Source organism: Notechis scutatus, chromosome 2 (assembly GCF_049901735.1).
Source record: "Notechis scutatus isolate UNSWTSFEM ecotype Mainland chromosome 2, rNotScu1.2, whole genome shotgun sequence".
Classification (NCBI taxonomy): Eukaryota; Metazoa; Chordata; class Lepidosauria; order Squamata; family Elapidae; genus Notechis; species Notechis scutatus.
The window spans coordinates 223,482,810-223,626,988 of record NC_142010.1 but is presented as its reverse complement, the minus strand read 5'-3'; the positions used below and the strand labels follow the sequence as shown (position 1 = coordinate 223,626,988).

Sequence of the window (144,179 nt, the reverse complement as noted above, 5' to 3'; positions counted from 1 at the left end):
GCTATTTGCATTTTTATAAGTATAATTTAAATGTAGACACGTTATGTTATTACTTTAGCCCCTAGATACTCCACACACACTCATAGATACTTTATTTTTATAAAATAAATGCACCAGTTTGGTATCTTGCATTTTTTGCTCGTCTTTTCTTTAACAGCCAGGCTTACTCCCCTCCCCTCAAAAAAAAAAAAAAAAAAAAGACAATGTTCTTTCCCCCCCCCCCTGTCTTTCATTTATTTCTAAAATAATTATTGGCCTCTTAGATTGCTAAATCCCTGGGGTCTCCATAATTGCTTTACTTCATTAAATAATATATTTTATCCATGAATGAGTTTCACATAGTTTGTTTTTTTATTAGTTACATACTGAATATTCTATTTTATCTAGAGGAAAAGAATGCTAAATTTGATCACTACCATCTGATGCATCTTATTCTTGACGTGTGATGAAATCTTTACAGGATCAATAAGCTATGAACTATTCTTTAATGCTTCAAAGATGAATTACAGTAAAATATGGAAAAGAACCCAATTTATCCTATGAAATACAATCTGTCTTCTTGTGGCTTTGGTGATATTAAAATAATATGATGAAGACAAACTTTTTTTTTGTTCTTTCTGTTAATTAAGCTGTGCATTTCTTCTTAAAAAGAGAACACCATGAAAGAAACATTATTGGGTTTTTTTTTTAAGAGCCTATGATTTCTGCAGTCCTAATGTGATTATTGATGACAGAGCATTGATATGTACTTTTTGGTATTTCTGTCAGGAAAGTTAAACATGCATTATCATGATTTGCTGCTTAAAATATTCTGAAGATAGCATTACTACTTAGAAAGCTTCAACTCTTTTGTGTTTGTTTTAATAAATTCCACTAATAGTTTTATATTATCTTCAAATTCAAATAGTTTTCCCTTTTTATAAGAAAGACCCCATTGTAAATAGCTGAAATGTGTGATAAAGAGGTTTAAATTTCACTTGCTTTCTTGCATTAATTTGCTTATTTGTTATTTGTAGATCACCTGTAAGCCTAAACCTCCCCTTTTGCTAGCGTAAATTCTGTTTCCTAGTGATTTTTTGTTTGCATGTATGTGTGTGTATTCATATTCACATGCATACATACATCTCTGTGTGTGTTCATACATACCTACATACACACACATACATACACACACACAGTATATATATAAATTATACCACAATGACCAGAGTTTTTCTTGGTATCTGCTGAACCCTTATGTTGTCCTGCTCAGGACATATCTGTGTATGTGTGTGTGTGTGTACACTGCTCAAAAAAATAAAGGGAACACAAAAATAAGACATCCTAGATCTGAATGAATGAAATATTCTTATTAAATACTTTGTTCATTACATAGTTGAATGTGCTGACAACAAAATCACACAAAAATTATCAATGGAAATCAAATTTAGCAACCCATGGAGGTCTGGATTTAGAGTTACACTCAAAATTAAAGTGATAAAAAACATTACAGGCTGATCCAACTTTGATGTAATGTTCTTAAAACATGTCAAAATGAGGCTCAGTAGTGTGTGTGGCCTCCACGTGCCTGTATGACCATCCTACAACTCCTGGGCATGCTCCTAATGAGGTGGCGGATGGTCTCCTGAGGGATCTCCTCCCACACCTGGACTAAAGCATCCCCCAACTCCTGGACAGTCTGTGGTGCAACGTGGCGTTGGTGGATGGAGCGAGACATGATGTCCCAGATGTGCTCAATTGGATTCAGGTCTGGGGAACAGGCGGGCCAGTCCATAGCATCAATGCCTTCATCTTGCAGGAACTGCTGACACACTCCAGCCACATGAGGTCTAGCATTGTCTTGCATTAGGAGGAACCCAGGGCCAACCGCACCAGCATATGGTCTCACAAGGTGTCTGAGGATCTCATCTCGGTACCTAATGGCAGTCAGGCTACCTCTGGTGAGCACATGGAGGGCTGTGTGCCCCCTAAAGAAATGCCACCCCACACCATTACTGACCCACTGCCAAACCGGTCATGCTGGAGGATGTTGCAGGCAGCAGAACATTCTCCACGGCATCTCCAGACCCTGTGTCTGTCACATGTGCTCAGTGTGAACCTGCTTTCATCTGTGAAGAGCACAGGGCACCAGTGGCAAATTTGCCAATCTTGGTGTTCTCAAACAAATGCCAAACGTCCTGCATGGTGTTGGGCTGTAAGCACAACCCCCACCTCTGGACGTCGGGCCCTCATACCACCCTCATGGAGTCTGTTTCTGACCGTTTGAGCAGCCACATGCACATTTGTGGCCCGCTGGAGGTCATTTTGCAGGGCTCTGGCAGTGCTCCTCCTGTCCCTCCTTGCACAAAGGCAAAGGTAGCAGTCCTGATGCTTGGTTGTTGCCCTCCTACGGCCTCCTCCATGTCTCCTGATGTACTGGCCTGTCTCCTGGTAGTGCCTCCATGCTCTAGACACTACACTGACAGACACAGAAAACCTTCTTGCCACAGCTTGCATTGATGTGCCATCCTGGATGTTGTTTCAGGTCTGGTGTTGGTTTTTGTGGCTGGGACTCATTTGTCAGAAGAGAAGAAAATACTTTCCCCCTCTTCCATCACCTTAAAGCCACAGGACATGAAATTAATTTTGAAGGAACCAAATTAATATCCAACACTGAACACTCCAGCAAGAGAATAATCAGGGAAGCCATCGAGATAGAGAAACACCCCCATAACATGAATAGATGGGACAATACCTCCTGCCTACCAGACATCTGGAAGCTAGCCCTCACCAACAAATGTCTCCCAGCCACGAAAACCAACACCAGACCCAAAACAACACGGGACACCACCGCCAATCCCCCTCATAAGACCCAGGCCCAAGCCCATCCTATAAACAAAGGACAACCACCATCCAGAAAACAGACCATGGCTGACTCTCCAGCTGTTGCACCCCCGACCCCAAAACCAAACAAGCTGACACATGCCAAGAACACAGACCCAGACCCCAAACTCGAAGCCAGACTAAAACCCAGAATGCTACATCACAGCCAGCCACTCAGGATATCACATCAGAAAACTCAGGAAATTACACCACAAGAACTCAAGAAGTTGCAACACAGCAAATGATCTAGGATATCACAGCACAAGACCAAGGATACCACAGCAATAAGTCTCACAAGGTCACACAACCCATTACCCAAGCTGTTACTACACAGGAGGCTAATGGAAAAGAGATCAAAACACAAACGACTCAGGAGATTACAACACAGGACCCAGGATACCACAACAAAAGAACTCGCAAGCCCATCACACAACCCATTACCCAAGCCGTTAAAACACAAGAGGCTAATGGAAAAAAGATCACTACAAAACAAATGACCCAGGAGATTACAGCACAAGATCCAGGATATCTCCACAACAAAACTCACAAGGCCATCACACAGCCCATTATACCAACATCAACTCCATCAACCAATCAAGAGGCAGCAGCACAGCCAACCAGCCCAGCACACCAGCCCCCATTACCAGTATTTATAGAGAGACGGCAGCTCCGATCACACACTGCTTGCACTGGCACGAAGCTGAAAGCACCAGCCTGAGGATGGCAAGTGGGACTTCACCGAAACGTCGCCAAGATACTCTTAATCTTACACAGGAAAAGACCCCAACACACCTAGACAGACAGACAGACAGACAGACAGACAGACAGACAGACAGACAGACAGACAGACATATATATATGTGTGTGTTTTCGTAGATTTTCATGGGTACAGGTATGTAGGTCTAGGTGTGTTTGGGTCTTTTCGATGTAGATTAAGAGTATCTTGGCGACAAGCGGGTCCCACTCGCCATCCTCAGGCTGGTGCTTTCGGCTCGTGCCAGTGCAAGCAGTCTGCTTGCACTGGCACGAAGCTGAAAGCACCAGCCTGAGGATGGCGAGTGAGACCTCGCTGAAACGTCACCAAGATACTCTTAATCTTACACGGGAAAAGACCCAAACACACCTAGATCTACACACACACACACACACACTGACATGCCTGGTTTCCTCAACAATTTAAAAACTCTGTTCTGTGCATTTTTACAAAAGTAAACTAAACAGAATTGATCATCACTGATGCTTTATTGAATCAGATGGGTCCCTAGAACTGTTTCACCATTAGAAACTTTATAGATAAAATAAGTGCTTCTAGAGAAAATTTATCCATGTGGCTGTTGACAGTCAACACCAACTTCATGACATCTAATCAATTTCTCAGACTGTAGAGGGACCACAGTATCTAAGTAGCAGAATGCCCCGAGCCCAGCTAATTAGTAGATGCAACTGATATGTCCATCAAGATCAAGATCAAGTTAGGTTTAAAAGCTTTGATCTATAATGCTTACTATGGTTTAGGGTTTAATTATTTGATAGAATCCCTTTTCCCAGGTACATCTGAAGCCATCTCTTAAAATTCTTCTTTCAATTTTTTACTCTAAGGTTTGGACAATGGCAACAGGTTAAAAAAAATCTTGTGGGTATTTAAATTGAACTCCTGTTTTATCTGTTTTTGAGCAATTATATTAGCTATTTAGATCCATTGATTGAATTCTAACAGTTTAGTGTTTTGTGCTGCTTTTAGTAGGGTATTATTTTTATAGTTTTATCATATGTTATGAATCTCTTTTTACTGGGGATTTACTGCATCATGTACTGTAACTCCTACAGAATTATATGGCTAAGAGGTTATATTGAAAGATTTAAAAAAATCAATCAGTTATTATAAAAGTATAAATAAATGTAATATACTATAAAACAACAAAACCTCAAATTAATACATGATAACAAAGGAAGGAAAGAGTATACACTGTACTGTTACTGAGTGATTTTCAGCACATTTCCAAACTAAAAAATTAATAGTACTATCTGACAATCTTTTATAAACTTATATTTTAAAGAGATGATAGTATAAATAAATACTATAAATAAATACTACTAAAATAAATAAATACTAATACTAATAAATAAATACTAATAAATAAATACTAATAAATAAATACTAATAAATAAATACTAATAAATGATTAATAAAGGTAAAAATTGTTTCCTATCAAGTCATAACAATGGATTATTTCATTCAAATTAACTACAGCAGAATTGGCTATAGCCTTTTTTTTTTTTTTTTGCAACTTCAGAGAAAGTGGTAGGGCCTTCTCCAACCCATAAACACTTTCCAAAGATTTTTGAACTAAAAAAAAAAAAAAATGTGAATGAATGAAGAACATAGGAACCAGGACAGAAGGAATAAGGAAGGAAAAGGAAGGTACCTTGTAAGGAATGGAATGAAAACTTCATTTTCTATTTCTTTAACTAATTTTTCATATATTTCTACAGCTTCTGTTTTTATTCATGTCATGTTCTCAGCTGCATAAAAACATCATTCAGTGCACGGGTGGGTGTTTTTCTTCTTCTTCCAAACAGCATGTATCAAGTTGAGTATTATTTTTTTAAAAAAAATCATGTGTACAGTTCTGTGGATTAGTTTCTTCATGTTTCCATTAACCAGCAAGTCCTTTTGGCTGTGAAACATTGTGTTTTATTTAAGCTAAAGCTTGTGCCATCAGGACCAGCCCAAAATGCTGTCAACTTCTCCCATTTCACTTACATAAATTGACTAGACTGGCAACTGAATCTTAGTACAACACTGATTGAATGCATCTTTTTTTCAATCCAAAAGCAACAGGCTAGTTTAGAAAGCTCAAAGCAGGTAGAAAAAAATAGCTTTTCCCCCACAAACCAACCTTCCACTTTTGCATTTAATAGCTATTATATGAGAAAATCTGTTTGGGTTCTCATATACCCCATGTTATAGGTATGGTTTTCTCCTCCAGACAACATGCAGTCTTCCAAGTTGTTTCTACTGTATGATTAAACTATAGTATTTGAGCTGATTATGATAATCCATCTTTGGTAAAGAAACCACATTATAGCCAGGGCTGGGATTCAAATTTCTTAACAACCGGTTCTGTGGGCATGGCCTAATTTGTGGGTATAGCTTGGTGGTCATGTGACTGGGTGGGTGTGCCTTGTATGTAAATATTGAAAGATACTACACAGGCATCACATCAAGACTGCCTTCAAAACAGACAGAAAAATAGCAGCCATCCTAAGAAACCCCAAAGATAAAATTGACTTGGAAAACCAAGGCATATATGAAGTCCCCTGTGCATCATGCCCTGCCACATACATTGGACAGACCAATAGAAGAATAAGTACCCGCCTGGATGAACACAAAAATGCAGTAAAAAAGCTGGAATACACTTCCTCACTAGTCCAACACATGAAAGCAACAGGTCATAGCATTGACTTCAATGGCACCAAAACCCTAGCCACTATAGAAAACCCTAGCCACAGAATTATCAGAGAAGCCATAGAGATTGAAAAAAGACCTGAAAGCATGAATAGAAGAGATGACTCCACCAGACTGTCAATTATTTGGAAGCCTGCACTCACAAACAAAGAAATCTCCACACCACTAGCCAGGCAAACACCTGGGCACAAACAGATCCCCCCTGATACCTCCAGCTCAAACATACCCCAACTAGGCACCCAGATGAAACCTAGCTTCCTAACAAATGATAGCCATCCATTTACTCAGAGCCAAGCCGCACTAAAAGCCTCCAATACAGGAAACACAATATTGCCACCAATCAAGACAAAAAAAGGCACAAAACAGACAGAAGATATTAGAAACACCAATCAAGCAGAACACAGCAAACTCCGAGACCAATAAACACAGACCAAGACTCCCAACCAATCAGGATGAAGAAAAAACCATTCTGGCACAGCAATAGGCTGCCCCAAATTTAAATCTGAAACCACTGTAAAAGTCTGACCCACAGACGGACACAATACAGAAGCCTGATGATGGCAGATGAGATTCTGCTGAAACGTTGCTACAACTTTAAAAGAACAACTACAAGGACGTGGGAAAATACCCAACCAAGCCGAATACCATACATGTAAGTACCAAAACTTAAGAAAATATATATATATATATATATATATATATATATATATATATATATATATATATATATATATATATATATATATATATATATATATATATATATATATATATTATATATATATATATAATATATATAATATAATATAATATATATATATATATAATATATATATATATATTATATATAATATATATATATATATATATATATATATATATATATATATATATATATATATATTATATATATATAATATATATATATATATATATATATATATATATATATATTATATTATATATAATATTATAATATTATATATAATATATAATAATTTGTTTTCTTAAGTTTTCATGTGCACTTATTCTTCTGTTAGTTTGTCCGATGTATGTGGTGGGGCAGGTGGTGCAAGGGATTTCGTATATTCCTTGGTTTTCTAACTCGATTTTGTCTTTAGGGTTTCTTAGGATGGTGGATATTTTTTTGTTTGTGCAGAATGCACAACATTGTTTACCCTAACTGGTTTGGGTAAAAATAATAAATAAGTTATCATGGTTTGTTGGTTAAAGTGTGTGTAACTTTAACTACAAGAATGTAATTAAGGGTGTGGTTGTAAAAGCACCATAAAAGAAGCAAGTCAATTGCAGCTCTCTCTCTCTGACTTAATGATCCCTAATTGCTGAATGGATTGATGACTGCGTTTTTCCTTACTGGAACGGAGGAGAGAAAGGAGTGTTGATTTCTCAACGGAGAGAAGAGATAATACAGACTGATTTATTGTAAGTGAACTGACATTGGCTATTCAACACGGACTTTGCAAATTGAGTATACACGACTGGACTGACTGAAATGATACATGACTAATGGACCGTTTATTTTGACTATGCTATAATTCCTAATGGAATAAACTATATTTTTGATAGCACAAGCGTATCTGTATTTTTACTGCGTGTTAACTAAAGTACAAACTTATCTCACACATTTACCTGTCTGCCTATCTGACTACGCTACACATTCTGTTTAGTTTGTTTTCCTTAACACTCATTGGGGAATTCAGGCTTAACACTGGTTATGGGCCCAGAGACTGCAATGTCAGTTTAACTAGGATAAAAAACAGGTTTATGTAAAAAGTGAGATTTTGTGTTGTTACACGTTACAGTAAACAGACAGCTTTGTTTTTATTAATTATAGTTTTATATCCATATATTGAAACATGGCACAAGTCAGTCTACAAAGTTTGTCCCTTATATCCAAGCTGGATGGAACAAACTATGTTTCATGGTCTATGAAATGTAGTCTACTTCTACGAAGAGAAGGTCTGTGGAACATAATTGAAAACCCACCAAACGTAGAGGAATGGGATACTGAAAATGAGGAAGATAGTCAAAAGATAGAAGACTTTAAACAGAAAAATTGAACAAGCTCTTTGCATCATAGGACTAACACTATCTGATCAGCAACTTGTTCATATACGCGGAGAGCAAACAGCTGTTGGGTGTTGGCAAAAACTGAAGAGGATTTATGTCCGAGATAACGTTGGTGCTCACATAAATCTAACACGGAAGCTTTTCCGGACACATCTCCAAAAGCATGGTGATATGCTGAGTCATTTGAATACTATGAAAAGAATTTTTCAAGAACTGCATGAGAAGGAACTTATTTTCTCTGAACTACACCAGGTCTACATAATTCTATCTTCATTAAACGAAAGTTTTGATGACTACGTAACTTCCCTTGAAATTTTACCTAAAAAAAGCCTAACTTTAACTGATATCACTGGCAGATTGATTGAAGAGGCCAGAAGAAGGCTTGAAAGAGATCAGTTAAGGAGGGAGCAACCTCAAAAGGAAGATAATGAACCTACTGCATACGCAATTAAAAAGTGTTTTAATTGTGGAGGAAGAGGACATTTGGCAAGATTTTGTAAGAAAGCAAAGCGCCAGAATGCAAGTCAGAATACTGGAAGCCATCAAAGAAAAAATAAAAATTTTGAGTTAGCCATGTTAAGCCTGGATTCCCCAACGGGTGTTAAGGAAAACAAACTAAACAGAATGTGCAGCGAAGTCAGATAGGAAGACAGGTAAATGTGTGAGATAAGCTTTCTCGTTAACACGCAGTAAAAATACAGATACGCTTGTGCTACCAAAAATATAATTTATTCCATTTAAGAATTATAGCATAGTCATGTAAACAATCCAGTAGTCATATATCAATTTCAGTCAAGTCTTGTCAGGGATACTCTATTTGCAAAGTCCGTGTTGAATAGCCAATGTCAGTACACTTACAATAAATCTGTCCAATCTTTATTTTCTCTCCGTTGAGAAAATATCTTCAAAGTAATCCAACACTTCTTCTCCTCCCCGATCCAGCAAGAACGCAGTCTTCAATAAGCCAGCCAGTAAGGCCCAGAGAGTGCCTTGCTGCTTATATAGTACTTTTACAGCTGCACCCTTAATTACATTCCTTTAGCTTAAAGTCACATACACTTTATCTGACAAACCATGATTCATCATTTTATTATCTTTACCCAAAACAGTTAGGGTAAAACAATGTTATCCCTAAGATTCTCCCCTTTTGGTTAATAATAATAAATATTACAATAATATATCCATTTACACTTTCAAATCATAATTGTCACAACTCTCTTTAAATTTTACAACACCTTGTGCTTTTGTAAACTGGTCTGCAATATTTTCTTCCGTCATGCAGTACTCAAGTTTAATTAGACCATTTTTCACAGATTCTCTTACATTTAAGTATCTTAAATCAGTATGCTTTGATCTAGTCTTTACAGCAATATTAGTAGCTAATTGTATGGCTGCCTGGTTGTCTTCGTACACAATAATAGATTCTTTAACAGTTATACCCATGTCTAATAATAACTGTTTGTACAGAATTAAGTCAGTGCATAGTAATGACAGACATGAAAATTCTGCTTCCATCGTTGACAAGCTAATATGCTGTTGTCTGATTGACCTCCACCCTATTAGTGTCTTACCAAATAATATAGCCATCCCAGATGTTGATTTTCTAGTGTTTATGTCAGTTGCAAAACTTGCATCTGCATAGGCACTAAGATTCAAATCACCTTTTGGCTCTAGATACAATGCATGGTGCATTGTTCCTTTAAGATATCTTAAAATTCTCTTTAATGCTTGCCAATGACATTGATGTGGATCATTATTAAATCTTGCCAGCTGATTAATACTATAAGCTATATCTGGCCTTGACCAATTGCTTATATATGATAAGCTACCAATCAAAGATTGATAGATGGTCTTATCAAATTTGGGACTTTGAGCATCAATTTTGCAAATTTCCTGACTCATTGGAGTCTTTGCAGGCTTACAAAGTTCCATTTTATACAATTTAATTAATTGGCAAATTTTATCCTCTTGAGATATCTTAAATCCTTTTGTGGTTTTATTAATTGTCAATCCTAGATACTTTTTGATTTCACCTAAATGCTTTAATTTTATCCTTTTGGCTAATAATGAAATAATCTCAGTAGCTTCATTATTGGTCTTAGTAATCAAAGCAATATCATCTGTAAATAATAACAATAATGACACCGTTCCATTATTTTCTCTTTTAAACATACATGGATCTGCTAAACCAGATTTAAACCCTATATTGTTTAATTCTTTCACAATATATTGGTTCCATTCATAGCCAGATTGTTTCAATCCATATAAACTCTTCTTGAGTTTCCAACAATCATTGCTATTTACTTTATTATCTTTTATACCAATTGGTTTTTTCAAATATATTGTATGCTGCAATGGTGAAGGAAATGAAAGTATATGAAGATACCAAATTACCTCCAGGAGAAAAATCCATTGGGTGCAAATGGATATTCAAAGTAAAGACTGGAAATAATGGGACAGTTACTTATAAGGCTAGGTTAGTAGCTCAAGAATTTAATCAAAATGCATTTGATTATGATGAGGTATTTGCACCAAATTTAAAGGCTACAACTTTAAGAGCAGCTTTAGTGTGGGCAGCTAAGAAGAATTATATAGTTAACCATTTAGACGTAGAAACTGCCTATCTACATGCACCATTGCAGCATACAATATATTTGAAAAAACCAGTTAGTATAAATGATAATAAAGTAAATAGCAATGATTGTTGGAAACTCAAAAAGAGTCCATATGGATTGAAACAATCTGGCTATGAATGGAACCAATATATTGTGAAAGAATTAAACAATATAGGGTTTAAATCCAGTTTAGCAGATCCATGTATGTTTAAAAGAGAAAATAATGGAACAGTGTCATTATTGTTATTATTTACAGATGATATTGCTTTGATTACTAACACCAATAATGAAGCTACTGAGATTATTTCATTATTAGCCAAAAAGATAAAATTAAAGCATTTAGGTGAAATTAAAAAGTATCTAGGATTGACAATTAACAAAACCACAAATGGATTTAAGATATCTCAAGAAGATAAAATTTGCCAATTAATTAAATTGTATAAAATGGAACTTTGTAAGCCGGCAAATACTCCAATGAGTCAGGAAGTTTGCCAAACTGATGCTCAAAGTCCCAAATTCGATAAGACCATCTATCAATCTTTGATTGGTAGCTTATCATATATAAGCAATTGGTCAAGGCCAGATATTGCTTATAGTGTTAATCAGCTGGCACGATTTAATAATGATCCACATCAATGTCATTGGCAAGCATTAAAGAGAATTTTAAGATATCTTAAAGGAACAATGCACCATGCATTGTATCTAGAGCTAAAAGGTGATTTGATTCTTAGTGCCTATGCAGATGCAAGTTTTGCAACTGACATAAACACTAGAAAATCAACATCTGGGATGGCTATATTATTTGGTAAGACACTAATAGGGTGGAGGTCAATCAGACAACAGCATATCAGCTTGTCCACGATGGAAGCAGAATTTTCATGTCTGAGTTAATTCTGTACAAACAGTTATTATTAGACATGGGTATAACTGTTAAAGATTCCATTATTGTGTACGAGGACAACCAGGCAGCCATACAGTTAGCTACTAATATTGCTGTAAAGACTAGATCAAAGCATACTGATTTAAGATACTTAAATGTTAGAGAATCTGTGAAAAATGGTCTAATTAAACTAGAGTACTGCATGACGGAAGAAAACATTGCAGACCAGTTTACAAAAGCTCAAGGTGTAGTAAAATTTAAAGAGAGTTGTAACAATTATGATTTAAAGGTGTAAATGGTTATATTATTATTATATTATTATTATTACCCAAAAGGGGAGAATGTTAGGGATAACATTGTTTACCCTAACTGGTTTGGGTAAAAATAATAAATAAGTTATCATGGTTTGTTGGTTAAAGTGTGTGTAACTTTAACTACAAGAATGTAATTAAGGGTGTGGTTGTAAAAGCACCATAAAAGAAGCAAGTCAATTGCAGCTCTCTCTCTCTGACTTAATGATCCCTAATTACTGAATGGATTGATGACTGCGTTTTCCTTACTGGAACGGAGGAGAGAAAGGAGTGTTGATTTCTCAACGGAGAGAAGAGATAATACGGACTGATTTATTGTAAGTGAACTGACATTGGCTATTCAACACGGACTTTGCAAATTGAGTATACACGACTGGACTGACTGAAATGATACATGACTAATGGACCATTTATTTTGACTATGCTATAATTCCTAATGGAATAAACTATATTTTTGATAGCACAAGCGTATCTGTATTTTTACTGCGCATTAACTAAAATACAAACTTATCTTACACATTTACCTGTCTGCCTATCTGACTACGCTACACATTCTGTTTAGTTTGTTTTCCTTAACACTCGTTGGGGAATTCAGGCTTAACAGCCCCCACCCAATCAAGTCACACCCCCACTAGCAGTTAAAAGGAAGAAGCAGCTGCAATCTCACATTACTCTGAGAAGCACAGAGTCGAAACTTTTACCCAAAATAAGGCAAAGCAGATTGAGTTGCTTGGAGAATCATAGATTCACTCACAGATCTACCTTTCTTCAATCTGCTGCCTGAGTCTGCTCTGAAAAATAGAAGCTTCAATCCTAAGGAAGGTTTGGATCTGCTCTCAGGCCACTTCTCCCCCATCCCCCCAATCCCCTGAATACTACCCCTGACTGGGCCTCAGGGAAGCCTCCTGGGCGAAGGCAAAGCAGTACAACAGCGATTTAGATTAGCTAGAAAGCAGAAATCCGACAGGAGGGGGGGCAGACAGTGGCCCGATTTGCCACTTCTCTGAACTGCAGAAAATTGTAACAACCGGTTCTATAGAATTGGTCCAAACTGGTAGAATCCCACCCCTGATTATAGCGAGTATTTTTGACTGATTTCAGTGCTCTCTGGAACCAATGTGAGATTGAAATAAAATGACCATGGCAAAGCAAATGTATTGTAAATGCAGTCTTTCAATTGCTTACCTATCATACTATTACATTGAAAGATATTCATTGTTTTGAACATATATTAGCTTCGGTATAGCTTCTGCATGGTTATTTCAGGAAAGAAATATTTTACAGACCTAACTGATATTTGACATAGTACCACCAAATTCCCTTGATTTGATCAGTGTTCCAGATATTGCCACTGTGCAATTAATGTTCTAGCTATGAATTGTGGCAGTCCCACTTATGATCAGATGAGATCATAAATATTACATCTCTTCATTTCTTACAATTTTTCAGCCTGCAGACAACAGTTTCAGATTTGGGAGACAAAACCAAGGACTTCATACTAATTGTATCCCTGCTGGTAAAATTGTATTATCTCCTGACAAGTGGGCAAATTTGGAGCACTTCCTTTTCTAAGAATATTTGTTGCTCAAACACATTACTCTCCCAGTGCATATTAATTTTTCTATTCTTCTTAAAGATTGTGAATATACATGTGTATCCATTGCAAGTTCTAGTTAAACACAAGGAAATGAAGCAGTTAAATTTAACTGCTTCATTTGTATTTGAAAATAACAGAACCCAAGAAGTGATACATGCATTTTTATTATATTGCACACCTCGATACATACATAAACCTTTTTTTGTTTATTATTTATTACCTTTTAGCATAAAAGTGCTTAGCGAAATAAGACTTTTTAAAAATTTCATTCATTCAAACTTTTACTTTGGAAATATATCATTTGATTTTAAAAGATACGGGTCCTTTGCTTTTTCATGAATAAACATGAGCATTTCGCTTGGTGAGATGAGAATATTCAGAGAGTGAGAGGTAACTGAAGACTCATTTTATGTGGAAGCATAAAACAAAAGCTGTTGATCAAACGCCCAGGGCCAACTTTCCATCTAAAATAATCTCATGGATGCTTAATAGTTCGCATTTGGTGTCTATGCAAAACAACCACCCTTTTTGTAATCAATTCTTTTTTTCTGAGTCTGAAGCAATCAAGACCAAGTAATCCCTGTAAACCACTTAATTTGTTCAACTAAGCCATCTGCTCATCACTTCTATAGTGAAAGAAGTTTTAAAAAATCCCTAAAATAATTTAGTAAAGCTTAGTTGACTAGAGATATAAAAAGAGGTAGTCAAGGGAATCATAGTTTCTTAAAAGTGAATTAAATTTCCAATCCAACCTTGTGGAATAGGAGGAACCTCACAATATCTTTTCTTTCATTTTCAACATTTTGAATCAGTCCAAAGAAGGACCAGATGTCTGGAGAAATCAGTTCAAGTGCTAATATCTGTTCAAGCTCTTTCCCACTTTCCTTTTTCTAAAAAACTGTTTAAATATAAACTTCTGTTTAAATATAAACAATATAAACTGTTATATAAACAATATTAACTGTTTAAATATAAACAATATAAACTGTTTAAATATAAACTTCTATAGTGAAAGAAGTTTTAAAAAATCCCTAAAATAATTTAGTAAAGCTTAGTTGACTAGAGATATAAAAAGAGGTAGTCAAGGGAATCATAGTTTCTTAAAAGTGAATTAAATTTCCAATCCAACCTTGTGGAATAGGAGGAACCTCACAATATCTTTTCTTTCATTTTCAACATTTTGAATCAGTCCAAAGAAGGACCAGATGTCTGGAGAAATCAGTTCAAGTGCTAATATCTGTTCAAGCTCTTTCCCACTTTCCTTTTTCTAAAAAACTGTTTAAATATAAACTGAAAGTGTATATTCCATTGATTCCCTCTGTATGTGTATTTTTTCACATTAATGTAATTAATGAAAATAGAACTCATACTAAACACATTGAAAGAATTTTAAGACAAGGTTGATTCTGCAAGGCAACAAGGCTATTTTTGTTATCCATGCACAACAATAAAAAAAATCAGTTGATTTAGATATTGTGTAGTAGTCAAAAGGGGGAAGGTGTTGAAGAAAAAAATCTTGTGAAATTTCTTTTGATATCTCTTGAGCAGTAAGTCAAAACAGTCAAGATTGTTATTAGCAACAAAGCCCACTTTCTTTTACATTCAACAAACATTAAAAGGGCAGACCTTTGTTTGCCTGATTACAGCCTACCATTTTGATGTTTCCCCCACCCCCATGGATGCCTCTGCATTTGACAATGATATTCCAATAAAAATAAACTAAGTGTTTTCATCAAAGAGACCAACAATAGAACATGTATTGCAAATCTTTTTATGGATAAAGATTGCTAAGTGAAGACGCATTAGATTCATGGGAAAAGGGCAAAGGAATTGTTATTTGCAGAAGAATACTGTAATTTCGAGCTTATATGTAATGGTTCATCTGCAAGCCAAAATCTTCAAGATGGAAATGTTTTTAACCATATATTGTATAACTATGGATTACTGCTATGTGACTTCAGTGGGGCTGTCCTCAAAGTCTCCCTGAAAACTTCAACTGGTCAAGAATGTGAGCTGAACTGGCTTCCAGTTTCTTTCTGGTGCAATTCAAGGTGCTGGTCAACACCTTTACAGCCTTATGTAGCACAGGACCAAGTTATCTGCAGGACCAGCTTTCCTCAAGAACAACTATCCATCCTATCAGATGAGATAGGATGGGTACACTGTTAGGTCCTTTCCCTAAATATTGCCATCTGAAGGGAAGCATTCTTAATCTATGGCAGCTCCTGCCCTATGAAATTTCTCCTGAAGTTCAGCAGGTCTTCACTGTCCTAGCCTTCCATAAAGTTTTGAAGACCTGGCTTGTCTCCCAAGTGCTGGGATAAGATTAGGTGGCTGCAGATCAAAAGCTTGATTTGGTGCCAGGTTTTTATGGCTTTTAATGGTTTAATTTTTTTTTTAGTTTTATAGTAACAGTTAGGATGCTGGGCTGACAAACGGCAGGCTCATGTTCAAAATCTCGTCGCTGCCATGGGACAAGGTGAGCTCCCATCACACACTTCAGCTTCTGCAGACCTAGCAGTTTGAAAGTGGGCAACTGCAAGTCGACAGATGGGTACCACTTTGGTGGGCAATTTAACAGGTACTAACAGTAGCCCCTTCTGGGCTTCTCCTTAGCAACAGTAATGTCACCATTCAATCTTTTCAACCCAGAAGTGCTTTGGTGCTCCTGTCATGACTCTGGTAGTAGTTTTATAATTGTAATATGGCTTTTATGCTGTTTCCTTTTGATGAGGAGCTGCTCTGATTCTGAGAGGCTCTATAAATATTTTAAATTAAATAAAATAAAAATATATTCATATATACATGCCTACATAAATACATATATGAACTGACCTATGTACCATCCACTCCCAGGATTCAATGTCGTTTACAAACAAGCAACACACAATCACAAAAATAAAAATTTAAACTAACCTAGCACACCATGAGTAAGATATGCCTACTCATTTAAAAATCTTTCTAAATTCATCGGCTCAATTTTTAAATGAATTATATGTGGGTCCATTTATGCATCAATTTAAACATGGAAATAAATTATTATGTTATTTTTAAAATGTATTAAAGTGAGGTGAGGTGAGGCGAGGTTCATTTGGACACCTTTCACAGGTAAAATCACCTCTCTAGCTGAATAAATCAAGCATATGAAAATAGTGCTGAACAATTAACATCCTAGCTATCCATTTTATATCAGGAAGTTCATAAAAATCAATGTGCTTCTCAAGAAGTAGAGAATAAAGTTTAGAAATAAAATACAAGACATAATAATTGGCCTTATCCATGAATGAAATCATATTGAAGCTTAGCAAAATAACAGTCAGTTATAACTTTCTGAATGGGTCATCATTTAAAATAAAATGCAGTGTATCTTAATTAATGGTAGAACCCAGAAAGCACAATAGAAGCAATTTCAGTATTATTCTACAAAATAAGATTTTAAGATGTAATTTTATACTTTTTAAAGCTTTTCTATTATTCAAAAATAACCTGGCCTTTGTAATTTTTCAGAAAGAAAAATCCATCCAACATTGAATGTTCAATACCAAAACTGATGGGTGTTTATTGTAAATTAATAAAAAAATCAAAAGCAATTATAGATAAATTAGATCTTTTTTTTTTACATTACATTTTCAGATACCTTTATTTTGACAGTTGAATAAATCCATGAGTATTTTTACTGAGCTACCTGTAATAATTATAAAATCATCTGTCAAGTGCTTACACTGTACACCAAATCATTAAGACATAAAGAAATTAATATTTCAGTGATTACATTTAATCAATACCATCATTTTTTAAAATCCAGATTGTAGAAAAAAACCAAGACTGGTGGATTATCTTGCAGTTATGATATTTCCTACATTGAAGACAGCAAAGTCCACATTCTGGGCAGAGATGACCACTGGTGTGAGAGAGGGTCAAAGAGGCAACCTATATCAAAATTAAACAGCCCTCTCACAACAGAGGATATGGTACCGCCTATTTCCTGCCTACAACACAGTCCTTTCAGCAGTACCAAAAAGGTTTCACACCCTGATGCAGGTGGCCCTGAGAATATAGTTAAACTCTCAAATGGCTTCTATGACTCTCAGAGACCTAATGACCAACCTTCAGAGTGCTAACAATTAGATTTATTTATTTTATTTATTTATTTTATTTATTTGATTTGCCAATTGTTTACAAGATAATAAGTATAAGTGTATACATAGTTGTGAATACATGAAATATGGGTACATATAAGAAAAAAAAAAGAAGAATAAGAGAAACAATAGGACAGGCACGGTAGGCACGTTGGTGCGCTTATGCACGCCCCTACAGACCTCTTAGGAAAGGGGTGAGGTCAATAGTAGACAGTCTAAGGTTAAAGTTTTTGGGGTTTGGGAAGAAACTACAGAGTCGGGTAGAGTATTCCAGACATTGACCACTCTATTGCTGAAGTCATATTTCCTGCAATCAAGTTTGGTGCGGTAAACTTTGAGTTTGTATCTATTGTGTGCTCTTGTGTTGTTATGGTTGAAGCTGAAGTATTCACTGACAGGTAGGACATTGCAATGTATGATTTTATATACCATGCTTAAATCAGACCGAAGACGGCGTAATTCAAGGTTTTCTAGTTCTAGAATTTCAAGTCTGGTGGCATAAGGTATTCTACAACGAGTAGAGGAGTGGAGAACTCTTCTTGTGAAATATTTCTGGACTTTCTCAATTGTGCTAATATCAGATGTAATGTGGGTTCCAGACTGATGAACTGTATTCGAGTATTGGTCTAGCAAATGTTTTGTATGCTCTGGTTAGTAGTGTGATATTACCAGAGAAAAAGCTACGTAGGATTAGGTTAACAACTCTTAATGCCTTTTTGGCTATGTAGTTGCAGTGGGCTCTAGCACTTAGATCATTAGAGGTGAGTATTCCAAGGTCCTTTACAGAGCTTGGGTCATCAACAAGATCTTGACTATTCAGCTTGTATTTTATTTTCTGATTTTTTTTGCCAATATGTAAGACAGAGCATTTATTTGTTGAGATTTGAAGTTGCCATTTGTTTGACCATTCTGATACATAGTCAAGATCTTTTTGTAGGGTAGCAGTATTGTCTGTGGTATAAAACAGCTTTACATCATCAGCGAAAAGAACATAATTGCTCTTAATATGATCACAGAGGTCATTTATGTAGAGTATGAAGAGAGTTGGTCCTAGAACACTGCCTTGGGAGACACCACTTTTGACAGGTACAGAATTTGATAGGACGTTCCCAATTTTGACCATTTGTTGTCTGTTTGCCAGGAATGCTTCTATCCAGTTATTCAGTTGTCCAGAGATACCATAGGATTTTATTTTTAGGAGTAGTTTGTCGTGTACCACTGAATCAAAGGCTTTACAGAAGTCTATGTAGATTGCGTCTATTGCTTTGCCCTGGTCGAGTTGTGTCGTCCATATGTTTTTGCAGTGTAAGAGTTGCAGATTACAGGATAGTTTTTTCTGAAACCAAATTGTTTATTGGAGAGTAGGTTGTTTGTCTCTAAGTGGAGGATGATGGATTGGTTAATAATTGATTCCATGACTTTACAGGTGACGCAGCATAAGGAGATTGGTCTGTAATTTTCAACTAGGCTTGGGTCTCCCTTTTTGAAGATGGGGATGACTGTGGCTTGTGACCATAGGTTAGGCAAGGAGCTGGTCCTGAAAGATTTTTCAAAGATTATGCTTAGAGGTTTGGCTATGGCAGTGGATAGCTTTTTTTAAGAAGTAGGCACATATTCCATCCGGTCCAATAGATAGAGATGGTTTTAGATTGCGTAGTGCTTTTTCAACATTGTCTTCTGTAAAATCGATATGTATTAGATCATTGTTGTTATCTGTGGTACGGCTAGGAAATACTGGGCATGATCCGTTGCTGTTTACAAATACTGAGCCGAAGAATGTGTTAAAGCGGTTGGCTTTAATGGTGTCGTCGTTGCAGTCTTTACCATCAGGTCCTATCAAGGGTGGGATGGACCTTGAGTCTTTTAGTTTGTTGTTTACAAAATTGTAAAAAGCACGGGTGGAATTGGTGCTTAGAAGGTTTTCCTCTTGTTTAATGTGATAATTGGTGCATTCGGTCTTTATCTGGTGGCATAAATTTTTGTATCGGCTTTTGAAATTGGCAACGTGACCAGATTTGTTTTTCCGCCAGAGTGATCTCTTTTTGGATTGAAGTTTCCTTATTGTTATGGGTAATCTGCTTTTTTGTTTTGTTTTGGGAGTTGTTGTTGGTACATATAGTTTGATGACTCTTTTGACTTCAAGTAAAAATATGTTGTAATGGTCTTCAACAGTATTGCATCCAGTGAATAGAGATTGCCAATCAAGGGATGAGAGATCGCTGTCTATAAGATCATAGTTGCCTTTTTTGAAGTTACAATTGGGGATTACATCATTGTGGTGATTTTTGTGTGGGCGTATGTTGAGACAAAAGTCAATCATATTGTGGTCACTGCTGGAAAAGGGTTCTTTAGTTTGTATTCGTAAATTAAATTCAAACTATTGCAGAAGATGAGATCGAGGCAGTTGTTTAGTCTAGTGTTGTTGGTTACTAGTTGTTCCAGTCCCAGATTTGTAATAGCATTGTAGAAGGTTGTGTGTATGATTTCAGTTGTACATTCATTTAGGGTCCAGTCAATATGAGGCAGATTGAAATCACCAAAAAGATAAAAGGGTATGGGCAGGATGCAGCCCATGTTAGTAATGTATTTAGCTTGTTTACATGTTCGATGTCATAATCAGGTGCTCTGTAACATAGTAAGAATCGAATTGTGATATTTAAGGATAGTTCACAGATGATGGTCTCAGGAAGAGCAAGCTCCTGGGTAACTTGGATATTTTTTAGATGTAAGGACTTTTTATAGAAGATAGCAACACCACCTCCTCTACGAATTTCACGATCTGATCGGTAAACATGATAGTCCCTTACTGTGGTAATGGAGTCAGGGAGAGAAGCATTGAGCCATGTTTCATAGACAAATATAATGTCGAATTTAGCCATATTTAGTAGAAAAATTCAGGTATTTTATTCACGAGGCTTCTTGCATTGAGTAGTTTGCATTTAAGGCCAGTAGTAGTTGGAATTGAGGTAGTTAGGGGCGTGCGTGCCTAGTCTTGGGTGATGGTGGATCGGTTGAGGTAGGGTTGTGGTTGAGGGTTAAAGCTGAGTTGTGGGTTGTGTGGCTTACTTTTGATACAGTCAGCATGGTAGTCAATGTACAGGTCCTTCTCTCCATTGTCTAGACGTTTTTGAGTTCAGTGCGGAGTACACGGGAGCGGGCACGTTGCTGTATGGTTAGGTCAGGGCGACAACAGAGGTTCTTATGGTTGGTGTTGGTGTTGGCGAGTGAATTTATAGTGTAAATGAATTTACGTTTGCTTGATTCATTTTTGCAGATGACCCTGCACAAGCGTGGGGCCACAGAGCCGTCTCTGTTTTTGAGCTCTCGGTCAATGCGGGAAATGTCAAGTATTTCATCAGCGGAGATGGTTGATGCTTGATAATCACTGATGATGTTTCGGGCAGTTGTGATGTCATCATTGTCATTGATGTCCTCTAGACCAAATAAGATGGCGTTTCCGTTCACGCTCAACGGCTTCTCTGATGAGGATTGGGATATCAATATTTGTCTGGGTTGTGTTTATTTGTGGATTGGGTTTTGGATTGGGTTGTGGTTGTTGGGTAGAGATGTGGTTTGTAGCTATTGGATGTTCAGGTTTTTGCGTTGTGTCTTTTTTTTCAAGGTTGGATATTCTTTCTTTTACGGCGTCCAGGGATGCTACTATGGTGTTAAGGGATGTTTCAATGGTTTCGATGGTATCAACTCTTTCAGACAGATCCAGTTTGGGTCTGCATGATTTGCAGAGATATGGAAACTCATTGGATGATTCTAGGTATTGAATCATTTGCTCAGGTAATCCCAAGCAGTCATGATGAGTGTATTTTTTACACAGAAAACATTTGATGGAGTTTTCATTATCCTTTAGATTTTTGTAGCATTTAAGGCATGTGCAGGAGTCTTGTGGTTCATTGGTGGGAATTATCTTCTCTTTAGGTTGTGGTTTGACATTGGATTTTCTTTTTGGCATGGTAGGTTTGTTAAGATAGTACGTTGATTGAATTAATTAAAGGAACAATTTTGGGTAATCTATATAGCCAATATCACATCAAACAATCAATTGCAGTAATCTCTCTCATCAGATAATATTCCTGAGCAACAATCAGCCTAATCAATTAATTACTCTAATCACTAATCAATTAATTTATTTTCAATTAATTAATCAATTAATTAATCAATCAGCCTAATCAATTAATTACTCTAAACACTAATCAATTAATTACACTAATCATTAATCACACTGTTCATTTAAATTCACTAAATCATTGATTTTACTATTCAATTAAATTACATGAATCTTGATCTTTTCAACTAGTCAGTAATCACACTATTTGCACTAAACACTCTAGTCACACTAATCAATTAGGACAATAAATCAATTGAACCATTAATAAAATATTTTATAGAAATTGATTATCTAACCGTTGATATAGGTGATGATGTAGAAAAGTTGTAAGTTTTGAGGTAATGAGTTAATCAGTGTTTGATTAAAGTAATGAGGTAGTATTAAGAGTCTGCAAGGAAAGGGTTAATGCTGTTGTTGACTGAGAGGAATTTGTTGCTCTTTGTAATAGTAGATTGCTATTACTCTGTAGTTGTAACACGATGCTCAAAGGGTTTTTGAAATAGTGTAAAACTTTCTTAAAGCTCTTCAAGTTGAGTAGTAGAAAAGAAAAATACAGTCACGTGGCTTGGGTTAATTTATCCGATCTGTCCTTTACTTCCAACTAAATCTGGTAGTAACTCCGGATCGTTAATCGCAGCTATTTTCCTCCTTAGAGTTCCACTTTCCAAGGAAAATTCCACTGCAGAAATTGGAGTGATTTTCCACCAGGATTAAGCACGCTGTTGCGAAAGATCGCTCCTTTCTTTTACTTCAGCCACAGCTTTGATCTAGCCCGCCAAGTCTCTTCTTAGTTCGGATGGAGGGGCCCTCTTCGGGTGCGAGCCTCAGGGCTTTTCCTCCCTCCTTGTTTATTTCTTTTTTCTGCCAGCTAACAGATGTGAAAACTGCGTGGGGATATTAAAAGAAATGCATTGTCTGGCGTGGAAGACAACTTCTATCAGCTGTGTGAGGGATTCAAATGAAGGTAGGTTATTTGCTCTCTGTAGGCAGGCTCCGAGTGAAGGAGAGGGCTTTGTTTCTCTGGGGAAGGAGAGGAGGTCTCCGGATCTGTTAGCAGGAATATTTGGGCTCCACCGGCTTCAGAATCTAGCGTTTTTGGGCTTGTTTTTGGGCTCAGGTTTACTCACAGTTACTGATGTAACAGCATCTTTAAAAGTGGTTTCTGGTGCGGGTGATGGCTTTATAGGGAGGTAATGCTTCAGGAGTGAGGTCTTCACCTTCCTAGTTGGGCGTCGCCATCTTATAGTTTTGAAGTCGCTAGCCCCAGGAACGCTGTCTTTGTTGCCGCTTGCCTTCCAGTCTTGACTGCCAAGAATGTAAATCCTCCCATTCCCCACCTTTCAGCCAGAACTGAAGAAGATTTTTGGATGAAAACAAGCACTTTTCAAAGAAAAAAAAAAGTCCAGTTGTATTTTGAAAAGCATCTTTGGGACATCCATGACCTGGATGATTGAGAATCTCCATAGATATTTCCTACAGTTAATTGCAGATATAACCATCATCATGTACAGTTTCTAGAAACAGCCACTCAGTAATGAATATCTTAGTTCAATGACAGAACACATATTGTACTTTCTATGCATAACTGTCTTCGGCATTTTCACACAGAAGGTCCAGGAAACAGATGAGAAGATAAACATCTGCAAGAAAATTTTTTACCAGCTAGATTAGACAGCTTCAAGACAAAGATAGCAGCCAGCTAGAATTAAGGAAATGTGACAAATGTTAAGTGACACTCATTCCAAAGTTAATATTGCATATGTTATATGTTCTTTAAAAGTTGTGCATGTGAAATTTAGTATTTGATAATGTTATGGTTATGAAATTGAAGCACAAAGTGTAAACCTGCAATTTGGAAGCATTGCAATTACAGATCAAATCCCAAACAAACCCATGAATCCAATTCTATTATTAGCCATCTCTCAATGAACCATTCTGGAAGCTACACAGAAATTAGTTAACACCAATTCTATCTTCCTATTCAGCAACTTGATTTCACTGCAACTAAAATTGAATTTATTTAAAGTCAAACTCCCAATTTTGAATTTCAAGGCCCTGGGAGAGCATTTCATTGAATTCAATCAAATTCTTTCAGCTGTAAATTGGACACATTAGATTCACATAAGTGAGTTGGAAAACTCTCCAGTTCATGATTAGTGAATCATCACAAAACCTAGATGGATTTGTCTTCACAATGTTAAGTCAAATAAACTTCCAAGAAATCATATTAACAGTATCTAAACATCCAGAAGCTGCAGCTTATAGTAGATCTTGTCTAATTAAAGCAAGAAAGTCCTTGATTCAACAAAGCTTCACTAGGGGCTTCTGAAAATTAAATTCCATGCACCTTTTATAGTGATCCACTTGAAAATCTTCAAATCTTAATTTCACAGATTTAACTGTGTAATCTCAATTCCTTGAAACAAAAAAAAAGATATAGCAAAATTAGTAATCTAGTCCTATAATAAAAAGGAAGAAGGAAAAAAGGAAGGAAGGAAGGAAGGAAGGAAGGAAGGAAGGAAGGAAGGAAGGAAGGAAGGAAGGAAGGAAGGAAGGAAGGAAGGAAGGAAGGAAGGAAGGAAGGAAAGGCCTCTCATACTTGTGATATGTGATATAAGTTACCGTATATATCTGATAAATATAATGCAGAATATTTTTAAAGGTTGATTAATGAAACTGGAATCTGGCTATATTATCCATTTGTATTCCTAATATAGAGCACAATCTCAAACTGCTTAATTTATTTAATCTAGAATCTGATACAGTTCTCTCTCCTTTCCCAGTGTTGTTGCTTTGTACAATGTAATGAAAATTCTATTTTGGAAGTGTAAAACTAATTAAGCTCATGTTTGCCTGAAACTACCTCAGAAGCAGTAGAAAAAATTTCAGATCTTTGCATTCTGCTTTGGAAGGCTTTGTTTGCAAATCTGTTTTCACTGGGTAATCCAGATAAAGCTTTGTGGAACTAAATAAAAATGAAGGTAGACCAGCAAAATGCTGTGGACATCGGAAATACTTAGACTTCAGCAAGGCGTTACATAAAGTAGATCACAACCTACTTCCTGATAAAGTCGAAAGATGTATTTGTATCTGGCAAACCATACTCAACAAGTAGTCATTAATGATACGACATCTACATGGAAGGAAAGAGGCAGTGGCGTACCACAGAGTTCCATCTTAGGCCCAGTATTCTTCAAAGTCTTCTAAATGACCTAGATGAGAAAATAAAAGAAGACCTCATCAAATTTGCAGATGACAATAATCTGGCAGGAATAGTCAACACCCCAGAAGACAAGCTCAGGATCCAAAAAGATCTTAACAGACTTGAACAATGGTACCTATCCAACAACATAAATGTAATGTGAAGAAAAGCAAAGTTTTACACTTAGGCAGGAAAAACCAAAGGTACAAGTACAGATTAGGCAAAATTTGGCTCAAAAACAGTAATTGTGAAAGGACCTTGCAGTCCTAGTGACAATCATTGAAACATGAGGCAGCAGTGTGTGGTAGCAGCCAAAACAATCCTTGGTTGTATAAACAGAGGCACAGAATCAAAATCATGTGAAGTATTAGTACCACTTTATAAAGCCTTGGTAAGACCACACCTGGAATACTGCATCCAGTTTAGGTCACCACATTATAAAAATATGTTGAGACTTTGGAAAAAGTGCAAAGAAAAGCAACTAAGACGATTAAGGGCCTGGAGACAAAAACATATGAAGAACAGTTGCAGGAATTGTGAATGGCCAGACTAGACAAAAGAAGGACTAGGGGTGACATATCTGTATTCCAGTATTTGAGGAGCTGCCACAAAGAAGATGGGTTAGCTTATTTTCCAAAGCATCAGAAAGCAAAGCAAGAAAGAATGGATGGAAACTACTCAAGGAGAGAAGCAACTCTAAGATTGTCAATGTCTGCAATCATCCAAATGACATCAAATTTCCTCCCCTCCTTTATCCCTCCCCCCGCTCCTATCAAAAGAATTAGGTCAATGCAGAACTTCCAAGCTTTAAAATTGAATTTCATATTGTTAAGCTGTAGCGTATTTCCCCAAAGAGCATTTCTGCTGTTAAAAAGACCTTTGAACAAAAAAGCTAACGTTCAGATTTTTGTTACTGTATTGCTTGGGCACTCTTTGTGTGAACTTGCTGAAATGAGCTCATCCATTTGTCCAAACTTCATAACTTTGACATACTAGTGAACAAACAGCTGAAAAGCCATCTCCCCTGAAGTGAGTGACATTTTAGGATCATTCCCTATCAGGCTAAAATTGCAATCAGAAGTCTTATTGTTACTTCAGCTGGTGCACAAATATGTCTCCCCAAGTAGCTTGTTTCTTTTTCACAGTCCCCTATGAAGCACCTTGCAGCAGACAGTACAATTATAGGCAAAGAGCAAGAAATGCAATCATATGTTCAAACTGATGATTAAAAAGTGGATATTGTTTCCTCACAAAAGCATCAGCTGCAGAGCTTCAGACAGGATATGGCTGCTTGCCTTTGAAAAGGACTGATTCAGTTAAACACAGACATCTTTCTGGAATGCTAATTAAGGAAAGAAACAGAACAGATTTATTGCTGATGTAATCTTATGGCCAATGATATAGATATATATGAACTATGGAACAATAAAATGGAACAGCAATAGAATCAAAGCATTCTCATCTAAATGCTGCTTTGCAGCGGGAATTCTATTAATACATTTTGATTTGGCAGGCCACATATTGCTTAAATGGTGAGACATAGGCATAGGCAATAGTAATATAAGAGGAACAGCATTTTTTCATCTGCTGGTGAGCTTAGTCTTTGACCTAAAGCCTCTGGGTCACACAACACCCACAAAGCAGAAGCCCTCTGACTATTGTCAGCAGTTTGTACATCAGTGTTTTTCAAACTTGACAACTTTAAGTTGTGTGGACGTCAATTCTGGGAATTGAAGCCCACACATCTTAAAATTGCCAAGTATGACAAACATATAGACCAGGGGTGTCCAACCTTTCACCTTCCCTGGGCCACATTAGAAGATGAAAATTTGGTTTGGGCCGCACATAATTAAATAAAATAAAATAAAATAAAATAAAATAAAATAATAAATTAAATTAAATTAAATTAAATTAAATTAAATTAAATTAAATTAAATTAAATTAAATTAAATTAAATTAAATTAAATTAAATTAAATTAAATTAAATTATTAATAAAATAATAAAATAAAATAAAATTATTATTTATTATTTATTATTAATTTATTATTAAAAATTATTTATTTTTTATTTTATAATTTTCCAGCCAAATTTTGCGGGGTGGGGGGGGGGAAGAAAGCTTGCCCGCCTCGCGCCTACCTCTCCTCCTGCAAATGCAGCAGCGGTGGCGGCGGCGGGGGCAGAAGCAGCAGCGGTGGCGGCGGCGGCGGGGCAGAAGCAGCAGCGGTGGCGGCGGGGGCAGAAGCAGCAGCGGCGGCGGGGGGGCAGAAGCAGCAGCGGTGGCGGCAGCGGGGGCAGAAGCAGCAGTGGTGGCGGCGGGGGCAGAAGCAGCAGCGGTGGCGGCTGTGGCAGCAACAGCAGGAGGTGGCGGGGCAGGACTTTTGGGCTATGGCTGCCCGCCTTTTCTCGCCTCGCCCTGCCTCGCACCTACCTCTCCTCCTGCAAATGCAGCAGCGGTGGCGGCGGGGGCAGAAGCAGCAGCGGCGGTGGTGGCGGGGGCAGAAGCAGCGGCAGTGGCGGCGGCGGGGGGGCAGAAGCGGCGGCGGCGGCGGCGGCGGCAACAGCAGGAGGTGGCGGGGCAGGACTTTTGGGCTGCGGCTGCCCGCCTTTTCTGTTGCTCGCCTCGCCCTGCCTCGCGCCTGCCTCTCCTCCTCCTCCTCGCTGGATCTTTCATGAAGGTTAGGGTGGGCGTTGGGCCGCATTACGAGGCGACCTGGGCCGCATGCGGCCCGTGGGCCGTGGGTTGGACAAGCCTGATATAGACCATAATGTGAGGGAACTAGAATGTTATTTAATGCATGGCTGGACAGCAATCCTAAATGCTAATTTAAAGTTGAATATAAGTGAAATAAAAAAATAAAAATAAACCCTGAATGCCTGATTTCCAGTCCAGTCTGCAAAAGTTCTATACTGGTATGATGGCTTTTCTGCAAGCTTTGCTCAGTTTTCTTGATCTTGTCTATCTGCAGCCCAATTCTGGGGAAATTCCTATATTCTAGAAATTCTTTCTATATCCCTCAGCACCAGTTCCTGCCTCTGCTTATGGCATTACGTACAAAAAGGTTGCCTGAAAGGTGGTATGACTTAAGGATGTTTGCAATAGGGAAATGTTACAGACTAGTTAAAAGCAGGTGCAACTGTGATGGTCAAATATAAGAATTCTTAAATGATCAACTTAATATATAGAGGAAGTACCTCTATTATACTTGGAGGGCAAATTGTCAAGCCCTGCAAAAACACACATAATTTTTATTTATTAAGGAAGACTGTTGAGTTCATTTGGACTGAAGGAAGTATCTGAAAATGAAAATGCTGTTGAAAATTAGTTCTTTATTTTGCAATACTTAACTTCCTGTTTTGTAACTTCCCAGAAAGCAAGACCTCTGAGAACTGTTTTGTTTGTTGTAGGATATAAATATAAAGCAACACATACTTTTTTTCCAATTAAATAAATAAATAAAAATTCAGATGGAACTGCCTGTTTTGCTCACTTTGAGGTCCCAGAATTAGGCAATGGTCCTGTTGGGTGGGAATTTCTCTCTCAACTGATATGAGAAGGCTGCTACCATATGTTGCTTACCCATTTGTATTCTAGTTTAAATTCTGCTGACCTACTTAGCCCACTGTTATTTATACTTTTCTTCCATGGTGAGATTTTTCAGTCTCTGCAGGGCAGCCCATTGAGACATTGATAGAAAACCCAAATGTTTGATTATTATACCAATGCTGCAACCACCAGTTCACTTTATGTCCCTCCCTTCCTCCTTCCTTCTCCCCCCTCTCTCGATGGACTTTTCCCTTAGGAAACAGTGAAAAGAATATCAGCGGGTTCCCAAGTCACAAAGTCACTTTTGATATACTGGAAGTCAAGCCTTCAGGTATGATTTGTAACCAAAGAGATGAATGGGAATCAGTAGCTTCATAAGTTTTTGCAATCTCGTCTCAGACAAGATACCTATGCAAATATGCAAACTAGGCTCATGCGCATTTTTGAAGAAGAATCTTTTTGGCCTATCATATCTATTGTATATTTAAACATATTCTGGCCTCAGCAATGCTTTATTCTGTGCAGAATAGGCTATGTATGGGTTGTTCAAAATAAATGTAAAATCAAGAGGAAGAGCAATATTTATCTCTTTTTAAAAAATATTATTTTCTAGGAAATGGGAAAAACATGATTTTGAAAAGAAAGGAATGTAACATATAATTTGTGTTCCATTTTGAACCAAGAGGCCTTGGCTGTAGCAATAGCTTGAGTTTTGTGTACTGAATTTTTTTAGAAGAATGTAGAAGAATCTGGAACTGTTTTCTTTCTCTTTGGCAAACTATTTGAGCGGTATTTTCAAGTAGAAGTGATTGAAATGCCCTGCTGGGGATTCTTATCAGGAACAAGGAATAATACACTAAGCTGCCAACTCCTGTGAAGCAATGACAGTAACTACAAGGAAGAATCTGCTTGCTGGAATGGAAGCAATAAAAGTCTCCCCATTTCAGTATCTCCATTATTCTTAGATGACTCTAGCTAGAATAGAATAGAATAGAATAGAATAGAATAGAATAGAATACTTTATTGGCCAAATGTGATTGGACACACAAGGAATTTGTCTTGGTGTAAATACTCTCAATATACATAAAAAAAGATACATTCAGCAGGAGTCGAGAGTCATAAGATACGACACTTAATGAGGGTACAATAAGCAATCAAATCATACTAGGAAACAGTCAATAAAAATTGTAAGGATACAAGCAACAAAGTTACAGTCATACAGTCACAAGTGAGAGGGGATGGGTGATGAGAAGATTAGTAGTGCAGACTTTGTAATAGTTGAACAGTGTTGAGAGAATTATTTGTTTAGCTGAGTGATGGCTTTCAGGGAAAAACTGTTCTTGTGTCTAGTTGTTCTGGTGTGCAGTGCTCAATAGCGTTTTGAGGGAAGGAATTGAAACAGTTTATGTCCGGGATGTGGGGGGGTCTGTAAATATTTTCACAGCCCTCTTTTTTTTTTTAAACAAGTTTTATTTTCAAGACAAACAATACATAAATACACATAAACACAAAACATAAAAGCATAAAAAATCTCTTTTCTGAAAGTTGCTTAGTCCCGGGTTAAAACTCTTGGTACAGACACAAATTCAAATTCATATTCATTTTACATACCATTTCATATCTTATTAACATTTTCAATTTTCTATATGACTTCTCCTCTCCTTTAAATTTTCTCAATTTTATTTTATTTTATTTATCTCCTCTCAATTCGTATCATAATATTTATTATTCTTTGTCTGTTCTATTCCAGCCAACCATTTATTTTTCTTCTTTAAAAAAAGAAGACTTCTCCTGTACACTATATGGAGTATGATGCCTTTATCTCTTTCCCCTATATTTATAATACTTAATATAAAACACATGACATACATTGGGATTCTGTCTGGTACATTCTAAAATTATACTATATTATCAAAAATAATACAAATCTATTCATTAGTGTTGGTATTCATTCATATCTTAAACGTTTAACTCATTGCTTTTCAATTAAATCACATACTTTTATGGGAGCCCTATTTTCCATAATTATCCCCCCCCCCACATCACATATTATAGCTCAATATTTCATTAAAATGTTCCTCCTTCTTCTACTTCAAATCTCATTTCACAAAAAATTTCACTAGTATACCATATTCTAATCATTAATATTAACAATCATTTATATCTTAAACATTTTATCCATTTCACCTTTTTGGCTGTGAGTGGGAAGGGAGAGTGAAAAAAATTAGAGCAAAATTTGAAAATAAGGAGAAGATTGCCTAGAATTGCAAAGAGTTGTTAAACATTAAAAAACTTCCAAAAAATATATTTGAAAAGGATTTGTGATTACTTTAACCCCAGAAAGAGAAAGTGAAGAAGAAGAAGGTATCTAAAAGAAATAGTCTGTTTGGATTGTTTGGTGATTTTGGAACCTTTGGAAATTACTTCTGATTAAATCATCTGGGTGGTTGTTTGGAAAAACTTTTTCTCTACACAATGGCATCATCTATGGATGGATTGAAACTTATATATCAAAAATATGAAAGAGAAAAACAAGGAGGGAAGATGGTCTTGGCACTATTTTTCAATACTTAGAAATGGCGGTTTATACTTATGTGAAGCAGAATGAGGATGATGGGGACAAAGAAGAAGAAGAAGCCATCTTTGATGAACAAATGACTGGAGAAGGGAAAAAGCAAGAGAAAAAGGAAAAAAGGTCTTTAAGATCTGGAAAAACAGCCCAAAAAGAGAAGAATAAGGTGAAAAGGGGACATTATGTTAAGAAACAACAGAAAGGGGGAAAGCAGAATAAAAGGGAGGTGGAGAGACAAGAGGTTAAAGAGGACAAGGAGAAGAAGAAGCAAGAGAGAAAGGAAGGGATGAGAAGTCCTAATGGTGGGGAGCAAGATGTTAAGAAGCAAAAGTTTTTTAGAGATAATGGATAAATCTTATTGTTAAAGGGATTCTAGAAAGGTACATAAGACTGCATTTTTATATTTGTATTTAGAAGTAATCATAGAAAATTAGAAATAATATGTAACTTAAAATGTGATAAAATATTTAACATAAATTAGTGAAATTTTTGGTTAAGAAAAAGGGAGTACTGTAATGAAACATGATTCAAGATTGTGATGTGGGGGGGGGGTAATAATCTTTGGAAAGCATAAGTGTTCCCACAAAGGCATGATATTTAATTGAAATGCACAGCCCTCTTTTTGACACATGCAGTATACAGGTCCTTGATTGAAGGCAGATTGGTAGTAATTGTTTTTTCTGCAGTCCTAATTATCCTCTGAAGTCTGTGTGTGTCCTGTTGGGTTGCAGAACCAAACCAGACAGTTATAGAGGTTCAGATGATAGACTCAATAATTCCTCTGTAGAACTTGATCAGCAGCTCTTTGGGCAGTTTGAGCTTTCTGATTTGGCACAGAAAGAACATTCTTTGTTGTGCTGTTTTGATGACTTTTTGATGTTAGATGTCCATTTTAGGTCATGTGATATAGTAGAACCTAGAAATTTGAAGGTCTCTATTGTTGATACTGTGTTGTCTAGTATTGTAAGAGGTGGTAGTATGGGAGGGTTTCTTCTAAAGTCTACCACCATTTCTACAGTTTTGACTGTGTTCAGTTCCAGATTGTTCCGGTTATACCATGAGGCAAGTTGTATAACCTATTGTCTGTATGCGGATTCATCGTTGTCTCAAATGAGACCAATCACTAAATATATGAATTCCAAAATTGCAATTGTCAGAGTAAAATTATATACTTTGTGCTACAGATTATATTTCACATTCATCTAACACTCATTTATTTAGTATGATTAATTTCCCTTGGTTCTTTATCTCTTTAGTTGTCCTGTTTCTTTTGGTGACTATATCTTTTCTTCATATTCCATTGATTCCTGTTCATTTCACTCATTCATCTCCTCTCTTTTTCCTTCTCAAATACCCCCTTTCTCTTCTTATGATCATCTTTCTTTTGCTCTCATCTCATCACTGCTGATTAACTTCAAATCTATATTTCTTCTTCCTCTGATTTGTCTTTTTCAGGCTCACTCTTCTTTCTCCCAACTCTTATTTTTCTGCTAGATATCCTGCTACTAATGCAGTTGGTAGAGGTAAGGGCAACTCAATTAACAATGTTACCTCCCAAAAAAGGCAATTGGTTGAAGTTGCTGCCCCTGTTGTTCCTTTCACAAGTTACTATGCCTTTACCATCTATTTTTATAGGGCTCAGAAAGATGGGTAAGTTATTTTTTTCCTCTGCAGAAGGAAATGAATTGAACTAAACTGAATATGGCAGTTTAGCCTCTGAACATTGCATAATAGTCAGGTCAAAAAACTAATAGGAAAAAGTATCAGGGATATGTATGAATGAAGCAAAAAAAAACCCACCCCACAACATTTGTTATTAGCAGTGCATTAGCAATTACTTTTGTGAGCCAAGAGCCTTCAAGAGAGAAAAATACACTGCTAAAAGAATTAATGTTAAAATAATTGTAATTTTATACCTGAACAGAGACAAATAGTCCCTACATTAGATATAGTTATCTCATTCTGAGAAAATGATGTATCACTCTGTAATTATTCTCTCCACACTAGCCAGCTTCAAAAGTCATTAATTTCTTTGAAAAGCATTAGGCACAGGGAAAAATATCTGATTGAATCATTTATTTTAGAAGAAAAGGTGACATTAATTTTCTAATTTAGCAAAATTAAGAGTTAAGTAAGACAGCCCATCTCTTTACAGTGTTCACTCGTTTGTCAGCCTAATGGATTCTTGTCTCTGTTGCTAATAAAGCTATGCTGTAAGCAAAGAACATTTAAAGTTAAAAAAGGGACTTTGCTCAGAATGTTGCTCTTGATTCTTGACAAAAATTGAAGATACTGATGAGAGAGGGCGGAGCTGGCGTTGTGACAATACAGCATGCGATCTTGGAGGTCTGAGATCGCTGCTGATATCTTTGCTCCTGGATGGTCCTATCAGATGTAAACCGTCCCGAAGAGATGGTGAAAGTGAAGAGCGCATCCTGTTGATCCCAGGGATACGGCAAAGTCCCTGGTAGATCCAGGAGAAGCTCTTCTTGCTAGCGGCAAAGAGGCAGCCATTAAAGCTGCTAAAATTGGGACAGCTCTGAAATGAAAGAGAACAGAAAGAGAAAGTGTGCTGGTTTGGTGAGAACTTTTTCTTTATTCTAAGATCTGAAAGGACACCCTAAGGAAAAGAAAGAATCTGTAAAAGTTTTGACAGAAGTGATTAAGTGGCGATTTTAAACAGGAATGTCAAAGTAATGTTTTTTTCTCATTGTTGGATTTTCTATACATGATCTTATATTTTGAAACTGGACTGTTTTTTTCTTTTCCATCTATTTTTTTTCTCCTTTTTGATTTTGTAACATTTTAGGCTAGAGACTCCCTTTTAGTTATTTCTTTTTTTAAATATCTTTTTTTTATCATTAATTCTTATTATATTTTGCTTGGAAAAGGAAGGGGAAAGTGAAAGCAAAGAAACTTTGTAACACTGCCAACTAGAGGCTTGGAAATGTTCTATTTCTCCTGTGACCAGACAAAGCTGAGAAAGAAAGAACTGAGGACATTGCTATTTGATAAGATAGAGGGAAGAGCATGGAAGAGTATTATTGCAGGTGCTCTTCTAGGTTTCTATCAACAGCTGGAGTCTGGTGTTGAAACTTAGGGGGAAAAAAGGTGATAAATTTTTGGAGAAGAGAGTTATAATAAGAGCCTTGGATAATTAAACAAAGTGCAGTGTGCTCTTTTAACTTTTTCTAAGTTGTGCTATCCCTCCTCACCAGCTTTATTTTATTTCATTTTATATATATATATATATTTTGCAATAGCTATTTGGAACTTTGGCTTTGTTGGAGCTTGTCTTTATTTTTTATTTTTTTCCTTTGGAAGTCCAATCTCTACGCTTGCTTTTTATTTTAAAGGGAAAGCTTTAGTATTAATGTTTCCTTTTTTTTAAGGGAATAGCCTTTTTTTCTCCTTTCCTGGTATTTTTGTTTTTTCATCTACCTTTCTGGTCTATTTTTTTTTAATTAAAACAAGTTTTATTAATTTTCAAAACACACAAGTCATCATTATCCATTACATATTTAAACCTTTTTCCATTATAAACTTAACAAGTCAGATAAACTATAATTCTGTTTTAAACCATTTCCATATAAACATACAAAAACCTCTTATCCAATTTCTCTTTATTTCTCTTTACTCTTATTCAATTTTATTATTATTATTTCATCTATTTCTTTCTGACTTAGTTACCATTATTCTCATTCTATATTTCTACAAGGTTTTATTAATTCTCCCCAGAAAAAAAAAAACATACCCACAACACACAAAACATAAAAAAAAATCTTTTTGGAAAGTAACTTGGACCCAGGTATCTCTCTCTTCATGGACTTCAACTGTATTCATGCTCATCTTACATATCATTACTTATTTTATTTACCATTCTAAGTCTTCTATATTAACTTCTCCACATATTTCACTCTTCTTAATTCTATCTTAATTAATCATCTTAATTTGAGTCATTATATTTGTATCTTTTGTCCATTCTTTATTGTACCTTTGTCTCATTCCTTATAAAAAAAAGAAATTTCTCCTGAAATCACTAATCAGAGTATGATGCCTTTCTATCTCCCCACTAAATTAATCAAGTTAATCTTTAAAATAACACCCAATACCCAATCCGATTTTGCTTGGTACATTCTATCTGAATAATACATCCAAAATAATTAAATACATAGTTAAACAATAAATCTAAATATTAAAAACAAATACTATAATAAAATTTTATAATAACATCAATACCATAATCTTATTAAACTCTTTAATTAATACTCAATACTAAACCTCCCCTCATATTATTAAATTTTAAAACCAATCATTATTAAACATTTCAACATTTTAATCTCTTATCAACTCTTAAGCCGTTTAAGTTTTCTATTTCTAATACAATACTACAATATCATCTTATGTACCTTGCAAAATCTCTTTGAAGAAATTATATTTTATCCTTTATCCCTAAAAAAGATTCCTTTTTTCCCATTTAATTTCAAAACTTTGTAGCTTTTCTCCACCTTTTCCCTTTCTTTCTTCTCCCAACAAACCTTTCTACCCCCTTCTTCTAGCCTCTGCCTTACTGGCTTCCCTTCTCTGTCGTATTCCTTTTCCCTTTTGTTTACTATCATTATATTGATTTTGCATCTTATTTTTCCTTTTCTTCTTTTTAAATCTTAAGTCCTTTATTTCTCTTCCTTCCCTCTTCCTTCTTTCTTGGTCAAGTTCTGAAGAAGGAGAGATGGCTGCCTCTCCTTCTTCTTCTGCTGTCTTCATCTGTTGTAATGTTTGCTGATAGTTAATAAGCGCCATTTCTAAAAAAAGGAAGGCTTCTTTCAAACCAGCTTTACCATTTTTTTTTTGCTTGTTCATTATCTTTTCTCAGTTCCTCAATAGAAAGAGCCATTATAAATCTTTTCTTTTCTTTTCCCCTTCTTTTTTCTTACAGCAACCAAAATATTCCAAAGGAAAGATAAAACAGTCCCAAAGTTATCAATCAGTCCAAACCAAGGCAGAGTTCTCACTTTCACCTCCTAGGGTAGTGTCAATCAGAAAAAAAGAAAGTCCAAATCTGTTTCTTAAAATCTTATTGCAATATATTTTAGTCTTTCAATCCTTAAAGCATCTCCTCCAACAAAGTCTTAGCATACAGATTTTTTTTTTAATCCTCTCTCTTCCCACTCATCGCTTAAAGCCAGTTTTCACCTAAAAAAAAAAAAAAGGTTTCTTAATATTCACTTTTTATTCCATAGGAAAAGAGGGTAAGCTTTCCTTTCAGCACCATCAAACTGCCGCTTTTTTCCTCTTTTAGAAGGTATCATTCAGAAAGTCATACTTTTCAGGAATTTTGCCAAATATGTCCTAGAGTCCTAGGAACCAAGAAAAACTTTCTCCTTCCAAACACTTTCTCCACTTCCTCCTGCGCATTCTTACCCGGCTGCCAGCTTCTTTGTGGTGGCCATTACGGACCGCCGCTGCACCGTCCTGGGAAAAGGGGTTCTGCCGGCCGGGGAGGGGTCTGCAACACTCCCAAACCCCTCTCCGGATCCCCCCTACCTTCAGCTGCCCCTGCAGGGCAGCCTAGCTCCGTATCCGTCCGGATCGGAGCCCCAAAAACGGCTAGCGTGGCAGGGATCGCACAGCTTCGCGAATCCCTACCGCTCGCGAAGCCAACAAACCGGAAGTCCTTTCTGGTCTATTTTTATGCACTCTTTTTTATTTGAGACCTCTCAATTGGATTAAGGTGTTGAAGAACCTGAAGAATTTTTCCTTTCCTTTTTTTTCAAGCCTTTTTCTTCATCTAACTACTGATTAGATTAAGGTATACAAGAACCTGAAGAAATTTTGTCCTCCCTTTTTTTTTTAATCATTATTATTGGGCTTCTTTTTTCTACTATTTTTATTTTGAACTACAATTGGTTATTTCACAATTGGATTAAGGTTTAGAAGAACCTGTAGATTTTGAATTGCTTAAAATAAGTAGGAAATTTACAGCTCCTGGTTCTTCAACTTCTACTTCTTCCTCTCCACCATCTGGAGGACAACGTTCAATACAGACAATGTTAAAGCCAGAAAAAGAACAAGAAAAAGTGACTCTGCAGATGATTATGCAAGGAATTCAAAATATTCAAGCAAGATCAGAGAATATTGAAAAGAGAATAGAGACATTGAACAAAGAACAGAGAACATTGAACAAAGAACAGAGAACATTGAACAAAGAACAGGGAAAACCGATGAAAAAGTGGAGAACATCCAACAAATGATGTTGAAGTATGATGAGAGATTCCAAAAAATTGAAGAAGAAGATAAACAAAGAGACAAGAAGATTGGAGATATTGATAATAGATTAACGGTGGTTGAACAAGATAAAAGTGGTATGTTGAGATGGGAGATGGATAGATCAGAATTCTATCTTAGATTCCAAAATGTAAAGGAAGAAAAAGGACAAAACTTAGCTGAGATAATGATAGAAATACTGGCTGAAGCTTTGGAAATAACTCAAGAGAAGATGATGGATGGAATAGATGAGGTTTATTGAGTTTTCACAAGATATGCGATGAGAAATAGAAGAGAAGTTCACATTAGATTTACAAAGAAAGCCATTAAATCGCAAATATTGCAATTGGCAAAAGATAAAACATTGAAATATAAAGACAAGGAGATTGTGGTCTTGAAACAAATACCCAGAAGAATGAGAGAGATGAGAAGAGAATACCGATTCCTGACTAAAATGCTACTTAAAAAAGAGGTGAATTATAGATGGCTGATTCCAGAAGGTTTAATATTTACATGGCAAGAACAGAGACACAGAATTGACTCAATTGAGAAAGTGGAATTATTTTATACAGAATTTTTTGGAGGGAAACAGGAAGAGGCATAAAAAGAAATCTCACTAATTGAATTCCAAGAGGACTGCCAAATGGTGATTGAAAAAGAAGAAGGTGCAGTAGGTGGAAAGGTGGAAGCCAAAGAACAACGTGAACTAAGATCTATGAGAGCTGTTAAATCTAACTACAAAATATAACCATGGAAGAGAAAAAACTGATTACAATTAATATAAATGGACTTAACTCAGCCGTTAAAAGAAGGAAAACCTTTCATAAATTAGAGAAACTAAAATTTGATATAATTTGTCTATAAGAAGTACATATTAAAAAACAATATGAACAATTGTTGATACAGCCAAAACTAGGGAAAATGTTTACTTCCTTGACACAATGTAAGAAAAGAGGAGTGGTTTTATATATTAAAGAGACCACCCCAGCAAAATTGATTTATACCAATGATGATGGAAGAATACTAATGGTGGAAATAATGGACAATAATACAAAAATACTCCTGATTGCAATCTATGCTCCGAATGACAAACAAGAAGAATTCTACATAAAATTACATATGAAAATAATTGAACTGGACTATGCTAATATAGTTATGATGGGAGATTTTAATGGAATTGTAGACAATAAATTGGACTATACAGCACAGAAAACAATAAAGCAAAAAAGAAAGACTCTCCCTAAATCTTTTTTTAAAATGGTAGATGAAATAAACTTAAAAGATACATGGAGAGAAAGAAATGCTAAAACTAAACAATACATATTCTATTCAAATAGACACTTATCATGGTCCAGAATAGATATGATATGGATGTCAACAGAATTAATAACTAACATTCAAGAAATAAATATTGAAACAAGTACTTGGGCAGATCACAATGCAATGACAATTAAATGGAAAGGACAAAAAAGAAGATCTAGATGGACGTTAAGTAATACTATTTTAAAGGAAAAAGACTTCACACAGTGGATGGAGAAAGAATTGCCTTTTTTTTTTTTTAGAGAAAACAAAAAAGAAGATACATCAATTCAGAATGTATGGGATACAATGAAGGCATATGTTAGAGGCTTGATAATAGACTATACAAGGAAAAGAAATACTATGAAAAGATTAGCCTCTAAGGCCTTAGAGGATGAGTATAAAAGACTTGACAAAGAGCTACAGAAAATGCCACAGAAAAAGGACATCAAGCTAAAAATGGATATAGTTAAACATAAAATGGGTCAAATAGAAAAAGAATTAGCACAGAAAATTAGAGGTGCTAAACAGAACTACTTTGAAGATGCAAACAAACCAGGTAGATGGTTAGCATACAAATGAGAAAGGAGAAAGAATCAAGGAAAATATTGCAATTGTTATTACTGTTGGAACAGATGGGCTTTGCTAGAAAATTTATTCAAGCAATAGAAGCTATATACTATAAGCAAACGGCAAAGGTAATGATAGAGGGAGAACTGACAGACTCCATCAATATAAGAAAAGGAACAAGACAAGGGTGCCCATTATCACCTTTGTTGTTTGTGTTAATTTTGGAAGTGCTAAACAGGAACATTAGAGATGAAAAGAATATAAAAAGAATGAAAATCAAAAAGGAAGAATTTAAGCTGCAAGCATTTGCAGATTATCTGGTTTTCATCTTAGAAGACCCTCTAGAAACAGCATCAAAATTGATAGAAAAGATAGAGACATATGGAAAGGTGGCTGGTTTGAAAATAAATAACGATAAGACAAAGATCTTGACAAAGAATATGCTATCAAGACAAAAGGAAGAACTGGCAGATCTATTGAAAATTCAGGTCATGAATAAGATCAAGTATTTGGGGATATATTTGACAGCAAGATGTAGAACACTAAAAGAGAATAATTATATGAAACTTAAACAGCAGATAGCGCTAGATCTGGCGAAATGGGAAAATTTACAACTGTCACTAATAGGGAGAATTTCAACAATCAAGATGAACATATTACCCAGAATTTTATATTTGTTTCAAACAATTCCAATTAGGCTTGGAAAAGATTACTTTGAAGATTTCAATAAAATTGTGTTGAAATATATATGGCAAGGTAAGAAAGCGAGAATAAAGTTAAAACTTTTGCACGATGCTAGAATTAGAGGAGGATTTGATTTGCCTAATTGGGAGTTGTATTATCAAGCTACAAATCTGATATGGGTTAAGGAATGGATAACACTAAGAAATACTAGATTGTTGACATTAGAAGGACATGATTTGTTGTTGGGGTGGCATGCAGGGGTATTTTAGAAGACATTATATACGGCAAGACAATGTTATTTTAAAATTCCAGTCTGGCTATTGACTATTGAAGCATTTTCTTATCCTATAATATACAAAAAGGAACAAACAGTTAGATATGGTGAAATATTGAATGAAAAGGGTGAACTCAAATCTATACAAAAACTAGAGGAACAAGGTATAAAGATGAATTGGTTTTCATATGTGCAAATACATTCAAGGTATGATAAAGATTCTAAAATGGAAGGTTTCTATGATAAATTGACTGATTTAGATAAGATTTTGACAGGTACTGATGAAAAGGTAATCACCTTTTAATTGTATGGATATTTATTAGAAATTACATTAGAAGAAGAACAAGTTAAAGAAACTATGATTGCTTGGGGGAAGAATTTTGGATATGGGATTGATTTAGAGAAATGGCAAAAATTGTGGTCTCAAAATTATAAAATGACAATATCAACAGCATATAAAGAAAATTTGTATAAGATGTTTTACAGGTGGCATTTCCCCCGACAAAAATAGAAAGAATGTTCAAGAATAAATCCGAAAAATGTTGGAAATGTCATCAGACACCTGGCTCATATTACCATATGTGGTGGACTTGTGCGGATGCTAAAAAATACTGGACTAAAATCACATGTGGTTGGAAAAAATGACAAAAAAACATATAGACTTGAAACCAGAGATATTTTTATTGGAAATTTTACCTGAAATATATAGTAAAGACTTGAAATATCTGATTGTAAATGTATTAACAGCGGCTAGGATTGTATTTGCCAAAAACTGGAAAAATGAGAAAACACCATCACAGGAGGAAATCATTAAGAAAATATTGGAATGTGCTGAAATGAGTAGATTGACATTTGAAATTAGAGAACAAGAGGATAAACAATTTTATAAAATTTAGGATCTATTCTATCAATGGTTAGACAATAAAATACAGTAATGAAATATGTAGACTTTTAGAAAATAATAAATATATAAAGATGTACTTCTTTCTTATTATATCTACAAAATGATTTTAGGATAGATTTGGGATGATAATATGAACTGTTATAAAACAAACTAAGTAAATTATTATTATCTTGTAAAACATGAATGAATAAAAGTATAGTCAAATGATTGATTAATAATGATACTAAGGTATTTAAGTTTTGATTGAAAATACGAGGTTATATGCAATATAATTGTAATTGAAGACTATGAAATGGAAGCACAAAACAATTTGTAAACCAGTCAGCACACTGTATGTATACATATGGAAGATGGCTTGATGTTTTTATGTTTTGTTTGTTTATGTTTGTTTTTAAAAACCAATAAAAACTTTAAATATATATATATATAATAAAAAGAAATTAAAAAAAATTGGAAATACTGCAGAAACAAGCAATGTTGCTCAATAATTTTTTATTTTTTTTGCTTTAGACAGATTGCACTCCATTTTTAAAAAAATTCATGTCATACATGATCAAGTCTGAGTTCAGAACTCTTCTTCCATACATAATTATTATATTTTGGGGTTTTTAATATTGCTATCATAACAGGAATAATTTTATTGTAGTTTTGTGAATGCTTAGAGATTCAATTTTGTTATTCTCATAGAATAAAATTCATTTTCAAATAATCAAGATCCTCAACAACTTATGTGCATTTAGCTGAACAGTTTTTCCAGTATTCTTTTACCAAGCAGTTCTTGGCACGTTCACAGGCTTTCAGGTATCTTGTTCCACAAGTCTTACGTTTGGCTCAAGAGAGAAGTTAGATCGGGGGTGTCAAACTCAAGGCATGCTTAGATCTGGTATGTAAGGTTGGCCTGGAAAGAGCAAAGAACCACCCCATGGTGCCTCTGCCAGTGAAACTGGAGCTGGGGGGGGCACACCCACCCCCACACCCCATTTTAAGCCGCTATGGCCTCCTGTAGCCCTTTGCTAGCAAAAAAGGCCCACCTGCCCTGTTTTCACTGGCAGAGGGCTGCAGGATGCTGTCATGGCCGAAAATGGGACACAGGGAGATGCATGCGGACACCCTAATTCCATTTTTGCTGGCAGAAGGCTATCAAAACAAACTAAAAACAAAAGGAGAAATGTTTCTCCTTTTGCATTTGAGCATGCAAGAAGGGACAGGAAAGGAGAAAGGGAAAGAGGAAAGGAAAAGGAAAAGAAGGAAAGATGGAAAGAGAGCAAGGGAAAAAATAAGGAAAGAGGGGAAGGAAGAAGAAAGGAGAATTAAGAGGGAAGGAAAAAGAAGAAAAGGAAGATTATGAGAATAAGAGTGGGTCTCAGGGAAGTCCTGCCTTAGCACTTGGCCACCACAGGTGCCTCCGACACAAGTCCTGTGTCATTCCCACCATGGCCATGCCCACCCAACCTGGCCATTCCCGTGGTCCTCCGAGATCAAACACAACCCTGATGAGGCCCTCAATGAAATCAACCCAAGTTAGATGCCCAAGTTAGCTAGTCTCCACGCAGCATAGTAATATTCTTTCCTGAACTCCTTGATGCCATTTCTGGGTTGGCAGTGGAGCTCCCTAGATTAATGGTTTGGGAGGACTTAAATCTCTTTTTCCTGTGAATGGATCCTGAGGTGTTGTAAGGATTGCATGGCTTTCATGACAATCCTGGGCCTATCCCACATCATTCAAGAGACCTCGGGGTTGTCACTGCAGGTCTGCCATATGGTACCTCTCATGCCTTGAGGCAACTGAACCCTTGGTTCAAATCACATCCATATCACTTTTCTTTTGGGGGTCCTGGCATTCACCATGGTTTACAAGACATTGAGGGAGATGAAATAGGAAAAGCGATGGCTATAGTGTTGCTGGCACTGAACAAACAACTCAACCGAACACAGGTTAGAGCCACTATTAAGACCTACCCTGTAGAGATAAGGAGGGCAGTGCATCTGCAGACTGCAACCCTACAGCCCTTTTCAGGTGAGATGAGCCTATTTATTATTGTGTTGAATCAAAATTGATTGTGCATATTCTAAACCAGTGTCCGGATTCAGTAAAACGTTGAAGACCAGGAAATTGAGACTAAATATTGACAAAAACAAAAGAACTTGTAGGCATGTAGTCCTTGAATACAGGCATTTAGTTTGCTTTTCTAAACTAGATTGCATTCCTTCAGAGAATTGGTAGTTCAATTGGTGGTGTTCCTAAGGTTTTCACTGAGAGCCCACATGACCATAGTGGCCCAAATTATTCATTAACTTTGGTTGTATAACAACTGTAATTGTTTGACTGACATAGCCAGCCAATGTTAATTCACTGCCAAACTTATGTTTAGACTACCATAATGAATCCCATGTGGGGCTAGCCATGTGCTTGTAAAAGTACAGCAGGAAATACAGAAATGAGGTGGAGTGGAACACTTGGCCATATTCTTCCAAAGCTACTGTACTTGGACACTAATTAGCTACTGAACTAGATGAAAAGTTTACAGCCTTAAAATCGGGAGCAGGTCAGCTGACAAACTCACCTTCGTTGTCATAATCAGTCTTCACCTTAGCTCTTCCATCCAGGGCTTCCTTGCACACATTTGTTTTTTGCTCTTTTCTTTGCACCTTTTAAACAATCTACTTTGGTCATCCCCCCTCTTCTATCACTTTATATTCCTCCTGTAGCTACAAATTGTCTTACATGCATGCTGAGCATTGTACTGCAATATTTAGCATATATTTTCTGAACAACCACTCTGTTTTGAAAGCCTTATCTACAAAATTGGAATAAAGTGTTCCAAACAAATGTTCAAAGGAGAGGCTAAATTACTTGTCAATGAATTCTCACGTGTATTAAAATTTAGGTTTAATGCATTCAGCGCCTATAAAATTGAAACCTAGCAAAGGCTTTTAATCACACTGACATATGAATAAATGAACGACATTCTATAAAATATATCAGACTGGATCTAAATATTTGAGATGTGCAAAATATTTCATGCATTCTGCATTAGAGCATGTTGAGTAAGAATTTCACTGGATCAATTGTCTTAAGACTCTGCAAAATATTATTTTTACAACATTTTTTCCTATTTCACATAAAAATTCTACTAATGCCGTCCTTCCAGAAAAATTAATGTATTCATTGCTGTGTAGAAGAAACAAAATGCCCAAACAAAAGGACTGGAAAAGGAAAGAAATTGACTTTATTTTACAAGTACAAGTAACAAAGAATTAAACAGCAACTTCTATACACAAAATAATATTAAACTGCATTAAACAAGATGATCCTGACAGAATACATCTCAACAGTGCACACAAATGAAACCTGTAGTTTAATAGCAGTAGTACTGTTTCGGAAGGTATTTTCTGAAAATATCCTTCCTCTAATATATACAGTTAAAACAATTGTGCTTTTGCTGATTTAGGACAACAGTGCTCTTTTTCATAGGATGAAATAATGACAGGGAAGAAAAAAAGCATATAAAATTGCACAGCTCCAGTGTGGCATGGACCCTTTCATTCCCATTGAAGAAACAGAGATGCTTGTTTCCCTGTACCTTTCTGGATGGCATTTGGAGCCTTGAGACATACCTTCAGTTATAATCAAACTTTTTGGGCGCTTTGTATTTTAAACTCCTATCCCATTGGCTGACCTCCTTTGCACAAAACCAAAGAGGGGGTAGACAGAATTCAACCTGTGAGAGATTGAAAGGTATACTGAATGCTGTGTACCTTATTATTTCATCTTCAAAGGTACTTTGAAGATAATTTCCTTCAATAAAGATTCTAGTGTTCCAGTGAACCTTTCCTTCAAAGTGCCAGAGTAGTTTATTTGGCAAAAATGACATTTCTTCCATTAAAGCAAAGGGGCTGATCAAGTCCATTCAGAGCAAACTTACCGCAATGTTTTATGGGGATAGACAGACTCACTCCCTAAGGCACTTCACATCAAGGTAAGAGTGATATGACTTAGGGAGGACAATAAACTTACATACTGAATGCGACCCCCAAGAAAAAAAAAACCTGCAAGATTTTGATTTTTCTTAATAAATGACCATTCACCGGACTACCACCTAATCTTGGTTTCCAACATAGTTACACAACTTCTATATCTGGTAAATTCAATGATAATTTCAACTGGCAACAAAGTCATAGAACCCAGTTTAAGAATCGCTAACAAGAATTTGAGTGTCTATGTGTATTATCTGCAAATTGAAAACTATTTGTAAAATATAATAATTTCAGTTTAAACTGCACACCTCGTAAGTACCTTTGGCTAGGTTACTAAGACATGCTTAGAAAAAAAATGAATGTATTCATTCATTATAGCTAGGAATGAAGGAGAAATGTGTTTGACTAGAATTATATAAGCTTCTCAGTGAATACTCTTGTTAAAACATAAAATATAATAAATCTGTGTTGTAGCTGGTGCTTTTAGAATTTTGCAGAATAATATGCAATTCAGCAACACATACAAAATAAAATTATTCAAAAACCAATATAGTACCATATGGAGAAATTATTTGCAAAAAAGAACATTTAATATACAAGGAATATATGATATGGAAAAGCATGAATTTTGGACAATGTTTTAGTGATAAAAAATTCAGAAACTAATGAAAACATGTTTAGAAATTAACTTAATCAACACTGAAATATTTTCCAGTTTCTATCCTGGCTATTTTAAATCAACAAATATCAAATTGTATCAAATTACACATTTTTATTATCTTGTTTTATTTCTTGTACCAATTTCTGAATTTTCTAAAGTACGAAAATTACTACACATTTCCTTGCAAAATTTTCCACTAGCCATACTTTTTTTTAATATATGCATTTTTGCAAATAATTTATGTATTTTCTTCTGTTGTACCAATATGGTAAACCTTTCCAATATAGGCATTATATAGTGCCTTATATCCCTAGCATATATTTTTAATGTTTTTGTCTAAGCGGCTTCATAAAAATGCATGGAAACTGTAGCACACATTAATTTTTATCCCCCTATAAGTTTGGAAAATGTAAGTTGACCAAATTTGCAGTAAATTGTGAATCAAGCTGCCTTTTATTGCTTTTAATGCATCAATTTCAAGTAAGCATGACTTAATCTAGATTCAACTAATGGTCTTTAATTTGGTGAATCTTTTTTCTGGGTGATATTAAATAGAAAGACAACTAACTAAAAGAAATGTTGAAAAGATTTTACCTTTTAGTTAAAAGAATAAAAGAGGGAAAATATTCCAAAGGGGGGGGAAAAAAACAAGAACAGAAAAACCTTAATTAACTGGATCTTGATGAAATAGATTTTATATGGAATGGAGCAACTTTTCACATTAACATCATTTGTATAATAGTAATCATTATGCAAATATAAATTGACACAAATGATATACTTTTTAATTTACATAATGATCTATGAGAAATCTCTAACTTAATAATTCCCAATTCCTATTAGTCCACTTAAATGAGATTTCATTGTACATCATCACTAATCTCAGAAACTAGAGAGTTCCTAACATAACTCCCAATTTATAAACACTGATTTATATTCATAGAAAAAATATTCTTGAATTAACAAATTCCCTTTCTAATTTCATAGTTTAAGATTTTGCATCAAGTGATCAAATTTTGCACCTGGATATTTGTTGGAGATAGTGCTGGGCAATAATAATGGGAAAAACATTGTCTATATCCAGAATTCTGGCAGTAAAACATGGTATGGAAAAGAGCAAATATGAAGAGAAACTTCAATTTATTCTTCATAAAGATCTGAAAAGATGTCACCTATTATTTCAATGCATTATTAGTATGTGTGGCCAAAATCTTTCTGTATATTTTCTGATTACCTTTTCTTCTCCCGGAACTCTAGTCAAATTTTCTCAATCAAAAATTACTGAAATTGCAGGAGATTGCCCCATTTAGCAATATTAATACCCCATGAGCTTGAGAGTCTTTGTTTTTATTATTTTATTACAGTAGTTTTTAAGTGTTTAATTTTAGAGTCCTGTCTAAAATTTGACATCTTGCGAAGCACCGTATTTTATGGTGCCTGCAGGTATTGCATCTCCAACCCTAAATTTAAAGTGGTGGTTCTTCTCAAAAGCAATCATTGACAATGTAGGTCTGCATAAAGGAAAAACTTGCTGTAGGAGTTACATTTAAAGAAAGAATAGAAATTTCAATTCATATAAAAAACAAAATCCAAAACAGACATCGGGCAGATTTTCCTCAAGAGCTGCAGAATCTGACAATCAAGAAGAGGCAGGCAGTTATAGGAGTTGAATTTATCATATACAAAATAAGAGAGGAAGGTGAGCAAGTTGACACTGTCTATAAAGAAGAGATGTCAACATTTGTAAATAATTTCAAACAGATGAAATGAATGTAAGGCTCTGAAGGTATTGTGTTCTTAAGAAACTTTCTGATAGTTTCAATCACTTTCAATTATTTTAACTTAGAAGCTTTTATTCTGTTTTGTTCTTTTATAGACCAAATCTATCCATGTTTATGTATTTATTGTCTTCAATGAGGCTTATTTTACAAATAGGATTTTAATATCTTATAATGAAAAAGAGTTTTTTTTAATGTAATATAGCAATACATATTAATCTTTTTTAATTGTAACTTTCTTCTATTTTGATTTGGAAAATTTAAATTTCCCTGAGATGAAAAACATAAAAGGGATTTTAATTAGTATTTTAGCCCTTTCTTTATAATGGACATATTGAAATAATCTATATAAGAAAAGAATACAAACCAATGATAGGTGAGTATTAAGATTCAAGATAAAGTAAATTGATTATAAAGGCACTAGTATTAACATCCCTAAGATGATTGCCTGTAAGTTTTAAAGTGTATAATCCATTCTGTCAAAAACTGCATTTAAAAAAATGCATGCATCATTCTTAATAAAGCAAGTACTGCAACTTGCAAATCTACCCTTTTACATTTTTATAAACTAAAAAGAAAAATCCTACAACAATCATTTCTTGTTGTTGAATTATTTTAATGTATTTCTTTTCTCACTGTGTTGCAAACAAGTGAGCTTATAAATAACCAAATACAAATTAAACTTCTTTTGTTAGAAAGATCAATCGTATTTACTGAGTGAACAAGAAAGAGTATAATTTGCTCTTCAATGCCTCATCAAAATAAAAGTTTGTGCTGGTTGAGTAAACAAGTCACTTCAACAAATTTATTTTGTTCTTTTTTTTTTTAGAACAAGAGCAAGAAAATAGCTACCAGTTAAAATAATATTGCAGGAATCAAATACTTTTTCTAGTGAAAAAGCAGCAGCTAAATTCTTAGCATTGGCATGTATACACGTTTCACAAGCTTGCTTTTCAAGCTCAGTAACACCAACATAACACGTTGTGAATTGTTTATCATTTCCCATCCACTTTATCAAGCTCGAATAACTTCATCCTTGCCTTAATCAAAAAGAAGAGAAAGAACAGCAAGTTATAGGAGAACAAATGTCAATGAGCTTTCCAAAGACGTTATTATGAAAAACAGGATGCTGAATTAGACAAGATATTAGTATGATCCACCAAAATTTCTCTTATGGTCTTCTGAAATGACAGTGATGCATTGGCAATTCGTTAGTACGTGGAAGAGATGAATAGCTGATTTTAATAAGGTAGGTTGTAAGCCAGAAATGAAGTCAAACCATAAAAGATGGTTCAGCAGTCCTGTGATCATCTAGTAAGTATGTATGTATGTATGTATGTATGTATGTATGTATGTATGTATGTATGTAGGCACAAATAGATAAGCAGAAAGGAAAAGTGTGAGAATAGAACTTAAGACCTAGAAGGTTGTCGTCGAAGCTCAAAATTTTTTGGTGAGAAAATGGCATCCACAGCCCATTCTTCCTTATATGTTCTATTTCATAAGATCCAATTAAGAGTACTCCATGTTTGCTTTTCAGCCATTTTCTCCTTTTGCTCTTATTTAGAAATTGGAGATAAATAAGGAAACAAAGAAATAAGTACTCTGTTCACCCTGTAATAATTTTGACACCAGTCATTAAATGTGCTTCAAATACTAAGGTTTGCAGCTATTCTGTGTACAACCCTGCTTGACGCTAGTGCTTCTGTTAAATCATTCTTTAGAAAACCTTTCGAAGCAAAGTGCAACAATAGAATTCTTCAAAATAGTACAAGAAAAGGAAGCTTCTAAAAAGCAGAAAGGCAAAGTAATTTAGCAGTGAGGTTTTTCATTTACTATTTATCAGAATATTATTAGGTCCAGAAAAACAGGGATATTGTCCAGCACTATAGTGAATATATTGTAAAGAAACCAAAAATAGTGGTGAAAACTGCCAGTACAGAATCTGAAATAAATATTAATGTACTTTTTATTATTTCCATTATCCTATTTTGATTAATGAAAGTTATGGGCACATTCTAATTAAGAAGGGAGAAGAATCAGTTTTGCTCTGTTTATAAAATATTCAATATTCAATAAAATATTCAAAAACAGAACCAAGACAAGTTAAGGAATTTGTCATTCAAACAGAATCTAGCTACTAAGTTAATGGAAACAGAGATGATTGAAAATAGTTTCCTCAGCAGTACAGCAACACAGTGATAGCACTAAATGTACATTTTTGTCAATACAAGGTAAATAAATACATCATCAATTACAAAAATCAGCATAATCTTTGGTACCAAATGTAAGGGCACCCGCTTGTTCATGGTATTTTCATATGCCATACAAGGAAACAATCTTGCTTTATTAACTGCTCAAAATATGAAATGCTTTGAGGATGATTAATTTATGCCATAGGGCCAAACTAAATGGATTTCTTCTCCATTTAACTTGTCTTCTACTACAGCCCATGGCAGGAAGCGGTGACAGTCCAAAAATAATGTCAATATTGTGGCTGCAGCCACGCAATCAAAACCTTACCCTTTGTCATCCTCCCCTGATTCTTCTGACCTTAACCATAAGATTTATTATCATGAATGTGTTTTAAAAACATGCTTAAGATATGTTTTCAAAATGACAGTTTGAAGTCAAAGCCATATGAAGCCCTCAGCCAGAACATGTTCCCTCTTGGATTTCAGGGTATAAGCCAGCCTCTGTTTGAAAATCTTTCCTGTGGCTGCTGCTGTTTGAAGCAAATAATAATTGGGAATAGATTCATGAGCCCCAATATGAAACTATCTGAATCAGGATCTCACAACTGCTTTTTCTGTAAAACAAAACAAACCAAGAAGAGTGTTTTTCATTTGAACGTGTATTTATCAATCTCTCCAACAGAAGCACATTTTTTATTATTATTAAATTTCTATGTTGCACATCTCACTGATACAACAACCCTGGGAGGCACATAAAGCAACTGCGAGATTCTAAGGCCTAGTACTCAAATTATACTTTTTTTAAAATACTGCTTAAAACAGTCTCTCTGAGGTGACTTTCCACCATCCATTTTGTCCAAGAGGAGGATTGTTAATTATGTATCATTCTTACCAGCACCACATCTTCCTGTCAGTGGTTAATGCTAATACAAAGTATTCTCTGTGGCTTGCAAAAACAGGGGAATGGCCCTGCATACTACAGCATTAATAAGCCTCCCATGGAACTAGTTTTGACTCTAAGGTTAAGCTGAACAAGATGATACAACATCGATTTTAACCTTCAGGTTTTTTTTAAAAAAATAAGACCACTTCTTGAAGTTCACTTATAATGTTCATGTTATTGTCTTTTTAACATCCCTTACAGAGTTCCAATACCCACTATGATAAATGCATGAAAACCAGGAAAGCAAAAGAGGAAGATATTATAATACAAAGTTAGGCATTTCTCTGATCAAGGTGTCTTGTTTGATCTTTGAGATATGATCCACTGCACCTTGACTTCACTTCATTTCGTTTCAATGCCTGGGTATTCCTTTGGACATTGCCCGACTTTGTGTGGAGGCAAATGATCAGCGCACAAGTGATGAATGCATTGTTGGAGCTTGTAAACACTTCTGATTGTATACATTCAAGATTTGTTCTTAGCAAAAGTGGCACTTACTTGAACCATTGCACTCAAGATTTAGCACTTCAACAGGTAAAACAACAGCTGGTAATAGAGTGTTGATGCACTTCCTTATGTTCTGATGGCTTGGTACAGTGCACTGGGATATATCCATTGTTTGGATCCCACTGCTGTTCTATAAAATCTGAATTTCCTGTATTTCTCTTGAAATTTGACTTGTGCATTATTGCTGTATACATTTCCCTGTGGTCAGTTTAAGTGCTCCTTTATTATGTAACATGTTCAGTGTTTTAAACTCTAATGGCATCCTATGGGGACTAGCGTTTGAAAAGTATCTGTACTTTAAGTCATCATAATAATGATATTTGACTGGTTTTCCATTTATATCCTTTGGGAAGGGCCAGAATCCATAAAGGTGAATTTCATCACAGAACCTCGTTGCGAGAGTATACATAAGGAGTCCAGTGCTGGGTCGCTTGATGTAAACTTTGTTGGTTAGCCAGTAACTGTAGAAGTTGGAAAACAAACAGAAGTACATTTGATTATTAAGAAGCTTTATTTCAACTTCAACAAGAACTTTATCTTAAATTATTTTCTCCTTGAAATATGCTTTTCTAAGCCTTTTGTATCACAATAAACATATTAGACTGCACTTTAATACTATTTCAGACACACATACTTTGTGGTAAGGTTGAAATAGAAAACCTGGTGTTTAGTAAAAATCTAATCCACACATAAGCCTGGAAAATGGCAACCAAATCACATATAAGAATTCACTAAGATTTAATTAAGGTCACATCTCAGGGATTGGAGCATTTTCTCCAAACAGCAAGTGTCTGTATATTGAATTAATATTTAACTACAGGATTTCTAAGTATTCCCCACCCCACCCACTCCTAATAAAGCATGAGTATCAAATATAGTTACATATTCAGATAAGAGCAGATATAATATTAAAAATTAAATCCTGCTACTAGCTTAACTTATATGAACAACATGGTTTAATCCTCAGTTCACAATTTGTTTTCTGTCCCACTCACTTTATTGCTCATACAAAGAAACACATTCAGCACAAAATGCTTCCCACTACCAGCAAAAAAAGTTTGAAACAGCAACTCTGAGAAAATCACATTGCTCCAAATTAATGGAATCATTGCTACTCCCCCTGGCAAAAGTATGCTAAGTGGTCTTAGGGAAGCAGCATTTCTTTCAACTTCATCTATCACCTCTATGGTCTTGCACAACAAATCATTGCTGTATCTTGTGTTTTTTTTATTGAAATTGACAGTTGAAATGTAGCCTGAGGCAAACTACAAGAGTAAGGCTCAGGTACGGAGTATTTCTAGGGAATGATTAAAAAAAAAAGTTAAGATGGCAGCCATAGCACTTTATAGTACTCTCTGAGCGGTTTACAGTGTGTTATTTGTATATTGCTTCCAATAATCTGAATCCTCATTTTACTGACCTCTGAAGGATGGAAGGCAGAGTCAACTTTGATTCTTATGAGGACCAAACTCCAGTTGTGGGCAGAGTTTGCCTGCAATACTGGACTTTAAGCACTGCGCCAGCGGGTGTCTTTGTTTTTAATGTGCTACTGTTGTGAAGATCCTTTTTTTGTTAACCATATCCTGCAGATTTCCCTGGGTGGAGGTGAAGTAGATTCATAATACCTAGAACTTAGGAGCTGGTTTCTTGTTTTGGCCCAGGATGAATGTTATCTTGCAAATAGAGTTCAGTCATTTCATCCCATAATTGAGCATTGAAATGAGACCACCAATGTCTTCCTGGAAGGGCCACCATCCCAATGCAGATGTTTTTCCCCTCACAAATGAACAGTGCTTAACTGCTGCCTAATTGTATTCCTATCTCACATCAGTTCAATATATGACACCAAATAAAAGCAGCCATGAGGATCCCAGACTGGATCAGAACTGGAGCACTTATGATGAGGAATTTAATCCTGACCCTACTGTTTTTACATACACACCTGCCCTTGTCTCTCTTGCAATCTACAATTTTGGAAAATATATAGAACCATCACACATATTTCCCCATTTAGATAAACAACACCTTGTGAAAGAATTTATATCAGTAGTATGGTCAGAAAAGAGAAAGATCTATTCCTGGTTTTGGTTTTCCCCCTTCCCCAGTTGCTGCAGTGGCGGTCTTGTGGCTGTTTTAAAAGAAACTTAAAGATATAGAGATAGTCAGTTAGGTCTGGCGGTTAAGGCACTAGACTAGAAGCAGAGTAACCTGAGTTCCAGTCTTGCTTTAGACATCCAAACCAACTGGGGCACTGCAGGCCAGTCAATCTCTTTTTTCCTCCCCTTCCCTGGCAAGAAGGTACTAGTAATTCCACTTTCAAAAATGTTGCCAAGAAAAACTACAGAGAGTTATCTTCGTAATCTCTTGGAGTCAGGCTGACTGAAAGCTATGCAAAGCATGAGCACAGACCTCAACTCCCTTTTTATATTTGAGTCTGTCAGCTGTTGCTTTTACAGTCTGAATGTAGATGGAGAAATCCATAACTCAGAAAAATGCTTTTGCTGATGCAAGAAGGCTTAAGAGTACAGAAATATATTTTGTAGGAAATCAGACCATCTCAAGTTGAATTAGTTACTTTTCAACTGCACACTCCTTTCCCAATTTTCAGTTAACACTTCCTTCTCAATATAGCGACAATAAAAATGTATTAATTGTGAGTTGGATCCTTTAAAAAGCAACTGTTGAAGCAACAGTGACAGACGGGGATGGGTGGAAATTAGAAGACTATGTAAAGCATTTGCTAATTTTAAACTTATTTTGTTCTTTGCTAAGTGAGATAAAGTATCCTGTCTAGCAGCAAACCTTTTAAGAGATATTACAGGATGATTTTTTTTCTGGTACACTTAGAATAAATCCAAAATAACTGCATACCTCAGTTATTTGACACTTAGCAAAGACTTGTCTTAGAAAATGCACATCAACACATACACATATAAATTCAAGCCTGCTAATGTGCAACAAGACAAAGATGGTAATGTGTTGTTGCTGTTAGAAGCACAATATGAAATGTATAAAACTATACATAAATAAGAATTCTGTATCACATTTAATTCTTTTTCCAAAGATCAGTTCTAAGTGCTTTCAAAAACAGCAGTTAATTCAACTAGCGAATCACTCATCGATTTAACTTAAACCAGATTAATACATGACAATGATAATAGCCAATGGTCAGAAGATTCTGCTGCATGCATTGATCTATTAAAATGCTTTCAACTTTGACAGTTTGCAAGCTCCATGGTTGTGTAGCTTGGGCAGAAGTCCTTTTGACTGCCATGTGTGTTTGTGTGATAGAGATGCTATGATCTTTCTTTGGCTTGAAAAGGGCAGAAAACGGTTCTTGTTCGAGCAAGAATTATGTTGTAAATGACAACTTGCCAATATTGGCCCCACACTGAGCTGAAAATATGCAGAAACCCTAGCAATTAATGTAAGGTCGTATTTCACACTAAAATGCAAAAAGGTCAGCCATATGTGGATTTGGATTTCTAACTGGGCCTCAACATCCCATGGGAAAGTTTCTTTGGAAAAGGTTGCTGCTGAAGCTGAATTCTTTGCTGTAGCAATTGCCGTATAAAAGTCTCAGCTTACCAGGATACAACAGAAGTCATTTTTATGGCTCAAAACTTCCTGACATTTATTTCACCAGGAAAGAATAACATCAACAACCCTCTTTTGTGTTGTACCAACTATGGAACTAGATGTAGCTTTCTCATACTGAGCCAAAGACACTTAAAAATCCAAAATGTAAAAAATGCCATCTTGCATTGACAGGAAAAATAGCCTAAAATGTACCGATTGTAAGTTTAATTCAGCTTCTATCTCTACAAAGGCTAATCCCCATCACAAGGGCTCATCTATGTGTCCTAACAGTGCTTGTAGATGCCTCGCTAACCATGGCCTGTTTTTGCTTTTACCTGATATGACATTAAAGTGATGCTCTCAACCTTCATCCAACAAAAGCCTTGCTCTAAGCACAATTTTGGATGTTTCAAAAACCATTGTGGTGAAGTAGAACAGGGGTGTCAAACTCAAGGCCCGTGGGATGGATCTGGCCTGCAAGGTGCTTAGATTTGGCCCGCGGGGCTGCCCTGGAAACAGCAAAGAACCAGCCCGTGGTGCCTCTGCCATTGAAAACAAAGCTCAGGGAGCTCCGTTATCACTGGCAGAGGGCTGAGGGAGCCATTGTGGCTGAAAATTGAGCGTTGACAAGTGACGCTGAGCTGACCACACACCCTGGGCAACCCCTGAGGACAAACACAACCCTGATGCAGCTCTCAATGAAATCGAGTTTGACATCCCTGAAGTAAAGGATGTGGGTCTACCTGTAGCTTTAATTAGCCTCTTCCAAGCGCTGCATACACAGCCATACATTTCAGCCTGACAATTCCCGGGGAAATATTTAACTGTCAAAGAGAAAAGGGGAGAAGAGCTTTCTGAGCCTAATCACATTTTCTTTTCTCATTTAAGTGACTCTATGTTTGCTATTTAGAGCTTATACATATGAAACTAGAGTAATGCAGGCTTTTTTTATTGCAGCTTTTGATTGCCATTCTGCTCATGATAGAGTGGCAGAGAGGATGAACAAAAATGGCAGGAGTGGGGAGACCATCTGCTGGAGCCTACAAACAGCCTCCCCATCAGCTGTTTTCAGACATAGTGAGACAGAGAGTGAAAAAAAGGGCAAGAAAGAGCAAGACAAATCAAGCAAGAGACTAAGATTAGGAAGGAGCACAAGAAGCAGAATGAAAGGAAACGCAAAAGAGCACAAGAAGGAGAGAGAGGCAATTTGCAGATCATTTTTGAGGTGGGTAGAGGTCTTCTTAATGTAACAGGACAGCTTCTTCTACAGGTCTGGAAAATTCTTTTCCACCCTGTGAATTGGCTACAGAGCTTGGATGACAGGGTGAATTGGGGCTTTCTTGTAAAGGAGGAAGGCAGAAAGACCCTACTTATTTCTGAAGATCAGGTTAGGACAGATGACTAAATCCATGGATTACATCCTTGGTCAAAACTCATCTCTCCCCAGCCCCATTCAATATTAAGGGCAGCAACCAATGGTTATTTTTCCTATGTGTAGGAAATTCACCAATTATTTTTCTTACCTTGTTACATACTGAACATATAAAAACACTACTACTCACAGGTTTCATTACTGAGACAGATTATAGTACAGCTGTCAGGAGAGAGCAAATTTTGCCAGGATACTTTATGCTGGCATGTGGATTGGAAAAAAGCATATTAAAGTGGCTGTCTGGATGAGCCCCAATTTTCTATCTTCAGTTAACTCGTTTAGGAAGGCTAGTGCCAACACTTAATGAGTGAACCAATGCTAATGAGAACAGAGCTCCATTTTCATTGCCTGGACCACTTCTTACAATAAATAATTGCAGGAATTTTAATTTAGTCTATATTTCTCCAGCCTCAGGTTTACTCTATTGATACATATTCAACAGAATTGTTTCCTCATTAAAGTTGGAGAAGACATTCTGATTTGGTGATATATTATCAAAGGTCTGTTAGAGATAGTCTCTCCCAAACCGAAAGCTGAAATATCCTTATAACTGCTATCCAGTCTATACTTCTAAAACAAGTTTGTAGTTAGAACTAATAATATCCATATATATTATGGATTACTATTATTTATATGAACAGTAATATTCATGTATATTATAAATTGCTGATCTCTTCTATCCAGAACTCCACCATACTGTGTCAATTCTTCTAAGTTTTTAGATGTGGTAAAAAGGACAAGGTAAGAAAATATCTGTTTAGCAACTATATATGATCAGTATCCCACTCCTACAGTCAATTTTTGCTGATCTGAGTACCCTAATCCAGGGGTCCCCAACCTTGGCAACTTTAAGACCTGTGGACTTCAACTCCCAGAATTCCTCAGCTCAGCATATTGGCTGAGGAATTATGGGAATTGAAGTCCACAAGTCTTAAAGTTGCCACGGTTGGAGACCCCTGCGTCTAATCCATGTACAGATTCCAAATCAAGTTGATTTGTATACCACAACCAATACAGTAAATAGACCGTGGTAGTTTACTGAAAATTTATCATTCTTAATTGCATTGATACGGTACAGGACCATGAAATCAATATGATAAATATTAAATACTAAAATCAGGAAAATAAACAATTCATTTATTTGAATGTTTCTGTATCTGCACCAAGTCAACTTGGATTGAGTTAAAGTATCATCAAATAAAAAATAACTAAACATAGAAGTCAACAAGACAACTTTTTTCTATGTCTCTAACCTTCCCTTGCACTTAACTCAAAAACAATTAAATCTTGTCTGCATGCTTTTAAGGTATATCTTTATGTAAACCTAAGTATATTTTATGTAAATCTACACAATGTTGATTTAATAACATGTCTTGTTTTGATTTTAGTCTGAAATAGAAATAACAATAGCACTTAAGACTTCACAGTGCTTTACAAATCTCTCTCTAAGCGGTTTGTAGAATCAACATATTGGCCCCAATAATCTGGAAGGATGGAAGGCTGTGTCAATCTTGAGCCAGTGATATTCGAACTGCCAAACTGCTGGCAGCCGGCAGTCAGCAGAAGAGCCTGCAGTACTGCATTCACTACACCACCACAGCTCTTAATTAAAAATCAATACAATACAATCTATGGAAAAGTGATAAAGACAGAACCTGACACTCATGAACAGATACAATTCGATTTTCCCTACTCGGTGGGTGTATTGGACTGTTATAATGTTGGCCAAATCATTGGGAACAGAAAAGAAAAGCCTTTGGCTTTAGAATCATGAGAACCTCATCCTGTTTTGGGGAACCCAGAGTAAACCCTTGTCCTAATTCTGAAAGTAGTAGTATGATTTTCTGCCATTTTGAAGCAAACTACATGTGAAAATTCTAACATAACTTCCAAAATAGGCTTGATATACTTTGAAATGAAGAAAAACAGTATTAGCACACCAAATAAAATGAAACCAAAAGTCTCAGGGCCACTCATCTGCATCATAAGCCTACTCTCTGCTCCTTCCATGTTTCTCTAATATATTAAGGAAGGCCCAAGCAATCTTAAGGTTGCTCATCTCCATACGCAAAATAAAAACTGGTTCATGGTATAGGGAAAAAAACTTAAATGATACATATAATGAGCTAGCAATAATATCTGCAATATTGTTTTTTGAGTTAATATTTTCCTATTTGGCTGTTATTGGATATATCCAAATACATGAAGAAATACAGTCATTTGGGTTGCCTCTTATCACATAATTCATAGATGAAAAAAGGAATGAAGCATTTTAAACTCTGAAAACTCTTGAAACTGTGATTTAACAAAAGAAAACAACTATGGTATATAATATATGAAAGGACTTGAAAATCTATTTTAATTTCTGTAATTCTTGGAAATTAATAAATTCATTTTGCAACATTCAACCACCTCAAAGAGAATCCTGTGGTTTACGACATATCCTTTACAGAGGCTGGTTTCGTTCTTAATCAGCAATTAACACATTACTCTCCAATACAGCCTGGCTTCTAGTTTTTGCTTAAAAAGAATTTCAAAACTGACCCAGAAATTTAATTAGCATCCACCATTTCTTTCTAGAAAATATGTCTGAACTGAACATAGTCCTGACATTTTGTTGATTGATCAATCAAAATTGAATACCGAAAATTATTAGAAAAGTAACTGAGTCATAGATACTTGCATTAGAACTATTCTATGGTTGGACCAATTCAAGAATTTTTGACATTGTTTTTTTTACTGGTTGTAATTTCTTTGGAATGCACAGATTCTACTTTGAGTATTTTTTTCCTTTCATATACAAACCATGAGGATCTACATAGTTAGCAAAAATCAACTTCACTCACCTCTGATTTTGACTATTTCCACGAACAAAATCATCAATACCTTGTGTACTTCTTACTAAATGTATACTGAAGTGTGTGTGGCAAGAGAGTTTTGTTTATGCATTTGAAACCACATGAACACCTTTCAACCTGTAAAAACAGTCACCCTATCTGCACTTTTAGCATTTTTAGCAAAATGAACAGCACTGTCTATTAATAATTATTTTGAAATCTGAATTTTTCAAAGTGTTCCCTTCTACTTTGGTAGTAAAGCCACAATAAAACATTTGTAATTTTATAATATGCTATCTTTTGTGATACATCAAATCAATTGCCAAAACACTTTGATGAGGAATTGGAAAATATAGACATATACATGGAAACACATCCTGTAGCCATATTTCAAAAGATCAAGATATTTTCTATTAAGTTTTCAGAGGCTGCTATGATTTTTATTCAGAAGAAAGGAAGAAAATATATTTTTTAATAAAAGAGAAATGATTCATAGATCTGGTGCTATATTTTTACAGTACAAAATCAAATACAACTGTAGGGAAATTGAAGACGCTGCTGTAAATATTTATTAATCACCAAAGGATAAATTTATGTTTTGTCACAATTTTTGATAATGCAATAATAGTATAATATAATTTTCTATTACACAGGTGAACCCTGGATAATAGTATAATATAATATAATTTTCTATTATCCAGGTGAACCCTGGATAGCACAGAAGTGTGAACCAAACGACTTGCAACAATTGGCAGCCAGGCTACATTGAAGAACTGGCAGTTAACGACAGTTGGCAGTCAGACATCTTTGTAGAACTCCTGGCTCTCTAAACACATGGCAATGGATAAACAAAATGGCTCCCCGTCCTGAGCCACATTGCATCACCAACTCTACAAATGCAGGAAGCCACAAAATTACAACTCGCTCAACATCTGTCTAACAACTTTGACATCAACACACAGTAGAAAGCCAAATGGGCTGTTGAACACCAGATACAGGCAGTTACGTAGATGACTCTACACAAAAAGTGCCAAGTTTTGATCTTCCTCACCAGCATTGATCAACTTTGAACAGGATCCGTACCCAACATGGTGGTTGCCAGGACTCATTGTTTAATGAGTCTTGTCTCTACCCCTCAGTGTGACTGTGATGCTCAACAAAATATCCATCACATTGTGCCCAAATGTCCATCAAGAACTTTAACATTTGAACTACTATACGTCCATGTATTTGCCATACTCTAAATAAATAAAGCACACATGTACATACATATGTGCATACATACATGCATACATATATTTTGAATCATGTAATTTATATCTGTCACTGCATAAAACTCACTTGGTTTTAAAATTATTTCCAAGGGTGCGATTCAACTGGTATAACAACTGATTCAGTGAGTTAATACTTACCTTCAACTGCAGCTGAAGAAAACAGCTGAGGCATAGCAAGCCATTTTGCCATGCGAATCAGCTGTGCTCTAACAAAAAGACATAAAGCACAGGAAAGGCGGGCCCACATGCTTGTCGGACCGAACCGGTTCGGAGCCAACCGGTCCGAACCAGGAGAATCCCACCCGATTATTTCCGTGAGGAGAAAGACATGCACTTAATGTAGTACTTTGTTCAGCAATATTGTTGCTTTATAATTTGTATGATTTCTTGGAGTTGAAGCAAATGTGATTGCTTTTAAAATGTATTTTTGGAAAGTTTCACAATCTTTTAAGTGCCCTAAAGTAACTGGCCTTCTGTTGTACATGTCCATTGAATATAATTAGATGCATGAGCCTTGGTGGAGCAGTGGTTAGAGTGCAGTACTGCAGGCTACTTCTGCTGACTGTAGGATGCCTGCAATTTGGCAGTTCAAATCCCATCAGGCTCAAGGTTGGAAACACCTGCATTAGTAACCAATTATTTTCTGGACTTCACTTGAGATAGATTTATTCTTTGAAATTCTACATTGCTTTGACCTTGATATTTGACCGACCTCCTGTCTTATAATGAACCTGTCCAGATATTAAGATTGGTAAAAAAGGCTCTCTTGCAAATGGCCTTATTTTCTGAGAACCATTTATCATGTTTGGGAAAGGATTTTCTTCTACTTTCCAAGCTATGAAATACATTCCCTTGAGAACTGTGCTCATAACCCACTCTTTCTACTTTCAGGAAAGGAATCAAGAACTTTGCTTTAATCAGCCAGGCCCTTGCAGTATCACTAAAAGGATATTTTAATTTTTTATATGTGAGCTTATGAAGATAGATAGATAGATAGATAGATAGATAGATAGATAGATAGATAGATAGATAGATAGATAGATAATTTTAATAACTCTCTCTAGGCAAAGATACTTGCTCTTGTGCTTTGTAAAGCACCCTGAACATATAGTAAGAAAATATAATTGTAGGCATTGCTTTCAAAGTAGGTCTGAAGTAACAGTAAGTCACAATAATGGCCTATCCTTGACCCCAAAAGTGATATCATAAACAACTGCATGAAAACATGTGCAAGAGTTTTCAAAGACTAGAATTTCCTTAATACACACTTTTTGGCAGTGTTCTTTTGATGCTGTCCAAGTTACTGAAGCTGCTTTTCCTTGAGGACATGGTTTAACTTCCAGAAGCTTTAAAACTTTCAAAACTCCAATGTGCAGTTTTGTAACAGATTACTTAGGCTTATTGCCAAGGTAAGATGATGTGTTATTTAGGGGATGATTTCACTAGACTCTGGGTGCTGAATGGTACAAAATAAATGTATGAATTCCTATTGTCAAAATAAAAGCATCCACCAAAGCACGTTCTCATCAAGATTTGTATATGGCACTCTTATGTATGACAATTTAGAAATAACTTCTATAGTTTCTTAACAACTGTTACTATTTTAAAAACTTATGTTTATATAGAAACTAGGATATCTTGGAACTAATGATTTAAAAAATTTGGAGCAAGCATGATTAGTTTAGAACAAAGCAAATTAAAGGCTAAAAATCATATAAAAGAATGAATGTGCTTGATTTAGATGTGATTTAAGATCTAATTAAACAGTAAACTTCAATATGCATATAGATGTTGTCCAGTAACAAATTCTAGAATGGTTTTAAAATAAAACAACAAATTAAACAAAGCTGTTATTAACATAGGGGCCTCCAACATCAAATTAAACAAAGCTGTCATTAACACAGGGACCTCGTATTAACAATAATTGTTTCATACAAAGGATTGTCTCATATGCAGGCCCAACTCAAGATGCTGTATATTAGATTCAAAAATAGAATTTATTTATTGTCACTTTTTTACTTTAGAGAAAAAGTCCTATAAGATAAATTATCCTCCTGCACCTTTTTCTTAGTTGCATTTAGTACTGCTACTGAAACTTGTTAGAACATTCAACTAAATCATCAACATCAATCAGACCTTAAGAAGCAAGGCACCTTTTTTGAGAAGACAGTAAAGGGGTTTCATTTATCAAAGAGGACTGAAATAAATGGGATACACACTAAAGTGTCCTTGCATTCTTCTGCATCTTATATATATGTTTTTAAGAGACTTCTGCTGTACAATTTTCTAAGTTAACTCCTGGCATATGGAAGATTTCTGTACATAATAAATTCCCAGTATAAATAAATAAAATTGTTAAATTCTGCAGTTGTATTGAACTACTTCCAATTGATCCATCATAATATCACCCTAGTAATATTACAAAGTAAGGGAAGATTTATAGATGAGACATGTTCTTGAATCTTTTTGCCAAAAAGCATATGAGAATGGTAATATTAGAAAGTTAAGGTGGAGAAGATAATACATACAAAGAAATACTTACCATCTTTTATTTGGCAAAAGACAATCCTAAACACTCTTTCCCCTGAGGAAACATTATTGATTTCTGTTACTTTCATCAATATCTTGCTAACATTAGTCATTATACTAGTATTGGACTCCCATCTCACATCTGTGTACACAATAAACAACCTTGACAAAGAAAAGTTAGAGCATATGATTAAAATCATCCTGCTAGGCATGGTATGTGGACAAGGATGAAAAAACAAACAAACCCCAAGGGAAGTGAAGAAGCCAATGTGACTACACAAAAACTCTGTAAAGATCTGAAGAGTCTTGTAAAGAAAAGAAAAAGACATAAAGAAAACTGAGAGCGGTCACAGATAAATACTTCAGAACAATAGGGCTGAAGTACAGAAAAAATGTAAACTCAAAATAAGTTCAGTTTTGGAATAGATTCTAGGAGTATCAAAAAGTGTTCAATATGCTCAAAATAAAGCAAAAGGTGGTCAACTAACTGATAGACTAGCCATACCCTTTTATCTTGAAGAATGGGAGACATGTTAAATACTTGGAGCAAAAAATGATATCCTATCTTCAAAAAGGGGAAGAAGAAAAATCCAGCAAACTATGGAATCTGACAGGGTTATCTAAAAAAATTCTAGTTCAAATTTTAATGTTGTTCATCTGTAAGCATCTTTAAAACAAAATAGTAATTGCCTTAAGTCAACATGGATTTGTCAAGTACAAAACTTGCTAGCCTAATTGTATCTCAGTGTTTGATTGGGTAACTTCCTTAATAGATTGTGGAAATGCTGTTGACACTGCTGTTTAACACCAGTGAACCATTTGACAAAATATCCCTCAATATTCTCATTACAACAAGCTATTTAAGGATGAGATAAAGGGTTTGACAATTAAGTGGATTCTGGAAAATCGTACATTGTCTGGATTACTTTTTTATGTAATTAATGAAGCAATCTTATTCACTTAGATTCTCAATCAATCAATAGGAGCCAATGAAGCTCTGATTATTTTCAGTGGCAAAGATGTGCAAAAATTCAGAACATCTGAAGTAAGTGATGAAGACCAGTCTTGCCAATCCCTGCAGCCAAATCGTTGTTCTCCCAACTGATTGTCTGCATCAAAAGGTTCAACACTTTCCATATCAAAACTAGCCCACTTGTACTTCCAACTCAGATGTTAATGATACACATAATAAAGAAATTGTATCCTTACTATGCAGTTCTATTAACTGTAGTTGTTATCTTTATTAAAGGAATGCTTTTACCAGTAGAACAATGCATTTTGTTGGAGCAGTAGATATACATGTTGTAACAAAATATACTGTAGTCCAAGGATTTATTATTAACTTAAATTTATTTTCTTTAAAAGGTGAAGGTGAAACTTAACATTTATAACATTTATATTCATTAGCTTATGATATTTTTTAATAAAAAAGTAGGGCGAATCATTAGTGGCATTGATTTAAGAGAAGAATTTCAGAATAATTTGCCTTCAAAAACCTTTTCAGGAAACCCCCACCCCATCCGTTTTGCTTTAAAGTACAAATAACTCTAGCTTGGTTATCTGATGATGGTAATTCGGACCAGAATTACTATCACTAAGTGATGCAGTTATCACATACTTTATAGCAGGAGTCTTCGGGGAAAATAACTGGTGAGAGTGACTTATGGAAGTGATTTGTGACCTTCTCCGTCAGCTTGTCCATTGAATGTTCTTCTGGGAAGCTGGCAATGAAGGTCACAAAGGATGATCATGGCTTCAGGGTGTTGCAGCTGTCTTAAGTGTGTACCAGTTGCCAAGTGTGCACAAATCACAATCACATGACTATTGTGAGGACCACAACTTTGAGAACCATTTGTATGTCCCTCTCAATCAATACAGTTGTAACTATGAATGATCACTGTACAAGTGCTTGCTAACTGAGAGCTACCTGTATATCAACGTATTTAATAGCATTTGCATAACAAGTATTTCAACCATCCTTCTCCTGCAGACTTATATGGTTTCTAAACAGCACATGTACTTTCCAAGGTTTCGCAGTTATGGGTTCCAGAATTCTAGAACCATAATCTGCATGCTTTCCCTCCTTTCCTACTTTTTGTTACTCTATCATTGGTAATCATGCCGTTGTGATATTTTGAAGTCTCACTTGGACTGAAATTCACTCAACAAGTTGTTTACTTGATCACCTTTCCTATAATTTCAAAGTACATTGAAATTTATTCAACTACATTGAATCCCATTCTTATATTTAATTTTCTACTGAGTAACTTTTCTACTTGATGATCAAAGTAAAAACCAATTTCAGGACTTTTGGGGAGGGCCGGAATTAATTCTTTATCTTTCTATTATATCCACCCATCACACATGCAATCTTCTCTCTAAACTATTTGCTATCGACTAGCAGCATGTCAAAAAGTTTATCTTATATAAAGGACAATATTAAGTAATAATTGATGGATAGATTTAAAAGTGGTGCTTTCAATGCTTGTGGCATGTCCCTGAAAGAGACACATAAAATATAAATGTTCATTCATCTGCTGTGTGTATTTGAGACATTCACATAAGAATATATGGTGTGTAATTATTTTTGTTTTAAATGTTTGAATTAACTGCATTCGAAAATACTGTGCCGGAAATGCTGTCACTATGACATTTCTAGCTGCACTTCTGCTATATGGTAGCTGTTGAGTGGTAGAATGGCATTTGTGAATACATTTTTCATTAGGTCAAGTGCCAGTTCCTTCCCCTATTAGTAAAATTGAGTTCATACTTCATTGTTCCTAGTGAGAGCGTCTGTAGTTGCATAAACCCAGTTTCTTATTGCATCCTCTACAGAAGGATCACCTCACATTTTCAAGGCTGAGAGTGATTTTTAGCATTTGAGAAGTTCCCTCAAATATGGTACTAGTGTCCTATGGTACTCATTTACCTAGTGTCCCCTGAATTTTCTGTTCAGACATAATACCTGAAAAATCTATTGTTCTATGAAGAAAATGGCACTGAGGCATCATCTAGGAAAGATCTCCTGGATAAACCGTTTGTATGAATGTATCACAAGTGAGGAATGCAGATTTAGTACACCATGAGGCAAGGGTTTTACCACAGTGTCTGCCACTGTTTTAAATCCACAATATGATGGCAGATACCAGGATATATTCTAATATGTATAGCAGAAACAATTGCTACAGGTTCAAAGACGTATGTGGTCTGAAATACATTGTGGAATTAGGTAAATGAAATTTAAAAGAGATCTGTATTATTTTTTTGAAAAAAAATGATACAAATAAAGATAATTATATGAATATTGTTTTTTTCTGTTTTTTTCTTATTCTACCTGCTAGGCCTGTGTTGATCTTTAATGCTGTAAAATTACTATCGTAGTTTGGCTTTAGTTTTTCTATGTCAAATAGACATTCGTCTGTTAACTATGTCTGGAATCCGCCACAGGATCAAAATTAGAACAGCTGAGAAGAATAGAAATACAAGTGGAAATGTTTTTTCTCATCAAGATGTAAAGTAAAACAAACATCTTTTCCCTCTTCTTTGTAAGCCAATAAGAGGTAGTTTAAGAAATCCAGTTTCTAAATTCACAAATAAGGAAATTCTAAAAAAGAATGTGGGACAACTGTTGTTAGTTTCTGCTGTTTTGAAGTTCTCTGCGTCTGAAATTCTATATCCCTTCCCTGTTGTAAGGTGCTACAGACCCTTCTGCTCCCACATGCTCTGAAATGCCTTTTAGAAGTAGACTCTGAAGCACAGGGCTAGTTTGAATCAAGTTTTTAAATTTAATTTTCATTAAAAATGTTGGTTATAATAGTAAAAACTAATAAAAACTAAACTTGGAGAAAGAGAATGGAAAAAAGAATAAAAAGAGTAGGAAAAAAGAAATAGAATATAAAGAAAATATAGAAAAACCAAAATTAAAAATATATAAAAAGTGATTTCCAACGTTCAACTATTTGTTTAACTTCCATACAAGATTATCCCTGTAATCTCTGTACCAAATTTTGAAGCAGAGAGGTTGTTGTTTATAATCATCCAGAACAAGAGAACACATTTCTTCCTACCCATGTTGACAACAACTATTCTAATTTGTCAGAAACTTCACAGACTAATAATTAAACATGTGGAAGGAGAGCTGATCCCAGGTATATCTTTTAACAGAGGGAAAGATATTCAGGGCTGAATTATACATTAATAGAGGGAAAAAATATCATCCCTCATCCTACTAGTAAAATTGGAGCAAAGATATCACTCCTTACTTCTTTGTTATCCTTAAGTGCAGATCTATTCTTTCCCTGAACACTTTTACTTTTTGTCCTGCTATTTGTATTACTTCTAACATTCCATCTTCAAGTTACAGGCCAATAATTGTCAAGATGATAGAATTTTGAGGCACAATCCACCTCAGATTTGTTCTTTTGTTTTTGTTTTGAGGCAACAAAAAGCTGCTGAGAGTCCACATTTCATAGGTACAATGTGATCATTAAGTATTGTGAACAAAAGAAGTCCTATTTATCAAGCAGATTATTGAAAAGTAAACCAAAGCAATCTACATGGCTTTGTTCTGTTGCTACTTTTCAATCAATACATATTGCTTCTCCTGCAGCACATCTAAGCTCAGAGACTGTAAATGATGCCAAATTATGACTGTTTAGTACCAGAAGCCTCTGAGCTGGTTTGAGCTACTAATTTAAATTACAATGATTGATATTAAAAGCTATAAGCTGTACCATGCTTCAGGGTGCCAGTGCTGTAATTTACTGGGTTACACTAGAGTTTAATTGTAAAACTAGTAGTTTGGGGTGATACTATATTCTTTGGTAGTATGCATTGTGTGAATTACGGTGATGTTGAGTATTAGTGCACAAATACAAATCCACACTTCTTTTAAGCTAATTGCTGAAAACACTTGGGAAAACACCAATGTCTTGAAGTGTCTTGCGCACACACGGGATTTGCATATATACACAATAAGGCTATCCCAATGTAATATCAATGAATGTATTATGAAGACAACAAGATGGGCACCTTCATTTTAGGAGATCCATATACAAATCTTAGCTCCTCCAACATAAGGTCAAATAAGGTAACAAACAATGAGCGCAAAAAGACACATGGGCAAAATATCCCACAGATGCATCATTTTAATATTTAAATGTAGTGTTAAGTATAGAACTAATTGATCTCTTCGCATTTAGAAAACTAGGTTATAATTCAGAGAGTTTTAGACTGGCACTGTGTTACATAGGATTCCAACTTTTTATAGTTCAGAAGTGGAAGAAACAGTAAGTTGTATCATCTATTTTTTCTATATGAGTAAGGGGCCCCTAATTTTATCATGCAGCATAGTTACATTATTATTTTTTTCTTTCATGACTATATATTTAAGAAAAATGAGAAGTTTTAAATAATGCACACTGCTTGTTAATTGGGACTCTTGTGAATTTATCATTCACGTACAACAAATAAAATTAACATTTCAATCATGTAAAACACATTGCAATTGTTGGGTATTAATCCTGCTGTAATTGTTAATATATGCACAATAAGACATGCAGGCATAATAATTTATTATATTATGGGATCTAGGAAACAGAATTATAAGAGCTCAGTTTCATTCATACTAATATGTAATCTGAAAGCTTGCTTTACTTACTGAATTACAAATTACAGAACAATGACAAGATCATAGATAGGGTTTACAAGAAACCACAACTAACAAAATCTGCATCATAATGCAACATCACTCTCTTACATACTTCCATGCAATGTCATGAGACAAGTACAAAAGGGCAGAGTTTGGTATGTGATGCTATAATTTTGTTATGTCGATTCTGCACCACTGTGTATAGCAACACAAGTATGTTTTGTGGGGAATTTTAGTGTTTGAAACAGACTAAATTTAGGTCTTTCCACTGGAGATTACAGAGTGTAGCAATGGAAGGCCTGTGAATATTTAGAATTCTGGTTACACCCAGGATGTGACATGGAAAAATGAATGTCTTCAATATAATTGTGGAGCAATGGATTTTTCCCCCCAATATAATTGTAAAGCAGTGGTCTCACCAGTCATACTTTATAGACTGATATACTGAATTTTAATTTATCATGTCACTAAATCCTGACCCGCTTTTCTTTAATCAGTGTAATAAAACCTATCATTTCAAATATCTATTACACATACTTAGATTTTAATCAGGTTAAATCATCAGATATAAACATATTGATTTTACTATCACATTTCTCATCAGGGCCTTCATGCATTTGCCAAAAGAGACCTGCAGTACATTAAAATAGTAAGTAATCTTCTAAATAATCGAAGGAGGTATTCATTCCTGTGAGAGCAAAGCACTTAAGCAGAGGAATTGGCAATGGGCAGAGCAGCTGGAGTAATATTTGCAAAGCTTTGTATAATGCTGAAATCCTTTATATCAGCCGTTTCCAAGGAAAAGTGAACGATGTGAATGATCAGGGAACTGACTTCAACTGTTTTACGGGGTTACAAGCATTTCATTTCAGCTGTAGATCAAGCTGTGGAATTGTATAGGCAGTACCATAGTTTCTTCTCCAGAAGAGTAGAGAAACATCTAAATACATTTATGATTCCTACTTGTGCCTTTATGATTCCTACTTGTGCCTTTATGTTGAGTCTCTTATTTGTCATTACTAGTATGTTCAGGATGCTACCATGTTTCCTGAAAATAAGACCCGGTCTTATTTTCTTTTGGGCCCCAAATATATAGAGAGATAGAGGTAGAGGGAGGCAGGCACCCAAAAAGAGGCATCAGCCGGCACGCCTCAGATCAGCTGCAGGCTGATGTGAGAGCATGGCTGGTGCCGCCATGAGATGAGGTGAGAGAGAGCAATCCAATCAAAACTCTGTGTGTATGTGTCTGAGAGGGAGGAGAGAGAGACAGAAATACAGAGAGAGATGCCACCAGCCATGGTACAACTCTTCAAGGCTAGATCGGATCTCTGTCTCTCCCACACACACACACACACAGAGGTTGGATTGGATTGCTCTCTTGCTCTCTCTATCGTAGCAATGCTTTGGTGCCTAGCTGGCCGGGATGGCCCCACTTTCCCTCTTTCTTCTCCCCGCTCTTCCTCCCCTCGCTTGTCTGTCCATTGCAGCGCAACACCTGGGATCTACTTTGACAGTAGCAGAGCTTGGGGGATGGTCAAACCTCATTCATGGTCTGGCTGCAGACCATAGCGGTAAAGTGGAAGGCAATCCTGCTCACCAGACCAGCCTGTCAGGGGTGGGGTGAAAACCGAGAGATGTCGAAAACAGCGGAAAGTGTGGCATTCAAGCCCTGAAAGATTGTTTGAAAGGGAAGTGTAGCTTGCAATTCTCATTACTGGGAGAGACTGCACATTGCTCCCATGCACACACTTTCCACAATCTTCCAGAACTTGATTACACAAAGACAATTAGCTCTGAAAGGGAAACAGGGAAGAAGTTTCTGTTGGGAGAGGTCCCACTCAGCAGTCAAAACTTCAGTGCCACACTTCAACACCAGCTGCTTTCGGTGCTGCTCTGTTTCCCTCCCATGCTGTGACACCTGCCATGCCCTGCCCGACTTCTGCAACCACTTGTGGCCAGATGCAATGTGACACGTAGCATCCAAATGGTTGCAGAAGTCAGGCAGTGGCGCGACATGTGTCGGGGAATGGGAAGCCAGGCTGCGGCTGTCCTAAGTGGGTGCAGGGGACGTGGGGAAACTCCACCTAGTTTGATTTTTATACCTGCATCTCTCCCTACCATGTACAATTCGATGGTGAGCGGGGCTTTAACTAGGGCTTATTTTTTGGGCTAGGGCTTATTTTAGGAGCAAGCATGAAAATTGTGCTAGGGCCTGTTTTCGGGGTAGGTCGTATTTTCAGAGAAACACAATCGATGGTTTCCTATTTCTATTTTCAATTACTTTCAAACCCTACTCATCCAAAGCAATATATGTCAATAGTTTCATCAAGGTCACTGATAAATTGAAGCTTATACAGAAAAACTTTTTTTATTCCACTAAATTTTATTTGGGTACATAAGCTCATATAAAAACTTACTTTCCACGATAGGTAGATATGTTATTCTTTGTATGGAAGTACGAAAATATAGTAACTATACTCACTGTGGGAAGGCAGATAATGATGCATTGCTATTCTCTTCATTAGGGTTTACAAAATAAATTATTTCTAATGGTTGGTGGTCTACATACCTAATGGTCCTATCTACAGTTGAAAAGTTTCATACAGTATACATTGTAGAAAATTAATCTAGATTTCACTATAGCAAAAATAGCAGAATATTTCTTTTGACAATGACATATAAGCCTAAATTGCAAGACAGTACTTTTTAAAAAAAATCCTTGCTGCCATTTCAATTTCTCCAGTTAGCCTTGAATCAAGAACTTCCAAATTATGTGGGTTGGCAAGATTTGGATGGGTTGTGTGGGTTAACAAGATTTTGTACTAACTGACTAAGGCAGTAATTGTGAGCATGCATGTGGTCATCATAAAAGTTCTGTTTAGAAACTGTAGATTCTGATATCTGAATTTTCCATTTTTATCTGTTCTTTTCTTAGAAAATTCTGTTGTCGTTCACCCACCCATAAGATAGAAAACCTTTTTGAAATGCTCCTTATTTTGTAATTTAGAGAACAAACTTTTGAGATCACTAATAACCAAAACCAAAATGTAAACTGTAGACCTCCCTAAGGATGCAAAAAGCATTACCACTCTTATTAATCAGCTTCACAGCCTGATTCCCAACAAAATTAGTGGCAAAAGACTCTATACCTTGAGGAAATAAAGGGTTTGAAGATGATTTATTTAGTAACCAACATTAGTTATGTAAAGGCCGATATGAAATTTCCAAAATGTACGGAAAAATATGGCGAAATCTATTGCCACTTTATACTTGGTGTTGAAACTATGGTCCTTGTACATGGCACTGTATTTGTAATTCTGTAAGCTGTGTTGATATGTACTGCAAATTTATTGGCTACTATTCCTTTAATTTCTAAAGATACGCAGAAGTAAACCTACAAATTGCAATGCTGATATTTGTGCATTCTCATCCCTGATGTTATCATAATTAGCAGAACAGCAGAAAGGAGAAACAATACACTTAAAATAAATTAACTTTTAAAAACACCAATGAATAAGCAAATTCTTATGTCAGACCTTTAGATGTAGTTGTTTTTTTTTTATTATATCATGCCTATTGTCCTTTTAACTCTTATAGAATTCCTTACAAGCAGCAGAAGTACAAATGTTTAATTAACATTTAATATAAATGTTTTAAATAACATTTCTTTCTTCTGACTGCCTTTTAATCTTGTCTACCATCAAAAACTAGCACATGTTCTTCCAAAAAAGCCATTATAAGAATCCCATTTGTTCTGCTGGTTAACCAAACCAAGTTCTGAATCTATACGCCAGACAGATACTGAATCTTACACAACAAATTGGCCAGTTCTTCTTGAAAAATGAGAAGCTTTTGTATACTAGCCATGATTTTCAGTATGTATTTGAATCTTAATCTTAACCATATTGGGTTTAGATTTGATTTTTAAGGCAAATTCAGGTCTAAAAGTAATTTATCATCCAGTCAATCCACATCCCATCTTTTCACCTGTTTTTGAAGCTGTTAAATGAGGAAAGAAAAACATTTACGTTTTTCTTCATTTCTGATCCATCTATTAGATCAACATTTCAATATTTGCACTGTAATCATAAAAGTACAACCTAAGTACAACTCGAAGACTACTTTAAAAAGAATCCTCTGGGTTTAGACTTCTACAAAGGGATTGATCTGCAGGAGGGCAAGGCATGAAAAGACTGGAAGATTTAGTCAACCCTGACGTTGTACAGTTTCTCTTTTCCAATGCTATCTGATTGCTAAATCTATCTATGTATCTATCATAAAAAGTTTATATAAACTTATTTTTTTATTTTTGCAAGTAATTATTTCCTACTGTAAAATACCTTATAACTTATTTTCATACACAGATGCACCTTTTTGTCTGCAGAATCCCATAATATAATGAGTCTTGTATATCAATGTATTTTTCAGAACACTGCATGACAAAATCTGATAGGGAAACAATGTTGGTTTTGTATCTTATTTGAGATACGATCATATCAATGTATGAACAGAATAATTTTTTCTCCCTATATAAAAAACTCTGTACCTGCATAATGTAACATTTGTATCTCTCTAGTCTGAGAGGGATAAACTGTTCTGATCCCTCATATCAAACTTAATACAGAAAGAATAATAATCTGGAACACGGCTGTTAATTGAAGTTTTACAAAACAATTTTTAAAAATCTATCTGGAAAGAAAAAAAAAAAAGCCTTCCGGACTGGTTTCAAGTATTTGATAGGAAGTTGAGTTATTCAATGCTATTGTCCTTCACAAATTATTGCTGGAAATATATACACCTAATGTAAGAGAAAACAGGATATCCTTTGTCCAACTTCAAGTCAATAAGAATGAGTAGTATCAGCATTGATGGAAAAATCAAATAAACTTCCTTTTTCTTTTTTGAAGATAGAAGCAGATGTTTAACTATTTTAGGAAGCAGACAAACAAAACTAAACCGTTATTGTTTAATAAACAGAAATCTATGTGTTAGGCCAAAGGTCTCCAAACTTGGCAACTTTAAGACTTGTGGACTTCAACTCCCAGAATTCCTCAGCCAGCTTGAAGATATAGGAAGCAAAAGGCCTGGAATAATCTACATGCAACTGAGTAAGAAAGATGCAGGGAAAACCTCTTTTTAAGTTGAAAGAAAGAACAAGAATATCTATTCTGTGTATTACAAGCCAAGCGTGAATGGAAGTAGGAACATTCTCATAAAATAAAAATTTAATAAATATAAATGTAATAAAAAAACTTAATAAAAACTTAATGAATAATTAAATAAACAATTCCCAGTTCTACACATCCAGGTTCTTATCAGATGAATAGACGAACTGCTTTCTACGTATTAAAGTACTATTTCTAACTATCCTGTTACCATCCCCCCAATCCTATTCCATACAACCTATCCATTGTATCCATCCTATCATACCATTTATTTCATCCTATCATTCTATTACTACATGGATAGCCCTTATATTAATGAACTGTTTATGTCAAAGATACTATTTTAAAGGAGCTGGCAAAGGTCATCTCAGAACCACAGCACCATATCTTTCAAAAATCCTGGAGCACTGGAAAACTACCAGAGGACTGGAAAAGAGTTGGTGTGGTTCCCATCTTCAAAAAAGGGAAAAAAAACAGACCCAGGAAACTATAGACCAATCAGCCTAACATCAATACCTGGGAAGATACTGGGAAAGATAATAAAAAAACAGATCTGCCAACATCTAGAAACAAGTAAAGTAATAACTAGCAGTCAGCACGGGTTTGTTAAAAACACATCATGCCAAACCAATCTTATTTCATTCTTCAACACAGTGACTAAATTAGTAGATCAGCGAAATACTGTGGACATAATATATTTAGATTTCAGCAAGGCATTCGACAAAGCAGACCATAACCTACTTCCTATGAGCTAGAAAAAAGTGGAATAGATAGCACCACCACTAGATGGACTCGCAATTGGCTAACAAACCATACTCAATGAGTAGTCCTTAATGGGTCTAAGTCTACATGGAGGAAAGTAAGCAGTGGAGTGCCACAAGGTTCCGTCTTAGGCCCTGTACTCTTCAATATCTTCATTAATGACTTAAGATGAGGGAATAGAAGGGGAATTTACCAAATTTGCAGACTATACTAAGCTGGCAGGAATAGCTAACACCCAAGAAGATAGGCTCAAGATCCACATGGACCTTGACAGACTAGAACACTGGACCGTATCTAATAAAATGAAATTCAATGTAGAGAAAAGTAAAGTCATACACTTAGGCAATAAAAACCAGAGGTACACATATAGACTGGGTGAAACCAGGCTCAATAACAGTAACTGTGAGAGGGATCTTGGAGTCTTAGTGGACAACCAGCTAAATATGAGCCAGCAGTGTGTAGCAGCAGCCAGAAAAGCTAATGCAATCCTAAGTTGTATTAACAGAGGGATACAATCAAGATCAAGGGAGGTACTAATACCACTCTATAAAGCCTTAGTAAGACCACACCTTGAGTACTGCATCCAGTTTTGTTCACCACATTACAAAAAAGATGTTGAGACTCTAGAAATAGTACAAAGAAGAGCAACCAGGATGATTAGGAGACTGAAGGTTAAAACATACAATGAATGGTTGCAGGAACTGGGCTTGACTAATCTAGTAAAGAGAAGGACTAGGGGAGAGATGATAGCAGTCTTCCAATATTTGAGGGGCTGTCACAGAGAGGAAGGGGTCAAGCTATTTTCTAAAGCGCCTGTAGGCCACACAAGGAATAATGGATGGAAACTGAACCAGGAGAGATTTAACCTGGAAATAAGGAGAAACTTTCTGGCAGTGAGAACTATCAACGAATGGAACACCTTGCCCTTGGAAGTTGTGGGAGCGCCATCACTTGAGACTTTCAAGAAGAGATTGGACTCCCATCTGTCAGAAATGGTGTAGGGTCTCCCGCTTGGGCGGGGGGTTGGACTAGATGACCTACATGGTCCCTTCCAACTCTGATGATCTGTTATCTGTTATCTATGAGGTTTATACATTTCAAAGGGAATCAGGGGAAAAATATAAAAAGGTATATGAAGAAACTTTGATACAAAGCTTAAGTATATTCATCTATGGATTCTATCTGTATATTTTGACTGATATGCTAAATGCACAGAGTGGGGTTAAATATGTAGACCGCATTGGGAGAAACAGCTCTTATGAATATTTCCCCTTGCATAAACTGTATTGCTGCCATTTCCTTATTTATTGCATTTATATCCTTTTACATTCCTCAAGAACTCTAAGTGGTTCACAGATATACAACAATTAAACTATTAATGGTTGAGTTAAGAACATATCCCACATAGAACAATCAACTCAAGCTCATGGCAAATTGTGAAATGCTATATGCAAATAATAGGTTTCTCCCATTGATACCTAATTTCAAGGAAGTATGAGTGCAATGAATTTTAGGCTAAGATATTTGTTGTCATTTCATGAACTTGAAAACCTTCCTATCAAATTTAGCACGTCTCAAAGCTACAAAATTGGAATTACTTTGCAATTAACCTACCTGGCACTGAAATCTAGCAATAAAAAAGTAATCATTTTAAATTCACCTTTCGATTGCAGTTTTAATTCTCACAGTTAATCACGAACAGCGCAGTACACTGACTACCTCAATTATTTTTATCAATAACAGACCCAGAATTATATAATAATGGTCAGCAAAAAGCTATTAGAAAATATTGTGCAATTTTGCAAAGAATACTTGTAATACAAAGAGGGGGGTGGAAAGGAAGTTAGACTTTGAAAGTTGAAAAAAGAAATGCCTCCAAAGAACTAGTGAAATTTGTCTATAAAATTATTTTACAGGATATAAATTATAAAAAGAGATTACTTCCGCATATCATTATCAAATATGGGCTAGTGTATTAAATCTACTGTATCCATGCAGAACTTTGAATTGCCAATGAATTCTGAGTATAATTTTTAAGGTGCCCTTGAAAATAATCAATTAATGCTGTTTTATATTCTAAAAGGTAGACCTGTCTGTCTTTCTGTATGTCTAAAATGTTTTTTTTGTAGAGACAGCTTTCCCAAGTATCAGAATTGCAACATAAATAAATGGTGTAAATTAAATAGAGGGGCTGATAAAATTGCAACATGCTTAACAAATAAGGATATATATTGAAAAGAAAACAGAAGTTCAGATTTTGGCAAAGACTTAGTAAGGGAACAGGATGGCATTTAATGAGGCAAAGGCAATGGGATGGAGGGGAAATCAATATGGCAGTCATAATCAAAAATATTCAAACTCGCCTAGATCTTTGAATCATAAGGCATGCAAAATGGATTGGAATTTGTTTTGCAATCGCAACCACTATTGTGAGTTTTGTGATGCCATCATAGAAAGCTCAGTGCTGAGGTTTTTCAAGGTTTCTCCCAACAACATTTCCAGACATGAAAGATGGGGAAATGCTTACTTTTTCTTAAAATGAGAGGGGTTAGATCAGGAGTCCCCAAGCCTAAGGCTGCAGTCCACTACCACGCCTTGAGCCCTTTGGAATCAGGCCGCAGAAGTGGCAGGCAAGTGAAGTTATGCATCCCACTTGCACAAGCAGCAGCAAGCTCAGGTGCGCACATTCTGCCACTCGTGCAAATGGAGCTGTGCGTGCATATTTGACTGTTGTTCGTGCGAAACCATCCCCTTTCCCCTCCCCAGCTGATCCGCAAAGACAAAAAAGTTAGGAAACTATGGGTTATAATATGTTTTGCAAAGTCAAGTATCTCTCCAGGCTTACAGCATAGGCCTAAATTCACACCACAGACTTGAACTGCAAATGAATTTTTATAGGAAATATACTTACAGGCTCTGTTGATTAAGAATCAGGCATGTACAACTTCTTTCAGATCATAGATCAATCTTGGCCTGAGTGGCATTTTAGGGCCACATTACTTAAAATAGATAGCTCAGTGTCAATAATGAATAAAACCAAATTTATGTTGATTAAGTACAGTTAATCTGATTACTTCACCTCTGCTTAATATATACATTTTAGACTAAAATCAAAGTCTGGAGATAGTTTTCAAAGAGTAGGGCTGTTAGGTTTTCCTGGTTGGCTTGAAACAGATTGAGCACTTCAGAAATAATGTTCTTTCAATTCTTAATATTCATATTGAATGGACAGTAAATGCTCAAGCATCCAACGCCTCATTTTATGTCATACTCTCTGTGTGTCCTAACAATGTGCCATTATAGTGGTATTACTTTTAATTGTCTCTCAGCCTTCAAGCCAATCTGCTTATGAAAGGTTTCCCAAATTATGATTCTTTATGTGTATGAGAAAGCAAACATTATCTGTACCACAGTCCATTTTTAAAAGCATGTCTTTCTCCTCAAATAATTGAACCAAGCAGGATCCTTGTTTTGAAAACAACTGCTTTTGATTGAGAGATTTCTAGAACAGAAGCTCTTCAAATCCTTTCAAAGAAGCCTCAAGGTAAAAGATGATCTCAAAAAGGGCTGCCAACAATATTATTTCACTACTACGGTCTTTAGTTTTATTTCCAGGGTCCAAAAACTAAAATACTCCCAGCTTTGACATTTTATGGTCAAATTCCATAAATTAGTAACAATTCAGTTGTGTCTATAAATGTGCAATGTTTTTAAAAGCTGTAACTCTTATTAAAATCTTACATGAAGATTGGCTAAAATATACTTTTATTTTATTTAGAACATGTACAGTGCAGCCAAGTTGCTCAGATAAAACTATGTGGGCTAGAAAAACACAAAGAGACACTTAGCTGTTAAAGATAAATATTCTCTTTTCTCCCAAACGATTTAATAGACTCACTTAGGCTATTAACTATGAAGCTATACTTTTATTTGTTCCTTAGAGTTGTGCAGTTTATCTCAGGTAGTATCTGAGTTCAGGTAGCTATTCAAGGAAACAATGCATTTAGGAGGAGATTTTCAAAATCCTTCCTATGGTATTTTATTTTTATTATTTTAGCTATTACAAAGAATATATTGTGTTAAAACACATTGTAAAAGCTTCTGTGACTTTGCTGACTATCATGAAACTCTAAGGCTTGCATAAAAAAACCATTCCATACGCAGTGTACCACAGAAGTGAGTACACCCCCTCACATTTTGTAAATATTTAAGTATATCTTTTCATGTGACAACACTTAAGAAATGACACTTGGCTTCAATGTAAAGTTGTGAGTATACAGCTTGTATAAGTGTAAATGTGCTGTCCCCTCACAATAATGCAACACACAGCCATTAATCTCTAAACTGCTGGCAACAAAAGTGAGTACACCCCTAAGTGATAATGTTCAAATTGGGCCAAAAGTGTCAATATTTTGTGTGGCCACCATTATTTTCCAGCACTACCTTAACCCTCTTGGGCATAGAATTCATCAGAACTTCACAGGTTACCACTGGAGTCCTCTTCCACTCCTCCATGATGACGTCACGGAGGTGGTGGATGTTAAGAGACTTTGAGCACATCCACCTTCCATTTCAGGATGCCCCACAGATGCTCAATAGGGTTTAGGTCTGGAGACATGCTTGGCCAATCCATCACCTTTACCCTCAGCTTCTTTAGCAAGGCAGGGGTCGTTTGGGGGGGGGGTGTTTGGGATCGTTATCATGTTGGAATACGGCCCAGTCTCCGAAGGGAGCTCAGCTCCAGTATGTCACAGTACATGTTAGCATTCATGGTTCCCTCAATGAACTGTAGCTCTCCAGTGTTGGCAGCACTCATGCAGCCCCAGACCATGACATTCCCACCACCATGCTTAACTATAGGCAAGACACACTTGTCTTTTTTACTCCTTACCCAGTTGCCATCACACACGCTTGACACCATCTGAACCAAATAAGTTTATCTTGGTCTCATCAGACCGTAGTACATGGTTCCAGAAATCGATGTCCTTAGTCTGCTTGTCTGTAGCAAATAGTTTGAGGGCTTTCTTGTGCATCATCTTCAGAAGAGGCTTCCTGTCATGCCCGTCAGAATCTGATTCCGAGGGGGAGGCTGAGCAGCTGACAGGGAGTGGGAGTGTGGCTCCATTGGCTGTGGAAGAAACTAGGGAAGGGCAAAGGCCGGCTGGGCAGAGCAAGGCAGAGGTAGAGCAAGGCAGAGGGAATTCAGAGGAAGATCCAGGCCCACCCCTCTTCATCCTAGGGTACGCAGGAAGAAACGGAGAAAGGAGCAACATGGGTTGCGTGGCTTATGGGGGAGGAAAGGGTCCTGATTCCCTTCATTAGCTGCAGCTGTGGACATAGTGTTTAAAAAGGTAGATTGTGCACAGCAACTTGTTGGAAGCAAATTGTGAGTTATCTGTTATTGTTGAGGCTTATCTGGGTTCCTGGCATCTTCCTAACTGTGTGTGTTTTGCTGGCCTTTTAAGTCTGCAATTCCTTATCCTGCCCTGTGAAGTTAATTACCGTGGTTTGTATGGATTTTTATTTATAGTTTGTATGTACTTTGTTTTCGGACTGAATTTCCTCCACTTAGATTGTTCTTGGGAGAGTTTTTTTTCTCCAGCCTAAGGTAACCTGGACATTGAGGGCAAAGTTGGAGGATTAAAGGGACTCTTCTTATGTGACTGTGTTGCCTTTGTGCCACATGCCGGGTCATCACATTTCCTTATGGGACAACAGCCTTGCAAACCAATTTGATGCAGTGTGCGGCATATGATCTGAACATTGACAGGCTGACCCATCCCTTCAACCTCTGCATCAATGCTGGCAGCACTCATACATCTATTTCCCAAAGTTAACCTCTGGATATGATGCTGAGCATGATCAGTCAACTTCTTTGGTCGACCATAACGAGGCCTGTTCTGAATGAAACATGTTGGCCAACGTGCTGTAGCTCAGTTCCAGGGTCTTGGCAATCTCCTTATAGCCTAGGCCATCTTTATGTGTAGCAACAATTTATTTTTTCAGATCCTCAGAGAGTTCATTGCCATAAGGTGCCATGTTGAACTTCCAGTGACCAATATGAGAGACAGCAATACCTACTCCTCCTTCACACCTAAGACCATATAATACTAATCAGTCACATGACATCAGGGAGGAAAAACTGCTACTTTTAACCAAGTCAATTATGATCTTTTTCATCATATAGTGGTTAAGCAAACTAGGCTTAGTGAAATATATGAACCTAGCTTTTAACTCTTCAAAGTTTGAACCTAATAAAGATTGATACTCCTCCCTCTCTTTTTTTATAGGTCCCATTGCAGACCAATTGTCTATGGCAACTATTTCCAAGAGCTAATAAAATGGGAGACCTATCTAGTCATTTCCACTCTTTCTACTTCTGCTATCTTTAGGACAAGTTCCAGTATCTAAGCTTTTCTTTCATTATCTTACTTTATAAAGTTTGGGAATTCCTAGGCCGGTGGTGGGCGAGGTGCAGAATAGCTTCAGCTACTCTCAAGTCATCTAGAATAGACTTGATGATATATGTTGTCATAGAATTTAAAAATAACTTTGCAGCAGCTGAGAAACTGAAATTTGAGTATTTTAATTGGAAGAAGAGAAATGAGTAGCAGCCTTCCAGAAAATTCAATCTCTTTTTTAACTTAGGAATGAGTAGTATGCAATGTGGATAGGTCTATATTACTAAAATGGACTATACATTGGTTTCTAATTATTATTTGGATTGTGAGGAAGTGGAGAATTTGTCTACATATATTATTATTGGTTGCAGAAGACAAGACTTGGCATTTTATCCAACTATTTTTATTTTTATTATCCCAAAATTATACATGGTAAATATACCTAATACTACTGTATCCTATTACCACAACAGTAACCCTTGTGAGTTGGGTTGGGCTCTTTGTGTGTGTGTTGTATGTGTCAGCTCTGGAATCCTTTGGAAGCTTGGAGGTTCCCTGGAACGCTGACAGTATGCTGTGTGTGTGTGTGTGTGTGTGTGTGTGTGTGTGTGTGCAGCAACTCTCCAGATATCCTCTCAGAACCACTTTTTGACAGAACAGTCAGAAAGATGCAAGGCAAGCAATATTTGGGATCTATCACAGATTCTTCACATATCCTTCACAGACAATATACAGCTAATGCTAAGGGTAAACAGAAGAATAATTATGTGAATATGCATTCACTGCAGATTTGTGCAGAGTTAAAAGGTGGAAGGGTCATGGGCCAGTTTGTAAGGCCTGCTATGACTACCAACTAGGCTGTTTCACAAGACCTTCATGTAAATATCTGAAAAAGGCCAGTACAACAATTATTGAGTATCCTTTCAAAGCATTTTGTGATCTGTTAAGATAGGCTTCACAAACTGAAAAATATTGCTATGCAAACATTTTTAATAGGAGCAAATATAGGATGGTGAATCAGAGGTCCTATATGCAATATACCATAAATCCAATCCAGAGTTCCAATCTCTGCAAAAAGTTCAGAATAATCAAAATTCATAGATCAAGAGTTTGTCTAAGATTGGTTTCAAGGAAGACAGTTGCCTAAACCATATGTCAGATGTCTTAGTGTTTGAGCTCAAACAAAGATCACCATTTCAGAAGCTCTTGCTCTCCTCCACTCAAGCACAGTAAATGGTATTTAGGTTGAATTATGGTTGCTGGGCTACATGCAACTAACAGTCTACTTAAAAATAACAAATTCTGAATAGATTAATATTCCCACAGCACACTTCTCAGCAATCTTGCTCTGCTCTGCGGCACTTAATTTGGAAGCAGATGCCCTCTTACAGCTTTGTTCTTTTTCCAGATTCTGTATTTAGGACTGTGGCAGTGAAAGCAATTCTGCTAAGACCTCGCAGCAAGTGCATGGCTCCTCAGGTTTGACTTGCCATACTTTCTGTCCTTATTCAGAAAACTCTAAAAGGGCCACAAATGGGTCTTTATTTGAGTTGCACGTTGTAGATTCATATTTGTGTGAAGCATTAGTCTTTCACTAGTCAGATTCATCTCTAATTCAACATACCCTTTTTGGTGGGGTTTTTTTTAAAAATCTTGTTGGGTGTTCTGTTCAACTATTGATAAATAATTTGTCTAATGGGGAACATCAGTGTGCCTTTTCACAGCTTCCATGCTTTTTTTTTTTTTCATTTAAAAGACAGGATCTCAGCTGGGTACATATATCTCTTTATTCCTAATCCCTGTAGAGCTAGCAATGATTTTTCACTTTCTGTTGTACTTTTTCTCATGCCTCTCCTAAATCTGAAACATATCCTAATTTGCCATAAATTGTTTATTAGACGATAACTTACAGGCTCTTGCTTCCTGTGCACAATAGATGTTAAAGCTTATAACAATACCATTGTTTAGAAAAGGAAATTATTCCTTTGAGGTACTACTATAAACTACACAATCATCTTACGTTGGACCTGATTCATATTAGTTAGAAAGAAGCAGTGGATTTGCTCTATTCTATTCTGGGGAGGGGGGCAATCAAACTAGTATCAATCTCATATCCACAGCCAGCACACATATTTTTATGCCAACATTATAATTGATAATTTATATAACTTATAATTCAGACTTACAAAGATTTACAATTCAACACAGATTTTGGGAGGTGCATGATTTAAAAAATACAGTATTTAAAAAACAAAGCCAACATGGAACTAAAAAGGAGAAACAACGTACCATAGCCAAATAAACATTACAAATCAAATGAACACACTACCAATGAGCTTTAGGGAAAAACCATAACAGGCTTTAAAAGACTGTGTAAATGAAATGGCCTCAGAGAGGAGGGGGCGGAGACAGGCATGGTGATCCAGCTGATTCACTGAACTGCACACAAAGTTAACTACCGGTTCAGTTGAATTGGTGTGAATCCCACCACTGGAATCATGTCCTATTAATATTTGTTATGCAGACCTTTAGATAGCTTTTCAGCCTGCTGCCTGGTTCTTCTTCTCTCCAACTGACCGGAAAAACCATCTCTGTCTCTCCTCTGGCAAAGGCTAAGTCAGCTAGGGCAGGGGTCCCCAACCACCGGTCCACGGACCGGTACCGGTCCGTGGAACAAGTCCTACCGGGCCGCTGGTTTGCTGGGCGCCGCCATTTTTTTTTGATGAAAAAGTGCTTCCGGTGAGCTTTTCCGGGTAGAAAGCTCACCGGAAGCACTTTTTCATAAAAAAAAGATGGCGGCGCCCAGCTAATGCCGGTACCGGGCCGCGCCATAAAAAAGGTTGGGGATACCAGGCCGCGGCATAAGAAAGGTTGGGGATCACTGAGCTAGGGCATTATAAAGGATCCAGTTTATGCGTGTGCTCTCCAGGAGACCTCACTGGACTCATTATACATGCAACCCAGCAGACGGCAATGATCCCGCAGGAGACCGGTGCATGTGCTATACATGTCGCACATCTGATTGACAGCGCGGCACTCCAGCACACAGCTCAGTGTGTGTCCCAGCTCTGAATGACATGCGGGCTGGATAAATTCCTTTGGCGGGCCGTATCCGATCTGGGGGCTGTAATACTGTAATACAAGGACCCCTGGTCTAAAGGATTGCAAGGTTGGAATGGGCTGAACCTCCAGCAGGGATGCTGTTTCAAAGGCAGGTGTTGAAATAGTGGAAATATACTTCTTAGGATCCAAGAGATAAGAGTAACATTCTCCTTCGCAATTGGATCATAGATAATAGTCAGAAATACAACCACAAATGGGACCAGAAACTTGATTGTAAAACAATAAGGTCAGTAAATGTGATTGTGCTTACAATCTTATTTCAGCCTTCTTTCATTTTACAGCTCAGCAAAGGTTATAAATGCTTTGGATTGGTCACAAAATTACTTTTTTATCGCTGTTGTAGCTGCAAATGGTTGCTAAATGAAGCAGATGCTAAACAAGGACTGCCTTTAATGGACCAGAGACAATCTTTCAGAGAGGGCTTTATAAATGATAAACAGAGTATTAATTGCACCCAAAGCTTAAAGGCAATCAGCACAATTTATGTAGCAAATACAGTTCCATGTAGAGTATTACTTTGGGGGTTTTGGACAGTAAATAAATAAATTTTTGTAATGATCCACATCAGAGACTAATGAAATATTGAAGTGGAAGGGATAATAGAAGAATCAGCAAATGCAACATCTGTTTGATGTTTCTTCAGAAGGTGTCCATGTGCTTTAGTTTGCAGAGGATAGTTTTGGGCTTAAGCACAATTCCCTAATTAAAAGACTGTCCAATTCCAGTGAAAGAATAAAGAACAAAAAGACAGAGAATGGAATTTTTAACGTCGCATCAGCTTTAGAAAATATCCTGTGTAGACATGCATGTTTTATCTGTCTCAATCTTCCCACTGGGGTACAACTTATTTGAATGTAATATGTAATACACACTGAGAATGTGACAAATCTGTATATCAGGAGGGAACCCATGTTAGGCAAGATTACTCTTGCTATTCTCAAAATGGATTTTTGAAGATTACAATAGTAGTTATGCAGCTCCAGTATGCAGATTGCATTTTAATCTGGCGTTTTGGAGCATAAAGCTATTACGTAGATCAGGGCAGTTATTTTTACTATTGATAGGTACAATTGCTTTCAGAATAAAAAGCCCTATAAATTCTTACCACTACATAATATCATGCATTATGCATGGTATGCATTTTCGTATTTGAAAAGTACCTTTGGAAAAAAATTCTAACTATATTGTATGATGGGGACGCGGTGGCTCAGTGGCTAACACGCTGAGCTTGTCGATCAGAAAGATCAGCAGTTCGAATCCCTAGCACCGCGTAATGGGGTGAGCTCCCGTTACTTGTCCTAGCTTCTGCCAACCTAGTAGTTCAAAAGCATGTAAAAATGCAAGTAGAAAAATACAGACTACTTTGGTAGGAAAGCAACAGTGTTCTGTGCACCTTCGGCGTTTAGTCATGCCAGCTACATGACCACAGAGACAGCACTGGCTCTTTGACTGTGTAACGGACATGACCACAGCCCTCTAGAACCAGAAACTAGCATGTATGTGCGAGGGGAACCTTTACTTTTATACTGTATGATATTCTAATAAGAAGAAGGCCAATAAAAAGCAAAATGCAACCAAAATAATTAATCTGAAATGATTCCAGCAACAAAAAGTGCTGCAATATCAAACGTTTCAAGGCAACACCAGAAATGTACAACATAGCAATGAAATGACTGACTACAATTTGGGAAAAGGTTATCTCCAAAAGGATGCATCCCAAAAAGCAATTAATCTCAAATAACAAATATATGATACTTGATGCCTTTTCCGTGGCAGCTGCTACCCTATGGAACAGTCTTCCTCCTGAAGTTAAGCAAACCTCTACCTGCCCATGCTTCCAAAAAAATACTGTCGAGTCAGCTTTTCCTCCAAACGCTGGGATAAGTTGAGGCAACTGCATACGTTCAACTTGTGCCAAGTTTTTGTTTTCAATATTTATGGTACTGAAAGTTTAAATATGGTTTTTATGTTGCTTTTACTATTTATATTGTTTTAATTCTTGCTTGGGAACTGGCCAGAGTTTGATATAAGATGGCTGGCTAGATAGATGTTTTAAATTAGTATAACATTTCCTTGATGTTTGTTCAATTGCAGAAATATAGTGTGCGGATTCTCAAAGCCCTGAAAACATACATATGGAAAACAACAGAACAGTAGAAGGCAACATTTTCAAGTCAGAACATACAATATTGGTGGTGGCTGGCTCTGTTACAAGTCATATGGGGGAGGGGAGGGGAAGTGATCCAGCCATACCTGATGAAGATTCACATGTTTTTTTATATCTAAAGTGGAGAAACAGATGGGAAATGCTTGCTCTAAAACATGTCTTTCTCAGAAACATAATCCACTATGAGTTGAATGGAATTATCTCAAACCTTTTAGAGCCACTCTTTCTCTCTAGCAGAAATTTTAGTTATGAGTTCCATTGCGCCAAGAACAGACCAGTCTTTTCCAGACACTTACCCTCTGACAGCATGAATAAGCCTCAGTGATGGATAGGCAGTTTGCACTTTCAATTTATTCTTAAGGATTAATGCATTAACCCACTGCACATGCTTCTCTCCGCCTTTGACCATGAAAGCAGGGATCCAAAGGACACTGTCATTCAGCATAGATAGTCTATGCACAAATTTTTCTCTGTCACTCTCATTCCGAAAGCCTCCAAATGCTCTTTGTACAACTGATGGGTTCATGGTAATAAAATCTGATTTAGTTCCCACGTCTGCAGCAAACTCCACCACAGGAGCTAGATTGCACCTGAAGAGGAAGAGATTAATGGAAAAATAACAAAAAAATGAAACATTAACTCAAGTAAAAACATGCATGAAATAAAAGCTGAAAATGAAAAATGCAAGGCTGTTTTCATATTGAGTAAAAATCCTGGGGCATCTCACAGGTTTAAATTTAACTCCGTGCCGAATAAAGCAATCCCGTCATCTTAAGAATTTAGGTGGAATCCAGAAACAATTTCAATTCTGCTGATACAAACAGATACAATTTACTTAACTGTAGACTTAAACCTCACTAAATTCTACTTATTACTGGATAAATGGAACACAGATCTAAAGGTCATTTCTAAGTAATTCAAGTAACAAAGAAAGTTTTATTGTGCATCAGATGCAGGCATAAAACCAAAGGTGGTCTACAATCTTTTCAGATGGATCCAGTGATATGCCAGAAATCATATTCCAACAAGAGGCAATAATGAGCTAAATTTGGATGATTGAAAACTGACTTAGTACATTGCATGGGTTTATTTCTCTTCTGTAAAACTATAATTTACTGGAAATCAGGGTGGATAAAAATCGATGGTTTTTTTTAATTTAAATCAGATTTTTTTTTATTTTGATCAAATTTATTTTAATAAAATGCTTTTGGAGTAAAAAAAAATCTATCTATAGTTTTCTATTTAAGATACATTAATAATTTAGTTTATTCAGCATGAAATGGAGCTTAGTTATGTAACATGAACTGTATATTCTGCAATATTTACATTTTTAGTAAACTCATTCAATGAATCCAAGCTCTGCAAGCTGAGATAACATGCACTGCATTGATGCATTTACACAATTTCACAATAACCATGAGATAAATCATAAAACAAAGTTCAGGAATATTCTTTTATCCCATTGTTTTTGCAAATCTATGTACACTACAAACTGTATATTGTTTGAAGAGAAATACACCTGTACCACCAGGCTCTAAGTGTGAGGAGAAAGGGCAAGCAGTAAAAATGAAAGTGAAATCTTCTAAGCAGCTTATAAGTATAGTATTAAAGAGCACCTGTCATTTCAGATCCATCATGGCAGTGCCTGTTAGGGGGTATCCTGTCACCTGCTACCTGCCACATCCCTCATCTTGTTGTGTCACTACCGCATCACCAGCCATCCCATTAAAGTGAATGGGACTGTCGGTGAGTCCACAGCAGGTCAGAAGAGGAACAGCTGCTGGACACAGGTGACAGTTGTTCTTTAAAAATTATGATTTAAATTGAGTCGATTTAAATCAAATCCACATTGCTGGAAATTGTTGGATATGCATCAAGGGCCTGCACTAAAAGTTTTGAGGCTAGTAGCCATAGAACTTTGGGTTGTGCAGTCTTGTACAAAATGTCCCCTTATACCAACTAAGTGCTCCTTTATAGAAAACATATGCATATGCAATTTGCAGTTAATTTCAGGATCAATATGACATGAATGAGAATCCTCTAGATCAGGGGTGTTAAACTCACATCATCATGGTGGCATCACGTAACACATTGGGACTTTTTTTCCACTTTGATAAAACATGGGCATGGCCAGCGTGTGATGCATCCCACCCGTGGGCTGGGAGTTTGACAGCCCTGCTCTAGATAGCATTTTCTGACTGGATTTTCAGAGCCATGTAAATTTAAACACTGAACTATGAAAAAATACAATTGGTCTCATAATTTGTCAATATTAACTAAGTAACTGATCGTGGTCCAATATCAAATATTCCATAAAGCCTAGAATGAAACTATGTATAGGGTAGTTTCTTTTCACCTTTATCATGCTGCAATTGTTAGAATGAGGAAAAAAATGGATTAACCGGATTAGGGTGAACAGAGTTGGAAAGGACCTTTATATATTTAGTCCAACCCCCTGCCCAAGCAGGAGACCATTAGTTGAGTTTACTTGATTGTCATTGCACCTCGTACAACGAAATTAAATGCCATCTTCAGTGTACATTATAATTACAAAAATAAAACACAAACACATATCCTTCACAATTCATTTGTGTGCATGGCTGATGTGCATGCTTGCACACAAGACTCCATTTGTGTGAGCAGCAGGCTCGCATGCGAAGCTGCACTTGAGTGAGTGGTAGGCATATGTGCCCACAGGTTAAATGGAGCTGCGCAGGCTTCCTGTGTGTGCCTGCCACTCACACAGAACCATCCCCTCTCCCCCTCTGCCAAGCCAGAAAGGTTGGAGACCACTGTTCTATTCATTAGGAGATTTATCTAATGTTCTGTCATTACATTTATGAGCTCCTTGTTCATACATCTGACCACTCTTCTAAGGCAAGTCAAACAAACTTTGTGGAATATGACAATGAAGGAATGGTGACAGTTGACGTGGCTTCCAATGATTCTTCCATTGACAATCTTCTGGAATTCTTATGGTCTCTAGCCATCTAATAAAAACAATCAATAATTTTCTAAAAGTTGGGCTTTTCTAAAAAAAACCAAAAGTCAGTAAATTATCAATCTACATACTTTGTGGAGGCATTTATACTCTTAGTGGAATTAGAACTTCATGCACAACCAAACATAAATCTTCATATAAAGAAAAACACCACCTAGATAATGCCCTTTTACAAACATTCCCTTTTCGTACAAGAAAGAGTACAAGACCTTTGGGGTGTATGTGTGAACATGCCTTTTTCAGACCCCACCAGCAGATTCCCAGACTGATGTAAATTTCTCATGGCTATAGATATTACACTAACATTAGTTTAGACATGGTATCTTTATACTGTTTAAAGATTATGAGACTTAAAAGATTTTGTTTACAATTTTTTAACAGGATTATACTCAACTTGACATCTAACAGAAATAAATAAGGACTCATATTTTTTTATAGAAGCAGTTTGTTTGGGGGTTAAAGCACCAGACTAGAAAGCAGGAGACTGTGAGCATAAGTCCAGCCTTAGCCATGAAAACCAGCTGCATGATTTTGAGCCAGTCCTTCTCTCAGCTCTACCCACCTTCCAGGTTTATTGTGGAAAAAATAGGAGGAGGAAGGCATCATACAAATAAATAAATATAAAGTTTTAAATATTAGAAGAGTTTTCAAAAAACCCTACTGCCAAATGAAGTGCAGCAATTAATAACACAGAAAAGGGACCATTTTAGTGTTAAAACATTGTTTAAAATTTTACATCTGGCAAAAGTAATGCATTTCTTATTTGGAAGGCAGCTAAAATGGAATTATTCTGAAATATTTTTAACACAGTGATAATTCTATCTCTTTTTAAAGGTACTCTTGTTTCTGTTTCATACGCAAAATGCCAGGTGTCTTTGGATTCTGATAGAATAGAAATAAATATCTAAAATAAGCAACCACAATTTGGCATGCTTTGCGCTGAAACAGTAGATTACTTGCATTGGATTAAAAATTATCAGGGCAGATGGAATAGAAAGTTAAAAGGAAGTTGAAAAAAGAGAAAAATGTGAGGAGATAGAGCAGAAGTACTTAACTGAATAAAAAAAGAGAAAAAAAAGAAAGCTGTATATAGGAAAAAAATGACATATTGAAACGTTTTGAAAATGTAAATTATCACTAGGTAAATAGGCATATATTTTTAAAAGGAAACCATTTAGAATTGTATCTTATGCTATTTATATAGTATATTATTATGATATAAAGTTTTAATTGCTCATAAGAAAACTTTAAATGAGTGAAACCATACAATAACGTCTCATGCCCAGATCCAGTAAGAAAGAAGTTAACATCTGTAGAGGTATATACTTATTCTGGTGTAATGGCAGTGAGATTTTAACTGTCTATGCCTGTGTGTACTTGCATGAATGTATACATCAATTAAATCAGGGTCCCCAACCACCGGGCCGCGGACCGCACCGGGCCGTGGAGCACTCTCTACCGGGCCACAAAGATTTTTTTTTTAAAAATGGCGGCTTTCTTCACCTTCGGTGAATGCTGCTGGGATCGGGGATCAAGGACACAAATGAAAGAAGGGGAGGGAGGAAGCAACCGAAACCTGTCCTTCTCTCTGGGTCAGCTCTCTCAGTCGCTCTCTCGCTCCTCCACCAGCCCAGGAAGAAACTGCTTCAAAGAAGCGGGGGCTTTTCCTGTCGCCGAAGCGCCCGTTTCTCCCCACCCCACCCCGTCCGTCCGCCCGCTCGCCGCGCGCGTGCGCTGCAGGGTTCAACCCAGTGCTCCGTTCTGCCTGCCTGCCTGCCTTCGTTAATGGTTGAATCGGAACAGCTTCGGCTGAGTAAAAGAGGCGAATAGTTATTATTCTCAGCCGAAGCTGCTCCCAAACAACCAGAAACTAAGGCAGGCAGGCAGGCAGGCAGAACGGGACACTGTGGATTGAAGGCGCGCGTGCGGGCGGGCGGATGGGGTGAAACGGGCGCCGGAATAGCTGCGGCGACAGGAAAAGCCTCCCCCTCCTTCTCTTCCCCCCTGGTCCTTGCAAAAATTTTCTGCTTGAAACCGGTCCCTGGTACAAAAAAGGTTGGGGACCACTGAATTAAATGATCATGTGCAACAAGTCATTGCTGAATCTTAGTTACTACATAAATTCCCTCCATGATGATCTGACCCTAACCAACCTGGTCTTTCAGATCTTCCAATAGTGCAATGATGTCTACTGTAACTTTCCATCCACATATTAAACATGCATAAAGTATGTATGTATGTATGGATGTATGTATGGATGTATGTATAAATACACCCCCCCACACCACATATAGATATCCTCAAACTAAATGTAGAAGAAATTATGCCACTTCTGGTCAAATAAACCCAGTTTCACCATGGGCACCTTGTTAACTTTTCATTGTATACAGCACATGATGCATTTTAATGATTTACTGGGTTTCCCTTATTTTTATTATGCTTGTTAATTATTTACTTTACAAGTGACTTTCAGCTATATCTGATGTTTTAAGAATTAATCTGTCCATTGATTGTACTGCCAACTGCATTGTACTTTTTAAAACAATAAGAGAAAAAATAATAGCAACACCTTTGTTTTCTTCCATAATACATTTTAACACCTTAGCCTGTTTTGTTAACATAATTTAAGCAAATATGAATATAATTTTTACATTATGTTCACAGCACTCCCCCATTCAGCTGTTGAAAATTCACACTAGCAGTATTCTACTCTTTGTTCAGTTTTCACTGCTGATATTTTCTGAAAAAAATCACAAAACTGTACTCAATGTAATTTTTCTTGGTTAAAATCTAAAGCTGCAAGTAAACTAAGCAAGTCGATGTAGATTAAGTGGCATATCTTTAAAACATGTGAACCAGTCTGATCTCATAATTAAACTATTCTTGTTGTTTCCTCAGTTTTTAGTATTACTGCTAGCAATTCTTCCCATACATTGAATATATATTGTGAAGATGCCTGTTTTATTCCATTTCTTTACTCTATCAGGCATGAGAAACTATGGTTTAAATCTCCTAATAAAAACTGAACTATCATTAAGCAAGGAAAAGAACAGTGAGCTCTGAGCAGACTGCAGGAAACCCTCCATTAAGTTGGTGAAAACAGAACAGAGAAGCCTAGTAAGAGCCATGTAAATACAAGAGGATCGATCATTCACCAGTTATGTTTTCCAAAGAAGGCAGCCAGGTGCCATGAGGATGCCATCTCAGCAACATGCATGATGAAAAAAAGGGGGATAAATAATCATGGGAAGAAGATGAACGTAAGCTCTAGAATCTAAATTCCTAATTTGCATAGATTTAATGTTTCAGTATTTGCAACTTAATCACCTGTGGCTTTATGCTGGAATGGAACCATATAATGAGGGCAACCTGAATTGTCCTGTCAGGTGTCTTCCAAGGAAAGCTAAGAAACTATAGAGTTACCTGGGGAGGGGGAGAAGGGAGGGGAGAGAGCAACAGTGAGGAGAGATGTGGGAGCTGTTCGAAAAGAACAGTAAGTGCCACAGTGGACTTACACTAAAAGAATGCTGGTTTGAATGACAAAGTAAAAACGGTGCTAGAAAATGAAGAAAGAAAAGTAATGTGTATTTTGAAGAAAAAATGCAAAATGAACAAAGAATGGTCAAGATTAATAATGTAAACATTAATGATTAATAAGAGCCCTGATAAGAGTGAATAGAATTAAAATAGCTATAAAACTGAGATCAGGAATTTTGGAAGAAACACTTAAGAGATCCATATGAAACTTGATTATTCATTGATACCATCAAAAAAAAAAAAAAAAACCTTGATGAAAGTAGTCTGTAAGAATGTTGAAAATTTTAAGACTAAGGATGTAGATTGTATGACTGAAAAAGGTTAAAATGTTAAAATATAGAAATTTGCTCCATTGAGTGTATGAACAATGGCTGCATCTAGGCATTAGAAGTTTTCACATCACCACTAGTTGTAGAAAAGGCAGATTCCTCTTATACTTGCAAAGGATAGTCATAAAACTAATAGGGAGTCTCTATAATTGCTACTGTTCCAAGAGGAACATTATCCTATCTTTTCTCTAGAAGCTCAAGGCAATATATATGGTAACCGCTCCCCTGCTTTATTTCAACAATAAATCATTGAGTTGCTTAGGCTAAGAAAGCATAACTACATCAATATCACCGCCTGAACTCCAGTGCAACTTAAACCACTGCCTTCAGTCTAAACCAGGGGTCACCAACCTTTTGGACCTCAGGGACCACCAAACTCATAATTTTAGATCCCAGGGACCACTAACTGGTTCTGTGGGTGTGGCCTAATTTGTGGGTGTGGCTTGGTGTCACGTGACTGGCTGGGCATGGCATGTATGTAAATATTATAAATATTTATATAAATGTTTATATTTGTTCCAAACAATACCAATCAGGCTTGGTAAAGATTATTTTGAAGAATTAAATAAAATTGTGTTGAAATATATATGGCAAGGAAAGAAAGCGAGAATAAAATTAAAACTTTTACAAGATGCTAGAATTAGAGGAGGATTTGGCCTTCCTAATTGGGAGTTGTACTACCAAGCTGCAAATTTAATGTGGGCCAAAGAAAGGATAACATTAAGAAAGACTAGATTGTTGACACTAGAAGGACATGATTTATTACTGGGCTGGCATGCTTTTCTGTGGTATAAGGGAACTAAATCGCAGGGCTATTTTAGAAGGCATTATATACGGAGTCTTTATGGTTGAACTGGGAGAAAATTAAGAGACAATGTTATTTGAAAATCCCGGTTTGGTTATCTACTATTGAAGCTTTCTCTTATCCTATAACATATAAGAAGGAACAAACAGTAAGATATGGGGAAATATTGGATGAAAAGGGTGAACTTAAAACGATGCAAAATTTAGAAGAACAAGGTATAAAGATGAATTGGTTTTCATATGTGCAAATACACTCAAGGTATCTTAAAGATTCTAAAACAGAGGGATTCTATGATAAAATGACTGACCTAGATAGGATTTTGACAGGTACTGATGAAAAAGTGATAAAAAAATTATATAGCTATTTGTTGGAAATTAAATTAGAGGAAGAACAAGTCAAAGAAATGATGATTGCTTGGGGGAAGAATTTTGGATATGGGATTGATTTAGAGAAATGGCAAAAATTGTGGTCTCAAAATTATAAAATGACAATGTCAACAGCATATAAAGAAAACTTGTATAAGAGGTTTTACAGGTGGCATTTCCCCCCGACAAGAATAGCAAGAATGTTCAAGAATAAGTCTGAAAAGTGCTGGAAATGTCATCAGATACCTGGCTCATATTACCATATGTGGTGGACTTGTGAGGATGCTAGAAAATATTGGACTAGAATTCGCATATGGCTGGAAAAAATGACAAAGAAACATATAGATTTGAAACCAGAGATCTTTTTATTGGGAATCTTACCTGATACATACAATAAAAATTTGAAGTATTTGATTGTAAATGTATTAAAAGCGGCTAGGATTGTATTTGCTAAAAATTGGAAGAGTGAGAAAATACCATCAGAGGAAGAAATTATTAAGAAAATATTGGAATGTGCTGAAATGAGCAGATTGACATTTGAAATTAGAGAACAAGAAGATAAACAATTTTATGAAGTTTGGGACCTTTTCTATCAATGGCTAGATAATAAAATATAATAATAGAATATTTAGAAACTTAGGAAATAATGAATATATACTTCTTCTTTTTTTCTTCTTTTTTTGACACTATTTTTATAAAATTTTATTAAGATAGAACTGTTATGACTTTACGATTTGTTATAAAATAAACTAAGTAAATTATAGTTATCTCGTTAAAGTATGAATTAATAAAATTATAGTCAAAGGATTGTTTAATAATGATATTAGGTTATATAATTGTTGATTGATAATATGAGTTATTATTTACCGTATATACTCGAGTATAAGCCGAGTTTTTCAGCCCATTTTTTGTGCTGAAAAAACTCCCCTCGGTTTATACTCGAGTCAGATTCCCCTCTGAAAAAAAAATGGTGTGGAGCTCCGGAGCTGGGCAGGCGCTTCCCTGCTTCCGTGTTTCCTTTGCAACTTTTAAGCATGGGGGTAATCGGAAGCAGAAAAGTTCTTGCATGAGGATATATTGTTTTTTCTTTTTTTAACTGTTTTTAGGGGGGGGAAAGACCCACCGTCATGTGAGAATGCTCAGACACGAAATCTATCCGCCCGAAAATAAGTGTGTGTGTGTGTGTGGGGATTTTAACAGAGGGAAGATGTAGGGAGAAGGCAAAAGTTACGGAAGATCCTTCAGGGGAAACTGAGGGGGAGACTCACCCTTGGTCCAGATGAGCCCCCTTCCCGCCCCTAAGGAAGCAGAGGCAGCCAGCAAGGGCAGGCAAGCCCCGCTTCACAGACTCCGTCCGTCCTCGCTCCCACCCAAAGCCACGAAGTCCCCCAATCACGCAGCCCAGAATCGCCCTCCCCTCAGGGGCAGCAACGACGCCCGGTTTTTCCCGAGACAAGAAGCTCCGCCATGCAATGAAAGCGCCCTGACTCTAGGCTCGCGGGCTCAGAAAACAACGCGAGCCGAGGTCGCTTCGGCTCCGCTCGGCTTCTCCAACATCCGACACCGCCCTGTTCTATGTGCCGGGCCCGGCAAGTCCGAGCAGCCAGCGGCGTGGAGCAGGGCGGCGCTGGAGATCGTTGGCTGCCTCTTTCGCAGCACGGGAGGCCTCCCGGCTGGCCAGCTGCTCTCCTCCTTCTCTGCCTGTTTGTTCTGTGTGACCGAGGAGGAGGAGACCGGCCGGCTGGTTGGGGAGGCTTTCTGCACCGAGGAGGCGGCTGTTGGTGTCCGGCTTTGCTCCGCTTCTCCGGTGCGGCCCTGTTCTTTACTTGGGCAGCCGGGCACCCGCAACGGGGCCTACGGCGGCAACAGGCAGTTCCGCCCGGGCTCCGCTCAGGTTTCCGGCTGGGGCTGTCGGGAGTTGCTGCCGCCGGTGCGGCCCCAGTCCCACGTCGCCTCGGGAAGGGAAAGGCAAAAAGCGCTTTGTTCTGTGTGACTGAGGAGGAGGAGACCGGCCGGCTGGTTGGGGGAGGCCTTTCCCTTCCCGTTGCGGGCGCCCGGCTGCCCAAGTAAAGAACAGGGCCGTGCCAGAGAAGCGGAGCAAAGCCGGACACCAACAGCCACCTCCCTCGGCGCAGAAAGCCTCCCCCAACCAGCCGGCTGGTCTCCTCCTCCTCGGTCACACAGAACAAACAGGCAGAGAAGGAGGAGAGCAGCTGGCCAGCCGGGGAGGCTTCCGTCGCCTCGGGAAGGAAAGCGCTTTTGCCTTTCCCTTCCCATTGCGGCGCCCGGCTGCCCAAGTAAAGAACAGGGCCGCGCCGAGAAGCGGAGCAAAGCCGACACCAACAGCCGCCTCCTCGGCGCAGAAAGCCTCCCCAACCAGCCGGCCGGTCTCCTCCTCCTTGGTCACACAGAACAAACAGGCAGAGAAGGAGGAGAGCAGCTGGCCAGCCGGGAGGCCTCCGTGCTGCGAAAGAGGCAGCCAACGATCTCCGGCGCCGTCCTGCTCCACGCGCTGGCTGCTCGGACTTGCCGGGCCCGGCACATAGAACAGGGCGGTGCCGGATGTTGGAGAAGCCAAGCGGAGCCGAAGCGACCTCGGCTCGCGTTGTTTTCTGAGCCCGCGAGCCTAGAGCCAGGGCGCTTTCATTGCACGGCGGAGCTTCTTGTCTCGGGAAAAACCGGGCGTCGTTGCTGCCCCTGAGGGGAGGGCGATTCTGGGCTGCGCGATTGGGGGACTTCGTGGCTTTGGGTGGGAGCGAGGACGGACGGAGTCTGTGAAGCGGGGCTTGCCTGCCCTTGCTGGCTGCCTCTGCTTCCTTAAGGGCGGGGAAGGGGGCTCATCTGGACCAAGGGTGAGTCTCCCCCTCAGTTTCCCCTGAAGGATCTTCCATCGCTTTTGCCTTCTCCCTACATCTGGTGCTGTCGGGAGTTGCTGCCGCCAGTGCGGCTCCGGTCCCGCGTTGCCTTGGGAAGGGTGGGGCAAAACCAGGAGCCGCTGGGCCTGAGCCTCCGGTGCCGCTGCCGCTGTTGCAAAGCGCTGCCACGGCTCTTCCTTTTTGCCTTTCCCTTCCCAAGGCGACGCGGGACTGGGGCCGCGCCAGCGACTCCTGACTCAGGGGGCCTCCGAGGGAGGGGAAGAGAGTGACTCCTGCCTCCCGCTGTCATCATCATCTTCTTCTTTTGGGTTAGTGAATCAATTAAACCTTTCATGATAGTGAGATCGTTTCCCAAATTAATTATTTTTATTTTTGAAATTTACCAGTAGCTGCTGCATTTCCCACCCTCGGCTTATACTCGAGTCAATAAGTTTTCCCAGTTTTTTGTGTAAAATTGGGTGCCTCGGCTTATATTCGGGTCGACTTGTACTCGAGTATATACGGTAATATAACTACAATGGAGACTATGAAATGGATGCACAAAAAAGAGTGGTAAACCAACCGATACACTGTCTGTAAATTTATGAAGGAGGATGATGCTTTTATGGTTTATGTTTTATGTTTTATATGTTTTTGTTCGTTGTTAAAACCAATAAAACTTTTTTTCAAAAAAAAAAAAATTATATAAATGTTGAATTTTTTATAAAAAAGAGCAACTTTTATCCAAAATCAGGCAAAGCAGGCAGGCAGATTGAGTTGCTCACAGAATCACAGATTCATTCAAAAATCTATCTATCTGCCATTGGCTAACTCAGTCTGTCACATAAAATTTGCTTGCAAACAAACTCACAAAATTAACTCACAACACACCATGCATGCAAATATTGAATTTTTTATTTTAAAAAAACAGCAACTTTTACCCAAAATCAGGCAAACCAGGCAGATTGAGTTGCTCACAGAATCATTCAATGATCTATCTGCCATGAAGCTAGCTCAGTCTCTTAAATTTGCTTGCTGTGAGTCTGCACTGAATTTGCTTGCAAGCAAACCTTCAGTCCTAAGGGAAGTTCAGCTGTACTTAAAAGCAGAGCCAAATATCTAAAGACTAGCTAGAAAGCAAGAAATCCAACCATTTTCTGCTTCCTAGCTAATCTAAATCTCCCAGCAGAACAGAACAAATGATGGTTGGAAAAAGGAAAAATAGAAATTTAGCAGGCAAGCTTACCGGGTAAGGAGTGAGTGGGCAGGGAGGGTTTCTGCGGGCCAGCTGGGCGGCGCAGCCTTGTGTTTCTGCGCAGCCTGGATTAATTGCTTTGGAGGGTGCTCTGCGGGTGAGATTTCTCTGCAGCCCACCAAAATTTTCTCACGGCCCACCAGTGAGCTACGGCCCACCAGTTGGCAACCACTGGTCTAAACCAATCACCTCAATCAGAGTTTGTGAAAAAAATATGAGCGCTACTATAAGCCGTTACATCTATGCATTTTCTACAATGTACAGGAAATGGTATTTCATTCCTGACAATATCTCTCTGTGAAATGTTGGGAATAATATTATCTTAATTTGCTAAAGTTTTTGAAACACTCTGCTAAGAAAAAGGAAGTCTTCAAATTAAGCTCAATTTTTTTTATATAAAGAAAGAGAAAGGAAAAACTGGAACAGATAACCCTGAATGTTCTGACCTATGAATAAAACCAAAGAACTAATAAAACCAAATAGCTAATATTGTTATTTTATGATCTGTCTCTTGAAATATTTTTTTTAAAAAATGAATATCAGATTTGAGAGGTTGGTATTGTAAGAAATGTAAGGGTTCTCTGCTTTCTCTGCTTTGTTGTTTTATGGCTCTTTTTTGTTTCAAGTAATTATAGCAATAGTACTTAGACTTATATACCACTTCTTAGTGCTTTACAGTCCTCTCTAAGTGGTTTACAGAGTCTACATATTGCCCCCAAAAGTCTGGATCCTCATTTTACTGACCTTGGAAGGATGAAAGGCTGAGTCAACCTTGAGCCAGTGGGAATCGAACTGCCAAACTGCTGGCAGTTGGCAGTAAGCAGAATTAGCCTGCAGCACTGCATTCTAACCATTGTGCCACCACAGCTCTATTACATATATTAATGAAATCCTGGGGACAAATATAATAGTTAAAAATGTCACCATGAAAGCAAGGAGCACCTCAAACACAAACAGCAATACAGAAGTTGATACTTTTTAAAAAAACCTCTAGCTCTACTGAGCTTAATTGCAAAAACAATTATTCCAGGTAGAAAGAAAGCAACATTGTGGATATTAAAAGAATAGATTCATATGTTGATTTTGAAAGTATCTTAAAAATGAATAGATGGAGCAGTGTACATTACCATATAACTAATTTTAATATTATGAATGTATCAAATTAATTCTACATTAATGTTTTATGCATCTTTTGTTTTTGAGATTTTTTTCATTTTAATCAATTAAATATATCAGGTTATCTGATTTTTCTTGTCTTATTAATTTCATTAATAACAACAAATTCATCTTCCAGTAGGAAAGGTGATAACAAAATGATGCACTCCATGAAGAGCATAATTCTTTCTATAGTATCTGAAAACAAAACATTTTAGTAACCACAAAACCTGTTTTTTGAATTCAGAAATCAAGTGACTTGGGGGGAAAATCTATCACTTTCAAAATGTTCCTGGAAACCACACCTATTATTTTATAGAATAGAGAAATTATGACCATTAAAGCAAGATTTTGTTTTGCCCTAAGGCTTTATCTTCCTTTTTCATTCTGAACAGGTATCAGAATAAAAGTTTATAAATATAGTTGGATACTAAATGTTGAAGCACATCTTTAATTTTTTTTAAAAAATAATTTGAAAACAGCTGTTGCCCAAATAATAAATCCCACTATCCTTTGCAGTTAACCTTCTATGTCCCGTAAGAGTATGTAATTTGGAATAATATTGCTGATATTTTTGTTAGCTCACTAGACTTCAAAAATGAAGAAACAAAACTTCTGCCAACAGCTGAGTAAAGATCAGTCAATAACAAGAGCTGAAAAGGACTTTGGAGGTCTTCTAGTCTAAACACCCTTCTCAAGCAGAAGACCCTTTATCATTTCAGACAAAATGGCTGTCCAATCTCTTTTTAAAAACCTCCAATGATGGAATACCAACAACATTTGGAGAGAAGCCGTTCTAGTGGTTAATTGTCTTAACTGTAAATAAATTTCTCCTTAAATCTAGGTTGGTTCTCTCCTTGATTAATTTCCATTGATTAATTTTTGTCCTGCTTTGGAGAATAGGTTGATCCCCTTCTTCTTTGTGGCATCCCCTCAAAGATTGAAATACTTCTAAAATGTTACTGCTAGTCCTTCTTTTCATTAGACTAGACATAACTAATTCCTGACACCATTCTTCGTATGTTTTAGCTTCTAGTTCCCTAATCATTTTTATTGCTCTTCTCTGTATTCTTTCTAGTCTCAGAAACTTTTTGTTATCACGAAGACCAAAAGTGAATGAAATATTCAAAGTGTGGTCTTGCCAAGGCATAATAAAGCGGTACTAACACTTCATATGATCTTGATTAATATTAATCTATTATGAACACATGATTAATGATAATTAAATAAGTCAGCTGCTGAAATTCACATTAACTAGTAAAATTAATATATTTACATTTGGATGCTTATTAATAAGGAATTAGAAAAACATGAACTAAATAATCCAGGGTTCCTGATTTATATGTAAAAGAAAGTTGGACTGCCCCAAGAACATGAATTTGATTATGGAATAATCCCATTTATGGATTCTCTGAAATCCTTAAGTATAGCTTTGCTAGTCATACAGTATCAGTGTTGCTTTTGGCATGCTGGGAGGGGTTATTTTGGACTGGAGACATCAGAAGGGAAAAAAAACAACTCACATTCTCAGTTCCTAGTTGAATGACTGATGTTTAAACATAGCTCTCAGACTCACTCCATTGTTGAAGAGACACATCTAGCAGTGGTTGAAAATGACATGAAAAAATAAGCAAAAGGAACAGATGTAAATTTTGGGGGGAAGAGAAGGCACCATGTTTAGTTTTGTATTAAAACCTTATTTTAGCCTCCTGAGAAAAACACTATGTCCTGATGTTTTTTTTTACATATTTACAATATATAGAGAGAAATAATTCAATGCAACAATGTTGATCACTTATTTAATTCTCTCATTCAAACAGTGGCATTTTCAGGACAGGAGTTTGGGGAGAAACTCCAGTCCCATCCAACAGAAGAAAACCTCCCCAAATGCAGCTGAATTAAGCCCACAGAAGAAATGTGAGCATGGCAAATGTCTCCAATGCCTCCCTAATTTCTTGGGCTGTAAAAGCAATGGGTGAAAAATGTACTTTTAGTCTGCAAGATTCTTTTAATGTAACCTTAAAGACAGAACTAGAACTTCTGGGTATGCTTCTTGACTGGACCACTTTAGAAGGCTGTTGGAAAACAGGTAGAATAACTTTAGATTAGACCTTCTAAACTGCACTACTTTCAACTGTGTTAGATGTTGACTTTAAGGGTCTCATTTGTAGGGTTAACAGTATTTTCATGTTAGCTTCTGTTAGCTGAGATGAGTTTTTGTAGATCTGCATGACATTCTGAAATGATTAGATTTCATCTAAATGACACATATCTGAAATAATGCTCTCTCAAATATTGATGTTATTATTTATTCTTCCAGATCTAAACTACTTCCCAGTGATGCTATCAATATTGATTTCTAATGGTTTTAAACAGATACCTCACATCATTTTAGCTCCCAATCAAGATGAATTTCATTCATAACGTTCCGAACGTTCTACACAATGAGATTTTGAAACCAATCAATGTTCTCTGTTTTAAACTTCAATTTCCAAATGTGCGTGCATCAACATAAATCTCAGAAAGGAATACTTGAATCAAAGAGTCCACCTTTGTTTTTATTTCTTTATTGATTAAATTTTAATGTTTTGCTTCCTCAAACACCCTTCAAAAAACCCAACATGAACTTACTCCATCTACTTTTGTGAGTTCAAGATAAAAATGTAGGAAGCAAAGGCTTGCTTTGAATTCCCTCTAGTTGAACAGTCATTTCAATTTTTTTCTGTTGGAATATAAGATGCTTGAAACATAAAGTCACGTTTTAATTGGAGCTGTTACATTTCAAGCTCAAAATAAAGTGTTCTGTGTACATACCTATTACTCAGAAAGGAGGCATATTTACCTCTAGAGCTAATTTTGGGTTTACAGCCAAGACTGAATTTTCCCCTTTCCTTGATAAAAAGGAAGATTTTATATTATGTAGACAGGATAAATCTGTCTGTCTGTCGATCTGTCATCTTTTATCTCCATCAACTTTAGAAAAAAAGCAGGAAGGAACTAACAGATAGTGGACTGGAACATATGTTTCCTGTGTTAAACGTACTAATTTAATTGTATTATTCATGTCCATCTATCTCATTATTTCAATATTTATCTTGGATCTAGGAAAGCAGTAAAAAAAATGCTCCAGATTTGGTTTGGCACAATAGAGAACAACATTCCACAAAAAAAATCCCTTTAGAAAAGAAAGTTGTACAATGGCTTAGAATGCTGCTACCTGTCACAATACTATAGTATGATATACCAGCCTACCCAGTTTTAGCACTTCTGGATATGTTGAACGGAACCCAGAATTCTCAGCAATAGACATGTTGAAAAATTCTGGGAATTGATATTTACATGTCAACAAAATATTCAGCATGTGGAAGGCTTGTATCACATATATTGATACCGCGTTTCTCCAACAATACGGCCTCCACCAATAGGAAGACCCAGCATGTTTTCTAGACATAAAATCAAATTAAGCCCCTCCCCCCAAATTTAGGCCTAGTTTAAAACATGCAAAATGGGGGGAAGGGTGGGGGGACTTGCCATTTGGAGTGCCGTTGGAGCTGCCACCGCCGTTTGGAGTGCCATTGGAGCTGCCGCCGCCGTTTGGAGTGCCGTTGGAGCTGCCGCCATTTGGAGCTGCTGCCGCCGTTTGGAGTGCCGTTGGAGCTGCCGCCGCCGTTTGGAGGTGCCGCCGCCGTTTGCAGCTGCTGCCGCTGTTTGGAGTGCCGCTGCCACGTTTGGAGCTGCCGCTTCCGTGTTTGGAGCTGCCGCCGTGTTTGGAGTGGCGGCGGCGCTCCAAATGGCGGCAGCGCTCCAAACAGCGGCAGTGCTCCAAACGCGGAAGCGGCAGCTCCAAATGTGGCAGTGGCACTCCAAATGGCGGCGGCAGCTCCAAACGTGGTGGCGGCACTCCAAACAGCGGCGGCAGCTCCAACGGCACTCCAAATGGCAGCGGCAGTTTCAAACGGCGGCGGCAGCTCCAACGGCACTCCAAACGGTGGCAGCAGCTCCAATGGCACTCCAAACAGCGGCGGCAGCTCCAAACGGCGGCGGCAGCTCCAAAGGCGCTCTAGATGAGGATGAAAGGGGGGAAATTAAGTCACCCCCGAAAAGAGGGCCTAGCCGTTTTTTCGGGGCTCAAAAAAAAAATAAGGCCCGGACTTATTATGTGAGAAACACGGTATTTCCAATTTGTTCTAGTGGTTAAGGCACCAGGCTAGAAACAAGGAGACTGTGAGTTCTAGTCCTACCTTAAGCAAGAAAACTGGCTGGGCGACTTTGGGCCAGTCATAATCACTCACTTCACAAGGGTGTTGTTGTAGAGAAAATAGAAGGAGGAAGGAGTAGGTATGTTTGGTATGTATGTTAGGTATGTTGGCTGCCTTGAGTTATTTATAAAAATAATAAAGGCAGGATAAAAACATCTAAAGAGAAATAAAAATAAATAAAATTGATAATTAAAAAATACATGACATGCAGATCTAAATCTTCTAGATATAACTCAACCCAACTCACAATTCATACCAAAGAATAAGTTATTGAGTTAAATTCAAGCTATGAAATAATTCTATGAGCATTCTCTGCCTTCACTAATGCAAAAAGGGAAGCAATATACAAATAACTAGAATCTCATATATGAATGACATACAGCAGTCCATTTTGACTACAAGGAAAGATGAATACATGGCAAGATATTCCATGATGAACAGTAATTGAAAACTTCTCTTTAAATCAGCGGTCGCCGACCGGTGGGCTGCGGCTCATTGGAGGGCCGTGAGAAAATTTTGGTGGGCCGCAGAGAAATCTCACCCCCCAGAGCACCCCCATAAAGCAATTAATCCAGGCTGTGCAGAAACACAAGGCTGTGCCGCCCACATGGCCTGCGGGAACCCTCCCTGCCCACTCACTCCTTACCCGGTAAACTTGCCTGATAAATTGCTATTTTTCCTTTTTCCGACCATCATCTGTTCTGCTGTGCTGGGAGATTTAGATTAGCTAGGAAGCAGGAAATGGTTGGATTTCTTGCTTGCTAGCTAGTTTTTAGATCTTCGGCTAAGCACAGCCAAACCTCCCTTTGTTGCAAGCAAATTCAGTGCAGACTCACGGCAAGCAAATTTGAGAGACTGAGCTAGCCGATGGCAGATAGATATATCTCTGAATGATTCTGTGAGCAACTCAATCTGCCTGCTTTGCCTGATTTTGGGTAAAAGTTGCTCTTTTTTATAAAAAAATTCAATATTTATATAAATATTTATAATATTTACATACAAGCCATGCCCAGCCAGTCACATGACCACCAAGACACACCCACAAATTAGGCCACACCCACAGAACTGGTTGGTTAGTGGTCCCTTGGATCTAAAATTATGAGTTTGGTGGTCCCTGAGGTCCAAAAGGTTGGCGACCCCTGCTTTAAATGATGACAACAGGTGGTACCATTAATAAAAAGTCTAATAAATTATATTAGGTGGTGATACAATGAACAGATCATCAAGAGTACTACAGTGTTTTATAGATCTGTCTAGATCTATAAAACACATGTGTATGATTATTTACTGATTCTGCATGTAACAGATATACACACCTATATATAAACTTTGCAATGTTTTTCACTTGTATGTGTTCCTCTTAAGCTCAGAAAGCATTCTAGAAATTAGATGGATTATGTTAGATAAACTGCAGGATTTGAACTCATTTGTACCCCAGAAACAATTGACAGATATCTATTATTTGTACTTCAGAAACATCTGCAAGATGGTAGGTTACTCAGCCAAGTGTTAAGTATTAAGTGTCTACTATCATCCTTGCTACATCATCTCTGATTGGAACAGTGGAGAATCTCTTTTAATTTAAAGAAAATGTAACTAAAACAACAATTCTTTTAAGTAATGATATAAATGTAACAAAACAAGCAAACTGTAAAAGTTGTAGGCTTTTTTAAAAACAGAACTTTTCACTTCCCAGAACAAATAACAACATTCACTTTGAAAAGATAACTGCCTGAACAACAATAATTTACACAGCTTTTAAACTGTACTTATTTATAGAACTCCAAGTGTGTAGACATAGAACTTAAACTATATTCCACCATTTAAAATGTTAACCCAGAATATAAACTACTGAACAGTGACATGTATATATTTAGGAAAACTGACTTAGTCACACTTATTTCAGTAGTGATGTTGAGCAATTTTTAGAGGAGAAAAAATATCACAAAAGAGCAAAGAACTCTTGTATCTGACAGCCACACTTTGTCCCCATTTCCCAAAACTTATTTCTAAAGTTTACAAGAAGTCAATGCTATGTTGATAGAGAAGATGATGTCTTTATTTATATTTGGGGAGGGTTTATAAAATTAAGTGCAAGATTTGGGGAGGGTTTATAAAATTAAGTGCAAGATTTGCACAAATTCAACACAATAATTTTACCTACTTCCTACAAAATGCAAAGAACTGCACCACCAAACATTATCAATCAATCAGAAAATTTGGTGATATAATGAGGAAAGAGAGCCTGTAAAGATTATTGAAATATGACACTTAATATTGTTTAATTTTGACCGGATTGTTCGCCTTCTGTAATTTGATACCAATAGATCTAGTAAACTCTTACTTAGAAAATACAGTGAACATATCTAATTGATTTTATTAGCTTCTTTAGTTCCCTATGTAGCATATGGTTCTTTGACTTTGTCTCCAGATAATGCTGGCTCTTTGGCTTAAGAAACAGAGATATATCATCCCCTAAAGTCAGTCACAACTAGTGGGATAAAACCCACAGAAACACCTTTAGCTTTTTAGTTCCTAATGCCTTGTATTGTTTTTAATTAATTTTATTTTACCTGCATTTTGATTTCTTGCTGATCTTTGATAATTATAATATTCAATTTTAAAGAAATTAATTATTAAAATGAAATATATGAACATATTTGTGCATGTAGTTAAGATATCTTTTCAGTGCAGTACAGCGTCTAAGCGTTTAGATAGGAAATTTTAATAATTAAAATTATTATTTAATAATAATTAATGGGAATTATTTGGCTAATTCCCAGTGTATTTCATCTAAACGTAACCATAGATAGTGCATGTATAATAAATAAATATGGTAATTTTCTATTATGATGACTGGCAAGAGGGAAAAATTGAAAACATTTTCTCTTTGTAGAGCCAGTTCCCTATCAAAATAATTGTTGTGCCTGCATAAAGAGCAAAAGCAGATCCTACAAACAGCATCACAAATCTCTCTGCAGTCTCCAAGAGTGCAATTTCTCATTCATAATATATAGACAGCACTTTTCATTTTCCACTGAAAATCTTTTGATTTGGGCATCATACAGTGAAAAGATATATTTCAGAAAATCTGAGGTATCATTCCAAGTTAAGCATTTCTGTTCATTGCTGTTGAAGTAATAAGCAATCTGTCAAGCAAAAGATAAAGACTCACCTTATAACAAACTCATGACTGTCAATCTCTTTTCCACACCCACTATCCAGAAGGATGCCAGAATTTCCTACAACAGCACATGTCTTAAATCGACGATTCTTCATTGGAGAAACTTCAGGAAGGAGGCTATGCAAATCCTGAGAAATATTTAGTGTACGACGTCTGTCTAACACATAGTGGATTACATCTCCGGGCTTGAAACTGCTTTTGACAACCGAGATGTCTCTTTCAGCATCCAAGAATCGAAGAATATTCTTCCTGCATTGTAAACAAGAAGGTATTGTACCTCTTTAAGACCTTAAGGAAATTGCTCATATATCTCATCTGAAAAATGTATTTCAGAAGACTGATCTGTTTCTTTTGGGAAAACTACCTCCGGAACTTGCATGATCACTTCAAGATAATTCATACTTCAATCGCCTAATTCAAATGTCAGATAAAATAAACTCTCTGCTGTATACCCGGAGGAAATCAACATTCAGGGTAGAGAACGAAATAATAAAAAAATCTAAGACTCTGATTTTCATTGATGGGGCCAAGCCCTAGTTTGAACTGTACATGACATCCTCCCACTTTTGTGCAAATCCTCCATTTCTACGATCAAACAGTTTCTAGTATTCAGCAAGTTACTATTCAAAGGATGGAAACATTTTTTTTTCTTTTTTTCAGCAAGATATGACACCTCTTGAAACAATGAGTGAAAAATTATTATCTGTCAACTTAAAATTATAACAAAATTACATTTGGAAGCCTAAGATTAAAAATTGTGGTCTAATTTTAAATTTTCATGTTTAGCTCCCACAGGTCAATTTTACTGAATTTTTTTAATCAACAAAGAAATCAATACTTTTAGAAAAAAAATTAGATTGAATCATATCTGTAACAAAATAATTCTACACACAAAACAATAAATAACTTTCATTTAACAAATCAGTTTTTGATAGCATACTAAATTATATCTGTATGTTAATAAGAAGTTAGGTCAAGATGCGAGCGGAGAATCTTTATTTCCAATAGATGGTTATTTCTCATGTTTTCAGCTCCAATTCCCCATCAGAGTACATTCTTAAAAGAAAAGTACTTTTTCCAGGACAATCCTGAAAGATCCATTTAAAGGTTAGTTGTAGAGTCAGACTGACCCATGAGGAAATGACATCACTGATTCTAGAATTCCTACCTCTCATCCTGCCCAAGTCTAGATGCAAACAAATCCAAGCCAACTGTGAAAACTAAATAATAGTCCTTCCCAAATGCTTGTTCCTAACGAGAAAATTTTCTTTTCTCTTCTCCTTTGGGAATGGATTTACTGTGTGCTTTTCTTACTGCTTCCTTTGAAGAGAGAAGGAGTTGCTCTAAGGCACTGTGTGGCTGTTTCTTGGGGACCAGATTTGGGATAGAGCAATGAGATCAGTGAATAGAAAATACAAAGAATCTCTTGGAAGAGCAAAGAGGCTTCTGCTGAAGTTGAGAGCTTTCTGCAGTCTGTGAAATATGCAAGTAGTCCTTGACTTGCAACATTTCATTTAATGACCATTCAAAATTATAACAGCTCTGAAAAAAGTGACTTATGACCTTTTACACACTTATGACCATTGCAGCATCCACACGATCAAAATTCAGGTGCTTGGCAATTAACTCATATTTATGATGGTCAGTGTCCTGGAGTCAGGTGATCACCTTTTGCGGCCTTCCAACAAGCCAAGTCAATGAGGAAGCCAGATTTGCTTCGCAATCTTGTTAACTGCAGTGATTCACTTAACAACTGTGGCAAGAAAGGTCATAAAATGGGGCAAAATTTATCTAACTGTCTCACTTAGCAACAGAAATTTTGGGCTCAATTGTGGTTATAAGTCAAAGGCAACCTGTATATTCCCTGCCAGTTTGAAACCGAGCTCTATTCATTACTGCCTACAGAAGGAACATTGGAAACTGCCTTATATTGGTTCAATGGTACTCTGAAAAGCAGTGTTCCTTCATGAATTCAGGCATGTTGATGGTCTCCCTTCTAACATGGATCAAATGTTTGTAGGCATCCCATTATAAAGCTTTTCTTTAAAACAAATGTGTGGTATAACTTAGCATTGAACACAAAATGGTATTTTCCAATAAGCTCCTCAATATATTTCTGATCCATATAAGTGAATGCTTAGCCCAGGATGATAGATAAGTCTATGAAGGAACTAATCTTTGCCAAGGACCTTTGAAAGGTAAAACAACCTGAGAAACACTTCCTTGATTACTTTTAGTACATTAGCCATCTAGGCACACACACAGAAAATGGCTTTAGATTTCCATGAGGACAGGCTGATGAGTCACCTTTCAGACACAGTTATGTGCCCCAGAAGGCTGTCTAAGATGTGTCATCTCTTCAATCACTGCAAACAACCTGCCTCCCTGATAAATGTGCCAACTTTTAGAAAGATTCGTCGAATTTGATAGTTATTCCTCTCCTAGCCTGTAGCCTTTTAGTAATTAACCTTATACTTGGAACTCAGTTTCAAAACTATCATCTCCAATGGCTTATTGTTTATCTTATGTAAGGAACGGGCAACTTTTTAGTAGCAGGACACATTCAATAGTTTTTTTCTGGAGAAGCAAAGATTGCATCCGCAGATGTTGATGCAACAGTTGGAGCAATGTCACACATGCAGATAGGAATGTTTCATGCATGTGTGCAGGTTGTGAATGGATGGTGTTTTCCTTAAAAAAAAAAAAACCTTATAAGACAAGTTTAAGTTTTATGGCAGCTGACCATGCTCCAATCTTATGGCATTTCTCCTCCAGGAGTTCCCAGACAAAATGGCTATCGTTCACATATCTGGAAGTTAAAGTACAAACTCATTCAACAAAAAGTGAATAGTGAAAAATTTAGTAAAGACAATAAATGACCATATGGTACTGGCTAACAACAGGGGTGGGATTCAAATTTTTTAACGACCAGTTCTGTGGGCGTGGCTAGGTGGGTGTAGCCATGTGACTGGATGGGCATGGATTGTTTTTGCAGCACACACCCCCACACACACCATTTTTTTTTCCTTCTGGGCCTCAGGGAAGCCTCCTGGAGGGGGCTTCCCTGGAGCCCAGGAAGGCAAAAAATAGAGCCTGGGGGAAGTCATGCAGCATTCTCCATGCTCTGTTTTTGGGCCTCCTGGGTCTCAGGGAATCCTCCTGGGGGAGCCTTTTTGTTTTGCCCAGAAGGCTTCCCTGGAGCACAGGAAGGCAAAAAACAGAGTGCAGGGGGGCACAGCTCCCCCCACCCCGCACTCCACAGTGCCCCTTTTTGCCTCCTGGGCCTCAGGGAAGCCTCCTGAGCAAAGCAATAAGACAGCAAGAGGGATCCCAGCACAGCTGATCATCAGAACAGTTGACTGTCAGGAGGGGGGAAAAAAGAAATACCGCAAGGAGTGACTGGGCTGGAGAGAATGCAGTCAGTGATGTCATGCATGCGCGATAAGGACTGACTGGGCAGGGAAGGGAGAGGCAGGTGGAGAGGGGCAGGTGGAGAGGGGCAGGGCCTGCCAGGAACACAATTTGCCAGTTCTCCGAACTGCATGGAATCATAACAACAGGTTCTATAGAACCAATCCAAACCGGTAGAACTCCACCCCCTGGCTAACAACATACAGTGGGGATGGGTGGGTGGGTGTTGACCTTGGTAACTTTATGATTTATATGGCTGGCTGAGGAATTCTGGGAGTTGAAGTTAAAATTGTCAAGATTGGAGAGTCCTGACTTAGAGAACTAAAAGATAGTAAGTCAAATTAAATGGATAATTAAAAACATTCAGTCATAATGACCTCATGTTTCCTTCAGTTGTGCCTACCAGCTGTAAAAGAACAGCAACAGTCTCCTATATCATATTTTCTCAGAAAATTCATATGGGGATATGGTTAGTCATAAGAGAAATAGGATATGAAACAGGATGGGTCTTTCATTTTCTCTAGCAAAGCTATTTTCTTAGTGAATGACAATTGCAGCAGATTTACAGATTTTAAAACAACACATAAACTAGAAAAAAATGATAGATTTCCATACAGAGACACACATAATAAATAATGCCATTAAAATCCCGAGTATCCATATTCAGTGCTTTAAGTCAGAAGAATATTTCTTAGATTCTAACTGAAAGTTATTTCCATGAGGTATATTCATATATACATACATGAAATTTTAATATTGCTAAATGTGAAAAGAAAAATGTTTTTCTGTGTCTTCAATATACAAATAAATTAGTATCAAAACAAGAAAATACATGTTTCAGAATAATGAAGCAATAAAGCAAAATGAAAAATATTAAAACCTAAAGTGCCTAGAGATCCTGATAAATGATAATAAAGTAAGGGAAATGTTTCATTTCCCTAATTTCACTGTTCTGCCGGGTTTTTTTATCCTTTAATGTAATCTTGCATCCAAATGGTTTTAAAGCCTTTCAAGTCTAATATACCTAGATTGGCAAAATGTAAGAGTATTGGAAAAATTGCATTAAAGACTAAAATAAGCAACTGATCTAGCTGCACTAATAGTTGCAAAAGGACAATGCAATGAACTATAATGTTTCCCAGTTTCTGACTCAAAACAGTTAGCTGCATTACACAGAGTCAAATAATTGTATCAGGGATGCAGATCCCTTTTTTTCTGAAATAGTCCTGTGCCCATGAGAGTGAACCATTATGGGCTACATGCCTCTCATCACTGAAGAAAATCAAGAGCAGAGAATGCTGAAATCAAAAGAAGGCAAAAGCAACACCTTTTTAGTTGCTCATCTCTTTCTCTCCCTCTCTCTCCCCCACTTCCTCTCTGTTGAAAAAGTGGTTAGGGAAAGAACAAGATGTTTTTGCCATCAGGTAGGCTGCTTAGAGAGAGCTTTTGAAATCTAATTAAGGCTTAAAGCAGCCTTCTCTAACTGAAAACTGTTCTACAGTCCATAACCTGTGATGCCTGCAACTGAACATTACATTACTTACTTTAAGGAAGGCATTATTTTCTCCAAGGATTCTGGTGGCATAGAACAGAATCCCTTGCTCAATTTTCTCCACAGCAACAACACTGTAAGATATGTTGGGCTGAAAGATAGTTCGAAGTTACCCTATGACCTCCCATAGCTGAAGATGGTCTAGATATCACAAGTCTAATATTTAGCACTCTATCCACTGGTTCTACCACATTGTTCCATCCTTTCCTTTATATTGTTTTTCAAGGTGAAAAACATGGTTTGGTTGTTCCTTGCTATATTATTTAAACAACTTTGTGTGGTAAGTTAAGGTAGAAGAAAGACTGACTAGTTCAAGTTCTTTTTGTGAATTTCACTGCCAAGTGAAAATTTGAACTCAGACCTCTAATTTCTTTTATTAAGTACATTATATTGTGTATATTAATAAATGTATAGTCACAAATGTATTTTTAGCACCCTAGAACAGTTTTTATGGAAAAAAGCATATTAATATGTTTTATATGTTTAATAAATAGAAACCAAGTTGCCAGAGAAAGCTCTCAGCAAATATTATATCCTACACATTTAAAAATATAAATTTTCTAGAAGAAGGCTATTTCACTCTTTAATGCTACCGTTGTTTGGCTTTATCAATCATTAACAGTAACACATTTTTGGGAACCCAGACAAATAGATACTAACCTAATTAGAAAGTCTAATTTTAGCAAAATTAGTATTATAAACTTCTTGACAATTTATAACATACTTTGTGTCAAAACAATTGGGCAAAATGTATTAAAAAATTATTTACAGCCTGTCTTAAAATTATTTTCTGTAATAAAAACATGGAGTCAACTATAAGTTTCTATAGAGAAATACAGCCTAGGGGGGAAAAAACACTCAAAGTATTTAACTACTTTACATGGAATCAAAATACTGAATGAAAAAAGAAAAGTTAGGATGTGATTTTACCAAGAATTAATCAATCAATCAAAGTCTCTAAGAGCTACACTGATATGATGTTGATGTTATTCTTTTACAAAACGAATAAAGTATTTTGGATCCTTTTTGATAATAAAGCAGATTTTGGGGCGGAGACTCAACAACAACAACAAAAGAATGCTAAGAGATAGCTGAGTAGTGAAGGTTAGGTCATTTATTTTCCGTTTTATTTTCACATGACAAAAAAATGAAAGATTATACAACTAAAATTCTGTTTTGCTCCTAAAATGCCCTTTGAGTCACTTGTGGCCCAGAGTTATGGATAAATTTATGACAGAGAGGTCATAGTGTCTGCCAGGGAGGGTGCAATGTTATTTCTGGGTTGCAGCAACATATAAGCACTTCCAAATACCTATTCAAAGAAACAGTAGCAGGAAAGGCATATGACTCCATGTCTCATTTTGAATAAAGCATCCAAGAAATAAAACATTAGGCCAAGATTTGGACTAATTTGGCAGAGCTAACCTAATGTTATATTAATAGACTTTGAAAAAAATATATTGGGTCTTTGGTTCAATGAGCATATCTGACATTTGGCTACTCTTATAAAATGGTTGTCTTAGTAGCTATGTCTAGTTATAAACACCATACTTTAAAAAAGGCAAAATGATGCAGTTACTCCTCTCCACTATTTTTAGTAATCAGTTTGCTTTGCCTGTTTTCAAAGAAAGCACAGCACATACCTTTATAAAAGCTTTCTAAAAACTGCTAATGGAACACAGATATGAGTCTAGAAGCATTTTTGGAAGTAAAGATAGTAGCTTTCTATCATTATAGTAAGTCATACAGTCAGTCAGATGTTTCAACTGGATTTGCATTTTTTCCACCCTTCCCAAGGACTTGGGATAAGCAAATACAGTATTTTTGTTTTATGGTGCTACATGTATTGTATCATTATTGTTATTCCTGTTTTTATTTTATTTTTTAAATTATTTTAAAATAATATCAGGGAAGACCTTGGCAATAAGCAGGCCAAGGGAACTATCGCTAGGTATAATGAGACCAATTGAGACTCTGAGATATGGCGATTGCTTGCATTCAACTTTCTTAGATCAATTTATCCACTTTATCAATAAGAGAAAAAAAATCATTCCATTTTTTTTAAAAAAAATATCCCTCAAGCTTGTTACTTTCAAAAAGACATAATGACTTTGATTGAGTAATTAATACATAACTTAATATGAACTTAGTTTTGTTTTTTAAAAAATTGATTTATCACTTCAAAAATGCAAATTATGTAGCTCAGTAGCTAAGTTCAGATCTCTGAGTGTCAAGAAGACAGATGGTCCAAACAAATCTTTACAAACACTGTTTTTAAAGAAGTTCACCGATTTCATAGTTGCAATTAAATTATCGTGAGGAATGAAAATGAAAGATTTGTGCTTATATTCTCCTAGGAGTTATTGATTTCACCAAACAAGTGGCTATTGTTGTAACTAACTAACTCTTTACTTTATTTATCCTATGAGGTACCTTTGTTAAAGAAAGACTTCACTTTTTGGAGACTTTATTGATCATTTTTCTAACAAATGAAATCACTTCATTAAATAGAACAAATCACAAACAATAAATATGAGAACTCATTTCTATCTGGGCCATCTCTTTAAAGCTGAGGTTAATGATTTAACTGATTTTGGGCTAATCTGTATAAACAATAGCCCTTAATATTTAATATGAGACAATATAGAGAATGGTTTACAATAGTGCTACAATTGAATTGCACATCACACAATCCATTGGTTAAACCACTGCTTAGCATGAATATGTGAATCTAATATTGTTTTCTACATTAATCCGGCCCATACCTGGAAACTAATAATAAGTATAAACAGAATAATGTGTAAAATGTATAGACTGTTACAGAGGTGAGATTTTTTTTAATGTTAAAATACAATGTGCTTTTTTCATTTTGGAACTTGTTATATTCTCTTTCTCACATCAAAGAAAGGAAAAGCTGGCTGAAATGAGAATTAGGAAAATGTCTCCTTCATTACCTAACAAACCACAAACTATTTTTCTTTAAGCAAGCAGCTCCCTGTGGGGCTACAAACTCAATGCAGATTCAAATGCCATTGAAAGGATGAGTAGGACACCATTAAAATTTTGTTATCCTGTATTCTTGAAGAATTGCAATGGCAGACAATAAATGAAGCTCAGGTTTGAAGGCTTAGGTAAGCATCTATATATGGCATATAACTATACCTCTCTTCCCAAATTCACAGCATGGAAGATGTTACCTATGCAGGTCATGAAACATGTGGAAGGGAAAAGTTAAGGTCAGACAACTCCTACAATCCAGAATTCCCCAAATCCATTTCAATACTAGTTGCTGAGGTAAGCTTATATATTATGGATTTCAGCAAAAAAAATCTTCAAGTTGCCGAAATCCACACTGAGTAGAATAGCATAATGCCACTGAAGAGACTGAGCTTTCTAATGATTAGTTGTGTATTGAGGGGAAGATACATTTGTAGCATCCACAACACATTGCAGCGATGCCAAAATAATGTTATGTGCACAACCACACAACCACAAAAATAACCACACAAATGTATCACTTATACAAAAGACAATATTTACATAATTGCACTATCTTGCACATTTCTTCATTGTCCCACCTCAGCTCAGCCACTAGATGCCTGAATAGGATCGAGACAGATGTCTATGTTTGTAAAGTCAATCAGATGTATTAAATGCCACTATTTACATCATTTGATTAAAAAAAAAACTGATAGTTCAGTATGCTGCCTGGCATAGTCTAACATTACTTTGTCAGGAGTCTTGGGTGAAGAAACGATATGCAAAATCAAACAAAAAGTTTTGAGAATACAAAGAGAACATATTTCAGGAGTTAGAGTAAGGGCTCTGGACAGATTATGACCAAGAGCAAAGTCAGCTCTGGACAGATTATTCCCAAGAGCAAAGACAATAACAGCCAACGTTTGAAGTGTGCTAGATAATTTAAGAAATACTGGGACTTTGGTGAACTATTCAAGATATCTGTCACTCCCTCTTTCTGCTCACTTCTAGAAGGAACAAACTAGTTTTATGGACTTCTCTGTCTACTCATGTGGATTTTTGTGACTAACTACACCATATAATCCACTATATTTGCCACACTTGCTGTTAACAAATGAAAAATAAGTCTTGGTGCAGTTGTTTTTTACTGTTTGTAAATGTTACCTACCTCACAATTGAGCCTGCAGTGCTGAAAAACCACAAATAACTCACATCCTTTTCAACTTAGCTTGAAGACTTTTTGCTGTTTCCCCTTTTCAGACCAAAAGGAAATCTCCACCTCTAGTAATCATCTGATAAGCTTTTGTGGTTATTCAACTGAATACAAATAGGACTCTTAACAAAATAACATTCTAGTTCATATGTTTTAAAAGTGTGTATGTACATGTACAGAGAGGTGGGGGGAATGAGAATGCAGTGCAGGTTTATGTTCCATCTAATATACTGATGTGCCACTGAAATTGCCATATGTCATTCCACAGACTGCTTTGAGAATTCAGTTTTAAAAAGGTTAAGATTAGGTTTTCATAAGGATTATCAAAAAATTAAAAACAGAAAGCAGATAATTAATGAGTTATAAATACATTTCAGCTTCAATTTTATGTGATTTTTAAAATATGTCAGATGCACCTACATCAAATCATCCAATAATTCAGAAATTACAAGAAAATTAAAATTAAATTAAAGGAACCATATAATTTAAGAATAGTAATGGAGAAATATCCATTCATAGTTTTATATATAAAAATAAGACTTTTCCCTACTTTTCCTTTTTTAACCAATTTTGGCCTGCATCCTTCTGCCTTCCATCAACCCAAAACTCTCCAAAAGAAATCAAGATACATTTTACTTTGTGATTAACACCATGAAAGCAATGTGATTTCACTTCTCTGATGCATAGAGATGGCATAATTTACCTCATCAAACCAATTGGATGATTTCTTCTCAGGGTTTTGCCTTAGCATCCATCAAAGAATCTCCAAAGTTGGGTGATTTAGGGACATGCAATGAAACAATCCAGCCTAGAAAATACTTCATATCTAAAGCAGGCTGGAAAAGCAGTGCCTTCTCCATGATGCTCACAAAGGCAACAGAACCTCCAGATTGTTTTGACCTTTCTCAAACACTGTGTAAGACATTCCCCTCATGTGCTGGCCAAGGCTGAGCAGCATTTTCTCTGCAGCATGCCGGAAGAAGGAGATATGTAGTATCTCCCCTGCAGTCTCACCAAAGCTTCTGGCAAGTGGCCCAAGGATGCTCTAGGCCAGAAAGCTCCAGAGCTCAATAAGGGAATGCCTGCATTTTGTGTTTAACCTGGCAAGCCTGAAATCAGTTTCACCAGCACTGCAGGGGAAGGCTTGTCTCAGCTTTCTCCTGGAAGATTTCTCAAAAACTTTCATTGCATGTGTTCCACAGGAAAAAGCTGGAAGAGGCTCTGAAACAAAGCAAGGTAAAGCAACATAAATATTTAACGGTTTCTTTTAGAAGAAAGAGATCATATTGTTTTGTGAATCAGTGGTGTTAAAGAGGTGTTCATTCAAATCTTAATCAAAGTGAAGTATTATCAAAGTTATACACAGACCAACTAACTGCTGTTATTTCTTGTTGATTTATTTCCAAGAGATTGTTCAAGTATGCTGTAACTGTTTAATCCATGTTCTCAATCTCAGGGCAAGGTATTTTAATTTGGGAGAACCTCATGCAACTACACTTGATGGCCTATCCAGAGTTTTCCCCATATCTTCTAGTTCACTAATTTTGATGGAGGCTACTATATACTATTCACTCTTTAATCAGATTTTCAGATCAGCAATTGACAGATCCTTTATATTATCATCCCATAACAGTATAGAACAGTGATGGTGAACCTTTTGGGCACTGAGTGCCCAAAGCCAAGGCACGTCCCCCTCCCACGCATGTGCACCCCGGCACATGTACCCTGGCTCCTATGCATGCACAGCAGAGATCCGAAGGCCAGTTGGCCAGCAGGAGGTGTGCGTGCATAGGCAATGGAGCTGAGCTAGGGCCATAGGTTCATCACCACTAGTATAGAATTTATTCTGTAAGGATTGTGAATAACGAAAACTGTAAAAATTTAAAATACCGCCTCCCTTGCTTTCACATCAGACAAGTAATTTTTATACCTCTAATAAAATATTCTGTTCCTTTGTAGTTTAGCAGAATGGGCGTTAGTAAATTTACCTGTGAACGCCCTTTCTATCTGTGCTGCGAGAGAGCCCAGGATGGGTAGACTCCTTCCTATGATGTCATTAAGCTAAGTCTGTACTTGTATATATAAAAGCCAGCCCCCGGGAGTATCCCCAGCTTTGGCAAAGATACTTGACAGACTGAAGAAGTGTCTCTGAAAGCAAACAATCTAATATATTAACATGTCTTGCCATCTCCGGACAAACCAAGGGAGGGGCTGGGCTCTCTTGCAGCAAAGATAGAAAGGGCATTCACAGGTAAATTTACCAAGGCCCATTCTCCTCCATGCTGCAGCTAGAGCCCAGGATAGGACATACAAAAGCTTGCATGTCCACGGGCGGGTCCTCATCCAGCCAATCATTCTGACGGTGGAACCACTTGCTGAAGAACCCGTCTGCCGAAGGCCGCAGTCGCTGAGGCAAAGGAATCCAGATGGTAGTGTCTGATGAAGGGAGACGGGGATGTCCATGTGGCCGCTCTGCAAATCTCTTCCAAGGATGCCTGGGTGGCCCAGGCGGCTGAAGTGGCTGCACTTCTGGTAGAGTGCGCCATTAGACCTCGGGGTACCGGAAGAGCCACTGCTTTGTAGGCTTGTGCAATGCACGTCCGGACCCACCTGCTAATAGTAGGGGAAGAGGCCTTCTTCCCCAAGCGAGAAGGGGAAAAGGAGACAAACGTGGCTGCTGTCTTTCTAAAAGGGGAAGTGCGCTTGATGTAAATTCTAAGAGCCTTTCTGACATCTAGAGTGTGCCACTTGCGCTCCAAGTTATGGCGCGGGAGGGGACAGAAGTCAGGCAACACAATGTCCTGGGACTGGTGGAACCAGGTGTTAATCTTTGGGATAAAGGAGGGGTCCAAATGGAGAACAACCCTATCATCGTGAAAGGTGCAGAGATCCTGCCAGTCACAGAGGCTCTGAAATGCTTGAGAGCCAGAGAGATAGCTCTGAGCTCTAACCAATTTATGGGATGGGTTCTGTCTGACCTGGACCAAACCCCTTGGCATCCGCAGTGAATTCCACTGCTGCTATAATTTTGTTAAGGGCCTGATGAGACCTAAGGTCAGAGGCAGGCTACCGGTCCTGCAGTTGATAAAGCCATCGTAGAGATGCCCTTGTGAAAAACGATGCAGCAGTCGAGGCCCGAACAGTGGGAGTGCCAGAAGAGGCGAATGATGCCATAACTGGAGTGTCTATCGAGGGTACTGCAAGGGTGTTGGCTAGGGATGTGCTGACATTGTAGAACCGCTTGTCCAAAGATGATGGGCGAGTACCTGCTGAAGGGGAAGCGCACTGCTCCTTGACCATGTTGAGAAACTAAAGGGGAGAAGGCAAAACCTCCGTGTGTACTACAGGCTTGGAGAAGAGCAAATCTCCTTGCCCGGAGAGTTCCACTTGTGGTTCAGGGGCTGCTTCCTCAGGTGACAGCTTGGCAGTGACCAGGGCCTTGCTAAGTAAGGGTTTAAAGAGGGCTGGTTTAAAGACCAATGCAGAGGAGGGCTGATCTGGAGAAGTCTTCTTCCTCTGAAAGATTGCGATCACAGATTTCGCCTTCTTCACGCTCTGAATGAAAGAAGCAACTGTGTTCAGATGGGGAGGAACCCTCTTCCCCTTCATAATCCTCCCATTCTGCCTGTGAAGAATGGACTCTGAGGTCTTGGGGTCTGTGGAAATCTCATTGCAGAGGCAAGGAACCTATGGGCTGAGGAAGGAGAAGGGCCTGAATCCTTTCAGAGGCCGAAGATTCTGTTGAAAACCTTCAGCCAATCCCTTCCTAATGGCTAAGGAAACGACATCTTGGATCTCCCTGGGCCTGTTATCAAAGGAAGTGGAGGGCCGAAGGCCAGCTGCAGTGGGTGTGAAGGTGGCTTCCAGCCTGATCTGGGAGGCCTGAATTCTAGAGGAGAGAGAGGGGGCATAGGGCCCAGAAGCTTGCTGGAAATATGCCCCAGATCTGCTCAAATCCTGAGGATCTAGTTGTTCCTCAAATGCCTCAGGAGACCAGACCGGGATGGGTCCAAAGATTCCATGAACAACTTCCCCTTCCCGGGAGGGCTTCTCTGGGAACCCTTATGTTCACCTGACTGGGAAGCCTGTTGCAGTTGCCCCCTCATTTGTTGAATAGTCCTATTAAATTGTCTTCCTAGAGCTGCATGTCTGCATTTCTCTGCCTTCAACTCAGCCTGAGTTCTCTTCTTAGGGGCTAGATCCTTAGCTCTGATTTTAGCAGCCACTTCCTCTTAGCAGTACGTTGTCTACGTCTTTTCCTCTTAGTGGGTTGGAGGGTCTGTTCCACTGGGGGGGGGGGAGCTCTGCATGAGCCTTGTCCTGATCCATTTTAAAATAGGCAAGGTCAAGCGTTGTGAGATTGGCTGCCAAATGTGCTTAAGGATGGCAGAGGGTGCAATTGGGTCCTGAAAATGGCTGCTGGCCCACTTAAAATGGCCGCTCACCTTGTGTGTGTAGAGGCTGCACTCCAAGATGGCCGCTGCTCATCGAGGGCTCTGAAGAATAAAAATTCACTCCTTAGGCTATTGCAAGCCCTGAGCGATCGGATCAGCCAGAGAAGATGAGAATCACTGCCCACGCAATCAGCTGGCTGGCACTGTTATCGGTTTGCCGATCAGTTTAATGATCGCGCAAAACGCGGCTATGAGGAAGGTAGCTCAGACGCTTCCCTGCTTGCCTCTGTGTTTAGACTCGCAACCAATCAGGATGAAGAAGAAACCATTCTGGCACAGCAGTAGGCTAGCCCCAAATTTAAAACTGAAACAGCTGTGAAAGTCTGACTCACAGAGGAACACAATACAGAAGCCTGATGATGGCAGATGAGATTCTGCCGAAACGTTGCTACAACTTTAAAAGCACAACTATAATGATGTGGGAAAATACCCGAACAAAGCTGAATACCATACATGTAAGTACCCGTGAAAACTTAAGAAAACAAATATATACCGTGTTTCTCCAACAATATGGCCTCCACCAATAGGAAGGCCCAGCATGATTTCTAGGCATGAGGTGAAATTAAGCCCCGCCCCCAAAATTTAGGCCTATTTAAACCATGCATTTCCCCACATTTCTCACATCATTCGTTAGAACTACACGAGGTAAAGAGAAATGGGAAGGGAAGGGGGGGAGAAAACTTGCCTTTAGGAGCGCCATGCAGGTAGCCTAGGCTAGAATACCCTGATCTACTACCGATAGAACATCAGGCGATAGAAGCTCCCCAAAAGCAGAGTGACCAGCTGCTTCTATCGGCCGGTAGAAGCGGCTGCCGACTCTGCCTTTAGGGAGCTTCCATCGGCCAATAGAAATGGCCTCATGAGGGGAGCTCGCATTAGTTGTCTTTGAATCTACCAGCGGGGCAGGAGAGAAAGCACACACGTATCTGTGTCTGGATGAAAATTGTGACATTGCGACAGAGGGAATGGGAGAAAATGCCTTAGCCCAAATGTATTCTTGTTTTGCTTTCTTGCCCATTCTCTGAACAATCTCTCCAGGGCAGCTTTTAGCCTAAAATCACCCAGGTCTCCCTCAGCTAAAAGAGAGGGGAGATCTCCAAAGACCATCCTGAACCTCCGCCATCTGAGAGGACCAAACTCATTGCTTCTCAAAGTTAGACCCACAAGTTTTTCAAAAGTTCTTCTGAACGCCTCCGACATCCGATGAAATCAAGAAATGTCTCGTGATTGAACTCAATCAAAAAAAAAAAAAAAAAAGAACCTGCACCTCGTTGCCAAGTCCCTGGTTTTACGGCTCCTCTGTCGTCCCGAATTATGCCAAAATAAGGGATTCCGAGGCTGCCGTTGGTTAATTGGTTAATGACGGGTGCTCTTTCAGGCGCTCAGAGAGAGAGAGAGAGATAGAGAGAGAGAAAAGGAAGCGTTGCTGAAGTTATCAGACTCCCCCCAACTGTTAGCAACGCCACCCGTGAGCTGTGGCAGGATTGCCTCGGATCATGTGCAGAGTGCCTTCACCATTCAGCTCCCCCCATGACTCAAGGTTCATACTAAAATTAGGCCTTTCCAACCAGCCCCTGCAAATATTCGGCCCTCACCAGAGCAATCGAAAGGACGGTTTAGCTTCTCTCCTGACCTTCTTCGCTCCAGCTCCCTCCCGCCCTCCTGTGCTGCGGCGGCGACCCTTTCACACTCACCCCGCTTCCCCGCCGCATTCCCATGAGGACTGCTCCCGCGTCTCCTTTCAGGAGCCCACCCGATCTCCCTTCTAAGGGTAGCCGAGCTCTGCTGCCTCCTCTTCCCTCCCTGGTGCCCCCCCCGCTCCCCAAACCAACGGCAGCAGCAGGTAAAGGGAGGTCAGCTGCCCCGGGACTTTGGCAGGGTGCCCGGAAAAGGTCTGGCCTGGGGAGGGGAGCGGGCAGTGGGAACCCCGCAGATGGTGAGATCTTCCCTCGCCAGAAGGGCTTGGCTGACCCGGTGCAGGGACGAGGGCTAGTAGGGGTGGTGTGTGTGTGTGTGTGTGTGTGTGTGAGAGAGAGAGAGAGAGAGAGAGAGAAACTCAGCTTGCTTCCCTTCTGCTAAGAAAAGTTTGCAGCCGCTCTCCCATGCGCACTCCCCTCGCCATGCAGCTGTTTCCATTGGCTGATGGAAGCGGCTCGTGACTCTGCCTTTTGGGAGTTTCCATCGGCCAATAGAAACGGCCTCGAGGAGAGTGTGCGTAGGGCGCTCCTCTCAGGAGTGCCCTGTGGGCAGCCACGCCTCACCCCAAAGCGGCTGGTGACTCTGCCTTTGGGGAGCTTCCATCGGCTGATAGAAACAGCTTCGTGGCGATGTGAGTGCGTGTGGGTGCTTGCCCCGAGGCCGCTTCTACCGGCCGATAGAAGCGGCTGGTGACTCTACCTTTGGGGAACTTCCAGTGGCAGCCTCATGGAGAGGTGAGTGTGCATGGGGCACTCTAGGTGGAGGTGTGCATGGGGGAAGAAATTAAGTCACCCCCGAAAAGACGTCCTAGCCGTTTTTTCGGGTCTCAAAAAAAAAAAAAAAAGACCCAGCCTTATTTTATGAGAAACACAGTGTGTGTATATATATATGTATATGTATATGTATGTATGTATATGTATGTATGATGTATGTGTGTGTGTGTGTGTATATATATATGTGGATCTTTGGTTATTCGGGTTTTCTCCCACGTAAGATTGGAAGTATCTAGGCAACGTTTCGATGAAGTATTCATCATCTTCAGGCTTCTGTCTTCAGCTCTGTGCTTCTCAGAGTGATGTGAGCTTGCAGCTGCTTCTTCCTTTTAACTGCTAGTGGGGGTGTGACTTGATTGGGTGGGGGTTTGGCTGTGTTCTGATTGGGTGGGGGTGTGTTCTCATTGGTTGGGGGTTTGGCTGTGTTCTGATTGGTTGGGGGTTGGCCATGTTCTGATTGGCTGGAGGTGTGTTCTGTTCAGGTGGGGGCTTGGTTGTGCTCAGGTTGGTCTTAGTTACTGGGGGATTTGAGCTGGTGAGCTGTGATCTTGCTGTTTGGCTTCGAGTTCGTGGTCGTGCTGCATCTTCATGGTGGGGGTCAGTTCGCTTCATGTATGGCTCAGAGGGGTTTGAAGTGGGTAGAGATGCAGCTGCAGTGCGGCTTCTGGTCTGTGGTCGTGTCTCATCTTCTGTGTGGGTGTGAGTCTGCTTTTTATGTGGAAGTGTGGTGGTGGCATCTCGTGTGGCCCTCGTGGGTGTGGGTCTGGTGTCATTCATCATGTTAGGTACTCGTCTGTTCATGAGGGCGGGTTTCCAAATGGCTGGTAAGCGGGAGGTGTCATCTCTTTTATTCATGCTGTGTGGGCGTTTTTCTATCTCTATGGCTTCTCTGATTATTCTGTTGTTGAAGTGTTCGGTTTTGGCGATAGTTCTGAACATGGCCAACCCCCCAACCAATCAGAACACAGCCAAACCCCCAACCAATGAGAACACACCCCCACCCAATCAGAACACAGCCAAGCCCCCACCCAATCAAGTCACACCCCCACTAGCAGTTAAAAGGAAGAAGCAGCTGCAAGCTCACATCACTCTGAGAAGCACAGAGCTGAAGACAGAAGCCTGAAGATGATGAATGAGACTTCATCAAAGCGTTGCCTAGATACTTCCAATCTTACGCGAGAGAAAACCCGAATAACCAAAGATCCACATACAAATACCGCGAGAACCTCAGAAAACATTATATATATATATACACACACACACACACACACACACACATATATACATGTATATATATATATATACTATATATATATATATATACTATACAGAAGTCTGATGATGGCAGATGAGATTCTGCCGAAACGTTGCTACAACTTTAAAAGCACAACTACAATGACGTGGGAAAATACCCGAGCAAAGCTGAATGCCATATATACATATACATATACATATATATATATATATACATATATATATATATATATATATATATATATATATATATATATATATATATATATATATATATACACACATATATGTGAAGCTATTTCAGTTTAATATCTTCTAGCATTGTGCTCAAAATTGCTTTGTGACTTTTTCCTAAGACAGTCAAGATCTTATGTAATTTCACAAACCCATACAGTACTGTAGACCAAGAGAAATTTATTTTCTCAAGATTGTTCATCTTCTAGAATTTTGTATCCAACACAGCGGACAAGGCTAAATAAAAAAGGCAAGCTATATATATGAATGACTATATATTATTTAAGATACTAACCTTATTTCCATCACCAAGGAGGAATTGATTTTCCATCTTTCTACAGAATACTGGAACACTGAAGAGCCACTCTTCCGGCTTATTTTATCAGAGCTATTGACCATTGATTTACTTAAACTTTGCTCACCATCTCTGAAACACAATGTAAAAAGAACGAAAGGTAGTTAGCTCAGAGATTAGCCAAAAGCCTCCTTTGGACATCACATCACAAATACCAGCTACCAGGTGTTTTTTTTTTTTTTAAAGATTCTTTTCTTCTTCCATCTTTATTACTTTATGAGATGGCAAATAACTAATACGAGTAGTCCTTGACTTACAACTACAGTGACTGTTCAAACTTACAATAGCAACCCCATACTCACTTGATCAAAATTCAACACTTGGCATGTATTTTTGACAGCCTGGGGTCATGTGATCATCATCTGTAACCTTCCCAATTTCTGACAAGCAAAGTCAATGGCAGTAGCCAGATTCACTTAACAACTGCATGATTCACTTAACAACTTCAGTCATTCGTTCAACAATTGTTGCAAAAAAAGTATGAAAAATGAAACACAACTCAGTTAACAACTGCCTTGTTTAACAGTAATTTTTTAGACTCAGTTGTGGTCATTAAATTAAGGACTACCTGTACTTCTTTCTCCTCCAATTTTCAGCACAACAATAAACATACTTTATTTTTATTTTACACACTGGCTTCCACTGAAGGATTAGAAGCTGAAACTTCCTTAAAACTGGAGGGTTTTTTTTCTATTAACTGGCTGAATCTTTGGCCATTATTTACTTGCTAGGTTGAGCTGATAATGCATTATTAATTATAAATCTGAAATGACAGCAGAATTAAAAATAGGAACTCTCTAACTATTTTGATTTGAGGTACAATTACTTCCTATAATTGCAACCTACATTAACAGAATCTTGCAAGTCTGAAAGTACAACTTTACGGCCACTACCTTTAACTGCCTGACCAGGGTGGGTCCTTCCTAAGTTTCTTTCTCTGACTGTTAAGCCACTTCTGTTCTTGTCTGATTGTTTCCTAGCAACATGTCTTCCTCTCATTCCCCAAGGTCACCCACACATTACATTACATCATCATAACAGATTACTACAATCATGTTGGGAACACTAAAGTGCTTCCAGGTTGAAAAAAAATTGAACAGTGACATCACTGTTGCCCAGGGATATCAGTTGGGGGCTCCTTTCTTATGCCCATTAAATTGTTCACCAAAATGGTACCCTTTTATATTCTTGCGGCCATCCAATTTCGAACTGCTAGCTAGGCAGGAGCTGGAGCATGTGACAGGAACTCACCCCGTCCCACAGTAACAACTGGTTTTGAATGAGAGCCTGATCAAGAGCCCATTATCCTAACCTTATGAACCACCACACTCCCCATCATAACAGCTATCAGAATATTAGAGTAATTCCTCAAGTACACCCATATGAAAATAATTCTCATCCTTTAAATTCCAAATCAAGTGATGTTTAGAAGAAAGCTTGCCTTAATATACAATTATCATGACCTATACCCATTAAAAGATTTCCCAGCATGTATTTATTAATTTATTTTAAATCACCAAAATCAATGGGCCTGTTTGTTTTAACTACTTTCAGTCTGTCAGTGAAATTAAAATCAGATTGCTTATCAACGTCATTAGTCTGTTTTTCAGGAACTTTGGGGGGGAAAGTCCATTTAGACCTAAAACTTTTGCAATGAAGATACATACATAGAATTGATTTTAATATTCCCCTTCTCTATTTCTAAACAAGTGATTCAGAAGCTAGATCAGAACCATAACATGAAATGGCTTCTCACAATGGGTCATATTCCTTATACTTTGTTTGATTGAGTGCATGTACTTGTAAACAACTATGGGGGACCATTTTAGTGAAAATATCTATTAATAAATCAACCCTATTATTACTCACTAGATTGTGGCATCCATCTTAGAGAGTGAGTTCCAGTAACCAAATATAGGAGGCAAAAGCTATGTCCACTAAGCAACATAACATAACCCATAAAACAACCTATTGCCCTCAGGTATATTGGTAATGTAATTCTCTTATCAAACTGGCTTGTTATGAACAGAGAAACATCTAATTCTCCATTGTTTTGATTTATTACTGGAAGAAAGAGACAGGATGCTTATGTTGCTTCTAATTAAAACAACTTCTCAAGTTATAAATATTTACTCTTAAGTAGACTATTAACTTTGTTAACTAGACAACACTGTGAGCCATTGGGTCACCTTCGTGAGAAAGGCAGTACAGTCTGATATGACCACAACGAACACTGAATTGTAGACTGACCATATTTTGTTTATCTCAATGCTGAACAGTCCCCTATAATCAACTAATAAGAAGGGTATATATCATAAACAGAAAAATAAATGTAGTGGTCAAATGAACTTCAATAATAAGTCAATGTTTATTTATCTAAACAGATAAATAGACCATGGGCAGGCAAAAAAGCAATGGGAATGGAAGCAACTTCTGACTTCCTGCCAGATTCCCCATTGACTTTGCTTTTGGTGAGGACTATCAGAAATCACTATCACAATGTGAGGATGCTTTTTGAATAAAGCTGATATGAACATCGTGGAAATTTCAATTATATGAGAGTAATGGGTCTTGGATTTGTATGCATTTTTAAGTTAGCAGATTTGATTTGAACAGTGTTGCAATATTAGCAGCATTTGGGCTAACTAGAAAGTACAAACAGTTAAACACAATGAGGTTTTTAGTAGTATAAATATAGATTAAGTCATTAGGTAGGTGTTACTGTATGCAGGAAGGTTTTCATCTAAGTGAATTGGGGCAGTTAAGTTTTTTTTTAAATCCCAAAAGAAGGAAATCTGTAAAGCATTCATACTGTTGCCAAGAGGTCAATAATAATGTCATATTATAAACTAAGAGAGAGATTTGACTTTGGGTTTTTTTCCATCCCAAGAGCAGAGTTATTTTACAATTCTGTTTTTATGCTGGTTCTATACTAACTGTTGTGAGCAACTCTATAACTGGGATTCTTGTGAGATAAATACATTAACTCTGATGCCTGAGAAAATATGGCTAGTTTCTGGAACATAACAATTTGTTTTATACAAGGTCAGACCATTTGTCTACATTGTCTTGTACCATCTGAGTAGCAGTCAACAACAACCTCAGTTAAACCTCACATCCCACCACATAAGATTCTTTAAATGGAAGGAGGGCCAGCAACTGAATCTGAAGTCTTTGACATTAAAGCTATATATTTAATGTCTTTGACATTAATGCTATCATAAATGTTTTGCCCATACACATCACACAATAAGTATGTTTATTTCTACGTAGAGCATATCAACAAAGCAATGTATCAAAAAGACAAATTTGATGCAAGGGGTACCAAACAAATGCAACAAATACAATCAAGCCATTTTACAATTAGTTTAAAAAAAGAGCAGCTTTAAAAGTGATTGCATGGGACAGAACTTTTGGAATATCCAGAGTAAATAAGAAGCACTGTACCACCAATTAAACCAAAGGCCCAGTTAAACAGATACACTTTCAGATCAGTCTCAATCGTAATTAAAGAGGGAGGGAATTTCCCAGTTGAGAAACTTCTGACTGAGAATCAGCTGTTTTGGATTGCCTTTCAATGAACCTCTTGCAAGCACAGCATCATCAAGAGGGCAGTTCTGCTATATCTTTAGGCCCAGATTTAAAAAAGAAAGCAGTTGTTAGATAGGAAAGCTTAACCCATACAGATCTTCATAGGGCATAATATACTGTATAGTTTAATTTTAGCTTGACAGCAAACTCGCAGCATTGGACTTAACACTGCTATAAAGCACACTTCACCAACAAAAAAAAAACAACCTGCAGGAGCCTAAAAGAATGTGGATTTCTGTTTGCTGCATATAGCAATTTCATGCCACACACAATGATATTCAGAAAGACTAAGCTGTGCTTCATCACATCTTGAAGCTTGTCTAGGAGAACTTATAGGATCAATGATCGTATATCTGCTGGATATGCATCCCATCCAATATGTATGATTGATTTACAGCTCAAAGTTGAGCTTAAAGAAAACCAAGCAAATTTTATTTCAAACTTCTTACATAGTAATTTTAAGATGGGGCAAGAAATGCAAATACAAATGCATTTACATACTCTTGTGTGTATGTACATAACACTTTTTTCAAATTTAAAGAATAATAAAATCTCTGGTGAACAATATTCACATAAATCTCAAGGGACATATTCATGCCAAAATTAATTACACAGCAAATCTCGGCCTTCTATGTCAATGTCATATGAATCAGTCCCTTTTAAATAATAAACACACAATAATGTGTTTATTTTGGGGTGATGTTACCTTCATATTTCTGAAGCAGCTTCATAGCACACTTAAAAATAAAGTGATCAAAATACACCACGGGATGCCTAAGGATTGTACAATGAATTTTCACTTGTATTGAATTTACTGTAGCCCCTTAGAAACTTCCCAAAAAGGACATGGGTATTTCACAGTATGTGATGATATATAGACACTCAGTGAAGCATGATTTGGTAGTATAGTGCAAAATGGAAGTTAAAGCTTTGGAACTAGGATAAGTGAAAAAGCAGGTTCAAATCCACCATCAGTGATCGAAGTTCAGAGTACTGGTTATTCTTTCTCAAGTGCAATGGGTTATTGTAGCAGAAGTGGCAGAACCTAAGAGACAGAGTCCAAACAGAAATCAGCCTAGACTTTCTACATAGCCATAAATGGACTAAGTTCAACCCTTTTTGAATCTCATTGACGCGTATCCACTGCAAAACTGGTGCCAAATTAGTGCTAATCATTAGTCAACTATGTTCCCATGCAAAGGGAGTATTAATAGTAGTAATTGGAACTTCGCAGGTAGTTCTGATCTTTTGTGCCTGGAAATTATTGTGGGAAAACCTGGAAAGGAAGAGCTGGCTTTGTTGCCTTGTGTTCTGGGAAAGAAGAATATAAATAGACAAATAAATAACTGTCCATGTGTTCTTGGGGGAAAAGAAGAATATAAATCAGACAAATAAATAACTGTCCATAGAAGTATTCATGCTCTAACCACAGATAATCTTACAAGACAGCTGGAACTAGAAATTTCAATGATAAGCAAGATGGTTGTTAAGTGAGCTCCACTCAATTTTGCAACCTTTTTTTTTTTTTTTTTTTGCTTTTTGCTATGGTTAAACAAATAATTGCAGTTGTTAATTGAATATGTGGTTATTAAGGAAATCCAGCTTCTCTACGACTTTGCTTATTGGAAGCCAGTTGGAAGATTGAAAATAGCAATCACACGATCCTGGCATAGAACAAATATCGAAAATACATGCTGGTTGCCGAGCGACAGAATTTTGATCACGTGACTGTGATACGCTACAATTGTCATAAGTGTGAGGAACAGTTTTAAGTAACTTTTTCAGTGTTGTTATAACTTTGATCACTAAAGGAATCAGTCACTTAGTGATCATAACAAACCTGAGCAGCTAAAATGTGTTGAAAACCTAAAGTTAATAAAAATAATAATGATAACATTACATAACACGGTCTATTTAAAGTAGTTTAGGTAATTTGCTTGTTTCTGCTTCATGCTATTTCTCTAACTTCAAGCTAATGTTCTTGGTCTGTTGGACATCTTGTCTTCTGGTTTATTTTTTATCCTCAGTTATCATTTTTTAGTATTCCTTCTTATTCTTTTATTTAAAAAAAATAAGGAAAATATCCTTTTTTAACATACTGTCAGTAAATAGCACATTCTCATATTTTTCCATTTCTCATGTGTAACTTATTGGTTAAGTTTTGTAACTAATCATGTCATCCAAATCAGAATCAGTCATTTTGGCAGTTGCTTGAGGTTTGGACAAGATCAGTCACAAGCTGTGCACAATAAAGGATGTGAGAATTAAGATGGTGTTGTATGCTATATCTCATCAACTAAAGTGTTTTTGGGCTTATTGTTTTCAAACTCTGTTTGAAAAATCTGTGCCATATTCTCCTCATTAGGATAAACAGTTTTTAAATCTTGAACAATAAATGAAAATTTAGAATACTTAATTTGAACTTGATTTTGCCTCTGGTCCTTAATTAAATGTTTTTTTTTATGATTCCAAAGTTGTTTCTATTCAGAATCTATGCTGCTTTTCATTCTGTTTATATTTTTTTCTGCTTCTGTCAGCAAATCTCTACTTTAAAAAGGCCACAATTTTTCTATTGAAACTATGATTCAATCTATTATAAAAGAGAATTTATAAACAATTTAGCAAAAACCAAAATTATATGAAAAGGATCATCAAGAACCTTCATATACACTCTTACCACAAACTAGCAAAACATTATTTCTTGTGCCATTAAGTAGAACTCATACCAGTTGAGAACACATTTCTGGATAGCTTCAAATCTTCTATTTTTATAGTTCACTTCTATAAAGTTTATTCAAACATAAATGTCAGTGTGTCATATTTCTGCTGAATTCACCATATCTAGCCTCTCTTTGCTCTAAACTTGATTCACAGGCTCAATAAATACATAACGTTCTTGATTTGTATCTCATCTATATTATAGTCTTAATAATAGGAATTGCCTTGACAGAGAAAGGGTGCGTAGGAGAAGCAAGAGACAGTTGAATGTTTTGATTTATGGTCAAAAGATCATTCTTTGCCAGAAAAGTCATTTTGTTATGCTATATAGAGTTTTGTTGGAAAAGGTACTACTGCTATAATTTGGCCAGTGAATACTACCTGACAAATGCTAGTTTGCCTCCCTCGCACAGATCCTTTCACTTTAAAAAGTTATATCAATGTTATAAACTTTTAATTGGCAGTACAATTCAGAGAGCATCATTATGCAATCTTCTTATGGGCTTGCTCAGACTGATTTGAAGGAATAGTTGTTTTCTCTTTTTTTTAATACTCACAAAAACCAACCAGAACATTTGTACCTCCATCTCAACCAATATAATAAAATGACATATTTTTTTCTTGTAAAGCAAGCAATATTTTTAAAATGCTTTGCCCCTCACTACAAACTAAGTTACTTTGTATATAAAGCAATGTTTGCTTTTTACTGAATGCCAGGCAAACACAAAGTTTTAATTTCTAATATCACTGAGAGAATCTCAAAACTCAACAAGCAGTTGGACCATTTTACAGGCCTACAAGATCTGAGATTAGAGAGATGCTAGAGTTGGATACATTTACTTTATTTTGATTTTTGGTCCTTGCTTCTTTATGGATATTAAAAATATTCCAACTATAAATATTTCAAACAGTTATTAAATAGACAATTACAGAGTTAACAGAGATACAGCAGGAGAAAAATATACAATCCTATATAGATTTAGGTAGACATATGATAATAAGAGCATATTAACCTTTAGTTATGGCTATTGCTGTAGCTTTCCAAATGCCAATCTTTAATAAAAATGCTAAAATCATGGAACATTCAAGTAATATATAAGTAAAATTAAATATAATAAAAACATTTAAAATTAAAATGTAAAATGAAGTACTTCTCTCTTTTCTTTTTCATTTCCCCAAACCACTATTACTCAGCTATTTATACTTTGCTTTAAACCTTTATAGCTATTGCTTGAATTTAGCATAAGGCCAATCAGATAGTTCGTTACCCTTTTTCTTTAGCTCTGCCCAAGTCTAAAATATCTGTAACTAAAATTCCTATCCCATTGTCTCCAGCCAATGTAGAAGACGCTAACTCATTGCAGTAGATCAATGCCAGTAGATTTGTCAGCAAAGAGGTTTCCAAACAAATAAAATACAAAATAAGTGAAATGATGGGGGAAAGATAGCTCCAGTTTTACTGTGACTTAAAGGCACATTGGCGTAATTCCATTGGGTGTTTCAAATCATGTTTTAGACCACTTTGTGCTACAACAGATTAACCAACTCACTCAGGAAGTAATAGAATATCAATCAACTCTCAATTCTGCATGTAGCTACCCAATTGTGTAAGTAGATGACTTATTAACCCTCCTTCACAAGCACACATTCAAAGGATAATGCAAACCGTATTTCCCCTTATCTCTCTACTAGTAAGAACGCATTCAAGGACCCATGAATATACCGCATATTCTAGGGAACCATTAAAAACACAAACTTCAACATGTTCTAAAATTGGTTTTAATAGATCAGAACTGCCCCGGAAAATAGTGGTTTCACAACTTATTCTGGAAAAATGTAAACAGCCTTCAGAATTATTTCAATGAGAGATTTTTTTAATATTGGGCAGGAGAAAGAGGAATAGATAAATCCATACAGAAAGTTTTAGAAACAAATTATGGTACTGAAATCAAGAGGCAAGTTAGCCATGACTTATTTCAATCCTACACCTCCTTTCCTCTGTTCACTGCCCTTCTTGACCTTTTAGCTTCAGTTTCATGGGAGCCTGAATACGTGAATAGAAAGAGGCATTAATCCCCAACCAGAGCTTTCCGGAACACTTGTTAATTTTAACTAAGGTTCTTCTAAAGCAGGGATCCCCAAATTCTTCAGTTCATCAACCCTTTCGTGAAGTTTTAGATGGCTTATTGACACTTTAGATGATTTATTTTAGATGGCTTATTGACACACTTTAGATGACAAATAACACTACTACTCTAACTAATAATACTATAAATGACAATGACAACAATAACAGATAGTCCCATCGACCCTTTCAAAAGAGTGCTAGAATCACTGACAAGAAGACAGATATGGATATTTCTTTCCCACTGGCTGCTGTACAGATCTTGCACTGCTTCTGTATCAAGTGATTTCACACAGCTGTATTTCCCCCACAACTGTAATTTCTGAGGACTTCCGGAAAACACTGAAACTGCCAGGATGAGTATCATGCAGTTGCATTTCCTGAGGCTGTCCAGTGGAAAGCGGGGGAGACTTTGCAAACTCCATTCTCACTTCTATGAATTGCATCCACTGTCTACTCAGATGCTGCTAGCCAGGTCAGAATTAGGCTCCTTGGCCACTCATGATTAGCACTACTTCTTTGCATCACAGAGCATGTTTATTATCCTCCCTTCTTCTTCACCCTGCATGGACCCACAAGTTCTGCCACCTGTCAGCACACTTGATAGGTAAGCATGTCATTCTAAGCATGTGAATAAACTAGCACCTTAAGGATGTATCTAAACTCCAGCCTTCAGGAGAATGATTTGTGGTTGCTTTTAGCTCAGGCAGGGAATGCTTAGTGGGAAAAAGAAAGGAATCCAGGGGGATCTATCAACCCCTTTTCCTAAGTTAGCTCCATAAATAAAGAAAATGCAGGTTTTGGGCTTCCTGCAGCAGGAAAATATAGTAGCAATGAGAGCAGCACAATAAATGCAAATTTTAACAAGCATAAGGGTCGGTGCAGGCGCTTTAACCAAAATAGATGTGTTGCATTTCTCTTTCCAAAGGGTTATCCCAACAGTTTAGGAAGGCGGAGGTGTAAAGCTGTAGGAGTTGCAGCCACTGTTTAGCAGAAGGGAGAAAGCCAAGAATCATGCCTGATGGTTAACAAAGAAGCTAACCTTTTGTCTCTGCTGGCACCTCAGAAACCTTATCACCGAAACCCCGCCACTGGTACAGCCCTTTTCCTGTTTGTGCAAACCTCGCAAAAGCCGGCAAGGATTTGCGACCTCGGCTCCTTCTATTTTATTTGCTCGGGAAGCGAAGCACAAAGCAACGGATCAGACGGATGTTACCAAGCTACTCCTCTCCGTTTGGGGTCTATCGGGGCGACCGTACCCCGCGAGGCGAGAAAACTGGAGGAGAAACGAGGGTCATTGCCAGGCTAGAGGGGCGAGACGCCCCCCTCCCCTTCTCGCCATGCTCCCACTTTTCCTGCAGCTGGAAGATTTTGCGAATGGGTTGAGATCCGCAGCTTCGCCGGGGAAGGTGGAAACATTTCCAAAGAAAAGACGACCTGGGAACGAGACTGTATAGGAGTGACAAGGAAGGAGGCGAGCAGTTCTGGCTGCCACGCATCATCACAGTCTCCTGCCTTTCTATTCGAAACGCTGCAGCCTCCGCAGACACCCACGGGTTTCTCGAGAGGCTAGGCAGGCAGACACGTATGAAAAGTGTAGGTGCCGGTGAAGAAAGCTGGAATCGGGGCGGAGGCAAACCAGGGAAGAAAACACACACACACACCCCTCCAGTGCCGGCAGTATCTCCTCTCTTTGCTGTGCGGGAAGGAGCGGGGAGCAAGACTAGTTTCCCTATCTAAACGGCACCGCTGTTCTGCTGCTGTACTGTACGAGAACCACGTTGGATTTCCCAGGCACCGCCGGCTCCCACCCCCTCGGGCACGCCTTCCCACCTGCCAACAGACATGCCTACACCAAACCAGCCAGCTTCAGGATGAAGTTAGTGCTATGCCCGCCAATGGCAGCGTAAAAAATAAAAATAAAAATGCAGCAGTAGCAACAGCAACCAAGCATCCATTCTCCTTGAATTCTCCAAAAAACATAAGTCGACGCAACTGATCCCGCCAGGTTTCTCCCGTTGAAAAGCTCCTCAGGGTTAAATGCAACCCTGTGCCGTAAAATTAGAAGAGGCTCCTTCCCTCCCCTTTTAAGTGCGCGCTGCAAACCGCAGTCTCTGCACAGCTACGTCGCACTAGACGGGCTAAAGTTTTGTTTTGCTCTATAACGCAGTCGAGACGCGTGCAAATATGAATCATTTCATTGCCGTCGTCTCAAACGAAAAAGAGCAGCAGCAGACGGCTTTGGACGTTTTGTTGCCACGAAGGAAGCAGCAAGAAAGAAATAGGAGGACGCGCCCCTCTAAAAAGATGACCCGCGTCTCTAACCCACTCCTAGAAAACTTAAGCCTTCGGGAGCCCTCTTGAGTCTGAAGCACCGTTTCATCAGTAGCTGAGCGCAATCGGACTTGCTTCGGCGCTAATCCCGCTTCAATGATCTAGAGATGGGGTGTAACCCAGTAGAAGCGGAAAGGAAAGGGACATCGGGATTTGAAATAAAGTCATCATAGACGAGTCCTAACACTAATTTCCCACTAAATTCCCGTCTAGGACCAGGGCGTTCCTAATCCGCAGCCATTCTGGATAAAATACAGGTGAACTCCTGGAAGAGAGGAAGGAGTGCCACTCCCCCCCCAAACCAGCACTGTAACAGAAGAGAGCCGCTTCCCGCATCTCGAGCTATGCTCGCTTACTTCGGAACCTCTCGGCGCTTCCAAATCTCTAACGCGTCCCTTGCTTTATTCCTCTTAGCAACTGGCCAGCCGTCGAACAACTCATTCGGGCGATCACCTTTCTTTCCCTTTCAACTTCTTTCCAAAACTCGGCCGTCATTTTCGCTTGAGGGGGGTGGAGTGATCACCTCTCTCCCGCAGCCGGATCTAACGCTTAGCTTTATGCGAGGGCGAAATCGCAGGCTGCAGCAGATCAAAAGGAAGTGGGCAGTGGGGTGGGTGTGTTTGTGTGGAGAGAGGTCTTCACAACATCCCCCAAAAGATATACATCTACTACAATACAAGTTAGGGAGGGGGCTGAGGGGAGCAAACGCCACCGACTCTTTGCACCTTAACGGGCTGTGGGGGCGCACCCCGGCTCTCCTCCTCCTCCTCCTCCTCCCTTTTGTCAAATACGTGGGAAAGCAAACGCTTTGCATTTACCCGCTGGGTTGCGCCTCCGGGTGCCCCTCGGTTCTTGCAATCTCCTTTGTCTTGTAAAAGATCAGGAGGATACTTATCGTGCAGATAGTCCACCTCTTCCTGATGGAACGCATGTCTCCCGCAAATCGGAATTCCTCCCGTTTCCTTTGTTTGGCAGGATGCGAGAGAAAGGGGAGCAAAGGAGAATAAAACAAAGCAGCATTCAGCCAAAGAGGTTTTCTTTTTCTTTTGAAAAAGCAAAGCGGGGAAAAAAAAACAAAAAAACAGCCGACTTGATGTTGTGGGAGGCGAGGCTGCCGTTGCTTTCCCTCCCTCGCGGACGAAGTCCTGCCCGAAGTCCACGCGCTCCCAAGCTCGTCCAGCAATTGCTCCTCTCCAAGCTCCTCTCACGCCGCCTTCCCGTTTAGGTAGCAGCAGAGGCGGCAGCCGCCAGTCTCCGGGGCGTCACGTAGCCCCGCCCTTTCCCTGGCGGGGAAATGATGAGCAAACCTCGGCCAATAAGTGGCCAGAGGAGGCGGGGAATGCCGCTACCCTAAACTTTAAAATGCGCCTCTCGGAGAAGAGAAGCGAAGCTTGGTTGGGGTGGTCTTCGGTGTTTTGTGAGGAGAAAGCGGCGAACGGAGGTGGCGTGGCGCGGGTTTTTTTTTCCTCCCTTAGGTTGCGAGGCACCTCAGTGTAGCTTTGGGCGCACTTAGGCAGAAGTAGGTCCCCGGGAATTCACGGACTCTCATTCCAGAGAGCCGTGAATAGGGATCTTCTTTTTTTTTTAATGCGCTCGGTAAGATGGTGCGTCTCACCTTAACGCCGCATTGCTTGAAAGAAGGATGTGACCGAAGGACGACCGTGTTTTTTGTTGCGAGATGATTTGCATTTGTTTATTGCAAAAGTGGCGGTAAAACAAGAGAGTCTTTAACTTCTGAATGTTCTTGCCCGGGGTTAACCTAAGATAATGATTCCTTGACTCAACAATTACACAGTGATGAGTTGTTCCTTTTTTTTCCCCCTGGACTCTTTTGACTCTTTAGACTAATCCCAAATCCCAAAATTTCCTGGTGTTTCCTATTCAAGTATCAGCCGGATCTGGCTTTTTTTAATTTTGGACTTATCGTACCAGCACTGAGGGTTGTCCTTCAAATCCACCATTAGGTTCTGTGAAGGTATGGAGGGATGATCTTGGGGGACAGGGCAAAGAGGCCTAACAAATACTAGGAATAAAAAGCAGTTTAATCTGAAGCAAGAATGTGGATGGGACAGAGACTCCCCTAGAACTAGCTATAAAGAGATGGGAGAATTGTACTTTCACACTTGAAAGGTTCTCCAGGAGTTCACTTACAATAAAGTACAGTATAATTAGCCTATCTGGTCATGCCTCTTGTCTTGACTACCTTGTAAAACTGTTGGGTTTATACCACATTCTAAACCTGGATTAACAAAGCAAAATTGCTGTGTTATAGAACTGATTATGCCAAAGAAGTGAAGCATATTATGTGATTGCCTTATTCATACAACATTCACACCACATAAGGTGGTGGGTGGAATATGAAAACTTGCTGAACTACAAACTAGTTGGGTTAACCTAGATTAGCAGGCTGTGTGACCATGATTTTCACCCTCCCTGTCCCCTTGAATTGGAGGATCCCTGGCAAACTTGGGAGGGGGATCTCTTTTAATATTATAGAAATTAAGAATTGTAGAGTAGGTGAGAGAACAGAATACACAATAGTAGGAAGGTACTGGGCTTGGGGAACATTAGAGAATTTACTTTGTTTTAAGCTATGATGTACATATTTTAACCAGAGCATTTCAGTTTTTGATTTAAAACCTCAGCATGAGAAACTTATCCAGTTTTAATGGTTAAGGTAGGTTGGCTATATAAAGAGAATTTCAGGGTCAGACCCAGCCCTAAAGTCTAGGTTCGTGATGGCAAACCCATGGCATGTGGCATGCACGTGGCACACAGAGCCATTTCTGCCGGCACGCGAGAGCTTGCCCAGAAGAGCTCCATGCACATGGCCCACCTGACAGCTAATTGTCGGGTATCTGGTGTACATGCACGTGGGTGCGTGGGGATAACGCACACATGTGCCTCTGCATCTCTATGTGCACTGCATGGGGGTCTCATGCAGAGATGTGGGGGGTGCACATGCATGTGCAGGGGGTGGGGGGGGCTCCCCACGCATTGTCTTCTGGGGGCTGGCACGTGAGCGCGCATGCAATTTTCAGCACAGGAGCCCAAAAAGGTTAGTCGCCACTGGTCTAGGTAGCCCCATCCTGGTTCATAGAAAAATGTTTTTGCTCTGGAATTATATACATACAACTATATTAACTATGCCAGTTGGATAACAATACCTTCATGGATTTGAATGCAGAAATGAACAGCTTTCCTAAAGCAATCTAGTCTGAATTGTACAATCCTTTGAAATGCTAATACAATGTGAGATAGGGCATAAATACTCAGTGGTGTGGGATTCTACATATAAAGCAGCCAATCCTAGCTACATTCTATAAATATTCTTCTATAAAATATAAGATAGTTTTTATTCCAATAAAATACCTGTGCATATTTGTTACAGATGAGGGATTTCATAAAGATTAGTGAATGTAATGACCAAGCAATGTGGGTTTCCCAATGCCAGAATAAATACAGAAGCAATATTATGCTCTGTTCTAGCATATGAATATATTTTCCTTAGAATAATACAGTATATAAGCATGGCAGTGTGACTCTTGATCAAGTGGTTGTCTGTGTCTCACCATTTTACCTCTGTAAAACGGGTTTTAAAGCAGGATCTGAAAAAAGTAGGCTTTTTGGTACTTGGATTCCTTGAGTACCGTTAACCTCTCCCAAATTTGAAAACTCATGAGTTTAGAACTTGCTTGTTTGTGTCATACCATATGCTATCTGAAAGTAATATGGAACTCAAACAATATTTGACTAATACTTGACTTTTAAGGATCTTTGCAATGCATTCACCAATCTCTCAGGAGCACTTTGAAAGTAATACACACTAGTCTTCTGGTATTCATTTCTGTTCAGTATGCTGAAAACAAGGGCAAATCACTGTTGATCACTGTTCCACCTCAAGTGCCATACTACTTCTAGTGGCAAATACCTTCTTTATACTCTCATTCCACATAAAATGGAAATAAATTACATGAAATTCTCCCTATTCAGAGATCATTTTGTATTTTTGAGGGAATGCATGATTTTCAGTAACAAGTTTTGTGTTCTGAGTTTTTCAATCCGTGGTTGAGTTTCTAGGTTTCTTTATTTTAAAATTTAATGAAATCTAGATGTTTCTATTCATTGCATTATGTTGTATATATTAAATAGGTAAACATAATTTATTTGAGACTGATTTATTGTGTGTTATGTGGACATTTTTTTCTGAAGAATCTGGGTTTATTTGAGCAAAAAAATCTAAAACCCATAGGTAATCCTGCTGAAGGCCAGATCCTGAGTAGGTTGATGAGATAAAAAGAGTACTGCTGAAGGTCAGATCCTGGTAGGTTGATGAGATAAAAATAACTGTTATATCATTTGTTGATCAGAAATTCCACACAGACATATGTTTGCAAAGAGAAAACTAGTGTTACTCTACTATCAAATATATAGCAGCCAAGCCAGAAGCAAATCTAGCCTCTTGAGAATAGATGCCATCATAGGATTGAAAAGGTTTAGATCAGTTTTCAAATTGGAAAGAGTTGTTATATGGAAATAATCAAGATATTACAAAGGGCAGTAGAAGCTTTTGAATCCTTCAAAACTTTTCATCAGAAAGATGTTACAAAAACAGGAGGTAGAAAACAAACTAGAAAGATCTTGCATTTTTTTTAAATATCTTGACATTTACAACCCCTTTTGTATCATTTTGATTTGGCTCTAATATATTATACAACTCTGGATTTTGGATTTTTTTTTCTCTTAAGGTACTATAACTTTTAAAATCATATATGTTATTTAAAAGTTCTAGGGCATGTGATGGGAGAACCAAAAATTGGGTCTTCAAACAAGACCATATATTTGATATTAGGAAAGCTAAATATTAAATCAAAAACTAAATCAGTTATTCAAATGAGTTACTTCTATGAATGAATGTTAAATAGTTCAATTAAAGGAATGAAGATACCAATTGAGAGAAATCCTGTTTCATAGCTTTTAAAGATGACACATTCTGTTTTATGGAATACGGCTTTGAAAGAGCAAAATGTAAATGCAGAAATAATTGTACATTAAGCTATTCAAATTATCCTGGACAAATTAGTATGCATTTTAAAGAAAAGTGTAATATATGTATTGGAACAGCAGAGTCATACAGAAGCTTTAATATTTGTGCTATGATATGAATACTCTTGTTAAATATGAATTGAGCCACAACACTGGACTAAGGTTAAAGGCCTAAATTAGAATTGAGGATCCAATCTCTCATTTGCTCACAAAACTTACTGACAAACAATACTATACATGTGTACCAAAAGTATATCTAAATTCAAGGAATTACTTCAAGTCAGTGGATCTGAAACTGCAGCCTGCATAATTTTAAAACAGTTATTTACCTCCTGACTGTCCTATATTATCGTAAACCACGTTTTAAAAACTAGGGCCTCACATTAACTCTTTTGCATGTCCCGCTAAGCCATAATGTTGTAACTATTTGATTTTTTAACAATTGTTTTAATCCTCTACAACTCACTTGGAGCACTGTAGATAAAATGAATTGGAGAAGGCAAACCACATAGATCTTTACAGGCAGAATGGGATTTTAAAAAGTAACAGTTGAAGTTACTGGAACGATGACTGTTTACTTTCTTTTCTTTTTTGTGATAAGTACCTTCTAGAACACAGGTGTCAAACTCAGATCGCATCACATGACGTATCGTGACCATTTTTTTGCCTTTGTGGAGGTGGCCGCATGACACATCCAGCCCGCGAGCTTCTAGTTTGACACTCCTGTTCTACAAAAAGCTTTTCATGGTTCTCCAGTGTTCTGAAAGCAAGTGGGCTGAAGACCAAAAGCATGCATTTGGGGATGACTTCTATTTTAGAGAGTAGTGTCCTTGATGCTAGGTTGGCACTTGCCTTTTGCCATTATGGAAATTGGTGAAAACAGAGCTTTTCCAGGAAGCTTTAATAGGCACTTCCTGTTTTTTATTGCTCAAGATCATCTGATTCATTGTATTTTTATAAATTATGTTGTTCTGTGCTCAAATTCTTATGATCTTAGTCACCAGGAGCCCATTGTAATTGCAGTGAAATTTCAGTCTTGCAAGATTTTGTTAATGCGTAGTCTTGCAGTAAATCTGATCTGTTTCCTATCTGTTTTTCCTTCCCCACATACTTAATTCATTGTTTCCTAGGCAGCATCTCTTCCCTGTATCCCAAGGTCATCCCACATACTGCTACATATCAGTCTTAGTATAAAAAAACCAAAATAAAAATAAGGCTAGGCTTCCTATATATTTACTCTTGGTAGAATGCAAATTCCATAGCCTTTCAATTCCCAGAATGGACTGCAATCTGTTTGCATGCCAAAGTCTCAGGTTCATCACTGGAGTCTTGAGTGAAGTCAGCCAAACAGCTGATGATATTTGAGGAGTTGATTTCTAAAAACATAATAAGCTTGTGCTTAACAGATAACACTGTACTGAATCTGATAATTGATGGCAGAATAGTTTAACCTGGTATAATGTAGCTTATTTAATTGCAGCGGACACATGGCTGAGCTCAACCTTTAACAATGCCTCTCTTCTGTCTTGATTCCCTCTCATTTTTCTTTATAAGAATATAGCAGAGCTTGACTCCTTTCAGTTTGCCCCCACTGCCAACCCTGGGTATTTGCATTTGTTTCATCTTTGTGGGATGCTGGGATGGTTTTTGGTCTTTGATTTAGAATGGGGAAAGAATCTTCCTGTCAAATTTCGTAAGCCATATACAAAATATTCTGTTATCATTAGAATGTTAATGTGTTTGAAATAAACTTTAAAATAATTAACATAATCTTTGGAATACAATATATAGCCTCACAATACAATATACAAATAAACTAATTCTGAGAGTTAAAAATAAGATGACGCATGACTTTGGTACAAGTAGTCCTTAATTTATATTCCCAATAAGACACATGATTGCAATTTGATTTGGACGCTTAGCAAGTTGCATGTGTTTATGATGGTTACAATGTCCCAGGGTCATGTGATTATGATTTGCAAACTTCTTAGATTACTCTACAAGCCAAGTCAACGGGGGGAGGTGGATTCACTTAAAGGCCACATGATTCACATATTGATTGCAGTGATATGCTTAACAACCGTGGCAAAAAAACAACAACTTAAAATTGGGTGCAGTCATGTGGTGATTCACTTAACAACCACATCACTTACAAATGGAAGATCTGGCCCTAATTGTGGTTATAAATTGAGGACTGCCTATAAATGAAAATACTGCATACTGTAGATAATTATGGGGGCAGTAAGAGGACTTCTTTGTTGTTTGAACAAATATTCCAGAAGCTGACATCTGTGAATTTACCAAATTTTTATAGGAGGACGCAAAAAGTTTAGTTCAAAATAAGAGGAACAGTGACGCAGGAGAGGATTATGAAATTCTCATTAAAATGCCACTTTTTCAAGCTTCAGAATAAAAACAATATATGTCTCTTTTTATAAGCAAAAATTCAAGAGGGTGAATTTTGACTGCTTTCCCCTTGAACTCAGATATCTTTGGCATTTTTTTTTCCCATTTACTGAAATTGGACGTTGGCAACCTGACGTACAAAACATGTTTTCAAAAATCGAACAACCTGGTTCTCAATCATGTATTAAGAGTACTAGTAAATACAGCAGATTAAATTGCAATGACTGGCTGGCAGAAATTTCCAACAAAAGTGAATTAAAGAAAATGTATCCCAAGCTTTAAAAGTTTCAGTCACAATCTTATTTATATTACTTCCAGTTTCCTCCCACCCCACCAGAGGTGGTATTCAGCAGGTTCTGACCAGTTCTGGAGAAACAGTAGCGGAAATTTTGAGTAGTTCGGAGAACTGGCAAATACTACCTCTGTCTGGAAATTTACAGTATCCTTCCCCTGCCACGCCCACCAAGCCACACCCACAGAACAGGTAGTAAAATTGGAATTCCACCACTGCACCCCACTCCCATGAAAGAGATAATAGCATGAAAACATTTAAACTGGACAGAGAGATAATAAAGTTACAGAAGTTCTCTAGAACATATTCAGTGCTCAGATATTTTCCTTCCAGAAAAAATTCTTTGTCATTTTAAGAATTGCATGTTTTATATTTTGACATATGCTTCTATTAAATAAAATAAGAGAAGGCTGTACTTCTAATCTTATTTTTTGAATGCATAGTTAGATCTGTCACTTAAAAATACATATTTTGATTGAACAGAATAGAAAATACAGTTGAATATTAATTTACAGTAGACATGATTTAATACTTAGCGTAAGTTTAACATTAATTCATTTACTTTTGCAAGCAGATTTGGTAAAATAACAATAAATGGCATGCTAATTCATTTTATG

The 144,179-nt window shown here is 37.4% G+C and overlaps 1 protein-coding gene across 1 annotated transcript; it reads right to left on the bottom strand.

Moving 5' to 3' along the window:
* Positions 1-44,609: 44,609 nt before the first annotated feature.
* On the bottom strand, positions 44,610-137,053 carry ST8SIA4 (ST8 alpha-N-acetyl-neuraminide alpha-2,8-sialyltransferase 4). The gene is made up of 5 exons (XM_026671366.2): positions 136,637-137,053; positions 124,991-125,122; positions 107,119-107,376; positions 86,679-86,972; positions 44,610-51,924 (listed from the first exon to the last, which is right to left on the bottom strand). Exons 1-5 carry the CDS (start codon positions 136,747-136,749, stop codon positions 51,642-51,644), a joined length of 1,080 nt encoding a protein of 359 aa, XP_026527151.1. The 5' UTR covers positions 136,750-137,053; the 3' UTR covers positions 44,610-51,641.
* Positions 137,054-144,179: the final 7,126 nt, after the last annotated feature.

What these genes read in the sequence shown, in the direction of transcription:
- ST8SIA4 (XM_026671366.2), bottom strand. Translation starts at nt 136,749, where the DNA reads ATGCGTTCCATCAGGAAGAGGTGGACTATCTGCACGATAAGTATCCTC. An exon ending in CCGGAGGCGCAACCCAGCGG is followed by an intron (nt 125,123 to 136,636) that starts GTAAATGCAAAG and finishes ATTGTGTTTCAG; the next exon opens with AGATGGTGAGCAAAGTTTAA. An exon ending in TCCTTGGTGATGGAAATAAG is followed by an intron (nt 107,377 to 124,990) that starts GTTAGTATCTTA and finishes TTTACAATGCAG; the next exon opens with GAAGAATATTCTTCGATTCT.